This window comes from Populus alba, chromosome 8 (assembly GCF_005239225.2).
Source record: "Populus alba chromosome 8, ASM523922v2, whole genome shotgun sequence".
NCBI classification, from domain to species: domain Eukaryota; kingdom Viridiplantae; phylum Streptophyta; class Magnoliopsida; order Malpighiales; family Salicaceae; genus Populus; species Populus alba.
This window is the reverse complement of record NC_133291.1, coordinates 8,894,615-9,038,459: the sequence shown is the minus strand read 5'-3', so window position 1 is coordinate 9,038,459 and position 143,845 is coordinate 8,894,615. Positions and strand designations below refer to the sequence as shown.

General features: G+C 33.4%; 12 protein-coding genes and 1 pseudogene across 15 annotated transcripts in view; 4 read left to right on the top strand and 9 right to left on the bottom strand.

Annotated features, from left to right (window-relative positions):
• LOC118061175 (phosphoglucomutase, cytoplasmic) overlaps positions 1-5,246 on the bottom strand; it is a 9,542-nt gene extending 4,296 nt beyond the window's left edge. Inside the window, exons 1-7 of the mRNA XM_035074568.2 lie at positions 5,037-5,246; positions 4,681-4,762; positions 2,869-2,924; positions 1,306-1,419; positions 1,140-1,202; positions 510-626; positions 293-393 (exon numbers count right to left, since the gene is read on the bottom strand). Coding sequence (XP_034930459.1) covers positions 293-393; positions 510-626; positions 1,140-1,202; positions 1,306-1,419; positions 2,869-2,924; positions 4,681-4,762; positions 5,037-5,117 — 614 coding nt within the window. The 5' untranslated portion in view covers positions 5,118-5,246. The remainder of the gene's footprint in view (positions 1-292; positions 394-509; positions 627-1,139; positions 1,203-1,305; positions 1,420-2,868; positions 2,925-4,680; positions 4,763-5,036) is intronic.
• A 5,270-nt stretch (positions 5,247-10,516) lies between these two features.
• LOC118061176 (uncharacterized) lies at positions 10,517-11,652 on the bottom strand. The gene is made up of 2 exons (XM_035074569.2): positions 11,390-11,652; positions 10,517-11,297 (listed from the first exon to the last, which is right to left on the bottom strand). Exons 1-2 carry the CDS (start codon positions 11,516-11,518, stop codon positions 10,797-10,799), a joined length of 630 nt encoding a protein of 209 aa, XP_034930460.1. The 5' UTR covers positions 11,519-11,652; the 3' UTR covers positions 10,517-10,796.
• A 4,591-nt stretch (positions 11,653-16,243) lies between these two features.
• LOC118061177 (cysteine-rich receptor-like protein kinase 43) lies at positions 16,244-21,060 on the bottom strand. The gene is made up of 6 exons (XM_035074570.2): positions 20,602-21,060; positions 20,352-20,491; positions 19,418-19,628; positions 18,098-18,332; positions 17,825-17,978; positions 16,244-17,008 (listed from the first exon to the last, which is right to left on the bottom strand). Exons 1-6 carry the CDS (start codon positions 20,663-20,665, stop codon positions 16,646-16,648), a joined length of 1,167 nt encoding a protein of 388 aa, XP_034930461.1. The 5' UTR covers positions 20,666-21,060; the 3' UTR covers positions 16,244-16,645.
• Positions 21,061-28,274: 7,214 nt separating this feature from the next.
• On the bottom strand, positions 28,275-32,427 carry LOC118061178 (myosin-binding protein 2). Of its 2 annotated transcripts, XR_004689550.2 has the most exons (5): positions 30,832-32,427; positions 30,562-30,747; positions 29,060-30,463; positions 28,771-28,962; positions 28,275-28,668 (listed from the first exon to the last, which is right to left on the bottom strand). XR_004689550.2 is itself a non-coding variant. In XM_035074571.2 (4 exons), exons 1-3 carry the CDS (start codon positions 32,180-32,182, stop codon positions 29,100-29,102), a joined length of 2,901 nt encoding a protein of 966 aa, XP_034930462.1. In that variant the 5' UTR covers positions 32,183-32,427; the 3' UTR covers positions 28,275-28,962; positions 29,060-29,099. The 2 variants fall into 2 exon arrangements, 1 of the variants encoding a protein (XP_034930462.1); XM_035074571.2 differs by having other exon boundaries at positions 28,275-28,962.
• A 6,158-nt stretch (positions 32,428-38,585) lies between these two features.
• LOC118061180 (putative clathrin assembly protein At2g01600) lies at positions 38,586-45,477 on the bottom strand. Of its 2 annotated transcripts, none has more exons than XM_035074572.2 (15): positions 45,185-45,477; positions 44,998-45,067; positions 44,812-44,909; positions 43,833-43,971; positions 43,585-43,712; positions 42,072-42,167; positions 41,929-41,979; positions 41,434-41,499; positions 41,287-41,352; positions 41,026-41,106; positions 40,849-40,929; positions 40,336-40,503; positions 40,137-40,218; positions 39,902-40,023; positions 38,586-39,267 (listed from the first exon to the last, which is right to left on the bottom strand). In XM_035074572.2, the coding sequence occupies exons 1-15, from the start codon at positions 45,272-45,274 to the stop codon at positions 38,914-38,916; spliced, it is 1,692 nt and encodes a 563-aa protein (XP_034930463.1). In that variant the 5' UTR covers positions 45,275-45,477; the 3' UTR covers positions 38,586-38,913. The 2 variants fall into 2 exon arrangements, with proteins under 2 accessions (XP_034930463.1, XP_034930464.1); XM_035074573.2 differs by having other exon boundaries at positions 42,072-42,164.
• Positions 45,478-52,716: 7,239 nt separating this feature from the next.
• Positions 52,717-59,500, bottom strand: LOC118061181 (uncharacterized). 2 transcript variants are annotated; one of them, XM_035074574.2, is made up of 9 exons: positions 58,955-59,500; positions 57,974-58,324; positions 57,667-57,882; positions 56,527-57,179; positions 55,651-55,747; positions 55,506-55,559; positions 55,307-55,425; positions 54,251-54,441; positions 52,717-53,504 (listed from the first exon to the last, which is right to left on the bottom strand). In XM_035074574.2, the coding sequence occupies exons 1-9, from the start codon at positions 59,192-59,194 to the stop codon at positions 52,861-52,863; spliced, it is 2,565 nt and encodes an 854-aa protein (XP_034930465.1). In that variant the 5' UTR covers positions 59,195-59,500; the 3' UTR covers positions 52,717-52,860. The 2 variants fall into 2 exon arrangements, with proteins under 2 accessions (XP_034930465.1, XP_073267129.1); XM_073411028.1 differs by lacking the exon at positions 58,955-59,500 and adding an exon at positions 58,558-58,902.
• A 3,402-nt stretch (positions 59,501-62,902) lies between these two features.
• LOC118061182 (uncharacterized) lies at positions 62,903-69,178 on the bottom strand. Its single transcript, XM_035074576.2, has 10 exons — positions 68,429-69,178; positions 68,212-68,349; positions 67,621-67,809; positions 65,145-65,282; positions 64,932-65,050; positions 64,670-64,802; positions 64,446-64,575; positions 64,264-64,343; positions 64,015-64,149; positions 62,903-63,827 (listed from the first exon to the last, which is right to left on the bottom strand). Exons 1-10 carry the CDS (start codon positions 68,900-68,902, stop codon positions 63,594-63,596), a joined length of 1,770 nt encoding a protein of 589 aa, XP_034930467.1. The 5' UTR covers positions 68,903-69,178; the 3' UTR covers positions 62,903-63,593.
• Positions 69,179-86,664: 17,486 nt separating this feature from the next.
• Positions 86,665-88,955, top strand: LOC118061183 (DELLA protein GAIP-B). Its single transcript, XM_035074577.2, has one exon. The coding sequence runs from the start codon at positions 86,810-86,812 to the stop codon at positions 88,616-88,618; it is 1,809 nt and encodes a 602-aa protein (XP_034930468.1). The 5' UTR covers positions 86,665-86,809; the 3' UTR covers positions 88,619-88,955.
• Positions 88,956-93,074: 4,119 nt separating this feature from the next.
• On the bottom strand, positions 93,075-94,588 carry LOC118061170 (uncharacterized protein At4g22758). The gene is made up of 2 exons (XM_035074562.2): positions 93,727-94,588; positions 93,075-93,525 (listed from the first exon to the last, which is right to left on the bottom strand). The coding sequence occupies exons 1-2, from the start codon at positions 93,956-93,958 to the stop codon at positions 93,296-93,298; spliced, it is 462 nt and encodes a 153-aa protein (XP_034930453.1). The 5' UTR covers positions 93,959-94,588; the 3' UTR covers positions 93,075-93,295.
• A 6,182-nt stretch (positions 94,589-100,770) lies between these two features.
• Positions 100,771-102,694, top strand: LOC118061171 (protein C2-DOMAIN ABA-RELATED 7). The gene is made up of 3 exons (XM_035074563.2): positions 100,771-101,024; positions 101,790-101,885; positions 102,089-102,694. Exons 1-3 carry the CDS (start codon positions 100,914-100,916, stop codon positions 102,395-102,397), a joined length of 516 nt encoding a protein of 171 aa, XP_034930454.1. The 5' UTR covers positions 100,771-100,913; the 3' UTR covers positions 102,398-102,694.
• Positions 102,695-105,451: 2,757 nt separating this feature from the next.
• LOC118061172 (uncharacterized) lies at positions 105,452-110,573 on the top strand. The gene is made up of 7 exons (XM_035074565.2): positions 105,452-106,122; positions 106,212-106,475; positions 108,576-109,092; positions 109,214-109,413; positions 109,522-109,634; positions 109,989-110,129; positions 110,236-110,573. The coding sequence occupies exons 1-7, from the start codon at positions 105,586-105,588 to the stop codon at positions 110,315-110,317; spliced, it is 1,854 nt and encodes a 617-aa protein (XP_034930456.1). The 5' UTR covers positions 105,452-105,585; the 3' UTR covers positions 110,318-110,573.
• A 3,521-nt stretch (positions 110,574-114,094) lies between these two features.
• On the bottom strand, positions 114,095-115,249 carry LOC118061187 (MLP-like protein 43). Its single transcript, XM_035074580.2, has 2 exons — positions 115,009-115,249; positions 114,095-114,670 (listed from the first exon to the last, which is right to left on the bottom strand). Exons 1-2 carry the CDS (start codon positions 115,190-115,192, stop codon positions 114,396-114,398), a joined length of 459 nt encoding a protein of 152 aa, XP_034930471.1. The 5' UTR covers positions 115,193-115,249; the 3' UTR covers positions 114,095-114,395.
• Positions 115,250-134,501: 19,252 nt separating this feature from the next.
• Positions 134,502-135,547, top strand: LOC118061186 (MLP-like protein 328; annotated as a pseudogene).
• Positions 135,548-143,845: the final 8,298 nt, after the last annotated feature.

Here is a 143,845-nt window from a genome sequence, read left to right as displayed (position 1 = left end):
TTCTACACCATAAGCATGTCAATGCCAATAATCATCATGTCCAGATAATCCAGTAAGCTACACAACATAGCATAATACAGAAGTAAAGAGAGGGGTAAAAAACAACTGTCTGCTAGTATGCAATCCAGTAAAGTTCATAAAGTCTGCTTAGAAGTATACAAATAGAAATGATATATATGTCTGCATGTGATTGTCTATAGCTAAATAAATAGCATCATTAATAATATTCAGTGAAGTGTCCCATAGAAACAAAACTAAAGAAAACTTGCAGTTTAGACAGGAAACAGCTCACTTCATCAATTTGATATAATCACTAGCCGAGTCAAACACCTCGACATCAAACTGTCCCTCAGACCCACTAAAGCTGGTTACACCAATTGTTGTAATATCCACCTGGATGCAGTTGAAAAACCATCTCATACAAACATAGTTAATGAAACACTGGCAGCAGTTTGACAGAAACCGTAAGAGGCAAATGAAACATAAGAGGGCAAGGATGAAGGATATACATCAGGCAGATCAGCAGTTAAGTACTCCTTTATTGTTTTAGTGTTCTCATAAATCTTATCTGTGATTCCCTCAGGAGCAGGTCCACCATTTTCCATGTTATATTTGATCCCAAAATCCTGCAATAGACAAAAAAAGAAGCATGATTTCGATAACATACCACAGGATTCCTTATTACCACACAACAAAATAAACTCCCAGACATTTGTCATGAGATAACAGTAGATTCTCTTGCATCCTAGTGCTGCCAAGCTTCAAATGCTTTTAGCATGTATCAGCTGATATTCAGCAAGATTGGGCTGACCTGCCCACCTTTTTGTGACTGTACCTCCACTTGTTTTAGTATTGATACATTCTCTTTCATCAAAAAGGAAAGAGAGATAAAAAAAAATGAAGTTGGCAATCAAAAAAAAAAATTCCGCTAATTTTATTAGTTATGGCAGGATGCTAAATAATTGTTGATTACTGATCAACATCCTCTTTCTGTTTTCCACCTTAAGGTGTCATCATATCCCATTTCCTTTCATCCGAAACATAAGAAAGATTGAGGAGCTGTAATTGTCACCAAGAACCACAATCCCAGACCAAAAATATAAAAACAATTAAAAAAAAACACAACAGTTTCTATTTACCTCATTAGGACCACCTGGGTTGTGACTTGCTGTCAATATAAATGCTCCCGTTGCCTTGGATCCCTGACATCCAAGTTCAAAAGTATTAAACTCATTTTGCAGAAGACTATTGTTACTATTGTTGAAGGAGATGAGCCCAGCTTACAAAGACAAGTCGATTACTTACATCTATCCCAACTCTTTCACGTATTACAGCAGATACTGCAGGAGTTGAGAGCAGTCCATTCTGACCAACCCAAACACGTCTTAATCCATTTCCAGCTGCCATCTTAGTAATAATCTGCCAATTGAATAAAAGAAATTTGGATCGAATATATGACTTTTCCATTGAGGTTTGATTGCTTGAAACATGCATACTATTAACAGTCACAAACAACAAGGATACCACCCCACCCAAAAAAACAAAAAGCAAAAGCAAAACAGCACTGTGAAGAGAGAGAAAGCAAGGAAGAGACCGTAGTTATTTTTCAGACAACAAAGGCCATACTATTAAAGGAGAGCGGGAGCGAATTCTTGCAGCATGAAGTTGACGTATCCTCCCAGAGAATGGAAAGTGTAACAGAAATGAAGATGATAAGAGTTCCCAAACCCCTGAAAACCCACAAAATACACCAATAGCACATTCTCCCCTCTATTGTAGCTATCCAAGAATCACCACTAATAGTGAACAAACCTATACCACATAACATATCCTAGACTACTTAAGAGAATAAGGAAAGATAATTTGAGCAGGCTGGGAGCAGCACAACATTGAACAGTCTGCCTTGGCCTGGAATGGATAGCCATGCTCAAAACCAGTAGCCAATAAAGAACTCATAATCAAGCACACAATATGTGTCTGTCAGAGATATTGCCCGTGCATTCCATTTAAGAATCACACAGGTTAAGAAGATCCTAGTTGGTTCAGCTCACTTAGAACTCATAAAATACTCAAGAAAAAACACACTTTGAGAGCTTATACCACACAAAGTAGGTTTACATTTTAAAACAAATGATTCAGAAAGTTCATGGCGATATTCAATAATGAAGGTATTTTCATGGTTCACATGACACAAGAAGTCTGATGTCAACAAGTTCAATCTACAGGCCTTTTTTGTTGCAAATGCTTTGTTAGGGAGGAACAGAAATGGAAGAACATGAACTGAAAACATCAGCTGAGATTTTAAACACCTCATTGTACTCTGGTGACCACCAATCCAGGATTACTTGAAAGCTGACGGCAAGCCTGATATGATGGCAGGAGATTGATTTTATAGCTCAAATGCTTAATGGGGTGATCAAGATGATCAGAAAAGCTTACTTTCTCATGCTTTCAGCATTTAATATAAAGTATCAGTTGGCTAATAGATTCTGTTCAGCATACTATTGTAGATTCTTCTACTCATCAAAGAACTCAAGAAAGGGTGTTTATTTGGTGCAATCAATCCATCAAAAATTGACAAACCTTGATGGTGAATCTTAGATCTCTCTACCCGTCTACAGCCGAATTACAGATATATTCCAAACTTCAAACAGAATTATACATGTCCACAGTGTAATGTGATGGCATGGCTGCACAAACACACACAGGGACATGCATCCTCACAAATGCTCAATAGAGCTGGAAGAATTTAAAAGGCATGTGCCCTTCAAAACTGAAAATAAATCCAACGGCATGAAAGTAATAGTTCAGCCAAAACATTTCATAATCTGGTAACATTATAACCGCAGCACATATTATATATGGTACCTGAATGGCATCCTTTGAGAAATAGCGACCATCGCCAGAAACAACAAGTGTAGCACCTGCTTATAATGGCAAAGAAAAAGGAAGAAAAACAAAATATCAGAATTATACTAAGTTGTTCAACAGGAAACAATCAGCAGTTATGCATAATGGCATTAGATATAGACACTGGCGATCAATGTCGCTGATTGTGTTAATGGCATGCGGAAGGACAAGAATGGATAATTAAGTAACCTTGGGAAACTCTTAATTAAAAACAGAACTTTAGATTTCACATCACATTCACGCACATGTAATTGGTAAAAGAATAAAGTCCAATTGAAATGACTAAGAATCCGTTTGGCATTACTTATGAAAAGTGACCTTTAACTTTGAGTCATAATTCAAAAGTTGTTTTTCATAAATAACTAATGATAAAAATAAGTTAAAAAGACTCTAAGTTCGAAGTATGTTGAGTAAAAATGACTTGAATCAACTTTTTTGATGCAGTATAAGTTAGAATCCATAAGTCAAAAGTTATTTCTTATAAAAAATATTTGTGATTTTTATGTAGTGTTGTCAAAGGCGAAAGGCGCTGAAAGATGCCAAGCCTATAAAAAAGCTTGAGGTGCTAGGCGTATGCTTAGGCACTTGGTTGAATGAACCAAGGCAATATGCTATAAATTAAAAAAAAAAATGTAAAATTATATTATATTTTTTTATATAAATCTAAAATATATATCTTAAGATTATTAAGATTAAATCATTAGATAATCAAAAGAGAATATAAAATATCATAGCATAGTCATATAAAGTGATGTTTTTCACCCTTAAAACAAACTAAGATAATTTATAAGAAGTATACAAATAGATTAAAAAGAAAAAATAAATATCAGTTAAATAAAATAAACAAATAGGTCAAAACATAAATCAATTAAAAAAAAAATCCAGCTGAAAAAGAAAAACTTCAAGCAGGCGCTAGCCTTAACACCTTGCACTCACTCACAAGGTGCTCGCCTAGGCAGCACTTCATTGAAATTCAACACCTAAGGCTAATAAAGGCATCGGGGCCTCACCTCGCCTGGAGCCCCGAGGTGAGCACCTCAGCACCTCTTGACAACATTGCTTTTCTATGTGTTAAAAGTTAAACACAACTTCAATCAATTAGAAAAAGTTGAACCAAATGAAAGCTAATGAAAAATAACTTTTAACTATGAGTCATAATTCAAAAATTATCTTCCATAAATAAATTGAGACAGATGAGATTAGTTAGAAGTATGTTTGATAATAAATGCCACAAAATCAATTTTCTAAAGAAGGAAGGTGATATAAGTTGAAGTTAACAAATTAAGTTGAAAATTTTAACGTTAATCCCGGCAAAATTTTGAATCAATTTTATAAAAACTCATTAATATAAGTCAAGATTTATTTTTAACCAAACATGATTATGACTTTTCTTTGAATCAAGAATTAAAAAATAACTTAAATCAAATTGCAAAAAATGATACAAAACAGAACATTGGTCAATTTGTGAAAATTTTCAACTATATCTGTCTATTAGAACACATATCTCTGGTCCGATTCAGTACAGAGGATGGAGAACACTGTCTTAACCTCAGAGTAAGGGCCCAAAGCCGAGATTGTCATCAAGGGTAGAAATGTTTTCAAGCCGTGATGGAACAAGGAAATAAAAACAAAAGTCGAGCAAGACAGCAGGGTTCTGTTCTAGCAGTTAAAATATTTTATAATTCCCAATTTTAAGGTGCACGAGTTTGACGCTAGATCCAAGTTCAGATGCAAACAATTCTTTGGTGAAGATGACAGATCAAACTTCACCTCTAACATTTTGTGGAGTGAGGGCATTGAAGGTTGATTGGACAAAATTCTGCAGATAATTAGGTTGCTTGAACACCTTCACCTGAAAAGAACCAACAAAAAAAAGGAATTGTAACAACCGCAAGAAACGCACAGGATAGATTTAACAAAAAGATAATTCAATCGAATAAGAAGGAACAGAAAGAAATTAACAAATCATCAGACTGGGATCGGAAGCACAAGAATTAAATTCAGATTCAAGATATCTGAACGCGAAAAATCAAGCAGATCAACTGCTAAGAAATGGAATGTGACAGATCTGAATGCAATTGAGAATCAATCAATAGTAATGAGAAGAAAAAAAAAAGAAACCAAACCTTCTTGCGAAGGCCAGAAGTTCCAGGTTTCTGGTCTCCGAAAGGAGTGGTCTCCACTCGTGAAACATTGAATAGCACCATTTTTTTCTAGCAGGGGAGAGCAAAAGGGCTGTACTGTGACTTAAAAATTATGGTACTTGCTCAAGGAGAGGTGAGGGAATGGGTATCTGAAGAGGATTATTCGGTGTGGATTTACGTAATACTCGCTGTTTTCGTTTATTATTTGGCTCGACGGTTGACACTTGGCGGTAGGGTGGTGAGAGTGACAGTGAACGATTCCCGTGGATCTTCAATGAAAAAACCCCGTTTTAATCCCTAACTTATATATCTACTGTCAATTAAGATTTAGGACAATGTATTTATTCAATTAGGTCCCGAAGATTTCGAACATTTTCAACAGGGTCATTTTGTCATCGTCTTTTCATATTTTCCGGTCAAATGTGACTGATTTATGAAATACAGTGTCGTTTTAATAAATTTGATGAAAAAACAGTGGGAATGGATGAAATGACTCGATTGAGAAACGTACAAAAGATTTGTAACCTAATAATAAAATATATTTGTAAACATGAATTTAAAATCAGTTTTATACTCGATTATATTTTGATCTAATTTTAAGATATAAACATATTAAATTTACATGAAATGAAAGAGTAGTTTAAGGCGTAGCATTGGAATTGTTTTATATGCTTTTCTTTACCAAGGATTCAAATGACAAAACTCATAAAATAATTTTGTAAAAAAAAATACTGAAAAGCTTATTTCTGATTAACTTAACATTAATTATAAAATTAATAAAAAACAATATTTAATTAAAAAATATTTAAAAAACTCGAGTTAACTAGCTAAATTCACAATATAGATTATATATGTTATTGAATTCAATATATTTTTAAATTTTGTTAATGCAAATGGTTTTTTCTTTTCTTTCTGTTTTTTCAGATGGATATTTCCTTAAATTAACGTTGATGAATGTTCTTACATCTAGATTTTGAAATCAACAAAAATATAATATATTTCTTCCGCGTACAAAATGAAATAAGCCTACTTGCTACTAGAAGCAGGGGCGGAACATGGGGAAGCAAGAAAGTGCCGGCCCTGTAAAATATTTTAATTTTTTTTATTTAGTATTTAAATATAAAATAGTATGATATTTTTATTTTAAATAAATAAATTATTTAATAATATATCTTGTTATATTAATTTTGATCTCTCCTATTAAATGTTATTAGCTCCGTCCCTAACTAAAAAGACATTCAAAAAAATAAAATAAAAACTTTAAGGGGTGTAGCTCAACTGGTCAGACTCTAAATTTACTCTCTAAAAATCATCAATTCGAGTCTTACAAACTTCATGATTATTGGAGGCTTATATGATCATTAATTTTTAAACCTATAGAATTAGTCAAATACACATAAACTGACCTGAATATTCATATTAATAATTAAAAAAAAACATAGAATGAAACTCCCCGGAGAAATTGAAGATCTAGAATCAAGATCTAAAGAAATTGAGAGTTATTCTTCTTCTAGACAGACAGCTAGCTAGTACAGTTTTTATCAATAACCCATCAATAGCATTAGCAAAAAGAAGACTCAGACTAAGGAGATTTATCTAATGGATTGTAAATCTTGAATTACTGTAATAAAAAAGAAAAAGGTAGAAGTATTGTCACTGGTGGCAGAAACTAAAAAACAAATTAAAGGAAGTGAGAGAGATTAGCCTAATTGGCCACTTTCTCCGAGTAAGAATAAAATAAAACTTCTATAGCATATAGGATGAAGAAACTCATATGTGCATGTGTAGAGATCTAGCATGTGGGCAATATAGCATCTAAATCAATAAAACATCCTCTTTTAAACTCTGCCCCTCCATCAATCCTTGCCTTTAGAGAGAAGAACCTAGCTGCATTTCCTTCATCTTTTGCGAAGTAAAACCATTACCATTAAAACAATAACAGTTGAAACAACATACATGAGATATTGGCATTAAAACTATAACAGTTAAACCAACAAACAATAACAACATAAAAATTCATTCCAAATCATGTTTGTTCTTCTGAATAATAATATATCACGAGGGAATAGTCAGGTATAATGGTATATTAAAAATTAAAAAAAATAAAGTAATACCTAAAGAATCAACAACAACAGGAGAAGCTGATAGGGAACTGTTTATTGCATTCAGAAGATCAACATGCCAAAAATCTCATAGAATTATATTTTGTAAGTAATTTTAACATTGGATAACAAAAAAGTCATAACCCTTTATGTTAGATTGCTGAGACCATACGAATTCATTTGACAGAGATTATTAAGTGGAAGATGTTGGGTTTGAATCAGGAAGAGGGTGTTAATGATTTCCAAGTAGAAGTCAAAGATTCACACAACCCATTTAAAAACAAGAGTTATAATTATTAGGATTGTTGCTATTAATGTGCTAGCAACAATCCTACAATATCTGCAGCCCTACTCATTGTTATTGTCAAAAGGTTATAATGGTAGGTGGGTATTATTAAACAAGTTGCACCAACTATTAACAAAATAGAGCAACCCATATGCTGCCACCATTATTAAAGATGAGTTGGAGCTAGTGGCACCATTGATACCTATAAATAAAGGCATAAGTTAGAGAGTAAAGTTGAGAGAGAAATTGACCCAAAGATGTGAAGAATATAGAAGAGAGTGAGCTGTCAAGGACAACAAGCAATGGCTGCCATTGCAGCATTGCTAAGAAAGAAGATGAGTGATGGAAGTAGAGTGGAGTAAATGATTTCTCCTTCTCCATTGTTGTAAAATCTTGTTCTCTCCCTATATAAAAATGACTTTTCCCTTGGATGTAGGCGGTTTGTCGAATTATGTTAAATATTATATCAATATGCTTAGCTTTCAATAGACAACTATCAGAACATCACCGATCGGATTTCTCAACAATAATTCCCTTAAACAGACTATAAAAAAAACTGTTTACACCAAGGTTGAGTTTTTCCATTTTCTTTTTTTACGATAAGATGAAAACGAGGAGAAAGAGGAGATTCTGTGCGTTGGAAAGCTCTCTCTACTTGGTGTATGGTTTTTGAGCGATGAAACAAGAGTGTCCTCTTACTAACAACAAAGAAGACTCTTAAATTAATGTGATTCTATTTGATTTGGCCAGTGAAGATGGCATTTCCTTCCCGCTTACTGCCAATCACAGAGGTGCCTCACTCTATCTGCTGCTGGGTTTTCTGATGAGAAAGGAATTGGTGAAGTTAGTTTTTTTTTTTTTTTTTTCAAACTAGCATAGCGGAAAAAATATTTCCCACACAAGACTCGCGAGTTGATACACGCTTGTGGAAGCTGCGCAAGTTGACAAAGAAAGGACTGTTCAAAGCAGCACAGTGGTAAGCCAAGATCATAAAATCATTTTTCACTTATCCAGCAAAATAGAACGTCAAAAGATCCCTATTTCTATCCTTGCTGCAGCTCGCAGGCTAGCCCCATATCCAGCAAAATTCAATGATAACAGTGGCGTCCTTGATGTTTCCTAGTAGAATGGAAGAAATGGGTGGTTAACCAGTGAGAGAAACTGATCTTGTATGTTCAGATTGTGGTCTCCAAGGATTCTGATCCGCAAATTAGATGACCTGCGCGACAGTACAACCATGAAGAAGGCTATATTTGTCTTCGAAGTAACTAAAACTATTCACACATTTGCTCTGTAAATTTGGATAACAGTCAGGCAATGGCCAAAATCAAGCAGCAACCTTTGGCACTGATTTCTTTGTGGTTTATATTTTGGATGGATTGATTAATTGAAAAAAGGAATGTTACTGAATTTCTATCACTGGCACAGATCCCTCTACTTGTATCAACTTGCACAAGACGGGTCAATGACTCGCAGAGATTCGACCTGCGCAAGTGCCTGTGATGTGCTAGTTAACAAAATATTCTTTGTCCACTGTGCTAGAAAAAACTCCGAAGGATCGTGCAGCATAGGAAGCGATGTAACATTCCCATACATGCTGTTTACTTTTTCGCTAGAAACTAAGAAGTTCAATCTGATAAAAAAAAAAAAAAAAAGTTTGCAGAAAAGACAACTGTAGCATGGACTGGCTAGCAAAATCTTGGTTTTGAAATTGCTTTGGGATTCTAGTATTTGATGGCATTCTTTCTGTTAGGAGATTGTCATTAATAGTTAACAACATGTACACCTATTATAAAAAATATGGATGTCATTGTCAAAAGACTACAATGAAAATTACACCAACCATTAACAACAATAATGCAACCCATGTCCTACCACCATTTATGCTATAATTAACAGCTTCTTATCTTACCATTGATGCTTATAAATAGAAGCATTATTTAAGAGCAAAATAAGAGAAAATGAGAGTGTGAGGAATAGAGAGAAGAGAAAAGGGGAGTTGTCAAGGGCAGCAGCCTTGCTGCAATGTGCAGCAGCGTGTAAGAGCAATGGGAGTAAAGTTGAGTGAAGTGATCCTCCTTCTTTATATGTATTGTAACTCTTTTTTTATATCTCAAATAATATTAATTATTTTCTGATAGATATAGACGATTTGTCAAACCATATTAAATATTATATCAATATACTTAGCTTTCAATAAATAATTATCAATACATTAGCGGTCGATTCCCCCACACTTTCTTCACTGCATCGTATGTAACTGGAATTACCTTCCACCGCTACCCGCATGTTCTCGTGTCTTCAAAAAAAAAAAAAAAAAAAAAGGGTCAAGCCCCTTCTAGGTGGGGAGGAAAAAACTCCAAAAGCAAGAGCCCTAAATGGGTTATCTTTAGATAAATCACCAACAGTAAAACTGAACATGTGCGAAAAGCCATGCTAGCATAAGATCCAGCCCAATTTAGAACACGCACTCGAATGAATCGACTAGGAGCGTGGTCACAAGTCGGAACCATGAGAAGATACCTCGCTATCCAAAAATTGGAAAAAAGGATCTGCAGGCTCTTATTATAGCCCCCGCCACGAGTCACGATGAGGACCATCACACCTATCTAGACATCAAATTTCAAAATTCGTCAAAGCCCACCTTAGCCCGCCTAGTTTTCTTTCTCGTCCAATTATTCAAAGAAGGAAAAAAAGGTGATAGGAATTATATAAAACAAAAGGCATTCAAGCATGCCATCCAAAAGTAACATGCTGGGCATATGCTGCATCAAATAAAATATAGCTGTAAAGGTTTGCCCGCAGTTTTTTTTTTTTTTTCTTGAAAAGCAAAAGCCTAATCTAATGGCGACATTAAACATTTTTTCACCGACTACTTCCATATGCGTTGCTTCTTGAAGACACTCATAAATATAAAAAATAATTTAGAAGCCTTGAAATATAAAGAAATACCATGTGAAAAAAGCGGTCAGAATAAAGTTTCATTCTTTTGTTTTTCTTTTTCCCTTAATTTTGTTTTTTGTTCAGAAAGAGAGAGAGAGAGAGATAACGATGGCAAGAGCATACACGGCCACTGATCAAATTTACAAGGCAAATTAAATTAAAATTACAAAGGTCACATAATCCAACCTTCCCCTCCAAGCTCAACATTACAATACCGCTCACCACATTTTAATTGAAACTAAATTCAAAACTTACAAATTAAAAAAAAAAAAAAAGAACGCTAAAGCTTCAGCTACAACATCAATTAGTAGTTCCCTTGTCTACCTAAAAGAAAAGAAGTTAAAAAGGAAAAAAAAAAAAGATTAAAGAAACTGATTCCTATCTCTCCTCTCTCCCTTGCTCTAATTCCACTCAGCCAGCGACGGGTGCCACGGCTGGCTTCGCCTTAGGCGGCCTCCCCCTTCCTCTCCGCGCACCGCTGGGTGGAGCACCAGCTGAACTCGCAGCGGGAACCGCCGAACTAGCGTTCTTAGGTGGACGACCACGCGGCCTCCCAGTTCCAGTACTTGTCGTCTTCTTCTTAGGGGAAGCCACAGGCGCGAAAGGATCCCTTGGTTTGGGAGGGCGGCCACGTGGCCTGGGAGGTCCAGAAACAGTTCCTGGTGGGGTTGGAAGCTTAGGCTTGGGAGGGCGGCCTCTGCCTCTCTTCGGGGGAGCGTTGGGGTCAGGCTTCATGTAGTTATTCTTGACCAAAACAAGCTGACCACTTTGCTTCATCTTATTCAAATGGTGGGAGAGGAGTGTGCTATGTGCAGGTGGCAGATCGGGGTGTGTTGACTCAATTTGTTTTGAAATTGATGTCTTGTTTGACCCTTCTTTCTCGTTCAATGCCTCAATAGCCGCCATAATCATCTGGAAACAGAAGGAAAAAACACATTATAAAGCAGACAGAACTGGAAATAAACAAGGAAATAATATCGATCGCCGTCTCATGAAATTGTCACCTCAGGATACTGAGGGGGAGTGGAGGATTGTTGTTGTGACTGTTGTTGGGGTGGAGCTGGTGCTGGTGCTGGCGCTGGTGCTGGAGGAGGAGGTTGGGGGTTAGCAGAATCTTCAGTGATGGTAGCCATGGAATCAGACAAATGTTTTCTAAAAGAGAAGGAGATCGAAGGAACTGTGTGTGTTTGGTGTGGAGAAAGGAAAGGGGGTAAAGGGTTGGATTTAAAAAGGAGGGGTTTTCTTGAGGATTGGATGGAGAGGAAAGGAAAGTGAAGAAAGACGAGGGGTTGCTGAAGGATCTAGCGGTTGGGGATTGTGTTTTTTGGTTTTGATCGGACGGTTTCGGTTTGCTTAGAAGGGAAGGACTCGGATTGATGACCTGGTAGCGGCTAGATTGGGGATTTTAGATTTATGCTATTTGCATTTACGATGTTGTCCCTGTTTTTTTAAATGGTGTTTCTACAACAAGGAGGTGTTTATTGCCTATGAAATAGTGTTACGAACGTGTTGTATTCTTATTGGAGATAGGAATAATCGCTGGGAAAGCTGTTTTCTAAAGCCAGTTAAAATCTGACACGAATCTTGTAAGAAATCGATTAGTTGTTGAGCTCGCTGTCGAAATTCCACAAATGACCGGACTTCTTGCACCATCAGGGATCAGTGTTTAGGAATGACAATGATATTCATATATAATTGTTTTAAGCATGGATATTATGTAAGAAAATTAATGAAATGAGGCTAGATTCTTATAAATTTTAAAATTATTAAATTATTAAAGGTTTATATAATTATTAATTTTAAGGTTTGTAAAATTAATCAATACATATGTAAACTGGTCTCAACATCTATATTAATTAAAATAATATAATCAAATTTATGTATTGTATAGAAAAATAAGAATATGATACAAAATTTTCAAATTATGATTTTCTTTAAGAAAACTAAATTCTTATTCTTTTATTTGAGAAAAAACCCATATTTTAAAGGGTGTTAATTGTAAGTTGAATCTTCAGATATATTCTCTGTAACTATCCAATTAAATGGGAAATTAAAAAAAGAAGAAGAAGAAGAAGGTGGCAGAACTTCTATTAAAAATGGGGATGGACGGGGGTGAATGATAAAAATAAGAAAGAACGAGAACCAGAAGAAAGAGGTGAAGTGAAAAAAATTGTGAATATATCGCGATAATAAAATTTTGATACATTACGCGAATTGTTTTTTTTATGTGGATGTCCAGGCTAGCTTGCATATACCATGACTAATCTCACGGTCCACTAAACATTATGCAAATCCAGTGAGCATGTAAGGTACCGCGAGGATGACAAGCATACACAATAAAATTTGAACCCTGATGGGATGAAAAGGAACAAGCTCTTTTTATCACTAGATCAAGACCTCGAGTGCTACGCGAATTGTTTTTTTTTTTTTTTTTTTTTGTGTTTTTTCTTAAAAGAATAAGAGAAAGAAGACGCACTCGTCCAAGTACACGTGAAAAAGGAACGCAAGGTCGAGTAAATTTGGACCCAATTTTTGTTTGTCAATCATAATTCAGAACCAAGGGCGGTGATATATTTCTTGTGCCCACTTTCTGTTCTTCCCTCTGAGATGCACGGAACCTCTCCTGCTTCTTTAGTTGGTTACATAAGCGTCCTTGTGTACTTCCTCTAGGACGAGACCAGATAGCCATGCCATGAGTCAGTTATATTCTTTTATATAGTAAAAAGATACAAAAATACGACTTTTTTTTAAATACTGGGACATGACGTTTTAATGCTGAGATAATGATACATCAAATTAACTTGAATTAACTTGATTTATTTGCAGAATCTATTCCTCAAATCATTAACGTGTAGTCTCATAAAAAAAACATAATAAAATCAATCTAAAAGCTTAATTTTTAATTAAAAAATATTTAAAAATTAAAATTTTAAAAAATAATTTGAGTCAATTCGGGTAAATTAGCTAAACATGTGAACTAAATTGTGAGAATGAGATTAGCTCGTGGAAATGGGAAGTAAAAAAATAATTCACAGCCAACCAAATTCACGACCCGAACCTTCAGAGCGAGATTGCATTATATAAACCAAATTGAAAAAAAAAAAAATTATAAAGCATGTATCTCAACCAGGCCCATTGTTTAAGGCAAAAGAAAAAAATTTAATAAAAAGTGAAGAAAAAAAATTGAGTCGTACTGGGTTGACCTAGAAAATCTGCAACATGGATCATAAAATTGAGATAACTTAATAGAAATCAGATTAAAAAAAATCATGAAGCCTGATTTCAAACCAGATAACCTTACGACCCGAGTAATGAAAATGAGATTACCCCATAAAAAATAAATTGAAACAAATCATAAAGCCTACCTTTAAACAATTCAATTGTTAGGTGAAGAAATCAGAAAATGACTTAAAAAAAAAACAAAAAAAATAATAATATGGGTTAACCTCACAAACTCACGCCCCGAGTGATAAAAATAAGATTGTCCTATAAAAAGCAAATCAAAAAAATTATGAAGCACAACTTTATAACAACTTATTGTCGAATGATAAAAAAAAATAAACAATTAAAAAAAGCAAATAATAATAATTTGAGTCATCCTACGTTAACTCGACAAACTCGCGACTCAAATTATGAGATCGAAACAACTTAATAGGAAAAAAATAAAAATTCATGAAGCCAATTCCAACCAATTAAATATTGAAGATCAAAATTAAAAACAAAACAATTTTTTAAAGAAAAAGGCCTAATAAAAAGAGAGAAGAAGAAGAAGAAAAAAAGGAAGTATTACGAGACCATGACAGCTTTATATAAAAAAAAAAAATGAAGGTTAATTATTAATCAACTTAATGTTGAATGATAAAATTGAAAAAAATATATAAAATTAAAAAAGACAAAAATAACTCGAGTCAACCCGTGTTAACCTGCCAAAATCACGACCTCGGTTATGAGGAAAATGACTCGAGTCAACCCTAGTTAACCTACCAAACCCGCAACTCGGGTCATAAAATCACGATAACCCAATAGAAAGCAAATTAAAAACTATTACAAAGCTCCTTTCAACGGATCTAATGTTGAAGGCTAAAATTAAAAGAAAAAAAAAAAGCTAAATGCACGAGATCGGCATATAACCTATCAGGAAAAAAAAATCACCTGAAAATAAATTTATATCTTGTCAATTTTATTATTGAGTTGAAAATTCTGGTAAATGTATGGAAATTTAAATTTGTATAGATAATTGATAATAAATTAAGAGTATTGTTAAAATATATTGAATAGGTTTGAGTTAAACCAATAATTTTTGTGTGTTTGATGAAAGTAATGGACGATCATTTATGAATGTATTGAGATTTACCTGAAGGGTTACATATGATGGATTATTGTAATGGAGTTGAAGGTTTTATTAATTATACACTATCTAATTCAATAAATATTAATGAAGGCGATATTAGATGTTCATGTAAAAAGTATAAAAATAAAGACTTTTATTATCCAGATGGTGTAATGATGCGTCTTTTATAGAAGAAAAAAAATTATGAAGAAATGCACGTGTTGGTTTGCACACGGAGAACTATATGTTCCTTGCAAGACCATGATATAAAAGATGATTGGGTTAACTTTTAGTATTAGCAACGTGTATAAAGTTGTAAATGACAATAATAATCCTTGTATGAATATGCTTATGAATGCGATGCGAATGAATCAAGACAATGCAAGTGAATGTCCAATCATAGATGGAGGATCTAATATAAACACGACCATATTGTTTTCATATTTAAAGAGATTTTGATAAACCATTATGGGATGAGTATACAAATCACAGTAAATTATCAGTAGTTGCATAGGTATTTACCATCAAATTAGATCATTGATCGAGTGAGGTCACTTATAACAAAATTATAGAAAATGAGCTAAAAGCATTTTATCTGAAATGAATAGATTGAAAGAAAACTTTTATGCTACTAAATCTACAATAAAACCACTCGGCCTATGATATTAGAAAATTAGCATATGTTCAAACTTTTACATGATGTACTATCTTGAAAATGCAAAATTAACCAAGTGCAGAACATATGACCATGCTCATTATTAACTCAGAACTAGTAAGGAAAGAACTCTTGTTGCATATAGAAAACATAGATACTTCTCAATCATACCTAGACTACAAAGATTATTCACGTGTCCAAATACCAATGAGCACATAACATGACATCATTCACATGACACCCTATATAAAGTGATGGTGCATCTTTCTAGTAGTGAAGCTTAGAAACATTTTGAATAGAGTGCATTCTCAGTTTTTAGTGGAATCATAAGACATGCGTCTTGAATTATATATAGACAAATTCAACTCATTTAGATCATTTGTCACTCATTATTCTTGTTAACTGACGATACTCACAATTTACAACTTGCCACTAGAAATGTGTATGAGATCAAAGTTCACGTTTTTATCTACAATCAAACCCGTAACTCGGGTCATGAGATCAGGATAATTCCATTAAAGACAAATTTTTTTACAAAACTCTAATTTCAACATATCTAATATCGAAAGTTGAAATTAAAAAAACAAAAACTAAATTTATAAGATCGTTATACAACCCAGCAGGAAAAAAAAAATCACAAATCATAATTTTCAAAACAATCTAATATTGAAGAATAAAATTGAAAAAAAATAATATTGTTGAAGGGTAAATTTTTTTTTAAAAAAAAACTGAATGAAATGGGTAAAAAAATAAAATAAAACACTATCCAATAAATAATATTTATTTTGAGAATGTCAATACTCTTTAGTTTATTATTATTATTATTATTAATTGATAATGTTAATATGGGAAGTGTTGATGGTATAGCCTTGATAGTGTTAATATGGTAAGTGTTAATAATAACGTTGGGTTTCAACAAAAGAACATCTTATCGCCCCAGCGATAATGTAAAATTCCCGAAACACATTAGTAAGAATTCGAGCATTGCAACTCTTCGCTGGCAATTAAATTCCAGTGCTTCAGTGGATAGACACATCGGCCTCCATGATAGCAGCGATTCAAAACCTCATTTTCTCCTCCTCCTCTACCTCTCTCGTAACAGAAAAGGACAAACCCTAGACTATTTAGTGAATGCCGTTTTCCATCTAATAACTAGGAGTAATCACTATTGCTTCTATATAACCACTAACTTTCCGTTAACATTTACACACTAAAGAACAGCCTACATTACAAAAAGAATAAGAAAATAATTCCTATTAAAATATGCTTTAGCCTTCAAGGGGGCGTTTTGCTCAAAGCTGAGGTAGACGCGGTGGCAGTATTAGTATTTGAGCTTGAATTAAATGTACGGGAATCAGATTCACCGAATGTTCCAGCAGTTGAGGACTTTCCTCCTGGCCTACGAGATCTCCTATATCTAGAACCAGGAACTCCAGGTCTGCCTGGTTCTTCTAGATTGCTAGGTTTCCTTGACAACAGGACAACAATACGTCGCATATGCGGCCGCGACTGTGGATCACCTTGTGTGCATAGCAGCCCTATATGGATAAATGTTTTTACCTCTTCGGTGACTGCTGAGGATGCTAATTCCGGGTCCATAATCTCCAAACTCCTATCCTTCTTGTGATGCTTATATGCCTGCACCAACAGCAAAACAAAGCTTTAAACCATGCGAAATGCTGGAAAACACAATAATAGAAATATATAATTCCACAAGTGCTTCTCCATGTAGTAGCAGACAAGTCATTTCAGAACAGACATGCAAGGTTGCCCATGCATATTAATTGAAAATAATTTGGGCACCTCAGCTTGAAACAATTTCCCAAAGCCAGCTTTGATTCACTACCATTCCATAGAATCCTCTAGCTAGGCCGTAGGCTCTTCCCAAATCAGCATATTTATACTATCTGATGTCAATTTGGATGTTATAGCTTTTCCCAAGATCAAACAATATTTACCTTTCTTTTTTCTTGGTTTATGCCCAGAAAATAAGAAAAGGTTTCTTATGTGAGAACACTTCAAAACTTCGTGATTGTGTTGCAATTTTGACTTTCTTGATGTATTATTATCTTCAACATTAAGTTATCTTTGGCCTAGAGGATAAAAAAAAAATCTTAACAGGAGCAGCGGGCATAATTTAAGAACGAGTTCATTCAATGAATTTACTGAGTACTTCTTTCACAGTTCTAAACAACATTAATTTGACATAGCCTTGCCTGTATGTCAACAAGTTATCAGCCAAATTTTTGTTTCCAATTCTCCTAAACCAAATTCAAAGAACGCAAAAAAGATGGCTGGAGTCTCAAACCAGCAATGATATTGAAATTGATAAACAAATATGGACAAATGAAACCTACAACCACAAAGCGCCATGATATGAATTAGTTAAATGAAACCCCCAACACCACAAAACGCCACAATATGAATTAGTTAAATGACAAATCATGTCCTTACCCAATCAAGTAGATTCTCTGCTTCAACATGCTGTTGACTGAATGTTGAATTTCTTTGGCCGCTGATCAGTTCCAGAACCAAAACCCCAAAGCTAAATACATCTGCCTTCACCGATAAATGTCCATGCATGACATACTCTGGAGCCATATACCCGCTGTTGCCAATCATAAGCCAATTATTATATCATTCCCAAACTTTATACCAAGCAATCAGACTCTGTTCAAATCATAAAAATATGGCCCATATTATGGTGGTCGAAATTTGAAAACATACTTGGTACCAGCAACACGGGTGTTGACATGTGTTTGATCTTCTGGGAACAGACGGGCCATGCCAAAATCAGCAATCTTAGGAACCCATTTGTCATCCAGTAAAATATTGCTTGCCTTGATGTCACGGTGGATAATGCAACTGTGAGAATCCTGATGAAGGTAAAGCAAACCCCGAGCAATGCCAATTATTATATTATATCTCTTCTTCCAATCAAGCTGTCCTCTTTTGTCAGATTCTGCATGAAAATCATCACTATGACTTTTTTGATTGGGGCACACCAATGTCAACGAAAAATCAAGTGTACAACCATCATGTTGTGCTTTTTTATTATGTACTAATTTAGGAACTCATTGGTTAGAGGCAGGTTGAAGACCTCCTTCTTCCTTCTCTCTTTCTTTTTATGAAGTCAGTGAGGGATGAGATTACGTTCCAAGCCTCCACAATTGGGCTAGAACTGGTCAAAAGAGGCACGCTACAAAAATTCCCAGTTGACTTGGGGCCTCATGTTCAAAATCAAACTTTTAGAAATAGATAAGTAAACCTCACGATCTTTCTGTCTCGCAAGGTGGAACAAGCTGACAAAGACAACTTATTTATGCAACTATGATTTTAACAAGGTATTTCAGGAACGGGTCCACAATGCTGGAACAGGTGAAGAGCAAGAAAATCATCTGTCTTACGAATATTTAATTCTCAAACCAGAGATCATGACTAGAAATAAATGAACAAATCAAAACAAGCGTTAGAATTTTAATCACAAAACAAATTAAGAAAATATGATCAGTTGAAAGTAAAACCTTTTTTTTAAAACAGTCGTGTAATAAAGAACATGATATTGTCTTGACCATCTGTTGTTAGTTTCTTGGCACCAAAATTTAGAACATGAATGTGCCACTAATTCAGCATCACAGGTACTTTGGAAACAAAATGCTGGTTGTCAAGGAAATGTTTGGTTAATTTAATCCAGTCAGGCTACTCATTAGATCAAATTGCTTTAGAAATTGAACCCGTATAACAACATGATTCCTCTCTATCCACCAAAGAAAACACTTGATAATATAGATCTGCTACAACTTTCAAAGGTCTAAAAATCATTAATAACCCCAAATTGAGAAAGAAAATCCAAGTTTCTTTAAATACGTTTTGCAAAAACATAAGTAATCATCGAGCAATTGTAGGAGAAGAGACTGAAACTTAAACATGCTAGTGTTATTCAATTGAACTTAGTTCATCTCATAGAAGAGCAAGTGGGAAAGTAATGTCACAAAACATAAAAAGGAAAAGGAATCCTAGAATAACAAACTTTTAACTGGCACTTACTGAACAGAAGCTTGTCAAGGCTCTCATTAGCAACATACTCGTAAACCAGTAGCTTTTCCACACCATGTGCACAATATCCTAACAAATTTACAATATTTCGATGCTGGACTCGTGCTAATAGCTTTGCCTCATTCATGAATTCTTTCTTCCCCTGATTTGAACTGTGAGACAGCTTCTTCACTGCAATCTCTCTCCCATCATCCAACTTCCCCTATTTAAAACATTCCAGGGTAAGAAGAACACTCAATTGCCTTCTTTCCCTTCCTAGAGAACTAGGAACTCTTACCTTGTCGAGATTGGGATTAAAGTTCAGGATCTACAGAAGATAGGTGGAATAACTTACTAGCTTCCTGTGTGTGCGTGTGTGAGTGTGTGCCAACAGAGATATAGGCCTTTTCCCTTGAACAAGTTATATAACAAAAAATATCCTCTTACTAATTCCGTACTGAGAGCATCTATTCTCATTAGTATACAAGTATAACCCTTTAAATTACAAGATCTTAAACTTGTTTCGCGCAGTTGCATAATCAGGTTGATTGTGTTTCTTCATGGCTAGTGGCCACAATTAGTCTCATTTCAAAAAGTATTATTCAATAACACAAACCGTTCTAGACAGAATTTGACGTAGCAAATGCCATTTTGTTAACGTTTTAGAGGCTATATGTCTATGTGATACCAATTATATGCATGATTGTGTTAAGGATCCAAAACGCAGTGGCAAACAATATTATGACAACAATATTTATTAAAAATAATAATAATAATGACAAACTGATACAAATAACCATCAATTCTTCCTCTCAAGCACAGGGAGGGAAAAAAAACATCAACTCTTGAAAGGAAAAACCAAAAAGAGCATGATAACTCTTCCAATTCTTTTGACCAGACAGAAATTGGGATTCACTAACACACCCAATAAGAGAGAAATATTTACCTTGTATACAGGTCCAAATCCACCTTCACCGAGCTTGTGAGTTGGGTGGAAATCTTTGGTAGCAGAGAGCAAAGTCTCAAAAGAAAACTGCTTCTGTTCCTGTTCAGCAATCTTCTCCAAGTCCTCCTCTTCAGGTCCCTCTGGTCAATCAAATCACATACCAAGAAACGAAGCAGTTAGATCATCAATGGGTCATACACATAGCATCTTAGAACTTAATCCAAGAGAATGAACTGGTTTTCTTAATTACCTCTGCTTGAGTTGAGCTTGAAAGGCTTCATCAGATTCTGGAAGAAATTATTGGGCTTCGTCATAGTTTTCAAGAATTGCTAAGAGAAAAGACCATGGGAAAGTACTGTTAAAGGAGATAAACACTGATATTTTCAAGTGAAATATGTGGTTTTGACTGATTTCTGGGTGTTCAGGCTTTTGAAATTCTTGGTTAGAAAGAGAAAGGTGGATCGACTCTTCTTGAGATTTTTAATTATTTTTTTAATGATTTTGAGGTGTTTTTGTCTGTGCTGGCAATGAGAATACAAGATGATCCCTGTTAGAATAGTCGAAACGAAGATAGGGTAAGCTAACCAGGGTGCAGACCTAAGATGCCATACAAGATTTTAATGGCAAATCTCTTTTTCTGTCCTTTATATTTTATTTATCCCGATCATCGTACTTTTTTTCTTGACTTCATCAAAGTTTTTTTTTCATATAAAAGAAAAAATGTTTCTACAAGTAGCGTAGCGCGTTCCCAGTGCAGACCTAAGATGCTATACACCGTGTTTTCAAGGTTGGTGATGTGTTTCTTGTGGTATGAGACATTGTTTCGTGTTGAGGAGCGGTTGGTTTCGAGACGTTGTAAATTTTTTTGAAAAATTATATAAAAAATATGTTTTTTTAGCCTTTAAATATATGATTAATATTTTAAAAAAAATTATATATTTAAAAAAAACCACCTTACCTCTAAACTAACCAAATGCTCAACTGAATACTTCTTGTTTTTGTCTTCCTTCGAGCACGAAGTCATGACATAGACGAGATAGGATTATGCATGCTTTTTATCCAGATGAAAGTTTACAAGTATAAATAAATAAATATATATATATAACACGTTTTTTAAATAATTTTAATATAATGATATCAAAATTAAAAACTATTATTATAATACATTTTTAAAAAAATATATTTTTTTAAAAATAATTGCTATTACATTTTAAAACACTTCTAAATTAACTGAGAGTTGAACCGCATGGGGCATGATTGTCCTCTTGTTTTGAAAGCATGGATGCCGGAGTTGAATTGCAGTTGCACCAGGTGATCGGCATTGAGAAACCATATCAATTGGATTGGTTGAAAGGGTATCGCAAATGAAGAGTTCACTACTCCCTCCTTCGGGTCATGCATCTTATCATAGATAATATAAAACTATTGATAGAACTTTGTTTTAAAATTTAAAATTTTATGGCGTGATGACTATTTCATGTGGTATTAAAAAAATTAAAATTAATAATCTAAAAGTAAAAAAAAATTAATCCCACGACCCTTTTACTTAAATTAAGTCAGTGGACATGATTATAAGGAAACAAGTTATGTATAGAAAGAGAGCAATATTTAGTGGTTGTTTGGGAACGTGGCTGCGGATGAGGTTCACCTTCACCACGTTAATTTATGTTTGGTAACTAAAAAAAGTTGTTTTTGGTGGATAGGACCCGCATAAAACCAGCGTTTCATGAGAAGCAACATTTGCTGCTTCTCATCTAACAGTGGAGCGTGGCTCCACTGTAGCTGTTCACTATAAAGTGAACATGTTTTTTTTTTTTTTTTTAATTTTGAAAAACTAATGTGCTACATTGTTAAAAGTTTCCAATTAATTGATTTCACTCGTGCTATTCATATGAACGTAAATAATATTTTTTTTTTGTTAAAAAATTAGTTTAAGATGAATTAAATTTACTCGTACTATAATTCCAATTTTATTCCTGATAATATTTTACCTAATTTTATTGTATGCTCAAAAAATTAAGAAAATTATAGTTCTTGTTGAATGAATTTTGTACGTAATGAAATTGATTTTTTTTAAAAAAAAAAAATTGAGCATTACTCAACAAACTAGTATTTAATATTATTTAATAACACTATATAAATTAGAAGGATATCGCATAATGACGTAGCATTTGTGGAATTTGATTGCAATTCTAATTATGTTCTTATCGGGTCCGACTCAGCTAAAAAAAAATTCAGTTTTTATTTTTATTTTAATTGTGTTTTATTCAAAAAATTAGAAGAATATCGCTTTGATGACGTAACAAAAAATTCAGTTTTTGTTGTTGCGTGCTTAAGAAACCATGAAAAATATAGTCATTGTTGAGTAGATTTCGTATATAATGACATTGCATATAGTTTAATTGAATAATAAAAAATATTTGATATCAATATTATTTATTTCATGATGTAATAATAGTAGTTAAATCTACAATATCTAAATTAAAAATATTTTTAAATTATTTTATAACCTCAATTTAAAAAGTATTTTTTTAACCAAACATATTAAACAACTTTTTATTCAATCTCAATTTCAATCACAGTTTTAACCAAACATATATTTTTCAAAACTAACCTCAATTAAAAATATATTTATAAAACAATTTTTTTAAAATCACGTCACAACAGCAACTGCAATCCTAATCACACCCAATTGATGAGACAGGGACAGGGAGAAAGGAGGGAGGAGGGCCGGTAGGACAGCAAAATACTTAATGAATCCAGGCTTGTGAGAAATTGAAAGGTGTTTGGAAAATGGAATTATTCAAAACGTGGAAGTACGGAAGTATGGAGAGATGGAACTCGGAGGACTTGGAAGAGGGAATAGAGAGAGCATGTTGTACCATTCAACTTGTCTTTGAATTATAAATGAGCTTCTGTTACTTTACCTATATTCTAAACCGCGTGGGGAAAAAATATTGTACAAGTGTTTTCCTCATTTTTTCTTTATATTATTATTATTATTATTATTATTATTATAAATATATTACTTATTATTACCTATGATCTAAACTTTGCAGGGGAAACATTGTATAAGTTCGCGGTTTTTTTTTTTAACTTTTCCCTTATTTTATTTGTAGAGCCTATTTGAAATTATTATTATTTTTTATTTTTTAAAAAAGTTTTCTGATTAATTTATATTTTTATTATTATTTTATATAGATGAAATTTATTTTCAAATAATATTTTTAATATGTGCAATCTTGCATATTATTTTCTCCTTTTATTTTATTAAATTCATTTAATATGTGTTTTTATTTTTATTATCGTTTGATTGAATAAAAAATTATTTTAATTAATAAATTTAGCAAACACAATCGAGTAAATATCTTATTTTATGAAACTAATTTTTTTAATCTACTTCTATTTCTTGATTTTTTCAGTTTTTATTTTTAGTCATTATCTATGGTTTTTTTTTCACTTATTAACACATATAGTTTTATTTGATTTCAAGTATGTATAATTTATTTTTATTTTTATTTTTAATTATAATTTTTTTAAATACAAAAATGTGTTGAAAAAGTTCATATATAAATTTTTTTATTGAAAAATAAAATATCTAACTCACGGTGAAATGTGGATCAAATATCTAGTACTACACTATGTTGCATGCTCTATTAAAAAAAAAAATGAACATGAAAAGAATGTTCAAGCCATGTTCTAGTTGACTGGACACATTTAAAATTAATTTGAATAGCCAGTAAAAAATATGATTGAATTTATAAAAAAAAAAATCAAGGTGTATTTTTTAGATATTGAAATATCAAATATTTGATCAAGTCAGACTACATGGCAAACCAAAATAGCTTTTCAAAACAATTTCAAAATTAGTAAAATATTAAAATATAAAATTAAAAAAAAATAATAAAAAAAAAATAAGGGGGGTGAAAAGGAGAGAAAATAGAGATAACAATGGACACAAAAGTATTTTTTTGATATTCATACTCTACATGTTATCATATAATAGAAAATATAGATATCCATAAATCAAAAAAATCTTTTTGAAAACTAAACATATAACTAGAAAATAACCATAATTTAAAACAGGTTATCTAAAAAAAAAAAAAAAGAAGAGGTATTAATCTGAATATAAATATTAATTTTGAAAAAGAAAACACATAAAAAAAGCATTCATTGAAAAAAATTAGGAAAAGGAAAGAAAGTAAAGGTTATTAGTTGTTAGACCTGGTAAAGCTGGGCCAACCAGCTTGACTCATTTTGTCAGGGCTCACATGACTGGGCCCATATTTGTTTTTGTTGCACTGTCATTTGCCTTAAAATTTGTAAACAAAATTAGATATTGTATATTTTTTCTTAATTTTTTTTACCCAAAAACTTGTTTTTCAACTTATATTGACCCAAAATACTTGTAAAACACATCAAGAATCATGATAAACCTATCTATGACCTTAAAAAAATTATTTTTTTTACTTTCTTAATTGTAGATTAAAAAATAATAAAAAATAAACTTTTTACCAAAACTGAGTTTGAAAAATATTGAGATACTTAAATTGCATAATTTATGTTATTTTTTAAGTTTGAGGATGAAAGTGCATCTTTTTTAAAAATTTATAGCATGCCACTCATATTTGATGTTTTTGTTTAGGTCTTTCTTCTTATAATCTCACTATTTCATGAGAAATCAAAATTAATTGGCCTTTAATTAAGACTAAATTGCCAAAAAAAAAAAAGAATCAAGTTGAAAAAACAAAAAAAAATTATATAGTTTATTTTACAATAATATGTGAGAGGATGAATAGTGGTTATGAGAAAAACCCACTCCTTTTAATTTTATAGTTAATTGTCATTGTTGGCACATGGCTGAGTTTGGTCGTTTTCAAACAAGGTTATTACTTATTTGCATGCGGTGTATATAACTCAGTTTCCCTAAAAGACAATGATAAATACTCACGTGTTTACAATGCGTCGGTTTCAAATAAAAAAGGAGTCTCACTCGAGTTACAACTAATACGAGATGGAATATTTTGGCTTTTAATTGTCATGGTGCGCTATGACGTGTTAGAAATTATATGAAAATATTTATTTAACAATTTAAATTTTTAATTTTAAATATTTTTGGAGACAAATTACAGAAAAAAATATATAATTGTTTGGCTTAGATATAAGTTTATAACACAGTCAAATGAATGAATGTCAATTTTATCATAGTTATTTTCTGATGATATTTCAAAAATTTAAATTGTACAGCACCAAAGTTTTTGAATTGAGTAATTATTTAATCAATTGATTCTAGTAAAGTGTTAATAATTTATATTTAATATTTGACAGGTTAAGGTGGCTTGTGAATAATATCTATAAAAAATCTCTTTTAGTGGATATAAGAATTTATAAATGCTTAAATAAGTATTTTTTTAGAAAAATAAAATAATAATATTATAGAGAGATGTACTTTTAAATATGTATATAATAAATAATAAAAATTATGAATATTTTTTTGAATGACTCCTAGTGTATTTACAACCCACAAATATTATATTTTTATGAAGAAAATGTGCTAAAGTGTAATTTGATCTTTCTAATATATTGAGTTGTATTATAAGTCATATTTCACTTATTTTATCCAACAAAAAAATAAAGACATGATAGGTTATGAGAGATTTTAATATATTTAATGATATTAATAAAAACTAAACTTGTTTAATTAAATTTATTTATTAAAAAAAAAATCCTCTATAATTTTATATAAAAATTCACAAGATTAATAACATTAAATTTAGATATTACATTTGAATTTACGGGTATAGTGAATCTGCTTGGGATACAGTGAAAAAAAATCTCAGACTCGAACACTTTCTAAAAACACGTATCACGTCCACCTATTAGCCTAACAGCACATCAGCCCAAGCGGCCTGGTGTGCTGACAGGCCCAATTCCAGCGCTGGGTCAGATACCTCTCAGGAAAGATAGCATAAATATAATAATTCACACGGAAAATCTTAACACTATTTTCTTCTAGAAAAGTTATTTTTATTCTATTTTCTTAGAAAGCTTAATTTTATGGAATAAAACCCTGAAAGAAACATTAACAGGTACAGGATTTTAGCCCGATTCTTCAGTGGATAGATAGAAGAATCACGAGACAGGGGAAAATAAAACTTTGCAAGGTGATTTATTTTTTGTACCATTTTGAGCGGTCTCAGGTTAGGCATTCTACTTCAAAAGTAGGTGATTTATAGTTTAATGCGTATTTTCTTCCCAATCTAACTAGCATTAACTAAAAGACTAAGCCGTAAACCATGTGAGTATTTTATTGTAACTCAATTCATAGTAAAATGTATCTTGGTTACAATAAAATTACTATTTTATTTTTTATTCTTTTATTTATAATGTTTTTCTTGATGGGTAAAATGGTTTTTGCATGTTGTTAATTTGTCATTTTGCTTGGGACAACAATGTTTTTTCAATTTTTATAACAATACAATTATTATATTGCACTTAAAAAGCTAACAGTAAGAAGCTTTGATTCAAAGACTTTATAGTAATTTTAATTTTGTAATGAATAATTGAATTATTCCATCACCTGTATCATTAAAATTTGTTAGCCTTTGCTTCAAGGGCTTGATTGTAATTTCATAGTGGTTTTTTAATTATAATAATTGAATATTGAATGATAAAATTAAATAAAAAAACTGGGTTATTAGATGATGAAACTGAAAAAAAAAAACTCAATTAAAAAATAATTAAAAAATAAACTAAATTAATTCAAATCAACTATATAAAGAGAATTAACTATTTAAAATTATATATAAAAGCATTTATAACATTCAAAACATCATTTTAAAATAAAAAAAATCACGACTAAACTATTGATTTTTAAAAAGCTACAAATTAAAGCTTTTAAAAATAACACATAGAATAAACTATCATATCAACTTTTGAAATATTATAAAAATTTAAAAGCTCCCATCACAACTATATAAACTTTTGATTCCTAATTAATGGACAGTAATGTATTAAAATATAGCTGTTAAAACCATGTATTTGTTTTGGTGCGCTCATAGCATGTGACTCGAAAAGGGAATAGGGTTTTCGATATCTATTTTAACAGCGGCAGCTAGATGATTCGACATGTTGGAGGATTGTCATGGTGGCTCTTGCTGGCTGAGCATTTGAATAAATGATGTCCCTGGCGAGTGATCCGAGTAATCATTTGAGCTTTCCCCGAAATCCGACAATAATGATAGCTTCCATGTACCAGTATCTGGGGCTTTCCACTGTCACCGAATTCTTTTTTTTTTTTTTTATATATAGTCATTGAACTGCCGTGCGGCAGTTGAGATTATATATATATATATAAAATCAATTTTTTTATTTTTAAAATTTATTTTTGTTATTATAAATAATAATATAAAAAACTATTTAAAATAAAAATTTATTTTTTTAAAAAGCACGATGCGATGTAAACAAACAAATCATTAATATGTTAGGTATTGTTATAGTTTTTAAAGTTATAGTTTTAAAAAAAATAAAATTTTAAAAATAAATTTAATTAAAATTGATATGAGATAAATTTTTTCCTGATAAATATATCTTCATTAATAAAAAACTAATTATTTTAAATTATACAAAATCAAATTTTGAAATGTAAATATATCTATGTAAAAAACTATCATATTAGTAATTATAAAGATCACATGAAAAAAAAACCTTTTAAATTCTAAATTTTTATCAGTAATCCACTTAATTAATAACAATCTTGTTTGCTTGAGTTTTGTTGGTTTGTACCTACCAGGAGTTGTCAAATACTTGAAGCATCATCGAACGCGAAGCAATCTATGCTTCTTTTTCTATCCATCTATTGTGTTTCCACCTCATCACATCTCTGTCAGTCCTCATGACAAGGAATATTCAGAAACTCCAGAGAAACACACACTCACTCACTTTATATACTTTACAAATGGATACATTTAGTATACAAATAACTCAACTTTTCCCTTACAAATAATAAACAAACCCCATATATATGATGAAATGATGCAAACACGAGAAAGACAGGAGGCTGGGGTTACTTACCCTTTCTCTTTCCTTCTCGGAGACATTTAAAAAATGACAAAAAGAGTGTTCTAGTCCTATCTGTCTTCATAAACTAACGCCTACGCACCTGGCGCCCTGGAATCTCTGCTTGATCACTCCAGTTTCGCTGCCCAGGCCCTTTCTCACAACATACAAACGACAGCTTGGCTTCGCTTCACTAGCCTACACGCACATGCACATGCACTCACCATCCTCCCCCTCCCCCTCAAGAGGGGATGATAAGCTGAACCCACCAAAAAATTGGGCTTACTTGGACACCAAAAACTGTTAATAAGATTAAAAGAAAGAAAGAACGAGGAAAAAAGAAGGAAAGAAGAGGGCAGACTTTCAATTATGCAGTCCATCAAGGCCCGCCTAAAGGACCATAGCAGGAGCCTCCCCCCTCCATCGAGGGACTTCCCGTATGAATATTTTCTTGAAAAAGTGGCAATGCATTTGGTCTCGTGTTCCTTGGACAACAATGTCAGTGATCATCCATCTTCAAATTGCAGCTGCTAATTAGCATCCAAAATGCAATCTGCATTTCCGCGAAAAAGATAGTAAATCGATAAATCTTTTTAAGTTAACATTATAGTATTGAAGAGGACGCAACAGAAGAATTTAGCTTAAGTTACCTATTATCTTCTTTGATGTGCACGGTTGAGGACAGCGTGACTACAGAGCACCATCTTCCAAGTTCCTTGCACGTTGCTCCACGTTTCTTAGGTCTCGAAGATGTTGTAGAATATCTTGCAGCAGTATTATCCCCTTATCTCCTTTCCTCAAGGAGGTGATGCAATGCTTGAGAAATTCTCTATCAGCCTCAAGTGCTAGTAGCCTCTCATAGACATAGTCCACCTCCTCCTCAACAGCAAGCTTCTTCCTATCCATGTCAGATTTGTTGACTGACATTTGGAAAGCAACAGAGTCAAACCCTTTCGAGTGCCCATTTAGTATCCCATCTTCAATTTCTGTATCAATGGCATCAAAAAGCGGGAGAAGTCTCTTTGCCTTTGCATCAATGTTTCTTCTTCCTTGTTGATGCTTTCCATTCATTTCCTTGTAGTGACCATTTGCAACTCCATTTGATTCACTGCTATGATCATAAATCTCAATGTAGTCATTGCCATTCTCTTGATATAGATGCTCAATCGGTTTTATGTCCTCAAAATGTTGCTCTTCTTCATCGCTCAGCATAAAAAGCTTCTCTTCCAAGACCTTGAGTTGCTCTAGAATTGATAGCCTCTCCTCCTCAAAATTAGCCAACGACTCCTCCAAATATATAACTGCGTCTACCGGGGTGTTCTGATTACTACTTTCTTGATGGTTATCGAAGCTTTCAGCCACTTCTCTCCCTTCATGATTCAAGTCAGCAGATAGTCCATCGCTATCCTCGGCATTGCTACAAGAAGGCGAGGCAGTTCCACTTCTTGTGCTACCATCTCTCCTTCTTTTCAACACCATCAATTTCTCTTTCATCTCATAATCCTGTACCTTCTTTCGATATACTTCCAGCTCCTTTTCTAGCTCCGCTTTCTCTTTTTCTCTCTTTACCATAAGCTCGTTCAGAAGCTGCAAAGCTTCTTGGTCATACTCTGATTGCTCTTCCATCATTCTCTGATACTGCAGAGCTTCCATCTGCATCGCAGCCTTCTCTTCTTGAAGTCTATTTATCATTGCCATTGTCTGGTTAGCTGCCACAGCAGAGGCACTTCTTTCTTCTTCTAGTTCTGCATATAAAGCACCTAAAGCCTTCCTTTCAGCTCTCAAAGCTGATTTCAACTTCTCCGTAGTCAAAACTCCTTCACCTGCTTCTACGTCACTAATGATACTTCCGTCCAAAGACTCTTCTGTGGCCGAATCTTTTCTTTCAAGTAGTAGCAGTTTCTTGTGTAGGTGATGAAGACTATCTATAGAAGTTGGTGTATCAGGAATTTTATCTTCCTCAAGCTCATTGCCCTCTGTATGCAATGACGGGTCGCCAGTCTCCACAGTTATGGTCCTAAATTCTATCGCATCTTCCTCAGCTTGCTTAGAACCTAATGCAACCAACAATTCAGTTTTTTTTCAAATCAAATCATATACACATACAGTAACAATAAATTCTTATACAGCAGTATAACAAAGGCAAGGTTACCATGATCTTCACATGCATGTTTATTGACATCACTAGTTGAAGGGTCTTCTTGTTTGGATGAATATGAAGGAGAAACTTCTTCACCATAATGAATATCATCAATTTGTTCTTGATCAGGAATTTCAGTTCCTATCGAGACATCCGCTTCTATTTCGTCACTAAGCATTTGCAGTGCTTCTTCAGACACTGCAAATTTTATCAAATTTATCAAATGGGAATTCAAGATGGAACATTGAGTACAAATTAGATCAAACAAGGTTGAATGCCTACCTTGATTGTAATCTGAATCCATGAGCTCTCCTACGGCCAGTGAACTTTCTTGAGCATCATTGCCATCACTAGAAGGGGTTTGAGGTGGTTGAGCAGTGGCAACTAGCTCAAATTCCTCCTCCACCAAATCCAAATCCGCATGCACTCCCGAGGAACTCTCTTTCTCGAGTATTTCCATGAACCCAAACACTGCAATCTTAGGTTCCTCCGCATTATCATCGACTGAAATCAATGGCATTTCCTCTTCTAAATTGCTCCTATCCTCCACAACCAATTCATATTGTGCTCCAACTTGCTTATCAAACTCCAAAACAAAATCTTCACTGCCAATATTCTCCTCCACTCCCTTTTCGTGCCTCTTTCGAATTTGCTTCTCTGTCGCATCGGAATCGATCAGTTCAACTGGAATCAAGTGGCAATCATCTTGATCAATGTAAAACTCTAGATGCCAAGGCTGAATTTCAGAAGCCTTGTCTTTACTGCTACTGGCTTGAACCATCACAGGTTGAACACAAGCTGGATTATCCATTTGCCCATTCTTGACTGGTTCTTCCTGTTCTTCAATAAACACATCTTCCTTTTCACAATCATCAGCAGCCACTTCCTTGCGATCAGAATTAGAAACAGGGCCTGAACAATTCTGCCCCACTTCCTCTTCTCTGCTTCCAGTCTCAAGTCCCCTGTTTTCAACAATCCCCTGTTCAACTCCACAGAAATCACTCACAAAATCCGAGCTTTCTCTATCAGGATGATCCTCCACACCAACTTTATCATCAACTTGATGATCCAAAACCAAATTTCCTTTCTGGGTAAAAACCGAGTCACCCCAGGACGGGTTAATTACACAGTAATCATCACAAAATAGTTTTGTGTCCAAGCAAACACCACAACAAGAACACTTCAAATCCTCCTCACCATTTTCACTTAGCTTACCACCCCCTAAATCTTGAAGGTCACGAAGTTGCTTCATCCAAGGAAAGAAAGCAAACTTGTTCAAGGATTCGCTATGTGATGAGGATGAGCAGTCCTCACACATATCTTGCGATTCAGCTAGTTTTCTATGATTCGAACAATACCCCATTTTGGAAATCTCTTTAGCATGATCATCACACACAAGAGATCTATAAGAATTCTGAAAATTTGTAGGCTCAAAGAAGTGATCAAGCCTAGAACACCAGAGACAGGGTCTCTTAAGGCCAAAGTAATCAGCAAATTTGATGATTAAATAAGAAAACAGAGAATTTAATAGGAGTAGAATGATCAGAATCCATTCAAGGATTGCATAGACTAGGATAAGAGTGATCTTGTTGGTGTTTCTGTTCAGCATGGTTGCAAACTTGTTACCTGCCATGGATGGTTGCTCTGTTTTTCTTGCTATGTACAACGAAAGAGATGGAGTTGGGTAAGATATCAAAAGATAATTTATCAGAGGTGAAGTTAAATGGCTTCAAGACAGAGAAAAGGGGGACATTGGGGAATATCGAAAGAGAGAATGTTAAGACAAGAAGACGTGAAAATGTTTTCAGCGGGAGAGAGGACAGAAGAATTGAAGAAGTAGATGGAGAGGTATTTTATTTTTACAAGTTGAAAGGCCGGTTTGAATAGGAATGAGCTAAAGAACGTGGATGTTTGTATGGTTCATCGTTTTTTTAAAGTATTTTTTATAAATATATATTCAAAAATATTTTTAATATCAAAACATAAAAATTTAAATATATAAAAAAATTAATTAAAAAAAATTAAATCATCATAAAACACAGGTTACACGCAATCCTAACAAGCTTCTAAAACTCGAATGTTAGAATAGAAAATTAAAGTTTTTTTTCTATATAAAATAATGTGATTTGAGTCAAAGTAAATTAAAGAATTTTTAGAGCATGATTAAAGCACTTGATTCTTCCGACGGAATTAAGTTACCTATTATTAATATTCCACAAGTAACAAATATTTCAGATATTTTGATATAGAAATCTTAACTCTTGGGTTTTACTAAAATCCCAGTTTATAGTATTTTCATTATATATTTTTTTTAAAAAACCACACACACACATATTACAACAATCTCTGACCCATATTATTTAAAATATAAGGGTTATGATGAGCTTATATAAGTATGTATAATTAGTTTTATTGATGATGATGCCCTAAATTGATGTTCATGTGAATATGCATTCACATCTTTATCCTTATAAATCCAGTTTTTCATGTTGCCATTGTAACAAATCATCTTTATTCTTTCTCTATCGGAATCCAAAAGGGTAGACATAGTTTTTCCTTTTATCTCCAGAGGCCATCTCTATTTCCCACACCTGTTTTCTCTTTGGGCATTAAAATGGGATGGCCCACCAACCATACCAATGAGTTGGTGGGCCACTCTCAAGGTGGAGCAGGGGGCCCAATCAGATGCTATGCAACTCTGTTTCTCTTATCTCATGAGGTTTCTCTGTTTTTATATGAAATTTTGTTTCCTTCTGTTCTTTAATTTTGTTTCTCTTGTGGAAAGCCACCCAGATTCTTGCAATAAACTTCGGTTTGGAGCGCAGATTCTCTAAGTTTACCGAGAGCTTGCCTGTTTCATCAAACTATTAAATGCCATGCAAGGTAGATAGAAACAGCATTGGGCCTTGCCAGAATTTCTTATAGAAAACCGAGCCAGAGACCATCACTGTGCTGAATTTTATGGTCATACCAGATATCGTGCCTATGCTCTAAAACTATGGCCTCCCCGAGTGCAATATCATACACAGTATCCAAATTAATGTCGTCCAATTTTAATCATCGAATTAAAAAATAATAACGAGATCTGAATCTTTTTTTAAAAAGAAATACGCAAGGATACAGGTTTTTATATAATTAATATAGATATATGAAGATTTGAAAGGTTTCAATATAGCAAGAGCCATTGTATCAAATATACAGTATTGTTTTAACTGTTGTTATAGCAATAAAAATACAAATAAATGCAATATAATATGTACATCATGAAAAGTATTAAAAAGGACAACTAACATCATTAAAGACAGATAATAGAATATTCTTGATATAAATAACAGCTGTATATTGTATTTTTTTTTGTTTAAATATCAACTGTATAATCCACATGTATTTTTAAAGTTATTTTTTTTGTTGTTTTTAATTATTTAGCATTTCTGATAAATTCTTGTAACTCATGTCTTTATTTTAAAGCAAGGAATCTAATTATTTTATTTTTTTCGCATCAGCCCTCCAATGCACTTTTGCTTTAGTCATGTTAACACCAATAATACTCCTCCATGCTTCATAATAATTCGCCCTACTGGATCTTTTAACTCTTCAGATCCCAATTCAAGTTAAATCAATTAACCCCTAAAGATAATTGTGTTCCCTCCTCTCTGCCTTTAGTTGCTTTTGTTCAAACACGTAGATTTATAGATGCCCGAAGATCACAACTATTTTAAGGGAATTTGTGCACAAAAGGTGTCCCCTTTTGTTGCAATTTTGTAACCAATCTTTGAAGATAGAATGTAGAACATATGAATTGTTTTTTTTTTTTAAAAAAAGATGAATAAACTTTCTTGATGGACTCGCCCCTCTTCAAAGGTTGATCAAGTCTGTCTTTCCCTTTTGATTTTTGACCAAAAAAGACAATAATGTAATTGCCATAAGATTCACATTATAATATTTTTCAGAAGATGAGCTGAGAAAATCCTGCTTTCTATACCGTTTTGCAAATTAAAGAGCCACCCTTCAAGATCCAAACCATCATATTCAGAGACAATATCTTTGATTTTTTTTTTCTCTAGAAAAGGTTTCGTGCTAGTTATAAAAAAGCGCGTACTCTATTGAAATTGAAATGATATTGGCCTCCACTGTTTCCATGGTCTAAGATTGAGTGCCTGATTCTTCACTAGAGAAAACTTCAAATTTGGTGGCTGATGGCTGGGTAGGAACACAAGATTGAACACACAAAAAAGGAGAAATGTTGCTGGTATGGCCTGAATTGAATGGAGGGACCCTGTTAGGGGCCATAATCCCACGTTATCGCGTGGTTTAGAAGATACCATCCAACAACTGGAAAAATACAAAATATTTGACTTAATCTTGTACGATAATTATACACTAAGCGACCCCATTTTCATTTCCAATCATAACCCTTTAACCTTAATTTGAAGCATTCAAGAACAAGGGCCATTGCACATCAGGGTCATCGCAAAATCTGTTACTTGGCTGTATGTCTTTTTGGCCATGATATGAACTCAGTAATTTGTGCTCTGCAGGATATGAATGCGTGCTAGTTAACGTGGATTAAGGTTTGAAACGGCTGTTTAGTATATGTATGACAAGAAGAAAGATATCATATATTTTTGTCAACTAGGGCTAACGTGGATTAAGGTTTGAAACGGCTGTTTAGTATATGTATGACAAGAAGAAAGATATCATATATTTTTGTCAACTAGGGCTAGTGCCAAAGCTTCAAAGAAATTCTATTCCAGTTGAGGTGAGCATTGATGACAGTTGAACTGTCAAATCTACATATGACACCGTCCCCAATTGCATCTTCAAGAGGACTGTTTCAAACTGCAAGCTCTCGAGGGTCAAGGAGGGCTACTTTTGCAGATGGCTCTCTTTTTTATATATTATATATATAAAAGAAGAAGATATTCAAGTATTGTTCTGGGGCAGTTTTATGGTGGCTGGGATGATCTCCAATTGATTTTCAAGGCAGAACTGCAAGGCAAAATAGCTTGTAGGCTTCCGAAACTTCGTTAATTCACCGAATGATCCATCAGCATGTTCCTTGATTCAAAATCAAGCACCAAACAACAGTATGCTCTTGAAGTTTCATGTGCATATAAACTTTAGTACAAATCTAGGAGATTAATTCAAGCGTGCCTAAAAGAACATAAATTTCAAGGTGGCCACTTTAGCACCTGATCTTTTGTAGCAGTCATAGCCACCAGAGGTGGTAGCTTGGAGAGCTCGTGAAATTTATGACCACCATGGGTTCATCAGCTCTTTCCCCTGGATAGCTAATCCCTCACCCTAGAGGCGATACCATACGCACGGGTTAGACCCTTTTAGATTCCATTTGAGACAAGTGCTTCTCAATATTTTAGATCCTTAACTCAAAACAATGAAAACACTATTTTAAAGTTTGACAGAATAAATTTCAATAATAAAAAAAAGGTCCAAGGAGATGAACTACAAGCATCAAATTTGTAATTAACTCACATGGTGTCTAGCAAGAGGCTTCACTTTTAATCGCTAGCTGTTCACTTCACCAACATGTCGATCATCAATGTACAATTTTCAAACATATTCTAACAGCAGCACTTAATTAAAAAAGTTTCCACTACAGATCCCTTCTCTCTAAAAAAGAACATTCAATAAGTTTAAAAAAAAAGGCAAGTAAAGGCATCGATCTAGTAATTTTTTTGTTACAATTAAACTGTCCTGGTTATCCTGTTGTTTATACTTATGTTTAAGTTTCTCTTTTGGAATTGTAGGAGTATTTATTTTTTGAAATATTTTTTTATTTGAAAATACATTAAAATAATATATATATATATATATATGTGTGTGTGTGTGTGTGTGTGTGTGTGTGTATTACTTTTGTTATATATATATATAATATATATATACATACATACATATATGCATATTTCAACGAAAAAAAAGATGAATACTACTAAACTATCGTTATTTGTTGTGATGCTGCAATAGCTCTTTTTGCAAAGAACCATGCAAACATAGAATTATGCAAGATTCGAATATTTTTACCTTCCTCCCGACAACAAAAAAGAAGAAGAAAGTAGGTAGCATAAGAATATTAGTACGATTATTTATAAGAACCCAAGAATATATTGGTTTTATTCGTATTTATTTGGTTTTCTAAGATAAATGAAGTATCCTAATCCTTATGATGTAAGAGGATCCAATGATTAACAACATAGGAAAGCAAAATAATGTCATGAAAAACAGCTGTGAATTTGTGATAAATAACGGGATACCAGTAAGAAAAGCAACGAGAAAGGAGGAAAGAAGAGAGGAATGAGCAAATTAATATTAGAAATAGATGGGGGCTGGAATGCTGTGGTCATGATGTGATTTGATAGCGTCTGGCGACGTGGGACATGGATTCCCTTGCTTTATTATTGCTCCATGCAACATGTTTCTTCTTACCTTCCTCTCCTTTTGCTTTTGGCTTTGAAAAAACTACCCTTCTCTCTCTCTCTCTCTCTCTCTCTCTCTCTCATGTACACATGTAGGCACGCAGCCACATACATGCTTTGCTCCAATAATGAAAGGTGATGCCTCTTCGTTGCAGACTTTTTCTATTTCAGATAACGCTGAAAGACATTGTGATCTGAGATATTGTTTTAAAGATGTATTCAAGGACAGATCCAGGTTTTGGTGTTTGTGAGGACTAGAGTGCAAAACTTTTCATCTGGGATGGCCATTTCTTCTGAGAACAAGGAGGATTTTGATTTTTTTTGAGACTCTGAAAATAAATAAAAAAGCTGATGGACATTAGGAGAAGTGGTATCTTAGTAGCAAGATCTACAAGATCGTTTATGCATTGCTTGAGCTTGACAAATAATTTCACAGGCATTTGCTAATAACGGCCTAATCCCTGTTTACATGATGCTGAAACAAGAGCACGGGGGATTTAATTGTGACTTAGACTCACGTGTCAGGGTATCATTTTATGAGAGGTAGCCCTTCCACAGAGATTCGAAATATGCATTGCATATTGCATGCTGTTTCCTATATATTAAAGGACGAAAGATGATCAACTCCCCTGCTTCAAAAGACGAAGCGAGCAGGCATCTGTGCTGTAAACTTAAAGGCAAACAACCTCGCTATTTATGTCTGGCAGGCTAATAATTTGAAGTTCTGAGCTGCTACTGTTTCATAACATGACAAAACTCTCTCAAATTAATCATCGTTTGCAACTCTCTCTCTTGTCGGCTGCTTTTAATCTTAGCAATAGCACTTTGAAAATTCTCACTTCCTCTTAATTGCCCGCGTGCTAAAATCAAAAGATATCAATCAGCAAGCCTTTTGGAAGGGGGAATCTCCAGAGATGTAGAGGTTCTAGTTACTCGACTTGCTCATAAAACATGGAAACTTGAACTTAGTGATATGATTCTGATGGTAAATTTCACTTCATGATCATCTATTATTTCGGACTTTAATTTAGAAGTTGCAAGCCGGGACATGCAGGCAAACCTAAACCAATATACAATTATTTGGTGTTTTGTGCTGTATCACTTTAATGTTTTTACGGTCAACATCTACCATTAAAAAAACAAAGACTTCGTGAATCAAAAGAGAAATCCAAAAGAACATTAGGCACCCAACCATGGCTAAAGCAAAAGAGATTGATATTAACAATCTTTTTTCGTTTGGCCCAAAAAGAACATCGAATACCTTGCCAGATTATCCACTTTAAGAGACACGATCGTAACCTTCGCTTTCACAGATCCCAAATTCTCCTCCTTTACTCTCTTCGCTAGCTGGGTGGTTTCAGAGAAGTTGCTGTAGCCCAGCGCGTCCCAACACACTTCTTTTCTCCGTGGCATCACCAAGAGCTAGAGATTCTTACTTGACACGAGGGGGCGATTTTTCTAGAACTCTACGTATGATTCTTAGTGTTATCCCAACTCAGTGGTCAGCTTTACAACGTTCAGGGGCATAAAATCCCCAAGGTATCATAGATCACAGCAAACATACGGAAGTGCGCGCAAACACACAATGGAGCAGCTATCAAGTATAAGAAGCCAGGCCAAAAGTCCTCTATCGGGATTTCAACATAAAGTAATTACAATCATGAGTTACAATAAATCTACAATCATACAACGGTGGGATTTCAAAAATTAACTATGAGATTATTTGGATCCGTATCAACTAGTTGTCGCATAATACAAATTCACCCAACTTTTACAACCCAGTCCAACTTGCGATCCAAGCTGCAAACCATCACTCTTGTGGGTGTCCGTAAACCCTATCCCAGTATCCCACAATACTTTTCTCGTTTCCAATTTATGTATAATGATGCACCATCTAGATCACACTCCTCAAATCCTCAAAAACAAATGATTACAGAAGGCCTGTGCTTCCGAAGGGATTATTAGTCTGAGGATGTGCCATAGGATGTGCATGAAATGCGCCAAACACTGTATCACCAAAAGGATTTGCATGGCTCATCATCATATTTTGTTGATGCTGTGGTTGTGGGTAGGTAGGTTGATATGGACCAAAAGGATTGTGAGGCTGTTGAGTCATTGCTGCCATTTGGACTGAAGGAGGGGCAGCAATGCTGTTTGACAAAGCAAATGGATCTTGTATCTCAAATGGATTGGGGGCTGGCGCTCCATAAACAGGCTGCCGGGCAGCTCGATATGCTCCTTCATCGTACAAACTGTTCAGAGTGAGCGAGTCCAAGCCGCCAGCCTGACATTCATAGACAAGAGGGTTGAAGAGAATACAGCTATATGCTTGCTATTCTGAACACAATTTCAATCATATGCACAGAGATTGTTAATAACTGAAACAAAGTTTTTTAACCATAGTCCAGCAGGTGCCAGGCTCAGAGCTTGAGCTCCCTGTGATCAGAGATCATTTTATACAGAGGCCTGACTTGAAACAAGCCATCGGCTAAAAAACATTACATTATACAAAACAACTCACAAGAACAAAAACGACTATTTGTCTACACAAAAATGGGAATGCATGCAGCATGTCTAAGTGGCTCCTTAATCATTTAAAATAAAACTGCCTCCAAATTCATAGCAATGGCTTTTCTCAATAACTAGATGAAAACTTAAAACTAAAAGAAGAATGCATGCAGAAGAAACAATTCATTTTCTATCCTATCTGTTCCTATAAATTTTTCTTCATCAGTGCTAAATTGTAATGGTTTGTTGCAACATTAACATTGTCAACAAGAATAGCATCATGTCAATCAATGTAGCTGTATCACCAATATTCATTCTCATGATGGCTAATCAACAAAGAGAACAGACCATGAAATAACATAGAAAATATATGTTTGCAGAAATGAAAATAAGAAAGGAAGGCAGCCTACCAATTGCCTCTCATTAGTGGCAGAAATATTGCTGCTTGGAGTAGTGACCAGGGCAAGTTCCCATCCAGTAGGATCAAAATCTTTTGCTTGACCAGCAGCAGAGTTAAATGTTGGTGCAACATCTGTTGAATTAGGAGTTGCATATCCCATAAAAACATATACAAGCAACCAACCAGAAAGCATAGAAGTACCTCAAATAAGGGATAGAAAAGAGAAAAGGAACAAGGCTGGTTACCTGATTCAGAAGGAACTATAGCCAGAGCCAAAGCATTGCTTTCCTCAATGGTAGATGCATTAGGAGTTCCATAATCCAATCCCTTAAAACCACAAAAAAGAAGAAAGAGGGTGTTGAAAGAAGAAAGTTGGAAGAAAGAGGTGGGTCATTTCTCAGAAATCATCAACCAACATTAGTTGGCTGACAACTAAGAGATTACCAGCAAATCTCCAGTGTCTATGCTGTTCTGAGGAGCGGTTGTAGGAACAGGAGGGGTGATCTCAACATTGGAGACAGCAACATCATCTGAAGGAGGTGGCTCAGGTTCATCGCCAGATGATTTGGCATCTTCAGAAGGACCTTCTTCTGGTCTGTATGTCAATTGAAGCTGTTTGAAATGACCAGATATTAGTCCTACAGTATTTAACCTCTAACAATGATATCCCTTGTAAAGGAAGAATAAGTTGACATGCATGCATCACACAAAAAGAGACAAGCAAGCATAAACTGAATATGCAGCACCATACATCCTTTTCTGCCACCTAGCCAAGTCAAGAACTATTTTCTTAATTAGTTTAGTCAAGATCCATGATTCCTATTTCCAAAAACTCCTTGGCTTCTAATGCCTGTTTTAAAATATAAAACTACTAACAATAAAACCAAAGGACCTACATATCAACAAATCATAAATTGGAAAATTTATATGACTGCCTAGCATAGTAATGACACTTACCAATGCCTCACTAGGAACAGAAACAACACGTGGTGCCTCTCTGATATACTCTTCCATAGTTGTAAGAAAGGATTGTGGAGGCTGAGAAAAATTAGGACAATAAAGTCATAAATCACTGCAATTGAAAGAATGAAATAACCAGTGAAAACTCTAAATCCGTCTCATAGCATCAAATACCTCCCTCAAAACAGGAAACTGGAAATTCCTAGCAAGTTCTAATCCTTTGCAAATGTCATAGAAATCAGAAAGGTTACCAGCCTGCAGGAATAAACAATTTTTTTCAACAAAACACAGGTAGCAAAAACTTTTTTAGTTGTGGAGACTTCAGTTCTATAATGAATGCTACAACATAAAAGATATACCAATGAACACTTTAGATGTTGATAAAGAATATTTAACCACAAACTGACATTCTGCAAAATCAATGGACAACATGACCTGCTGACCAGCTCGTTTGTAGATATCAAGGGCTTTGATTGCTTCATGTCTTGGCATCTCAAAAAACTGCAAAGAAGAAAGATTTAATAGTAAAATCAGACAAAAACAATGCTTGCAAAATGATGAAAACTAAGAGCAATGGATTACCTTATCCACAAGATTGATGATCCCATCATTAATAGCACAATATATTTTAAAGCTCTCCTTCAATACCTGAAAATTGCATGAAAAGGTCAGCAACAACTTCATTAGAATACAGGAAGAGGAAGCATAAATGAAACCATGTCTTCTAAAATTTCAATCTATGCTTTTGTCATTCAGGTGGCAAGTTAAAGGACATGACTATATAAAGTGCAAAAAAATTATGTTGCATTGCTGCATTATAATATGAGTATGTAATAGGAGGGTGTAAAGCAGCAGTCCTGTACAGAGGCAACCCATACAAGGAGGAAAAAGATCGAACTACACTGAATTTTCTGTGAGATTTTCTTTTCCTTATTACCATATGATATTTTAGAATAAATTGAGAACCTCAAACACCTAAAACAAGGAAATTAGATATTAACAAAAATTCCACATGGCAGATACAGAAACAAAATTCTTGCACATGACAAGAAATACAGCAGAGAGAGGAAGGCTCACCAGAGCCAGAGCATATTGTATAACATAATTGCCAACCGCAGCGCCTTCTGGCTGAAATAGAAATTTCCATCAATTTTTTTGTCCACCTCCATTGCAGAGTGTTCAAGTAACAATTTACCCATGGATAGAAAGAAATTCCATACCCGGCAGCCAACGAGACGATACAACGACTGCTGTAAAGCAGGCAACTGTTCCAGCAGATCTTCACTGTCTAAGTCCCTAGTTCGGCTGTAGCCCTGCTTTAAATGGGCAAAAACCAATATACATATCAATGAAAGTCGGTCTCACCTAAATATTTCAACAAGTCAATAACTAATTCCACATCAGCTTTAACAATTTTCTCCAAAGCATTTTCTTGTGGATAAAATTTGAGATTGCTAAAATGAGTTAAAAATACACCAAAGATTACAAAAAGAAAAAGAAAAAGAAAAAGAAAAAGAAAAAGAAAAACAATCTTCCATTAATGAGCTCCCTAGCTTCTGTAAAATAACCACAATCAATTTTGAAATTGGAAAGCCATTCAATAAGAAACCAGGCCATGACACAACAAGTACAATCGACCGTTTGTGAAGGCCTGATGATCTTGCTCATAATGCAATACCACTTTTTAACTGAATCACATCCTCATGTTTCATCAAATGACTCCAAAACAAAAGATGTGCAGGAGTTTCTTTGCAACCAAACAAGCCACAAATCTGGTGCTTCCAAGTTTATGAAATTCAGAAGGTCCAACAGGTTGATAACCATGTCCTAAACCTCCACTGACCTCGTATGTTCAAATCTTCTAAACTTTCTTTTTAGAACCTTGTACACTGGAATTGCTGGCATAATGACTCCTTTTAATTTCTCATAATTATGTATTTAATAAGTATTGCCAATTTGCAGGATAAGGGCCTGTTTGGTGTTGTATTATGCTATGCTATGTTGAGAGCTGCATTATGAGGTGAAAGTAGCACCAGTTAATCTCTAGACAGAACTTGGTCCAAATTTCAACTAAAATTATGACATGTTATGTGACAATAAAAGCCAAAAGGAAAGTTCATGGAGAAAGAAAACATTTGCACTCTCAACAAAAAAAGTAGTGCAAGTGTCCAACCATACAATCAATCCATATAGTGGTGATTGGCATTTCATAAGGAGTTTCCTTTCATAGTACTTTTGAAGATCTTGATACATATTATTAATTTTCATCAAAAGAACCAAAAAGAGCGTTTTGATACTAGCAGGGCATTTTCTCATAAACTTGTCTCATTGAAAAAAGAACAGAATTTCTTTGCAGCTCTAAGAGAACAAAGGTGAGTAGTAAGAGCTCATGTTGGAAACAACAATTGCAGAAAATACTGGGGAAAATCACAATATGCTCTATCCTTGCAGCATAAGTGCACAAAAAAAGAGCTTATTAGTGATTCTTTGATCCAAAATTAAAGAGCGAGGGAAGAAGAAAGAGTGTGGCCTTCGCAATAATGCACACATTCTACGGAGATTAAAGCTCTTTTTTAAAATAACATTAACAACAAAAAAAGCTGCTGAATAGGGAAAGAGAAATGAATTGATAGATGATGCTATTTTCACTCACTAGCAAATCTTGCTGTCTTCTATGTCCTGATAATTCGTTTTTTTATTAGTAAGAGCAGAATTGCTATTCTGGTAACATACCTTATCCTGCCCTTGGGCAGGTCTTGGAAGACGCTCTGCTTCAATATCATACTTTAGAATTCTAAAGCATTCAAGTCGTTCCTCCAAAAAAAGTGCATATGTACGCACCCAAGCAGAACAATCCCAAGCTGAAGAAGGAGAAATATGATGAGAAAATAGAGCTACAAAAGGTACTTGGTTCACAAAATGCAGTTAGAGGGCACTACTTGTGACTTGAGAAAGACAGGGAAAAGGCAGTATCAAATTACCAATAGGACTTGAATCATCCTTGAAATTAGAAAGTTGGAGGATGCGCCCTCTCTGAGAGAAATTCAGAAGTTCTTCTCTGAAAGTAGGATCACCCTCTCTTAATAATCTATGGATCACAATCAGTATTTTCAAAGCTACCTGGTAAAAATGCAGGAGTGAAAGCATAACATGAGCATCTTAACAAAAAAATGGTAATGAAAAAAATAAAACAACAGATTTCAATCACTTCACAGAAAATACTAAAATTTTTCACATAATGTACAGGTTGCACAAATTGCAGATGTATATTTGATGCAACGGCAATTCCAGTATCTTCTTTTTTTCCAACATTTATGAGCCTTTTTCTTCCAAACACCATCTGTCAATATGAATAACTATAATTCTCATCAATTGTCACAATGACTGTCTCACTGGTTCTGCTCGTTATCTTTTTTTCCACAATCACCATGTGGGTTAGCATCTTAGATTCGGGCATTAAGCTGTGAAACCAAGTTCCCCAACAAGTGGTTACAGCAAAAGCAAATTGGTACAGTGCAGCAAAGTCAAACAATAACACACTGCATGCATGCGCAATGGATAAACTTAAGACATAGCCTGGTTTAGTTTGAAGCTTCAAGACTAAATTTATTCCATGACAGTGACAATGCACACTCCTCTCAACAGTCGACACAACTGAAAACCTTCAAATATTGAGGGGTCGCATAAAGGATCAAATGAGCAGACCTGAGTTACTTTCCAACAGCTTCTTGTGCAAGCCCAATTGATAACAAAGAAAAAACAAAATGTAGAGGAGACTTTCTATCTTATTTTTGTTCATCCAAAGAATTCAACTGATAACTTTCAAAGATTAAGAAAAAATAACCAAAAACATCGTTTGCATTGGATGGACAATTACACATATTGATCAAACCCCAATTCATTTCGAGTCCAAAACATCATAAAACAATTAGAATTTCAAAAACTAAACAAAATCTATACCGTCCAATTATGGGTTTTGGCCAATCGGCGGGAAAGAGCATGAATGCAATAAGCAACATCAGCTCGAGGCCGAATCGCTGACGTAGCAGCCAAGATTTCTGTAGCAAAAATCAAGTCTCATGAGCCCACTGAAATTAAAATTGAAGAGATAAATAAATAAAGAACGAAAGGAAGAGTAGTACTGACTTTTAAGATGGCGCTCTTTTGGAGAACACTCAACGTGGTTAGTTGCTTTGACTATGGCCACGTCCAATTCCTAAATTTAAGAAAATACAGAAAAAAAATCTAAAAATAGAGAACAAGAGAGACAGATATTTGATCTGGTTTTATTTCAAAATAAAATAAAAAAGGATTGAGAGGGAGACGGACGGACCGCATAATCGCTGTTGACATGAGCAAGACCGACTTTGGTGGAATCTTTGAGAGCGCCATAGGCTTTTCGCCATGTCTGGAGTGTGCCCATTTTTTTTAACTTAAATTTAAATAGAGATGGATCAGATCGCCTTCTCTCTATAATAATCTGGCAATTGATATAGGGACGTGCTGTTTATGCCTTATTTCTCTCTGTTTTTTTTTTTTTTTTCCTCTAGAAGGGAAGGGAAGAGACTCAGTTTTTATTTGTTGGAATACTGGAATTGATCAACCATATATTGGAGAGAGAGAGAGAAAAGAACGACTGCAGAATGAAGCGATGCGTTGTTTTTTTTAGTTTTAAGAAAACAATTAATATTAATTAATAATAAAATGTTTCGGGTGTAACTAAACTAAGAATAAATAATAAATATTCTTTTCTTACTTCGCTAGAAGTTTTCCAAGCTGTGGCTGGTTGGCTTTTGGCGGCCCCTGTCATTTCGGTGGCACACTGCACAGTCATCATTGTTTAGTATTTTTGCTTTGAATCTTCAAAAACATTTTCCCCACCTGCCTACTTATTACTTTTTGATATTATAAAAAATATTTTTTATTTTTAATCTTAACACAAATATATATATATATATATTAATTTAATATTTTCTCAAATAAAAAACATTTTTAAAACTCATTAAGAAATATAAAGCTCGTTAAAATCTAAAAATTCTCAATTAAGTTCCTCCAATTAATAAAATATTTTGAATATCCCATCAATTATTATTTTATAATTAAAATTTAACAAACTATGAGTTTCCACGTCAATAATTAAAGGAAGCTTTCATATAAACTAGTGGTATTTGCCTCCATGTGTTAAAAGATTCTCATTCATTTAATAAAAATAGTTCTAGAGCTTCAGTTATATTTCACGTATAAATTGTTTGTCTTTTTTAATATAATAAATTAGTTTTTACTCTTATCATTTTGTCAGTATTTTCTATCCAAAATCAATAGCAACAACATATGATATACACATAATCAATTTCTTTCCTAAAATAGCTTGTAGTAAACATCGAGAATGTGCAAAACCTATTTGTTTAGGGATGATACTTGAATGGGTAATTGTGTCTTTTCAGACCTGTATAGTGGTATAAAGAGTGTTAAATTATACTAACATTGCTTACACTCCAAATATTATTTTTACACTACTTGGTTTTTTATATAAAAAATAGCATATTTAACAAAAAAAAAAACTATAACATATTAGAAAATAGCAGAGTTTAGTAAGAATGTTGTCCAAATACAATATTTTGATTTAAAAAAGAGGGGAGAGAAAAAAATAAGTCTTAAAGACTAGTTAAAGCTTCAATAATGATATTTCTAGTATAATTAAAAATATATTAATAAAAAAATTTCAATAACATAAAAAAAATCATCATCATCAAAATTAAAGTGGCAATATGTGTCATTATTTATCAAGCCAATCACGCGTTATTTTTATAGTAATGCATGTGGCCACTCATGTTATCATCAATAATATTTATTTATATTATTGTATTTGTCTTTTTGAAATTTTTTCAATGATATCAGAAATATAATTATTGAGATTCAACATGCTTCCAGGTCTTTCTATTTCTTTTAATTTTCTTTTTCCTTTGTCATCTCTTCTAAAATTAAATTACCACACTAAATGCACGGATCAGATCGTTTTCCAGAAGGTTAACTTGATCTCAGGGGAAAAAAAACAGCTTAGTTATTAATCCAACTCCTAATTAATTTAATGTAACGTGATGGAAAAAGAAACGAGAGGAGAAATTTGCTACAACAGTGAAGCTCTTGTCTTCGTCTTGGACAGTAATTAATCGATATCAATTTATAATCTTGCATCGAGTGCGAGAGAATTAAGAAAGCTAAGTACCGAAAAGAAAAAAAGAAGAAGAAGAAAACCTTTTTCTTTAAGAATAAATTATCATTGTATCTAAAAGCAAATTAATGATGAAGGAAGATGAGTACATTAAGTCTCAATCTCTGTAGTTGGAATTCTATCGCTGTATGAATGTGTGGCAAGAATAATCAAGGCTCAAAACATGGGCAGTTCTAAGAACCACGTGATGCGAAGCTGGACTTAAATTCTACTAGTAAAATACCATCACCCCCAGCTCCAAAGAACACGAGAACGTTTATAGATTACACTGTGCTTGAAGTTAATATTATTTTATAAAAAAATATTTTAAGTTTTTTAAAATTTTTAAATTTAAAAGTCATGTCAAATTCAAAACACATGAGTCTGACAGTTAAGCTAAACCCAATAACTTTGGACCTGGCGTGGTACCCAGACCCAAGTAGCTTGGGCCTCGCGTGCTTGTCAGATCCAAATTTTAAAATGCTTTGGTCTCACAACTCTTGCCAGATCCAAACAGACAACAAATAAACAAAGAACAATTGTGTATTTTAGTTGTTTGGAAGAGAAAAGAAAGAAAAACGCAAACAATTGATCACCACACAGCAATCCATCAATGATATGTCTACATGCGTTGCATCATATGTAAGAGGACATGTCTGCGCATCTATCTAAATAGCTTTTTGCTAGATTTGGCCACCGGGAGACGTTTCACGCACCTCCTTCATGGTGTAGGCTCTATCTACTTGTTGGAGCATGCGAAACACGCGCAAGCAACTTTTCAAATAAAAAAATAAAAAAAATAATATTAAAATATGTATTGTGATTCTCTTAATTATATATCATATTCAAGTAAATTTTACTATCACAATTCACAATGATATATGTTTAAAACTACAGTGGAAACCTCACACCAAGCTAGTGGAGACTAACAGAGATCATGTGGAGTTTCTTTTTCATATTCCACTATAAATGCTTTCCATACACTCAATTATTTAGTGTGATTGTTATTGTGATTAAAATTATTTTTTAAATGTGTTAAAATTATTAATTTTTAGATTTTTTTTTATTTTTAACACTAGTATATTAAAATCATCAAAAAAAAATATATAAAAAAATATTGATTTAATACATTTTAATGTAAAATATCAGTTTAATATCCGAACTCAAATTACAGAAAGGAGTTAAAAGTATAGTCCCCACATTATATATACATGAGCACATCAAATCAAGATGTTTTTTGTTTTTTCTTACAATCACCATGTGATAAAGAAAGAGTTTAGTAACTCCTGACGCCAGGAAATAACAATGCAGGTCTGCGAAATTACAGTTTAATTAATTTCCCTAGATCAATCTCCAATTTTAATTAAAAAAAAAACTCCAGTTTTAGAAGTATGAGGTGTCTAACTCCAATTCTGAAAAAAAAAAAAATATATGAGCACCATTTACCTAAATTTTCAATTTTTTTGGTTATTATTGTTCTTTATTTTCCTGTTTCCTAAGCGCATTGTGTGAAATTTTCGACCCCACACCAAATCAATCCAGGTTTACTTAGGAGAAAAAAGAAGGCACGTTAAAAAATAATCTTGATTAAAAAATTCTAGTTATCAGGTAAAATTTATAAAATAATTTAATATTATTTTCTAATATATTATTAAGTGGAAGGTCTTTAAAGTTTGAAATTTTCAAGGCTTATTATTATGCCTAATCTTATTAAATAAAATAAAATAAATAATAAGATTCGAGTTCACTATTTTATTTCAATTAAAAAATCTAAGTTATTGAATAAAATTTAAAAACTAATTTTATATCACAACAATATTAAATTTTTAATATATGAAAGTGGTATTGAATCTACCGATCCCTGTCCTCCACCAAAAACATCGACAAAAAGAAGCGTAAAATGTAAGTTAATGGGTCAATGGTCAAGGCTTCAACAGGTGGTATTTTGTTGACATCCTCCATTGAAAGCAATCGTTGTTTCGCAGAACATTCTGTTTCCACCATTAAAGCAATTCTGTTCCTTTTAAAAAAAAAAAGAAGGAACAGTTCTTCTAGGCTTGTTTTTCAGGAGCTATGTGTATACGTTCTGTCAGCGATGAAAGTAAAATCACTGATGTTACCCTTCAAATCTAAACAAAATCTCATTTTTCCTCGAGGATCCGCGCAAGATTTGTTTTTTTTTTTTTTTTTCCAGTACGGATTGGCCAGTAACTGTATTTTTGCCTCTGCTTTACTCTTTTATGGATACTTTAATGGTTTTACATCTCTCATGTCGTAAAAACACTTTGCAAAAGCAATTCTGCTAGTTTTCTTTTTTGAGAGAACAGGATCATGTTTTTACGAGGAAGAACTTGTTTCTTTTGGACAAATAATTCATTTCCATTCCACAGAAACTTGTAAACGCGTTTTCTTGAAATAAATAAAGCCCTGTTCCTATCTTCATCTCCCAAAATACTAAATGTATTTCTGGAGCAGCCAAAACATCAATGGCGAATAATTCCTTTTATTTTTATTTTTATTGGCTTGAACAAGTAAGATGCAACCAAACGTTTTTCTAATCACTAAATAATCAATTTCACCTTAACGAGGTTTCTTTTCTTAATAATGTTTTCTTCAGAAACAAAATCAATAATGACACTCAAGCGCTAATCATGACATCTTTTTTCGTGTCCAGGGACAGTGATCTCGGAAGCAACAAGAATCACGTTCATGATCAAGTTTAGCCACGTGTATGATATAAAGGAGTTCTCGGAATCCTATGTAAGGCTCCCAGTTACCCATCACACCATTTTAGACCGTGTTTAGCAATGTAATAATAGTTGTTTTTTTAAATAATTTTTTATGCTAAAATACATAATAATGATATTTTTTTAATTTTTAAAAAATTATTTTTAATATTAATACATCAAAACGATCCAAAAAATACAAACCGTATTAAATTTTAATAATAAAAAAAAATTTAAATTTATTAGGAATGCGCACCGCGTTCCCAAACTGCTCTTAATGTGCCAGATCCAAGCCGGGCTTAGCAATTCTTCCCCAGATAAGCATCTTGTTCCTAAGGAGAGCCAAGACTGTTTCTTCTGGTAAACAGATGTTGCTGTGTCAGTAGATGTTACTACATAGATATTGCTACTTATATCTTACATATTTTTATGATAAGAATTACAAGATAAATTAAGACCAAGCAGGAGATGTATCTTGGCTTCTTCTGTAAATTATGCAACTTTACATTGTGGAATTTTAATTGCTTAATCCACCTGCTTACCTGCAGTGAAGCTTTTTTGGCCCTTCAAACTGATATCTATACTGGGAGGAAGGGTGCCACCCCACGAGTTGGAAGGTTTGTGTACAGCTCGGTAACACTCTCGAACTAATGTAGCAAAACATTATTATCTCAACTGATAATTTTACATGAGCAGATCATCAAGAAATTGGTATGGCCCACTGAAAAGAGAACATTAAAGTTCTTTTACCTGCAAAAGAATAACGCAAACCAGCATCTGGTCACTCACGTTATTGATTCAATAGCAAATAGAAGGCGGATTCTTGGCTTCTAGTGAACCTGAGTGAAAGAAAAGACACCATCATACAGATTTGTTTCCCAGGAAAAATGTCATATGCTGCAAGATCACATAACATAGAAAGAACAGTTTTATCTTGGTATGTTGTGCTTTTCATATAACTATTTTTTTCCCGTTGACTCCATGGTCTACAGGATCAGATGCAAGGGAAACACATGGTGTAATTATCAAGGAAAGCACTTTAGTTAAATCCCTAAAAGAGTGAAAATGGAAATGAAAAGGTGAAAGAGAAACAGAAGTTGATGAATCTAGCCATTTTTGAACTGGCAAGCTCAAGCACTCGGCTGTTGATAATCACTTCAGCTAACATAAGTTTCCAGGGGTGATTTTGTTGGTTCAGGCCAACATGTACAATGAGTATCAAGTTCCCAATCTACTTTCCTATTTATTGTATCATTCTACAAAACCATCCATCTAAACGCCAAACTAATTACTAGATATGATGCTCTATCATTTCTCTAACAACAGAAAATGGTAAAAAGAAACAATTTTGCAGACTCAAAAAGCTTTCAACTGTAAGCCTGAGAAGGTTCCATCTTTGCAAGCCAATCCATTATGAGTAACAAAGGTACCCAGGGTTCTTAGAGCATTCAAGTAAACCATTCCATGGGCATTTGCATTTCTTCCAGTCCCACCAGTCACCAATATTAATCTTTCAGGGTCCGGTGCCCAAGAAAAAAGGCTGTGTTGTGATTCAAGCTCATGCCAAGTAGCCTCAAAGTGTATTTTATGCAACGAAACTCAAAATTCTGAAGGAAGAGTTCCTTCAGAATTGACTTGAATCCTGTGAAAAATAGGACAGCCAATTGGTTCGAATTCCAGATAAAACAAATTAAAACGGAAAACAACTATCCAACCCTCTCTCAATCTGCAAGCACACGAATTTCTTCTAAATGTCATCTGAACAATGGCAAATTATATCCCGATTCTTGCTTTAAAATGTCGAAACCCCAAATTATCTTGATCAAGAATCACATATATAGAACTCATAAAAGGATAAGGTTCTCTCATTTCATATACCTTAAAAATATTAAAAAGATGCTTAAATTTAATAAGAAAAAAAAAAGGTACCATTGGAGCGAAATCCTCCATCAGTTTCGGCGGTAACCCACTCTCCAATCTCTCTGAGCTTCTTCCCGCTGTTCCTTCCTCCATGAACCCAGACTTCTTCCTTTTCTTCTCTTGGTCACTTATAACCATTAAAAAAAAAGGGTAACACGAAAGGAGAATGCCCATCAATATTTATATATGTATATCTATATAGAAAGGAGAAAGTAAAGAAACAGTACTGTTGAGAAGGGGACATACATGGGCTTCTCATAGTCACGATAAATGCCAGCACCAACGACGCTTTCAATGTGCTTAAGGTTGAGCTGTTGTTATCGTCTGTTTTGGATTCGTTTTCTTTCTCGGTAACGGTGGAGTAGGGGTGCTTTTGGTTCTGGTACTTGCTGTTGTTGTGGGAACTGGAACTGGAAGAGGCTTCGGATCAGTGTTGGATGGTGGAGATGGAGAGTTGGTATTGGTGGGAAGAAAAGCAGACACTCAAGGTGTTTTGGTCATGGAGTGGCAGGATAAGCAAGCCATGCCCATGCGTTTTTGTGTCCCTGGCTGTTTTTCTCGTTTTTCTGTTAGAGATAAACAAAAAATTCAAAATAATTTTTTTAGTTATTTTTAATGTCATGATCACGTGACTTTAACATCTTCAGCTGTGCGTGCATTTAAATCATTTTCTACCTAAAACTTTATTTATTTGTTTCTCTTACTCTTAATTTTTCTTTTATTTATTTGAACTTCAATAATATGTGATGATTAGTTCTTGCAGGGCTGTGGGCATGTCCATTTCATTTTTCACTACAGTGTATATATCTTTCCATAAGCGAATATATATTCTCCGTATAGAAACAAAAAGCTGAAGCACCGGATTTTTATGTAAAGGTAAGCTGCAAAATTATGGCAGACCAGGCTGACAACGTGTGGAGAGACATTTAAAAATGGGAGTATAAGGTAATAAAGATACAGCTGTACTACGAATAAAGGCATAAAATCACCAAGGCCCAACAAGAACCATTGAAGAAATCTCATCTTTGTAGATTCATAAATTTCATTAGGTGATTCTCTAAAGGGGTAAAATTTTATCAGCATTCATGTATACATTCATACAACTCTTGGCAACTGTCTCCAGGTAACTACTGACTTCAAGATTTTGTCTAATCATGTAGGTAAATTCCTCAGCAAACGCAAAGCTCGTTTCCATTGTGATCTTTCTGACAGGATAATTCTCCTCAGAGCTGGCACCGCCCCAGCAGCTAGAATTGCAGCATGATTTTCATTATCCATGCTTAGATTATATAGGATACATATGGCTGCTTCGACTGCCTTCTCACTTCCTCCCTCTATTAGCTTCACCAATGGAAATATTCCTCCATCAGAAGCAACAGCTCGAGTGGCATCTACCATTCCCTCAGAAATTATCCTGTTGAGTTCTAAAACTGCAGTTTCTTGTGCTTCTAAAGAGAAAGAGGATCTCATTTGGTCTATTAGTCTTGGTATCTTCTCGTAAAGGGTAACTTCCATGTTGATTGGATTCTCAAATCCAAGGATGGGAGTAGGACTGTAGAGAGAGCCGAGTTTAACAAGGCAAGCAGCAGTCCAATCTTTGTACTGAAGAGGAATGTTTGATTTCAGGATTTTACGAAGCAACTTAGTGAAAAGGGAGGGGTTTATAGTGTGTCGAAACAGTTCCAAATCAAGAAGCTTCGTGAGTAACCGGGAAGCTGAAGATATAGCAAGACCAACCTCTTCAACTTGAACGGCATGTATTTCTGCCTGCTGACTGTCATCATCAGATTCCAGTTCTGCCAAAAATATAAAAAAATTCAAAAATAATCACATCTGAAACAGTACAATCAATAACAAATTATACTGCATACGGCAAAATAAAATACGAAATGTGATCCATAACAAAGACAATTCATCAATATAGATAAAAATTTCAATTAAACACATTTTTTGTCATTAAAGAAATCAAGTTCGTTTTCTAAACTCCCCACAGCAGCCAAATTGTTAAGGTTCGGACAAAATTCGGAATGTTTCTGACATTATTTTAAAAAAGAAAGAAAGAAAGAAAAACAATTGAAGGTACGTACAAGTTGTTCAAATACTTTTACAGTGATAAAAAACATTATTTTCAATGTCTCATTTGTGCCTAAAGCTAGAATTTGTGAAAAGTAGGCCATTTACATGCATGTAGTCACTAGTACTTCAGCAAATAGCAGTTAATTGTCAAAATGTTTTTAAAAACCTGCTAATATTTATGAAACTTTAAAATCAACAGAACACGATAAGAATAAAATTAATCAATAGTCAGTAATATAAAAATTGCATAGGTTGTATGGAGTTGCCTGGTGGATAAAAGCAGTAAAACAAAAGCAACAGCCAACAACCAAAAGATGTTAAATTCAGTTTTAATATATTGGAAAGTTTCAATCAAAGCAAGATACTAATTTACAAAGTTCCAACCATTGTTTAAGCACAAAAACATATCTCGAGATAACTTCATTTTTATAAAAGAAATTTCTGTAGAGGCAATCATCTCACATACCGTTCAATTCTATTTGTTGGAAAATAGCAAGCAGACCAGATTCGATGTTCACTGAGATGACTGTGTCCATGCTTGAGTCACTAATTGCTACAAACTCAAGGACAGAAGCTGCTTTTCTTTGTAGCTCTGGGGATGGGTGCTTTAGCATATCAACTAGGCGAGCAACAACATCCAGGTCCAACACGTCTCGTCTATGAGATTTGAAGGTCAACACAAGTGTCAGTAAAATGATTTGTCATGCATGTAGTTAATCACATGATAGATCACTACACTTGGTTCAACAAATGCATAAATGGTAAATCATTCACAGAAATCAAAATCCTATTTCAAGATAACTAAAAAAAAACTTATTTCCAGTTGGCATACTGTCTAAATATCTCTAAGGCTGGCCCATTATATAATCTGCCCATTTCTGTTAAATTGCCCTGGACAGATAAGGTGGCCCTGGGTATAAATAATTGAAAGGGATGCTCTTTTTTTTGGTAGGAGCTCCACCAAAGCATAGCTGTCAAGGACCATTATGCTATCAAACAACAATGCACTAAGTCAAGCATTTCAGGAGGCTGGAAATCATAATAATATGGGGCATTTTGTAAGGCATGGGGCTAGGGTTTTATAACTTCCCACAGAGAATGTCTGTGGATGGAAAAAAAATTACAAGATCAATCTTATGACCACTTCAGGTTATAAAGAATGTTTTAATAACAATCTAGAACTTTTTTCCTTCTCAAGAATATTTTGTCAAGCAAGAAAAACATTAGAGTAAATTTCAACCAGATAAGTTTTCATGTAGAACTAATATTGTCCAAAATCACTTGACAATGACTAAAGAGGAAAAGCTTGGATTTTGCATGCCACTTCCACCGAGAAATTTTAATACCAAGACACAAACTTAAATGACAACCATTACAACTTTGGGTACTCTGCATCAACAATCAGTGTTCGACTCCTGAGTAAAACATTTTGTGTAAAGAGAAGAAAGAAGTGAATGGTGAAGAAAAGACAAATCTGATTTTGGGAAGAGCAAAAAAAAATTTTAAAAAAAAAGAGGATTACCTGGTATTTGTTTTTGACTGCAGCATTTCATCAACTTTTCTACTTAATCCAGTAGAAGCATCATCACCTCTTGCTGCATCCAATTCCTTTTTAAATCCATTAACTGGTTCATCATAAAACTGCAATGCATTACAAAACCTGGTAAGCATATGGAGAATTCTAAGCTTTCACAACATGTTGCAAGAAGCAGGAAACTGACCTTCAATTTCATTTCCCTATTAGGGTCTAAGATTCGAGACAGTAAATTCAAGGCCTGCATTACATCATTTTTTACAACCTCATAAGCAATTCATCATGATAAACAACAAATTTGATGGCAATATATAAGATTAATATATAACTACCTTTTCCATCATGCTTTCAGACATCTCTGAGTTCTTTAAGATGTTGATCAAGGGAGCCATAACACCTTCAGCTTCAATTGTCTCACAAACTGCATTGCTGAATCAAAAAGATGCATATTAAAAAAATACTAATGAGAAGTGCCATACATCAAGAATACGGCAACAGCATGAAAGGTATGGTATGAAAAAGAGAATAAAATTCAAACATGAAGTTGACGATTCACAACTCTCTCTTCACTCTCTCTCCAGCAGCTTGAGAGTTACTTCCAGCCAAAAGAGAGTTTGCTATGACCTCCTAATGCTTTTAGAAGGTAGTTATCCCATAAAAAGCAAGAGTATTAAACACCAGACTAGACGGGATGACCATGTTGTTCAGCCTAAACTGATCCTAATTATAGATTTGTTTACCAACCTTTGGCATCAAGTTGTCTTACCAATTTTCAGTTTGGTCACATAAGTGAAATCGCTGTTTTCATTGTGATTCAAAAGAGCAGAAAACCCTAGCATGTGGCAACCTAACCAAGTGATTAGGGCATATCATGGTGTTGACATGTATAAAGGCTTATAAAGATGGTTCAAAGAATATCTCAACTCTTTGGTTTCTTATGAAACAGCCACTGCCATATTCTCCCTGCCATAGTTTCAGATTCTTTCAAATGTGTAAGTTGCCCACAATCCTTCTATTTAATATACCTAGCACCAGAAATTTAGATGACAATGTCAAATCCAACAAGATATTGACCTTGCCGCATGCAGAGACCTTTGACCTCATGATTCATATGGAGTGACCGCATTGCTAGAGAACAAAAGTGTTAGTTTCCAACGTTATCTGGGATGCAAAGACAGATTCAAAACAAGAAAGCTAAGAAACAGCACCTGATAGATAACTTCTCCAAAGCGCCAACAGCAGCAAGTCTGATAGCATCATTGTTATGGTCCAAGAGCTGAATTAAGTTCTTGACTGCTCCAGCTTCCTTAAATGAATTTCGCAAATGTTCATTGATAGATGCATCAGCAATTGACTCTGCAGCTCTGCAAATGGCTGACTCATCTTCAAGTTCAAGAATTAAAACCAATCTGGCCACCCCATCTATCCATGGCAAAACTGTAAATTGCCTAGTTTTAGATGATCCACTTTGAGACAATTTTGTGTCTTCCACTTCTATAGCCCCTGTGCGAGCAAGGAATTGTTGCTTAGATCGTCCAATTATTGCTTTCATCTTAGCTTCCTCAAGGTTTGCATTCTTGTCATCAATATTTAATCCGAGGAGCAATTCAGAAGCACCAAACCTTGAAGGACCTTTAAAAGTATGTTCAATTTTTGAACCATCAGGTAGGCTTGGCCATGAATGCAAAGCTGGAATAAAGGACCTATATGCAGCTGCGCTGATTAATGGCACAAGAACTAGACCTTCCTCCATGACAAGGATTCTATAGTATTGATTCTTACAAAGTTCCACCAGAGCGTTTCTAGCTTCCTTCCTAATGACCTTGGATTCTTCGTCAACCGCAGATTTTAAGAAATTCGCCTGCAGTCAATATCATAGGAGATTAGAATTCTTAGGATACTTACAGCAAGCATCAAATGAAGCTCTTTTAAGGGTGGAAGTGCTCCGTAAAAGGCTTTATATTACAGGATTTCTTCATAAATTCACCCGTTACAGAAATAAGACAATAAATGCCAGATTGGGCAGCCCACTAATGCGCATCAAACTTTGGAAAATTCAAATGTCTTCATTGCTGAAGGGAAAACAACTGCAACAGCAACATCAAACTTTTGACCAAAAGAAAATACATCAACTATTTCTTATTGTTGCCCACTCCAACATCCATGTCGAGCCAAGAAAAAGAAAGGCATCAAAACCAATTGAGAAAGCCAGACACATCCATTTTCAGACTTTTTTCAGTCATAGAAGCTTTCCATTTAAAAAGTAAATCACCGCAAATCAATGACATTATCCTACACCAAATTCAACTTTCAAATTGCCTGGTTTTAAATGTAGAAAGAACCCTCACCAACTTAGGAATAACCCCTGCTTCAACCATGATGTTGTGGTTGGAGTGGGTCAATGTCAAGTTTGCCAATACTCCTCCCGCTGCTTCCTTCACTCTAATATCCTCATCTTTCAGGGACTTAATCAGTAAAGGTAGGACATCAGGGTTAGCAATTTTCACTCTGAGCTTCTCATCCACAGACAAGTTCCAAAGAATGCATATACTTTGCTCCATCACCTGAAATATGTTTACACTTTACTTCAACAAACCAATTTTCAACACCAAAAGGTAAGAAGTGAATTTCATTTGATGAAATAATTTTCTGTACCTGAGGAGTCAAAGAAGGTTGAATGAGCAAACGAGTTATCTCTTCAATCGCTCCACTTTCTGCTACTACATCTCTGTATACATTGACTGAAGATATTGATCGTAGGAGGCCAGCAGATGCTTCGCATGCAGAGCTTAACTCTGACTGAAGAAGGTTTACAATGAGATTGATGCATCCCTGAAACTGCATGATGTTATCAATGCACTTCTTTCCTCCAAGTGAATATTGCCACAGTGCCACTATTGCTTGTTCTCTATCAAGAGGATCGTTATCTAGCCCAAGCATCCGAACAAACAAGGCCACATAGTTATCACTGAAACTAGATGAGCTACATTTCGAGTCCTCAATATTCTGAAATTAGAAAAATGATGCATCAGTATTGAGCATAGAAAGAGGAACTTTTTCCATCTACAACAACATATATTGCATTAATAAGGAACCCTGAATTAGTATAGTTAAGTAGTAATTTATCACGTTCTCAATCTAGACCACAGGTTTCCTTAAGAAAATACAATAAAAACATAATATAAGAATTACTAATTCTAAAAAAATTACAAGAACCAAATTTAGCTTCTTCAAAAAACTTTAGCTGGTGAAAGGAATAGGTAAATGGCCAGCACTTTATCGGAAAACAATACTGGTATGGGCTCCCTATTTTTTTCCCTTGGCTCCATGATTACACAAAACTAAGAGAATCAAAATGAAAAAAAAAATAGAAATAGAAATTATAATTAAAAACAAAAAAACAAATAGAAACTTAAAAATTCTGGGCCAGAACTCAAAAGATAGTGCCATCGTTCATCGTAAGCAAGAAAACTCATAAAGAGACACCATCAACATATCACCACAGCATGAATCAAAATCAAGAAACCATTGCTTGGAAAATCATTTTCAATCATATATACATGTTACATTGGCAACAATCAGACAGCTAGAACCAAACTTGGAAAACAGCAAGCAGTTTAGGAATTACAGACTAGCCTTTTGTTGTGGACTGGCATCAACGGCACCACTTCCACCGCCATCAGCACTGGCCCTGGTAAGCACTGCGCTTTTGGAGCATAATTTGGGGTTGGAGTTTTTATTGTAAATATGAAAATGGGAAGAGGCTGATGGTTTTCTTCTTGTGGGTCTAATAACTTGAAAGAAGGTATTGCAGGGAGTGTATTGGAGAGAAGGGAGGTTGAGACTGGAGTGAGTTGGGATTGTTAAAGCCATCATTTCCTTTTAGCTAAAACTGTAAAAGAGAAAAGAAAAACAGAGAGAGATGATAGTTTTGGGAGAGGTTTAAGGGTTTATGGTGTCTGTATTATTTACTGGGTTTAGGGTTTCTCGAGTCGATCTTGAGAGAAGGAGGAGAATCTTGGGGGGTTTATCCTTTTTCTGCACAATTTTTTTGGGAATGTTTATTTATTTAATTGTGGATGACGGATATTTTGGATTGAGAAGATGTTTTTCTAAATAAAAGGAAAAAAAAAAAATGTCCCAGGGCAGTATAGAGTGGCAAACAGATAAAAGAAAAACTGAAAGTATTGTTCGTAGCTAAATCTTTGTCGTTGTGTTTTATGACTGTGTATGAACTATGAACAATAAATAAATTCCTATCAATGAGCTCATTTTCATGCGCTATTTTGAACTGTATTAAAAAAAATTAACACAATAAATATTTAAGTCTTATTAATTTTGTTTTAGTATAAAAAAATTTAAATTGTATGGGAATTAATTCAATGTAATCTGATAAATTTAAGGGATCTAAAAAACAACATTAATAACTAATAAAATATATAATTTGATTCAAAATAAATATTTAATATGAATATTTTTTATAAATATTAGGATGAAAACATGCAAGATTGATTTAGATCAGCTCGGATTTAACCTTCTAATCTGCATGTTACGTCATAAGACTATAATAACCTTATATAAAGTAAATAAAACTAAACTATGATACTTAATTTCCAATAGCTTAGTGTTAAATGGTAAAATTAAAAAAAAAAAAAAAAAGACAAGGAAGATAACATGGGACAAACTCACATCTTGAGTCATGAGATCGAGATAACCTTGTAGAAAAAAGTTTGAAATAAGTTATAGAGTTTTATCCATGATTAATTCAATATTGATAGATGAAATTAAATATATATATATATATATATATATATAATATAAAAAAAAATAAATTGAGTTAACCAAAGTTAATCAACTAAACTCATGACAAGACTGATGAAATGGTAATGACATTATAGAAAATAAACCAAAATAAATTATGAATCATTATTCTTGATTAACTCAATGTTAAATGATATATTTTTTTTAAATATATAAAAAAAGATCCAAGCCAAATCAAATTAACCTAACAAACTTGCGACTCATGTTATGATATTAGGATAATCTAATAGAAATTAAACTAAAATAAATTATAAAACTCAATTCACAATCAACACGGTGTTGAAATATGAAATTGAAAAACAAATCGATTAAAAATAACATGAAAAAATAACTCGAGTTAACTAGAGTTAATTCATCAAACTCGTAACCCGAGTCATGGAACAAGAATAACCAAGCAAAAAATAAATTAGAACAAATCATAAAATTTAATTTTCAATCAACCCTATAATGAATGATAAAATTAAAAGAAAAACATCAACTAAGAAAAAAAAAACTTAAATTAACAAAGTTAGTTTATTAAACTTATTGCATGAATCATTAGGATAATTTTATAAAAAATAAATTATAAAAATTATAAAATTTAATTCAAAAAAAAAAATAAAATTAAAAAAAATATACAAATCATATAAAAAAATATTATTAGATGAAAGTGTTACGTGATGAGGGGTTTAGTAGAACCCCTCTTTTTGTTTTTTAAGTTAAATGATGAAATATAATTATTTTTGAAAAATATAAATTGTAAAAAAACTTAAAAAAAAAACACTATTATAACTAATTGTGTTTTATAAGGAGAGGCAAAGTAAAACCTCTTTATTTTTTGTTTTTATTTTTTAAAAAAAATATGACAAGTTTAGAATGTAAAATTCCAGCCAAATCTTGCATGTGATGATTTTTAATACTCTATAGCATCACATTTAATTATTTACGAGATTGAAAAAAAATTGAGATGCTAAGCACTGTTATCTATAGATAAATCAATAAATTTTAAATTCGTACAGGTTTTTCATGTTCCAAGATGAAATATTGCTTGTTAACTAAAAACGAAGAAAATTCGAGGCACCAACAAATTTTTTAAAAAAATGTTTTTAATTTTTATATCAAGTTGCTTTTTACTATGTACTTTTTTTTTCAACAGTAATAACACAATAAATAAATTATATCAAAATAAATTATCAACAAACAATCGATTGACTAAAATAAATATTTCGGTTTAATTTGTTTTTGTGCTATCTATCGTATGTCAGTGTGTAATTGCAGCAGATGATAGCCCAGCTAGGAGTCCATTACGGGCCCGAACTCTAAAGACAGGATGGGCACCAGCCCACTGGACCATACACCGATGATCTTATCCCGTTACTCTTAATTTTATATTATTTCAGTTTCGCTGATATTTTTCATTAATACCATCTTTTATTAAATTGTTGTAAAAAAAATCGTTAACTGATAACGAAATTCACTATCTCTTTATCCTAATAACCTCCTGTTATGCACTAATATGAGGGTCAAATGGCTACATAAATTAAAAGGCAGGGATGTTCTTTCTTATTAGCCTGTTTGGATTAAAAGAATATACAGTGGAAGGACTAAACTGAAACAAAATTTAGAAAAAGAATCAAATGCATCGTTAACCCAACAAATGGCCTCTAATGATTTAGATGTTCAGGTCATTTGTACAATTTTGAATTATGCATTATAATTTTGTATGAATTTCAAATTTTAGTTATAAAAAAACTATAATTTATATTTTTTTCATCTATTTTTTCAAACTGCAATTACAAAAATTACTATAATCACAAACACATTATCAATCCCATCGCCAAGGCCAAATAACAGGCAAAAGGCCAACTAGTATCTCAGTAGACGATCATAATCCAACTGAACTTCTTGTTACTGGAGTGAATAATCCTGAAGATTTGGCTTGGGTTTTTATACAATTGGCTATTGTAACCTTTCAGTACTTTGTTTGATGCCAGTGAGTGAATCCCTCCATTTCCATGCTTTCCCTTGATCGATCTTATATTCTTTTCTTTTCTTTTTGTCCTGGGAATTGAATTATTAATTCTCATATTCTAATTTTCCTACTTGGTTCTGAATAATATTGATGTGATTGTTTTTTATGGTAGATATATGGCAACCTATCATCTTGAATTTGGGTTAGGATAAAGATGTACAGGAGAAAGCTCTTGGAGATGTATCTGCAATTCATGCGCATCTTCATTTTCTTTCCAGGATTAGTTATAATTTTCTGTATTAGGCTAGTATAGTGTGGCAATTATCTAAATTTCATTTCATCCAGAATAATGTTAATTCGACACATGGGGCTCTTTTCTCCTAATGTGCAGGATAATACTTTGGGCAACATTTCTGAACTTCAGGAAATCCTCGGGATGCATCCTTGAAGTATCCATGGTGAAAACCTGAAGATCCTTCAAAAATAAAGAACGATTATATTAGGCATCCTTGGGCTACACATGAAGATCATGATTGAAAATCTCAGAAACTTGTCGACTTTAGGCCCTTGGCAAGCTTGCTTGTACCATATACGCGACAGAGATCTGTCATTTGCACAACTTAATACAAAAAACATTTAAACTCCAGTTGTTGTTGAACTAAACTTTCTCCTCCGTCCTGCCAGTTTTCTTCTCTCCTTTGTGGGAATTGCAAGAAAATGGAAGAACCGAAATAATCATTGAGCAAGTACCCACCATGAAGTGGCAACTGCATCAACTTTGTTGAAGCAGATGAAAGTGAATATGGAAGACATGTTAGAAGCACGAGTCATAAGTTAAAAGAAATTTAAAAATCACAAGACAGTCAAAAAGTGGAGAAGAGAATGAAAACATCTAGTTATGTTGTTATACAAACTAACAAATTGTACAAACATCGAAAAAATTTGACGCCATAAGAAGCAATAGAATGATCTCTCACCACAAATCAGCTTTGCAATCTATATGTTTCTTCTCTGCAAAGCATTTTCCAACCAGAGGATCGTCCAATGCAAAGCTATCCCGCTAGCTCCAAGTTCTAGCAGCGAGCGTAATTGGATCTCTTCCAGATACATTAGGCGACTGACAAAATGCTTCCTATTGGTTATTTACTTGTTTGTACTTTGTACCATTCTTTTCGAGAATTTCAAATATTCTCAACATGTAATATGATTTCGTTCACAAAACCTCAAAGTCAAAATATCAAATAAAACTGGTTTTGATCAACTTATTTGAAGGGAACGAGGCCCTTCAAAAGGTCTCCCACCCTAGAGCCATTGTGCTTTTCTCGATACTGTAACAGCCCGAGTTCTCATGCTGTATGTGAACCACCAAAAAAGGATCCTAAATGTCATCGAAATTTTTTCCCTTTCTCTATTATCAAGAGTGCAAAATTGAGGAAAACTGGTATCCTAAAAACAAATCGATGCTTTGCACCAATGTTGGTTGACAATCACACAGCATCCTCCTTAGAAAGAGAATTGAGAGCTAATAAATAAAGGCAGTTCCTTCCAGTCCCAGGATTCCAAGTCTGAGGACATGACGGCAGCACCAGCAGCCAATGCAACAATAGCAACGGCCATACCTTTAAGGCAACCATGGCCATGTGATAATTTTCCTGATAGGGCCTTGCTGTACTTGTCTGCATCCCTGAAGAGTGCTTGGCGAGCAGCATCAGCTTCAGTTTCCATTCCTTTCTCGTTCTATATGCAAAAATCATAAACCAAGAATTAGGAAAATTACTTTGCATACCATGAATAGCACTTTCATAGGTAAGAATTCAGTTACAACATGATGGGGAACAGCTTTTGCATTGAAATTGTATTACAATCGCCAAATAATTTGAAAATGCTAATAGAGAACAAATAATAGAAAAGAGCAAGATACTACCTTCTGTCTGAAGTTCTTGATGGTTTCCCTCAAAGGATCCAGAGGAGCCATTTTCACTGAAAGCTCCTTCCATTCCTCCGTAAGTCTTTTAAGAATAGCAACACTAGATTCTAGATTATCCTGGTAAACCTTATCCTGTTTCTCCAGTTCATGACAAAATTAGACATGGGTGGTGACAAAACAAGGATAGCCAGCATCCATGAACATAAAACTCATTATGGAAAAAACAAATCAAAGAAAGTAACTTACCCATTGCTTGTAACAATCAGCATTTTCAGTCAAACACCAGATGGAAATTCCAGCTGCTTCCTTAGATAACTCTGGAATGCCTGTTAAAGACAGTATATATATCATGCTGAACTCAAGATCATTTTCCCTAGATGGCAAAAAGATTACGTAACTGAAAATGCAATCAAATCAAGCTCTCATACTTTCTCCAGCTGCCTTTAGTGCAAAGCTCAGTATCTGCTGTGATACTTGTTTCATTGCTTTGCTTCCAGACGCGCCAGCAAGAGCCACCTCCTTTAGGGAGGGATAGATTGCTGCAAATCTTTCAGTAGCCTGCATGAACACCACATACAAAAGAAATTAAGAGCACTGAACCTATAATATCTCCGAGCACCGATACAACAGATGCCCAGATCAAAATACCCACCTTTATTCTAGCTGAAGATGGAGGGAAGGTAGCTCGTAACAGTATTTCGAGTGCAGAAGGTGGCATCAAGCGCTCCCCCTTTCTAACAGCACCACTTACCACTATTGATCTAGCCTTTGGAGCAGACAAAATTCTGCAACCAAATAGAACAAAATTTTAAAAAAATTAGAGTTCAAAGCAAAGGGAGGAGAGCTGTGTGTGCTGTGCGGGCAGGCAAGCGGGCGGTGGGGGAGAAGAATGGCAGATTACAAAGCATACATACTTCTCCACTAGCTGCAAAATTATATCCCTGGACTGTGGATTAGAGCTTTTGCCACTCATTATAGGCAAGAGGTTATGTGCCCAAGAGTACAACCCTACTGCCAAATCACCATGAGAGGCCTACACAATAAAATTTGCAAAGTTAAGGTAAATAAAACAATGGGTACAGGTGCCCATCTTGCAGACTACTGAAGTCATACAATTGTTCCGTTACCTGTGCTATCATCCATACAATAACCACAAGTTTGTCCTGTCCTTGATACTTTGAACTTTCCCTGAGTGTTGGCAGTACATTAACCAAAGCATCAGGTTTTCGTCGCAACACCAATGCCAGAACTACAAACATTGCGACCTGTCATTTCATTTATACATCAGCACTTAGACAAAGTAAAAGGTTTTCACAAGCAAGTCTATCCATAGTAAGGCATTTAGAGAAAAACAAAAACACAACTCAGTTTGCAAGAACAGCTATTACCACCAAGGTATAGAGATTAAAGATAAGCTGTAATTCAGAGAGTAAAAGGAAGCATCTGAAGTGGACTAATCCGGTTGTTAATAGATAGAAGGGAGAGAAGGAAAGAGTTGTTACAAAGAAGAAACTAGAAAATGGATCCTGAGACCAACCATGGGTTCGTCATTAGCCAAGACATTCTGAGTGCTCACAATTAGTAAATGTGCCCTTTCATTAACAGATAGCCATGCCCAAAATTAAAAGTACCAGATTAAACAGGCCACAAATGTGTCTGGGGTCTGTAAGTGTTCCTCATTATTAGTAAGCAAAAAAAAAAAAGTTAACATATCAGGCCTTCTGGATTGCTGAAACCAGAATTCAGTAACAAAAGCACCAGTTGTTAGCTGTAGCTCATAGCTAAATTTTAATAATCAATATTAAAAAAAATGGAGCAACCTACAACATGTTGGCTTATAGATGCTTGAACAAAGAAAAAGCATGATCTGTTTACATTAAATAAATCATACAGCAAGTGCTCAAATCTCTCAAGAGCAACGCGCATCAAAGCCTCATCGAGGAGAAAGAACAAAAGCCAGACTATTATGGAAGAAAATCTGGATTTATTTACTCCAAAACCTATTTTTTGGCATCCAAGAAGTACACCTGAAGTTATATGTGATGTATCAAAATGCATTTTTTCAGAAAGTCACTCTCCTAAATTCTTACAGAAACCACCTCCCAAACATTTTTGTGTAAGATGATTCTAAATATGGACTTCCTTAAACAACCTATTATAAAAAGATACCTAAACTGTAGACATCAAATGATTGATGAATGCACTCTACATCCCAACTGACAGGATAACAACGTACCATGTATAAAAAAGGGAATCACATAGCTTACTCACTCCAAACAGAGCGTTTCCTGATGCTTCATGAAAATTTCATCTAAGGAACCTGATTAGACCAAAATGGCTTTGATATGCATATTCCAGACAGCAGCATTGATGGAACACCTAAAGTTTCTAACATCGCAACTCAGGGGGGAAAGTCATGCCTGGCCTTTACAGCTAAAATAAACGATCCCACATAAAATTTAGCAATCTAAGTTCTTGATTTTCAAACCTAAATTTGACCTCCAATATTATTTCAGGAGAAATGGTGGTTATGGAACAACAGAATTGGTCACCCACAAGATGATGGCCCGCATTCACCAGTGTTTGGTTTAAAAAAGAGTTTATAGTATTTGGATTTCAATATACTAGTTCAAGTGTATTGATTATCAAAACAGTAATGGAATGCTGAAAGGACGTATACCACTTCAAAGAAAGAAACTAATTGCAACTCAAATTGAAAAATAGGCTGCTGTTTACAAGTTGAACTTGTAAGCATCATGAACCAGGCATGAAGTTAGCACAAGGTCAATGACTCTAGATGTAAGGCTTGCGCATCATGGTTAACACTCAGAGGTGAGGCCAAGCTATCTGTGAGAATATAATAAACCCAATATTTTTACATTAGGAAGTTAAGATCAGTAGGGCTAAGGAGTTTTTAGTCCTGAAGCCTATGCATGTCATTGAGTAATATGCAAGAGTTTGGGACTGGTAGTAAATACGATGGGGTCAGGGCAGGTTGGGATCCATCTATTGGCACACACTTACTCTTCAAAGACTATGTTCTCATAGATGCCACGTGAATTAATTCAATGTGTCAAGGTTTCAACTTTTGCATGTCTACTTGCTGTTACTTGCTGCTTTCTAATGAATATATACTTTTGTGTTAAGCACACACAAATGACTACCTGCATTTACAGGAAAAGATGAATTAATTGATAAAATCAAAATGCAAAAGTTCTTATGTATTTCCATCAACTCAATCCTCGATCATAACATGACAAATGTACAAGTGTCTGTACCATATGGTGTTTTATGTCAAAATATATGCTTCAAGAACATTTTGACCACCCTGCATGTTTAAAAGCTCAACACATCAAAGACATGACACTATTCTAATAAAGATAGTACCAAATATTAATATATTTGAACCGAAAACTTTCTAATATACACAAATTAAACTCTATATCCATGCACCTGAGGAAATTAGCCTCAGTGTTGGGAACCACTAAACATTCATGCAAATCAGGAAAAACCACAACTCAACAGTGCCATGCATCAGAGTAATGTGCAGGCAAGTGCAAGACATGGTGTAGAAAAAACACAGCAATGTTTCCATCAACTTACCTGAGACTTTGACGATGCTTGCTGAACGCCCTTTTTAGAACCTTTAGAACCACCTTGCTGGCTTGCCAAGTCTGCAAGAATGCTGTCTAAAGACCATAGTACAAATGAACCAAGCGCTACAGTGGAGCGTTGGTTAATCCAGTCAGCAGATGTTTTATAAACAGCTTCAGAAATATGTGACAGTGGAATCTGTTGAAGCATACAACGGCCAAAAATTATTTCATGAAAAATGGAAAAAAAAAAATTCCTTAAGCTGTCAGACTAAAATATCAGCAATGTAGAGGACATGATAATCAAAAGAATACATGTGAGGCAAGCGGTGAATATAATAAAAAATCATAACTGCACATCAAGTCATACATGATGATGAAATCAAATTCATAAAAATGCTATAAGTTTACAAATCAATGGAATTGTTCTCTACAAATTAACATAAGGACAGTGCAGTGCAAGTAGACGAAAAAACAATGCATACATGACAACTTAAATTCAATCAAATTAAAGATTTGAAATTTGCCATGCTGAACCTAAGACAGAATTTAACATAAAATATCTAAATAAACCAAAACAAACAATTAAATTAGAACTCACATCGGCAAGTCTGGCCACAGGATTCTCCCTGAACATCTTAACCCAAGGAAACTGCGACGAATTCACTGCCGAAAACGCCCTCCCAAAATAATCCGCAAATCGCATCAGCTGAATCTCTTGCTGCCCCTCATATGACCCCTACAAAAACCAAAAAACTACATGTCAAAAATCAACCACATCATTCAAAATTACAGAAATAAATATATAATACACCTACCGATATGTCAGAGAGAAAGGTAGCGAGGTCGGCGGCATCAATTTTAGCGGCGGCTTCAGTTACAGTCACCTTAGGTTTCTTAGGTTTCTTCTGCTTCACTTTCTTCTCATCGGCCTTGGCATTCTCCTCGGGAAATCCAGTATCATCGCTGTCATAATCATCACCTTCTTCGCCATCAGATCGGTGGTGCTTCGATCTCGATCGAGTATCAGCAACAGCGACGGCATTTGCGGCGACTCTCTGAGATTCATTAATTTTAAGGCGGCGGTCTTCAGACTGAAGCTCGAGAGATCGGAAGACATTGTTTGGTTCGTTGTTGTCATTGGAATTATTGGCGGCGGAATGAGCAGCGGGTTTCTGCTTTCGCTGGCGCTTGGCGTAAGTGACTTTTTGCCAGCCGTGATCGTTGGCGTTTGAGTGAGTGTTGGTGCTGCCGGCGATTTGGTGATTTTCGCTTGATTCAAAGGAATCCATGCTGTTGTTGTTCTTCCTCTTCAAATATAGGGGGTTTCTTTTTATAAACAAAAAAATGTCTGGCTTTTTCACGGGGAGGGAGAGGTACAGAGAAACGAGGGGAAAGAAAGAGAAATTTTTGCCTGGGGAGACGATTTGAACGAGTTGACTTTTTAAATTTCACCTATTACCGTGTTGCCTTTCCTATTAATTTTATGTGTTTGTGTTTTTTCCTTCTAAATAGTTCATTATCCTTAATGATCTTCCATTAATGGCACTTAATAGAAGCTTTCGGGAATGGTTGTTTTTTTACCTTTGAATATGTTAATATCTAAAAATAAAATAAAAATAAAAATAGTCATTTTGTTGGTGAAAAATGTAACTTGGCCTTTGGAGGGCAACGGTCGGATGTTAAGCCAAATCATCTTAAACAAGAATGCAAGGCAAAATCAAAAGGCAATCCTGGATTGAAGGATAGCTATTTGCTGGAGTATTTTTTTTACAAGGCCAGAGAGGTCAAGAATTGACCTGCAGATGGGTGTAAGCTGTAACCACCCACTGGCGTCGTTATCCAAAAGCAATGAATTGTCATTATCTTAACGCAGATCTTCGAGTGCTGCGTAAATTTACCTAGAGAGGCACACCTCCAAGCCTTCAATCGCCACGCAAAATACACCTCAGCTCCTCTTGTGTGCGATCTCCAACCACGACTCGCAGCAGGCACCACTCAGGCATGTCTAATTTTACACAAATCTTAAACTATGTAGATTTCAAGATTTTCGATTATATCATTTATGTTTAAAACCATCCTATCCGTTTCTTAGAGGAGAATTTGATGAAAACTTCAATGAATCTCCGGGATGCTGAGTTTGTATTTTTGTAGTTGGAGTTGCATGCAAAACAAAAATCTTCATACTAAAGTCAGTTTGAGTATTTTGTTATGAAATAATAATAAATAAATTTTATTGGTTTAGATGAAGTATCTGATTGGCTGTGTAGGTTGAAAATAATCTTTGAGATTAAGATTATGTATAGAAATATGTAAAAAGTTTTTGTACTAAAAACATGCATAAAATAAAATAAAATATGAATAAAAATGATCCTAGTTTTGCCCGCAGCTGGGCTATACCCGAGACAATATCCAAATACCTGGGCTGACCCGGGAAATCTGGATCAGGCTTTTTGAGAATTTTATCTTTTTCTTTTTCTTTTTTCTTCGGCACGTCACTTAGAGAGTGTGAATTGTGAAACACCCTCCAGAGCAACAATTTTTTATTACTCAGATTTAAGATTGCAATAATTATTGTTAATAATAAATTAAAAGAGGTAGTTGAGTGGTTTGTTGGTATAATAATTATTGTCAATGCAAGAATATAGTTGTGATTTTTATACCTGGAATCCAATTCCAGAACCCCTTGTACCTTTTACTCTCGCACCCAAAGAAAATCTATAAACTCTGGTGTTTTTTACACTGTAAAATCACTCATCTTCTCACCCATTTATAATAGTAAAAACATTGATGAACATAGAGGGAAAAAAGTTGTGATTAAGTTTATATATAAAACTTAGAGAGACCACCCCTCTATTCCTTAACCCCACTCCATTTACATGGCCACCGCTCCAAAGAAAATGAGCCACCCCGGCAAATTTCTAGTCCCTTAATTTGAAGATTTAGTACTGACTCCACCTGCTTATAAATACTAAAACATCGAAAATAAAAATAAGCAGTAGCCTTCAATTTGTCAAGTAAACTTCACCGGGTTCAGAAACATGGTTATTGCCCATATACAACTCTGCCCGGAGTTATAACTTCACATATTAACTCCGGAGAGGGTCATCGATCCATCCTCTCTTGGCAATATTTTTTCTCTCACAGACATCTGAAATATGAGAGTGTATAATTCTCATATCCTTAACAATCACCAAAAAGACATAATTCAAGTGGCTACCATCCCGTGCACTCAATTTCCAGCCACTTCTCGAGGTCACTACTGTCTTCTTTGATAAAATGGTATCCATCAATTTTTTTCTTATTTCATCAAGATTGTATCGCAAAATCTTTATTCATGACATTATTGTAATGTTGTCAGCAATAATGCTCGCACATTTGAACACCCACACAAAGTTTGGCCAGGTATACCTATAATCAATTAAATTGAATATTTGACATTCAAGGACCAAACCGTGAATGTTTGTTCGATTAAGAGATTAAAAGTATTTTCCATTAACATATCAGGGCAGAATAAGGACCTATTCGTTAAAAAAATAAAAACTGGGACTGAGATAAGTTTTACAAAAAAAATCAATGACAAAGTGACCCTTAAAAGCCTCACATGGTGGCATTTTAGTCCCTTTCATCCACTGACCCCAGATGCTAACCCGTGACTATTGTCGACGGACTGCATAGTCAAGGAATCAGGGCAGGTAGATATGAGAGGTCTTTTTTACGAGACTAGCCTTTGGGAAAGACAACAATCTTGTGATTTTGAGGTCCCTAGGGAAGGAAACCAGGATTGCTCTCTTCATCACCAAGGAGAGGCGAGCATGGAGAAATATATCTGGAAATTTTCAAGGATTTGATTTTTCAAGCAAGACAAGAATCCAGGGCCTATTTTCTTAGGCAACAGTCGACAATCAGACATGAGTCTGCCTAAGAAAAGAACTCTTGGGCGCTTGGGCTTTGGTTTGATATGGATAAGACCCAAGATTCGGCCTTTCCACTTTACATTTTCAGCCCAATACACTTAGTGCAAAATATGCTGGGCCCCAAATCCCTTTGTTGCCCAGATTATAGTAGCAAAATGGTGCTGCGCTGTTTGGGACTTCAGGCAGGACTTTAACCGTGAATAATATAAAGTTTTCTGACTTAAAACAATTTCTGCAAGGGTGTCTCACGCGTTTCTTAACTTCGAAGATGATTGAGATTGTGATGTAAAATGATTTTTAAAGTAATTGTTAAATTTAAAATATTATTTTTTTAATTTTTGATATTAATATTTTAAAACCATCATAGGATATCAAAAAATTATTAATTTAATATTTTTTCAAATTAAAAATATTTTTTAAAAAACAAAATCAGAAATTATATCAAACATTTAATGAATGAAACTCTTTCGATTTTCAATTTGTTAAAGACCAGTAAGAACACGTGTGAAAAATAAGAATATTTTTTTATTTATTTTTAAAGAATGTGAGAGGATAAGAGACTGAGATTGGTTTGAAGATCGTACAAGACCGGATTAATTTTTCTATCTTTCCTTCCTTACAAGCTTACGGGGCTCCAATTTTCTAGAGAAAAAATCAGTTCACCCACAAAGATTTATTTATATATTAAAAAAAAAAAAAACTTATTTTACTATATTCAAAAATAAATATTAAAAAAAACAAATGTTATCAAAAACATCCAACCCGCCTGACATTTTGGGTGGCTAACAGCGCACGATTACTCACGCTAAATGCAGCCGTTAAAAATATAATTCACATTGTGGACAGGTCACATCCGCTGCTGCAGGAAAAAGGATTCAGTTCAGTTTACACCTAGGGCTTGAAATAATAGTAAAGGAAAAAACAGGTTTCAAACAATAAATCACTGAGAAAATAATAGCTGAAAAATGTGAGGCAAAATACTAGAATCGGGCATGAGAATTGTGCGCAAATAAAAAGTAAAGGATGGATAAAAAATAATAATAAAAAACGAGTGGCCATTGACCAGGTCTTCCGGTCCAAAAACGTGGAAGCGTCTCAGATCAGAGAATTTCCTTTAAAAGGGGGAAATATAGACCGACCCACCGTGCCAAGTAGATGACGCACCTAGAAATTTCCCGGGGAGAGATCAGAGATGGAATATGTGAGCGATCCTCCTTGTGAGATTTGTCGTCTCTTTTTGCCATTCTTGGCCACCTGATTTGACACCATCTTCACGCCCAGTCAGCCAGCGGACCCAGAGATAACACTACTGGCAGCTAGCACTCAATGGCGAGGGAGAAAGGTGGGCTTGAATTTGAAAGAGCATGTCTGTCAAGATCTGCTGTCGATTTTGCCCCTTCATTTTTAGCATGCATGTCTCCCTGTGCCGGTGGGGGCACAAGATAACCCGCATTGCACTGAAAAGTGTTTCGGCCGACACTCAATTAGAGGATTTTCATATTTATTTTTTATTTAAAGAATATAGATATATATAAAAACATTCTGGAAGTTAAAGTTTAATAAGTGGGGCATGCAATCAATCTCACAGCCTGTAATTTCTAAGATGGATTGCGCTCCAGGTGTACACGAGCATCTCCCGGGAAGATTAAATCGTTTTTGAATGATGTGAATTTTATTTTCTTTTATTTATGTATGCTCTAATGTTAAAAAATCATTCATAATAGTTCGATACATATCTTAATATATTTTACAATCAACTAATTTTAATGTAATTATATAACTAATTTAATTATTTTTTATATAATATAATCATGTTACTGATTATACAATCCATTTGTCTTTTAATATATTTAATATACAACTATTTTAACAATATAACATAGTTAATTTATTAGATGTAAGAGCAACTTAAATTATTTTTTATTAATTTAATATTAAATAATAAAATTAAAAAAAATCTAAGATTAAGTTTTAGACCCCTCACATGAGCACTTGATATCATTTTAATTTTCAAGATAGTTTAGATCATAAGAAAAGAGAACAAATGTCCGTAAATAGAACTGCGTGGTTAACTAGAAAAATTGATACATAGAACTGTTTCTCTGCTTTGCATGATTGTACCACTTTTGGGAACATTTTAATATTTTTTTATTGATTTCCATGTTAATCAAAACTATATTTAAAAAAAAAAGGATTTTATAGATGTTTTTTTATTTTTTATATCGAACTTTATACAAATAAAAGAAATATTTTTAAAAAATATCAATTTCAAGATTTAAATTCAAAAAATAAAAAATCATAAATCCATGATCACCACGACAATTCTTTAAAGTTTATTACATTTAACTCTAATTTTGTCTAATTTAATCGAGTAAGAAGATATTTTCCCCCTCCAGTTTCAAGGAAAAGAGAAGACATTACAAATGTATGAATAGGGCGATAATTGAGCGGTTCGCTGTTGTATGAGTGAATTTCGTTGCTTTATAGTTATTTTTTTCTCTTTTGAAATGACTATCGCGTGGGGGATGCCAGGTATCCGTCTCCTTAAGTCAACCCCGCCGCATTGAGATAAAAATGCACATGGATTGTTAAAAATAAAAAGGAAAGAAAGATGCACATTAATCGACAAGATATACAATGCGCGGGGAATTACTGGAATACTACACAAGCACGTAGACTACCGTGTTTTGTGATAATGAGTTAACAATTTTTTTCCTTCACCAAATTAAACTACAAGATTTAGCGCTCACGGGTAAAATGAAATTTTATATATGATTTATTTGTTCTTTTTTTTTTACTGGGGTATAAAGGTTTTTTCATATTTTTTTGGAATATTAAAATATTTTTATTGCCTTAAAAGTAAAAATAAGATTATTGGTTGCTAGGGTTTTTTTTTAAATTCCAGATTTCACAGCACAGTTTAATTACTAATTTACCCATGAAATCAAAAATAATTTAAGCTGGTTTCGAAGGAATTTTAGATTTTCATGTTGGCTTTTGAGCTATGAAAAAATTAGAGGAGGGGTAAGTTGGTATTTTGAATTAATAACAAATTGCTAAATAAGGTATGAGCTGATACCAATACCTGGAAATTATAAACTTACATTCACTTGCATAAGTATGTATTTTTATAGCTCATTGTTATGCCTAATGAATATAACAGTGTTTACCGAGGCCAGAAAGTATTTTTAAAAAAATTTAATTTTTTTTATTTTTTTAATTAATTATATATTTTTTATGTTTTTTTATCATTTTAATATGTTGATATTAAAAATTATTTTTTAAAAAGTAAAAAAATATATTATTTTAATTTATTTTAAAATAAAAAATACTTTAAAAATAACCTCCACTTGTTTTTAAACATATTATGAACTGGATTGGGCACTTATACCCGCTCTGTGTCCATAAATTGACATCGATACTCATGGATAATCTCAAAATCAAATCATAGGAGGACAAGTGAACAGCAACGAGAAGTTCTTATATGTATTTATTAGTTTCCAGAGGGCTGAAAAGGCCAAGACAGAGCAATTACTTCCGTCGCATGCACGTAACTTAAGATATTTTAATTAACGAGTGTTTTGATAATCCATCTAGCATGGCTGATCAGTTTCTATCGAGTCTCGGGTGCTAATTCCGTAATATGCATCCTGTAAAATGTCAATTTCCTTCTTATGCAGCCGGCGCAAACCTGGTGGGGCTCTAATCTAAATGTCTATTCCTCCACTCATTTTTATAATAACGCCATGCACCCCGGCGGCGATCTTCTTCTTTATATATATATATAACGTGATGGAAACTTTATTCAATAGACATATTATATCAGTTTACCTTTCAAACTGTCCTCGGCAATGCCTTGTCAATTAAGATGGTGAGAGCTTGGAAGCCTCCGTGACACGTGTGGAGATAATCAATGCCCTATTTTCTCAGTGGTTAATTGCCAAGGTTCCTGTTTTTTTTTTTTAAATAAATAAATAAATACAGTAGCAGTGTTATTTTATGCTTGCAGCCGTTTGATAACGCGTTCTACTCCAGTTGTTTTATATTTTTTTTCCTCGGAGAACGAATGCTTGTGTATTCGCATGTGCATGTTCACGTAAATAAGCTGGTCAGAGTCAAGTCTGAGTTTTCAAGCATCCATGCTCGACTTGTTTAGTTTTAACAAGGTTTGAACTCTTTTTTTATTTTCTTTTTTATTGTGAATCTAGAATCTAAAGGCGAGCTTGCTTCATTTAGATTCTATCATGTTCGGGTTTGACTCGGATTCATCTCAAATTAATTCATTTAAATTATTAATCATAAATATGAAGTTTTAGTTTTCCAATCTGAAATTTCTAGATCTTGATCATAACAGTCAAATTTGATGGTGATTGGATTTAAAATTAATGCAAAGTATTTCATGTGGTGGTGTTATCATCGCTAATGTTAGCCAAAACATACTAAAGAACCCAATCACAGCTAACGCACTAGCGTGAAAATAAATAAATAAAAGAATACACGAGGTATCAGACAAAAAAAGAAGAAGAAGAAGATAAGGGGGTCATTAATAGCTTAATATAGCATAGTGAATGTCAACCTGAAAAAAAGGACAGGGTGGTTCCATTCAATCCACCAATAATTTAGATATGTTCATACCAATCCATGTCCAATAAAAAATAAATAATTAATTATCTAGCTATACTTTATATTTAGTCACTACCTCGAAATAAAAAAGATAATGAAGATGAAGATAAGGGGATAATCTTCATATACTTTATATCTTGAAATTGTAAAAATTTCTTAAAAATAATAATTTTATTTTGTGTCTATATTTTTAATCTTCAATTAAATAAGTTTATGTTTTCATTGTCTCAATTAAATAAGTTTATGTTTTCATTGTCTCTTCAATTAAATAATCTTAATACCCCCGAGATCTTATATTAGGATAATAAGAAAGTCATTGATCATGTCACGTAAAATTGATTTATATTATAATAACTTTTTTTCAATGCTTAGAAAGGATTTCAAATAAATTTCTCATGACTACGAGTGATAAACCTATTAAATTTGCTTCGTTGATTTATAAATAAAGTTTTTAAATTAAGCTCGAAATTGTTTTTTAAAATTTAATAAATGAAGGTTAACTAGTTTTTAAATCATGTTTAGTGCTTCAATTGAATTGGTTTTTCGTTAAGCTTTAAACTATTATTTTATTTATTTTAATATTTTTAAATGATTTTGATGTGTTTGTATTGAATAATAAATTTAAATTTTTTAAAAAATATTATTTTAATATATTTTAAAATAAAAAAAATTATATTCATCTAAAAAAACACCTGTAAATCAGTCTCCACAGCACATAAGTGATTCCACTTCCTTTTAGTCTTGATTGAGACGAGAGATAGAACAGAGTCAAACTTTCATGCTATTATAATAATTTGAGGGTTGACGCAATTATTAAAAGTATGCAGAACCTTTTTTTAGCCGTGAATACTATAAAACCGAGAACCGAGTTAGACTATATTATAATAATTTTTTAGATCTTGATAAATGAACTTGTGTTCGATTCTTTTAAGAGGATGAATTTAATTTTTGGGGGTAAGAAATGTTTTGAAGGATCACCGGCTGTTAAAAAAAAAAAAGAAAAAAAAAAAAGCGGAGTACTGCAGCGCGTCCGTGGTTAGATTCCCTGGAAACATAACCGTGAAAACGCCACCAAGGTAGGGGGCGGATTGTGGGCCTCTCGTGAAATTGGAATCCCAACACATGTAATAATCACATGGGAAGTGGGGCCCAGCACAAAGCTGCGTCCACGGTGATATCGAATGCCACTGCCACCTTGAAGCTGCTATGGATCTATTGTCAGTTCGCATTGTTTTTAGCACGGACTTTTATCATGTGGTCCCATTTAAAGATAGCAACGTTATTCTATTATAAAAAAAAACTCCACAGGATATCATCAGTCTTTCATCGTAGAATGCGAGGTAATTCTTTGTGAATTTGTATACTATAATTACTATTTTATTCTTATAAATACAGATTTTTTACCTTCCTTGAAGGGTAGAACTGTACTTTTCAGAGTACCCAGAGATGATTTGCAAATTAATTCGAGACAGTTTAGCTGTTTATATTTTTTTAACAGTTCATTTACAGTGATGTTTTAGAAGACAAAAATATATAAAAGGCTAAAAGAATTTTCGCGTGATTAGGGGTAGTAAATTAGTATTTTCATAAGTAAAACAATAGTGAAAAAGAAAAAATTGATGGGGTGTGCGCTGTGCGCTGTGTGCTGTGTGTTATATAACGACCAAATTTTCTCAACCGCTGTGTTGTCCAGAGCATGCATTGAAGGTTTCTCTCCTTAAAATTCGTGTCAGTTAAGCCAAAAATCAAGGTTATCTCCTAATTTATTTTGTCTTTCAATTATATATTTTTTATTATTATTCTTTATTTGTTATGGATTTTTTTAAATATATTTTTTAATTTTATTATTTTTCATTTGATTTTGTTTAGTTTATATATCTCATTCTTTTGATTATTGTAGTTTTATCCTTTTCCTAGTTTGTATTTATTTATTTTTTAATTTTATTTATTAACATTTTATTTCATTTCTCTATTTTTTTCATGTTTTATCCTTGTTCTATATCTGTTTATTTTTATCATTTTTCTTTTTTTTTTCAATATATCCCTCGGTATTTTATTTTATGTAATCTTGTTTCTTGTTCTTTTAATTATTATTTTTTTCCTATCATTTTCTTAATTTATTTTTTTCTTTCAACCTGTCCCTCAACATTTTATTTCATCTATTTTTTTATTCAATTTTAGTCCTCATTCTTCTAATTACTCATTTTTTAATATTTTTTATGTATTTTTTTTCAATTCTATCCCTCGGTATTTTATTTTATTTTGTTTTGTTTTTTTTATTTAATTTTGGTCATCATTCTCTTAATTGCTCTTTTTTTTATTGCTTTCTTAATCTGTTTTTTGTTTAAATATTGTCCCCTAGACTTGATAAAAAAACAAAAAATAAAATATTTTATTTTTCTTTTGCAAGATCATCCCAGTCTTATGACTAAGGTTACATTTTTTTTTTTTAGAGTTATCACACGTTGTAGGTTTATTAGGTTAGCCCTGAATGACTTAATAATTTTTTTCAATGTTTGATTTATTTATTTAATTTTGATAATTTTTTTCAAGTCATTTTAAAAAAATCTTATCTCAATCTCATGTTGTGGGTGGTGGATAAGTAGAGTAAACCTAGGGTTTTTTTTCCCGTGTTTTTTTTTTAATTTCATCATTTGAAATTAGTTTTGTTGGGCATTGAATTTTCTATTTTTTCTCTTTTCTTCTCTCGAGGTTACCCCAAGTCACGAGTTAATTAAATTAACTTAGGTTAATTTAGGTTATTATTTTCTTGATATCTTTTTTATATTATAAAAAAAATGAAAAAAAAAACTATTATAACACTGTAATTAAATTGTCCTACTTATAATCGTTTTGCTAGGATTTAGATTCTTTTTTTTCCCAGTCATTGTTATTCGATGCCCACAGAAGAGTTGTTATCATAATTTTACATACTAATTTTCTCTTTTACAGACATGTTGTACACGTAGGCTTTTAATACAATTTCACAGGAAATGTTTCACTGGTGATATTTGCTAAAAGGTTAAAAAGTTTCCTCTTTTTTTTTCAAAAAATAAAAAACAAAAAACACCACTGAGGGTATGTATGTATAAGTTGAATCTGATCATAATTTATTATTTATAAAACATATACATGGTTAGATTTGTTTTCATTTGAAATTCCAACCGACACACTGATTCAAATATTTCATGGATAATATATGCTCTGACAAAAATAAAAATCAGCCGCTTAGAGTTAAAAAAAAAATAATGTTTGGACAGGATATGGTAAGAATTTTCTATCTATTTTTTTTTTTTAAATAGTTTAGGAGTAGTTAGTGTGTTTATAATAACACTGGCGATTGATAATTTTTAATTAAAAATATATTAAAATATTATTTTTTATTTTATATTGGTATATTAAAATGATAAAAATACACACACACACGAAAATTAATACTCTTTTACATTAAAAAGAGAGAGAGTTAAAAATGCCGGCTAGACGATAAAAACAAACACTCCCTGGATCCCTTGATGTTGCCCTGTGAGGTTTTCAAAGGAAAACACAATAAGAAGGCTGTTGAGGGCTTCAATGCAGTCTAGCGCTTCTTTCTTTTTCATAGAATTTGAAATGTGACGATAAACGGGTCGGACGTTAACGGCGGGGCCGTTTGAGTCAAATGGTCTCCATTAGGTAGGGCAGCCCTCTGACATTTGAGTTTTGATCATCGAATGGGGACGTCTCTTCACGTGCCAAGCACGTTGTGGGATTTTTCAAAACGGGTCTACACTCTGCAAGCCCACGGGCAATGCATTCTTATCCGCATGGTGTTTTCTTGTAGGGTTGTCAATTCTGCTGCCATAGATTATTATTTTTTTTTATTGAAATCATAAATTACGATTCTAAAACATTTTGATGCTTTGTTTTGAAACATTACACTGTACACGTAAATAGCATAGTTTACAGTCTACAGCGACCAGACAGTCGTGAGACCGCAAATGACAAAGAAGAAGTGTTGCCTCTGCAGGGCATGGAGGTGGACTAGGGATAAAAATCTCACTACTAGACATATACTGCATCTGAATAGATTTCATTGTTAAATCCCATCTAGCTATGAAAATGGTCATCAATTTCTATAAAGTTTGCCTGTATTCATAGAGGTGTAGCAAACAAAGGGAAATTAGTGTTTGACTAAATTTGTAGCCTGGCCTGCGCCCGCAGGCTGGGCAGGTTTTTTTTTCCAATGTAAAAAAAAAAAAATTAAAACCTGAGCTATTAGTTCAATTAATAATTTAAATAACATGATAAAAAATTAAAACAATAATAAATAAATAAATCAGGAAAATATATATAAAAAATCACAGCCCTTTAAATATTTAAACTGAATTAAAAAAAACTGAATTTTTAATTAATTTAATGTTAAATAATAAAATAGTAATATATATATATATATATATATATATTTCAAATAAACAAATATAGCGATAACAAGAGTGGGAATAAAAATTCAAACAAAAAAATAGCAATAACAAGTAAATTCTCCTTCACCTTTAGTGTTTTTTAACTAGACGAGAGCTCATGCTATGCTACAAGACTACACTATTTTTCTTGATAAAATATTTATGTGCCGTAAGCATGTTTTAAATAAATAAAAGAAATTTAGTGACTCTAGTTATAGACCAAGCCAACCATATAAGCTAGTTATATTTGAATTAGATGGAAAAAAAATAGAGGTAGTGATAGAAAAAAGAGGAATAAAAAAAATCACTATAATTTATGAAAAAAAACCTTTATTTAAGAGCTAAAAAATGAAGTTATTTATTTTAATCAGTTAAAATAAAAGGATGAAACACGTTAAAAAAAAAGAGAGAAAAAAAAAAGTATAAAATCAATACGAGATAACATGATAAACATGTAATTTAGCATTAAAAAGTAAGTAAAATTTGATTAACTTGCCAAAATTATGTCCTAGGTCATGAGGTTGAGATAACCTGATAGAATTGATTGTAAAGGAACACAATAAATTTTTTTAAAAAAATGACAAATGACAATATTGAAAAAGAAATCAAGTAAAACAAATGTCAACCTCTATTAACTTTTCAAACTCATAACCTGGATCACCATATCAGAAACACTATACATGAAAAAAATATGAAGCTCAATTCCCATAAAATGAAATGCTGAATGATTAAATTAGAAAACAAATTACAAAAAAATGATTCATAAAAAAAATAGCAATTAAAAGAATAATGATTAAAGTAAAAAAAATGCAATGATAATTTTTTAATTTGAGTGTTAATTCAAAAAAAAAAGAAAGATAAAACTAAAAAAATGAAGATCAAATTAAAAAAAAAATATATACTTTATAAACTTGAATTAAAGTGTAAACATAAAAATAATCAAAGAAAAAAACATTTACTCTATAAACTAAGCCCAAAAAGTATGACCAATTTCAACAGCCGCCAGTAGATCTGAACAATTCAGTATTATTTAATTTATATTAAATGACCACAACAAAACATAAAATAACAAAAAATCCCTTAACCAAAGTCTATTAAGTTTCACTTAAATGGGCTTCAAGTTACATTACTATACATTCAAAAGTTAAAATATGCCCTCAACAAAATAACAAACAGCAAAAACACAACTTGAAAAGACAAAAAAAATCCTTAGTCAAAGCTATTTTTTTTTTACAATAAAGACATTTAAGTAATTTCACTTTACATTCAATATCAAAAATCCAAAAATACCCATGGAGACCAGTCATATATTCATCACTTTAAGTAGCTTTCCAGTGTTTTCATTGTTAATAAAATGAAAAGGGGCCTTTTCACTCCTACAAGTCAAGTCAACTGTTACTTGATTAATATACAAGACTGTAATTATATTATTAAAATTTACAGTGCTGTTGAATCTGAAACTACAGTAAAAAACCCGGTGAACATCACTCTTTCATTGTAGTTTATTTTGTCATCAGCAACCAATCGCAAAACTCCCATCGCTCCCCATGGACTCGAGGTTTTTCAATCACAACTTGCTTTCTTTGCTCTCTACAGTCCTTGACTATTTAAATATCAAGCTTGATGTACTTTCCACCAAGAATCGTCAAGAGGATTCGATTTTGAGAGCTGTACTTTTCCAGGTCAGGCCAACTATGAAACAGTCCCTGGTCTGTACATTTATTTGCACATCGGCCCCGGTCTATATATTCAATGCTAGAAAGGGGCATCCACGTTCAATTTACTTCTTCTCCATGCTTAACCACCACGGCCGAGCCTCGTAATTAATTTCTTTAAATAATAGAAAAAATTAACTAATTAAACATGACACGAGACTCGATGAACACATTCCAAGGGATTAAAACGAAGAGCGAAACATGCCAATTTTTTAGGTTATTGTGACTATATTCTGTGCAAAATATCTTTCACAATATAGTAGTTTAGATATGTAATTTATCTGGCACAGATTTAGTTTACAAGTTTTCTTAGTCATTTACTTGACACACAATATTATCGGTAGAGGTTTTTTCTCGTCAACTTAATTGTTTTAATTTTAATTTTGTAAAAATTTGTTGTGGTTCTACGGTAATTTAAATCGACATATATATATGAATGAATATTTCGAACCAAGTAAAAATTGAGAAAAAGTATGCAAGACTCGAGGGTTAGCTACGGCGGCTTTGTTATCCACTACATGGGGCTGCAGGCAGTGGCGGAGCCACAATGGAGATTAAGAGGGCAATTGCCCCCTTAATGGCTTCTATGCTTTATGCTTTATGTTTTATGGCTTAACAAAGAATTGTAATAATTTTGGTCCTTAGAAGATTTAGAAATAGATAAATGAAAGTTCTTTAATTAAAATTAAGAATAAAGTCATTATGAACTCAAAAGAGACATGAGTTAGTACATGTATTTCAAATTAATTTCTCTATATTAACACATGTTTATATAAAATATAATATCAAGTATTTATTAATAATAATTTGTCCCCTCGTTTAAAATTTTCTGGCTCCGCTACTGGCTGCAGGGCAATCAATTATCCCTTCTAGGTATGCAAGAACTCGAGCCAGGCATTGAGAATCTTTGATCCTTGATTTTTTCTCGAGAATATTGAGGCAACAGCTTTGAGGTCTGAAGTTAATACGTCTTGGTCTCTCGGACACAGCAATCATACAGCCCGAAATTGCCATGGTAATTGGCTCTGTGATGTGATATAATTGAAAAATAACATTTTTCTTTTTAGGATTTAACGTTTAATGTAATTCTGTCGTCAACAGGAAACGTTCCTTGGAAATGAAATGAACGGGGGAGATTGCCTTACACGCCACCGCAAATTGCGCAAGTTTATCGCATGTTTCCACATGAACTGTAAATCTAGTTTAATTTTACTGAGACCCTCTGTTGCACGCGTCTAATAACAAATTTCAAATTGCTCAGATGTTGTAAATTTAACCATGTAACTATTCTTTGCTAGTTTTTCTGTTGACCGATTAATCAATTTAAAATACTTATTGGAAATTTATTTTGATTAACATGATTGAAAGTGAAAGGAAAATTAATATTAGAAAACCCTTGATTTTCACAACTAAATAACAATTGATTTTTCTAAATTTAACTATTAATTTATGGTGATTAATCAAATATTAATAGGGGTGAGAATTAATTCTTCAATCTTTGAATATCCGAGGTTCACTGTAAAAAAAAAGAGTAAATAGAGTGTTCCTGACATGTATGTGTTTTTTCGCCATGTTTTGACGCACTTATCCTCAATTTATTTTCTAGTGTTTTTCTACTTCTTTTGATACTTTGACTTTTTTTCATAAGAATCTAAAGTTTAGATTTAACCTTGTTGAAAGATATTTAAATGTTATCTTATATAGTTCAAACATCTTATTTAAAAATAAATATAAATCAAATTGATATTATTAGAATCTCGTGAGACATGTTATAAACATACTCGATGCAAAAAATAAGGAACAATAAAGTTTAAAAAACAAGGGATTTATCATTATCAAAATAAAAAATCACATTAAAAGTGTTTCAACAAATAAATACCTTATCTATTTTAATTTGAAAATATATATCTTGATTACTGGTATATATGCCATGAATTAATAATAATTGCATAAATTAATAATAATTGTAAGTTTCTGTTCATACTCCATGTACATATTAGTGTTCAATTATTATACTTATATTAAAAGAATATTTACTATAAATTATTATTTTACATGTTTATAGATTTAAATTTAAATAAACTCTAATTTTGTTTTAAAAAAGCATTTTTATATTTAGGATGTAATCAATCAAACATCCCCACCTACTAGTATAATACATCTACAATCTTGAAATCCACTGTTGTACGATTAAAGAATCGCGAGTCGTGGATTGAATGACGCGGGATATTTTTTACTAACCTTTCCATCAACTGATCAACCGGTTCAAGTCACATGCTGTCTGTTTTTGATAATGGTAAACTGTTCATTCTTGAAAATGACATTTTATTCCTAATTATTGATCAATTGCCATGCCACGGTGAAAAACATTTCTCCAATTATCTCGATGACCTGAAATCCCGCGGCATCAATTTTTACGTGATATTCGGTGATCGATTTTATAAACTCGAAGGTCAGAGGTCTATCAGAGGCTTGCGAGGTTGAAATAGCTCAACTTTAACCTAATCTCATCTTGAAACACTCGTGTGTTAGCCAAATCATGCAATGACACAATGTCAGGGCCGAAAGTTCCAGTCGTGTTATGTTCATCGCAATCATGTCATTGATTAGTAAATCGGTGGTTTTTTTTTTATGGCAAAGAACATCCTCGATCCAGCTTTCGTACATTAGATTCAACTCTTCTTTAATCATTTCTTAAAAAAGCCCATCCACATCAAGTAATTAAAATATAATATAATATTTTTACTTTAATAATAAATAATTTATCTCAAATCCAATAACTTAAATTTTAAATAAAATGTTAAAATATAATGTATATTAATTTTTGATATGCCCCGTTAAATAAAAGTCATTTAAACTGGAAAATAATAATAGGTTCTTGCTATTTTATACTTATTTTTTATCAAATAAATAAAAATAATAATATTCAAATTCATGATTGCTTGATCATTAAATATCTGATATAATGTTAAAAAATCAATTCAAACTAAAAAACTTAAATTATTAGAATGAAATCCTGTAATATAATTTTTATAACATCCCTCTAACAATAATAAATAGAAATTCACAGCCTACTCTCTAATTCAGTGACTGTTGATTGTTGATCTATCAAAGGAATATATCAATCCTTTTTGTTTTTTCTAAATCCCCAAATATGAATTATTTGAAAAAAAAAGAGAACACCTAAAAGATCCCTCGTTCCTTCAACAAAACAACCTGATTTTGAAATACGATGGTCTAAGTTATTAAAAGCTTTCAAAAATCAAGGATTGAGCAAAGCAATTTACTCTTTTCAGCGAGAGACAGTACACGTGATTTTAGAGATTAGTGGGAACGAATTCAACACAATTCCCATGCAATTCAAAAGATCGCAGGATGAGATTGACAGTTAGTTGCTAAAGAAAAGGCAGCTCCAAAATTCTCTAGTCTTCGCATAGAATGGACTATAGCCATCACACACCATTCTGAAGCTGAATCCTATAGCTCAAGGCTCTCTCATCTTATAGAAGGGTTTATTTTTTATTTATTTTTGTGTTTTAGAAATATTTTTTTAAAAAATTATTATTATTTTATTTTTATTAACTTCAAATTAATATATTTTTAGTGTTTTTAAATAATTTTGATGTATTAATGTTAAAAATAATTTTTAAAAAAATAAAAAAAAAATTTAACAATTATTTTAACATAAGACATTATTTAAAAAATAACTACAACCATAATAACAAACAAACTAAAAGTAGGAGGCTAAGTTACTGTTTCACACCGTGGTATAATTGCGTTCTTGAAAAACAATGAATCTATATCGTGCTTTTTTGAATGGTTCTAATAGGGTTGTATTAAAAATGAATTTTAAAAATAAAAAATATTATTTTAATGTATTTTTAAATAAAAAAACATTTTCCCTCCCTAATTTACACCCACCACAGCCCCTACTTGCTGGCACAAAACTAAGTTCCTTGTAATAAACACAATGAATCACCGCTTGCATTAATGAAAGCCCACATATTTCGCCTTCCTACAACACGGCATTGATTTTCAGTGAACCTAGTAACTAAATTAAATACAGCATTGACTTAGATCCAGCTCTTAAACTTAAAAAATAAATGGTACCCTGAATAAAACTTCGTCACCCTTTCAGGAAAGAAGAAGAAGAAGAGCTTAAATTAAATTGTTGCTAATTTCCTTTTGTTTTTATTTTTGGAAAATAAGTTTCCCTTCTTCATATCTGTTTTGAGTAGTAGTTGTCGTCTTGATAGTTTCATGGGAGCTTGCGCCGCATCACGAGCGTTATTTTTACCTCCCTAATAATTTGTGTATTATTTAATAGTAAAAGAAATGTCCTTTTTTACCATGATCCTGAAGTGGTAGGTACCAAGCAAAAAAAAACCCCAATCCCCAATGCTCAGATTCCTCTACCCAGTCACACCCGTCTTTGGTTTTAGAGCACACCCCACCCCCACACCCAAAAATCTCACTCTCATCATACAAATTCCCTAGAAAGAAGAATGAAAAGAGAACACCCAAATCTCCACCCCCAACAAATCTCAGACCCAGCTTCTCTTGCTGCAGCTGGGTATTCTGCTTCCACTGCTACCAGTGCCATGGCACCTAATAACGGGAAAGCTAAGATATGGGCGGAAGGAGAGGGGCATCAAGCAGATGGGGGGGTGGATGAGCTTCTAGCTGTTCTGGGTTACAAAGTAAGATCGTCAGACATGGCTGAGGTTGCCCAAAAACTTGAACAACTTGAAGAAGTCATGGGTCACGCGCAAGAAGATGGTCTTTCCCACCTCGCATCTGATTCTGTCCATTACAATCCTTCCGATCTGTCTACCTGGCTTCAAAGCATGATTTCGGAGTTGAACCCAAATCTCAATTTCGACCCCTCTGCTGATTCTTTACTTGCTCCTGCTGAATCTTCCACCATCACTTCTATCGATTTCTCCGACCATAAACATCATCAGCAACAGAAGCTGTTCGAGGAATCATCATCATCGGATTATGATCTGAAAGTCATTCCAGGTAAGGCTGTCTTCTCTCAGACCCATATAGACTCTAGAGAATCTAAACGCTTAAAAACAGACCTATATCAGACATCCTCTTCGTCATCATTGTCTTCCGCTACTACCCTTGGCTCTTTTGGGATTTCGACCGAGTCGGCTCGTCCGGTAGTCCTAGTTGACTCGCAAGAAAACGGTATCCGTCTCGTCCATCTCTTAATGGCCTGTGCCGAAGCCGTTCAAGACAGTAACTTTACCCTGGCAGAAGCGCTCGTCAAACAAATCGGCTTTTTAGCTGTTTCTCAGGCCGGAGTCATGCGCAAGGTAGCCACCTACTTCGCCGAGGCATTAGCTCGGAGAATTTACAAATTATGCCCTCAAAACTCAACTGACCACTCTCTCTCGGAAATTCTTCAGATACACTTCTATGAGACCTGCCCTTATCTGAAATTCGCTCACTTCACGGCCAATCAAGCAATTCTTGAGGCCTTTGAAGGGAAAAAACGTGTTCATGTTATTGATTTTTCTATGAATCAAGGGATGCAGTGGCCTGCTTTGATGCAAGCTCTTGCTCTAAGGCCTGGTGGGCCGCCTGCTTTTCGGTTAACCGGTATTGGACCACCGGCTCATGATAACACGGACCACCTTCAAGAGGTGGGGTGGAAGTTGGCCCAGTTGGCGGAGACTATTCATGTGGAATTTGAGTATAGAGGTTTTGTTGCTAACAGTTTGGCTGATCTTGATGCTTCTATGCTTGAACTCAGACCCACCGAGTCAGTGGCTGTTAACTCGGTTTTTGAGTTGCATAAATTGTTGTCTAGGCCGGGTGCTATTGAGAAGGTGTTATCAGTCGTGAAACAAATGAAACCGGAAATTGTTACTGTCGTTGAGCAAGAAGCGAACCATAATGGCCCGATTTTCTTGGACCGGTTCACTGAGTCATTACATTATTACTCGACTCTGTTTGATTCGCTGGAGGGATCTGTGAGTACCCAAGATAAGATAATGTCAGAGGTGTACTTGGGGAAGCAGATTTGCAATGTTGTGGCATGCGAAGGGCCTGACCGAGTTGAGAGGCACGAGACCCTGACACAGTGGCGAACTCGGCTGGGTTCGGCTGGGTTTGCTCCGGTTCATCTCGGTTCCAACGCGTTTAAGCAAGCCAGCATGTTGTTGGCCCTGTTTGCTGGTGGAGATGGGTACAGAGTGGAGGAGAATAATGGGTGTTTGATGTTGGGTTGGCACACACGCCCGCTCATAGCCACCTCTGCTTGGCGGCTCAACCCCAACCAACCGGTAGTTGGTGCTGCTTAGAGAGTCAAAACACACTGAGTCTGCTCGTCCGAGTTAGGTCAACTCCTTTTCAAACCCCACGCAATCCAAACCCTAGTGCGGTTCTGTGTGATATGCTGAGCTGCTCCGGAGTTAAAAGTGAGACCCCATCACTTACCCCGCTTGTCTCTGGATCACCTTTTGTTAATTAGTAGCAGTATTCTTTTCTTTTCCTTTGTCATTTTTTTTTCTTAAAAAAAAATTTCGCCAGCTGTTCCCTTAGGTATTTTCATTTCAAGTCTTTTTTTCCTCTTGTTTTTTTGGGTGGAATCTTCTGCGTTTTTCAGGATGAATCAAAAGGTGTATTTATTGATATATATATATTGCCTTTAATAAAAGATTGGTAGAACTCTTCTGGAAGCAGGACCTGAACTGATCGTCATCATGTGGATCCACCTAAACGATAAAAACTATCCAGCTTTTCTTCATTTTTCACCCTTGTCATAGATTCCCCACATAGAGAGGCCAGTTAATTAAGGTATGAGAAAAGTGATGAAGACTGGCATTAATTTTCAAGTTGAACTACAGCTACTGCTTCCCTTTTTTTTTTTTTTTTTTTTGCAGAGGACTCCTGAGAATCTTCTTTTATGTCAGGAAAGCAGACTCGTATACACAAAAGCGTAAAAAGTCTCTCTTTTACTCCCACTTCTTTGTTGTGAATCTGCTCTTCAGCTTGTTGGAAAGGCTAACTTTTGGTCTGTTCTTTATTACCATCACATCCTTCCTCCAAACCTGCTCATACATCATGTTCTACCAAAATTACAACCTTTTCAGGAATGCTCTCGTGGTCGTGTGTGTGTGTTATCTTTAGTTAAAATTGTTAACTTCTGCAAATTGTTGATCCCAGCTCGTTTGAGATTGGGTTTTGTTGTTTAGTGTTGATGATAATCTTACAAATTGGATAGCCACTTCTTTAGACTCGAGTTTCATATGGGTCAAATCAAGAATGTCCACCCTCTTTTCCTCTCAACAAGAGGATCGACATGCCCACAGCTTTAGTGGATCCCAAATCATAAAAGACAGCTCGAACTTGCAGTTCATGTGATTACAAACCATTAAAATCTGAGAAATCTTCCTTTATAGGAAGCAAGTAAGAGTTAATGGAAAGCTGAACGCAGAAATCAAATATGCGGGGGTGACCCCTGATCCGTTCTTTTCTCTGGCAAAATAATGTGCCCTTTTATCTTATTTTTAACTACAGTGCCGCCCATGATTAAATTGGTCGGCGTACTGTGTCATAAAGTACCAGAAAAGGAACCATGCCCCTCCTCCTGCATGCTTTATCATGGAAAATTTAAAAACAAGCAAATCACCACCGGAGAGATTGCTCGGGATTTGTCAACACTGTAGGGGGGGCAATAATTTAGTGTACTCAGGCCAGTAGGTGTCTGTATGAATGGAAGGAAGGAAGCACCATGCCCATGTTACCCTCTACGGATTGGACCAACTTTACATTTAGGTACACTACAAGCGATGATATAGTGCTTGTTTATGGTATTTTCTGCGGTCTAAAACAACATTTATTAACCATGCAATTCCTTTAAAAAGCAACTTGCCAATTTGCCACCACGCGTTTGAGAATTCTCACTAGCTGATCCCAAATTCACTAATCTTCGGACATCACATCAAATCTCGTTTTCAAAAGCTCACAGTCCCTTTTTATTGCATTTTCTTTTAATTTCCGTTTTTACTTTTCTAAAATGTTTTTATTATTCTTTTTTAAAGAGAGAGAACAAGCATGACTTTAATTTCCCCCCATTTAATCATTACTTATCCATTCTATTTATAGAGGTCAGGAAAGTGGTCCGTCTTCTTTAGTCTTCGCATTGTTTACTCCACGAAACAATCAGGAAGCCAAGTCAAACTGAAATTGTGAGATATTTTTTTTATTATTATTGAAAAGCTAGACGGAACTCAAAAAAAAAAAAAAAAAAAAAACTAGTTGGCGTGCTTTAATTTTCTTCTTCCCAATTTTAGACACACTACAAAAAAACATTCTTGTGGATTTTAGAAATGGGTCAGTGTTTAAAAGAGTCAGAATCCCTCACTCGTGAGTTTGATACAGTTTAAGATGTCGGGTAGGCTTGTGACTGTGACATGAAGTCTTAAATAGTGTAAGCTTTGTGTGTGTGTGTGTGTGTGTGTGTGTGTGTGTGTGTGAACAGATATATATATATATATATATAAAATCCAGAACCTACTATGCAATATTTTTCACGTTTTGTTGATCACATCGGGTTAGAAAATCTGAAGGGACATATAAACACAGGAGCTTGCCAATTTACTCACCGTTACCCTTCTTAGCAGTCCTACTCTCTCAATCAGATGCTGTATCTATCAATTAAAGTTGTCTTTATTACAAATAATATTTTATAAAAAAATAATTTTTTTCTTGTTTAAATTTAAAATTATTATTATTGAATTTTTTAAAAAAATATATGTTCTTAAGATTGATACCAAGATAAGAAGAGTTTTACATAGCAAAACAAGAAACTCTAATTACAACACTCAATGAACTGGTTTAATTTTGTATAAAAGAAAGAACTAAATAACTTATATCTATATCATTGAGCGACAAATAACTAATATTTTACCATTATTTGTCTAGAAAGTATAGATTTTTACACACCATTTATTGATTGCTGCATTATTAACTATATCATCTCATAAATATACATGATTTTTCTATCAATTAAGAAATAATTCAAGTTAATCTTGCATGTTTGCATTGTAAAGCCTTTGAAAAGTCACTGACTGGCAGTAAAACAAATGGCAAAAAGTTGAAATTGTAACATAAGTTTCTATTTGTTTTTTAAAAAACTTATCTGTTTAATTATAAATGATCGAGTAGAATTTTACCTTCGGAATACAACTCTTGGAATCTTTATTTCCATCTACCCTCTCGAGCAACAAAATCTATTACTTACTGGGCCGTAAGAACCCATGCTATCAAAGTAATTGAGCATTTGTCGATTTCGAGCGAAAGAGCACTCGGCTACGCAAGTACAGAACAAGCCCAAATGTTACCACACACCGAATTAAAGATGGGCCAAGCAAAGACTAATGGCTGATTTTCAAACATCTCTCGTTCTCGTGTCAGGCTGTCAGCGTCTAAGTACTGATAAGGCTAAGAGACCCCTTGGTTCTGGGAAGTAAAAAATTGGTAAATTTTGGATGGCCGGAGCCATCGAAACAGCACTCGGTCATAACTCTCTTAAATTTTGATGGGCTCTTAAACTTTCGGTATCTGACACAGTGATCCATGGGTATTGAAAAGAAAAGAAATTAAATTTAACAAAAAGAATTTTTTGCGGGGGGGCTAGTTACACAATCACACAAAACAGTTTGCATGCATTCAATAAATTTGTAAGGAAATATAAATATATTTTAGCTCTCACAAAACAGGTGGCCGTGACAATTTCTAGATTGTTTTGGTTTTAGAATAAAAGAGCAAATTGAACTAAATGTCCCACTCTGTTTAAATGATTGTGACCAAGCAGACACTTGCTCTGAGTCTTGATACATCAAGTTAAGGAGATTGACTGTCACCACGTAATACAGGTCAGTTGTGTTCGGAAGTCGGAACCATCGGGGCTTGAAGAGTTGAGTTTGCTATGCCCCACCAGTTTATAACAGGAAGCAGCCTAGCCCTTACAACTATATGCAGACCTAACACCATTTTAAATTGCTGGTTGGGCTTGTTAAGGAATTAGTTAGGCCTCAGTTTGCTCCAAAACGGAAGAGACAGCACTTTTCTAGTGCCGTGAAGAACAAAAATGTGAATTGAATGACAGGAAACTATGCATCGGAAAACTACAGCAGTTTCCACAAACCTCATGTTATGATCGCTGGCAGAAGTCTTATCTACATACATCACCTTCCCTCTCCCTCAAAACCTTACTATCAGATACATACCTCTGAATGTGGACAAGGCCTTCTGTCAAAAAGACCCTTCCAGGCACTGACAGGATGAGGAAATATTCCTTCAGAACTTGCTATAATTGAATTTGAAGAGGTTGCTTCAGGACCTAAAATATGGTTGAAAGCAACAGATGCCTGCCTTGACAGGCTTGATTTCAAAGTTCCAGTTTCAGTGGCCAAGAGTCACAACGCTTCCCTGGCAACTGCTATTTAACAAAGAAACTTGGAGGGGGAAGTTCGTCTCTCTTGCGTGTTCAGAGAGGGTAGTGTTGTGTTTATCCTTTCCTCCCCCTGTATTACAAATCAGTTTTAGGGGATTGAATTTATTGGAATAAGCAGTCCAGGAGTTTTTGGGCCTGTGGCCCATGTGAGAGAAAAAAAATGAAAGTGCACACTTTGGGATTCTCCAGCCTATTTTGGTATGGCAACCATTAACTAGAATAACAAAAGTAGTCAAATACCAAACGATTTACTTCCATTTCAAGATGCAAACCAAAATTGATAAGAACAAAGGAAATTACTAAAGACAACCAGAGATGACTGTCTATTTTATCCAAAGAAAAACATCCAAGGAGAACAATTTGATTGATTCCCTGAACAATCAGGAATTATTCGCGGTTCTCCCAACTCAAACCGGAACAGAAACCCCAAGGGGACATAACCAAGAAAACAAACAACCACACCAACTAATAAGATGACCAAATATGACAATTTGGCAAAGCTTAAAAGAAATTGGAATCAAATTCCATTACTTCGAAAAGTTACTTGATGAGAATATATGATATCCAACGAGGGGATCTTAAGATTGAGAGACTTGTTAATCCATGCCTTCCAGCTCCCACTCCCCCCCTTCGGGACAAATGCTGCAGTGGATCTTCCATCATCCGCCTCTTTCAAATGCTGTGGCTTCTTGCATAGCATAAAATTGCGAGCTCCCAGTGATCCAATTGTTTCCCAGGGGCTTATAGCTGCAATCAAATCCACACAGATTACAAATACTGAACCTAAATCATGGAAACATGCAAGAAACAGACATAAATTGCTCTCTTTCTCCTAAAATAAAATGGGCTCACAAGTTTCAAGCAGAATCGGAATAATTTCTTATAAAATTAAATACAAAACGAACAAAATGACACAAAAAAATTGGGGTTTTGGAATAAGCAGCTTACCATCCGAAGCAGCATGGCGGCAGTAAAGCAAGAAATCATTGAGGTCAGAGCCTAGAATTGGAAGGCGACCCTCACGCGCATAAGACTTCAAGGCAGTATCAATAACAGCAGCCACTAGCTCCTCCTCGTTAACAACAAACCGGATCGGTCCTGCACTCCCCAACACCGTCACGCTAATCAAGAACCTTTTGCCCTTGGCTACCTGGTTCTTCTTCTGCTTGTAAAGCAACATTGTATTTCCTTTTGTTTTTCTCTCGAACAACCGACAAAAAAAATAGAAAAATCTGAACAACAAAAAAGTTTTGAATTGGGTTTTTTTTTTTTGCTTTTTTTGAACGAAAAAAAATCAAGAACTGGGTAGTTGTTGTTATTAAAAATCAGCAAGAACAAGTTTCTTTTTTCCTGGTTTTTCTCTGTTTACGGGTCGACACCGATGCAGCGATAGTACCAGCCTTCCTTGCAAGATCCGAAAGCAAAAGTAGAGGCCACAGAGACAACGCCCGCCCTTGATTGACAAAGGGAGAGCATGTAATTACTACTGCTTAAAATTTCCACCATTCACAACGATAACAATTGGATCTTCTTCTTTGATGATCTATTTCTACAGAACACAAAAAAACACCGCCTGTATTAAATTCAATTGCTTTGCTTCTGTTTTTGTTGGTGACGGACGATAAAGGGGTATTGAGATCTGAGAGAAAATTGTGGGGTGCTTTTTTTCGGGGTTCCGGATATGTATATATACGAGGACGAGGGAAGGAAAGGGGCTCTGGAGGAGATGAAGGTTTGGGTTTTGATTGCTGTTTGTTTCAATAAGGAGGGCTAATTAAACAGAGGGATTTTGTTCTAATTTTGCTGGCGTCCGTTACGTAACGCCGACCTCACCTGACAGCAAGGAGAAACCTTTTGCAAAGGCAAACACGTGTTTTTTGTTTCTTTGAAAGTTTGTTTCTTCTCATACGCTTTTCCTTTCCTCCGTGAAACAGCATGATTGTGTTTTTCGGTTATTAAAATATTTTTAAAAATTTCAAAAAACTTTTATATTATATATTTTTATTTTATTTTAATGTTTTGATATCAAAAATAAATTTTAAAAAAATAAAAAATATATTATTTTAATTTATTTTTAAATAAAAAATACTTTAAAAATAACTGATACCACAATATCAAACAGATTCTAAAACTGTAATTTCTGACAATATCTTATTAAATATTTAAATTTTTGTTCCAAATCAGGTTAGTTAAAATTTACTTTTTAATTTTTAATTTTTTTTATTTATTGATGTTAAAAATAAATTTTTTAAAATAAAAAAATTATATTATTTTAATATATTTATTAATAAAAATTATTTTGAAAAGCAATGCTAATAAATTCTCAAACACACTTTATGCAATTATTATAATTATTATATTATAATAGTTATTAAACCCAATTTGAAATTAAACTAGTTAAAAATTTGAGTTCGGAATCACATAGATTTAACTTGAATTAATTTATAAAAGTTTTAAAAAATATATATTTGAGGTTAAGCAATTGACACTTTCATTTTTTTATTTTTTTTAGATCAATATGGATATCTGGGTCAGTTTGTATATATCTCGACTAATCTCATGAATCTTTAAAATTAATAATTATATAAGATTTTAATAACTATAAAATTAATAGAACTCGAATTTTAAAAAAATAAATTTAAAATATTTGAGCCTTTAGGTTCACTTTAACTCTTTATTTCAACATGTCATGGCAAGATCCCACCGGCTACCAACCAAAAAAACATCCTTATCTTACCAAAAATATCTATCGTGCGCCTACACCCGGGAAAGAAACACAAAGGTTTTTTAGGTTTTCTAATAAAAACTTGGGCCAAAAAACAGTTGAGATCTCTCTTCATTTTTTAGTCGGGTGTCATTGAGTTACACCAGGTTACTCGGTATTTGAGTTGATTTTGTGAGTCACACTAGATTAATTATAAGTCCTAAGTTTACTCATTTGAAACCCATCAAAGACTCCATGTTGCCTGTTGCCTGGTCTTCAAATTAACCCATAAGATCAGGTTTTATAACATGTACTAAAACTTCTATAGCAATTTTTTTTTTTTTAATTTCTTCTCTACCCAAATTGAGATATAATCCATCAAGTTCAAGGCTAGAAGATCAAATTGTAAAAAACGAGAAAATTTCATCGTAAATCTAAGTTTTGATTCATGAATTCATTTTTAACCTTTTACTTTCTCTTATCAATCTTGAAAGTCTTTATAATTTCTAAATAACCGATTTTGATTTGAAAGTTTTTTTTTTTAGTTTTTGGTTTCCATATTATAGTTATTAAAATCAGATAAACGCGTAAAAAAATAAAATATGGCTGGACAAATAATATAGATGGTTGTTTGGCATGGAACAGATGGCTATCTGAAAAAAACGAACCTTTCATCGTGACGAAGAGATTAATAATGCTCGACAAGTCAAATCCCGGATCATATTCATAAATCATAAGTTCATAACTACATATATAATTTGTAATATTCAGAGACCCGTGCGCTAACGACAGAATTTGGCTTCAAGATGATTTACAACCATGTGAATGTGAAAGGTGGCAGCAGATAAGTAGCCTTGCAGGTGGTCGATATGTACGGTGGTTTATTAGAATATCCAACATCGATGGTCACCCATAAGTCTCAAGAGCCATCCATGCTGATTTCAAAATGAGCACACCGCCAGCTAATTTCGATCTCTTTCACAATTTTTTTTTTTTTTTTTTTTACTTTAGCTATTTTATTGATTTTATGCAAGAGTGGTTGAACCACCGGTGTGCCTGAGGAGTGAGATCAGTATTAGTCTCTCCGATTAATGTCTTCTTGCTGACTTGAATTCAAAGAAGAGATTGTAGTTGTTTACTTTCGGAGGATTTCCTTGTCGTCCAGCAAACCTAACACCAAGGGAAAAGTTCGATGAATTGGATTTCCGACTCGGGCTTGATGCCCGGTAACCTCTAATTGATGAACACAAGGACAAAATTGTTTTCAGGGAAAATGCAGAGCTGATTTCAGCATTCTGAATTGGATGCATGCTTTTTTGTGCTAAAGGAAGAGCTACTGTTCGGCGCTATGAGAAAATGAGGAGAACCTGCACGGCGGTCGATCAGCTCTTCAATCCTCATCTCCGTCACATTCCCTGGATACGGCGCCGAGTAATGGCTTCTCTTGCTCGTTTCCTGAATCAGCTCACGCCTGCACATGGAGTGTTTAATTTCGCTTTGACTTCCTTTCAGATAGCAAAATTTTCAGTAATTTATGTGTATCTGTACAACTTTTTGGCTTCTTTAAAGAATTGTATTTTGAAGGCTTCAATAATTGTGTAAATGTATTTCTTTTTGGTGAAAAAGAAAAAATCATCGCAATTTCTAATACTATACCCTACTACGTATCATGCTTGCCTGGATTCTAGCCGGCACCCGAAAAAAACATGTGGAAAATGATGCATGAATGGGTGTTTGAGTGGGCTCAGACCCGAGTGAATAATACCTAGGTGCTCCAGGACAAGGCCCAAATGATCTTGGCTAAGAACCAAGGTTAGATATTTTTTTGTGTGTGTTTTTTACTTCTTTAATAATTTCTTTATTGAATTTCTGAATTTTTTGTTTGTTTTTTACATAAAGTATAATATATACTTTTTTTTATGTATCTTTATGATTCTTCTCGTGTTGTTTTATGTCTATATATCAAATTATTAAATTAATAGGAATTTAAATGTTATTTTGTTTCTATATTATCATGTTATTAGATAAACAATGAAGAAGTTATTTACTAAAAGTAAGGTATATATTTTATTGGTGTATTTTTTATAATTCATATATGTATAATGCAGTAAAAAGTAAGAAAAAGATAAATCTCTAAATTTATATCCACCTAACAACAAGTGCATATAATAGTAATTAATGATAAATTCTTTCTATGATTCTAGATTCAAGTTCTGTGGTTGCTAATATGATAGTCACTAAAATTTATATAGGTCGTTAATTTTAGGATCTGTGAAGATTAATTAAGATGCACGCGAACTGACTTGAACACCTATATTAATAATTAAAAAAACAATTAATTGATAATAACACAATTAATTCAACTATTAAACTATTAAATTATCCTAGCTTAACATGTTAATCTTATAAATTTAAATTTTTTAATAAAAATTGATTTAAAAATTAATGGTCAAATCTTTATGAATCGGGTAGATTGATTCACACTATCCCGACTGTGGTAAAACCATTAAAGTTTTTTTCTTAAAAAAAAAAAAAAAGACGAAGAAACCGAATCAACGGTCGGATAGAGGCAAGAAGCTTGATTTGACCCATCAGCCCGATAGCCAGAACCTTTTTCAGACAACCACGTGCAAAACGCAAAATCGGGTTGAAGAATCTTTTTCCTCCGAGTTCTTGTACCCTGGGATCATTCATTATCTGATAAATTCATGATTGTACAATATAAATGGTCCCCAGTTTTCTGGTCTTTTAGCTCATACTCTGTTTCAGGATGGGGTCGGGCTGGCGCGATGCCCCCCTGGTGCATTGATGGACCATGTGAGAGCAAAAACAGCGAATTGATGTTTTTGCTGCTGTGGTTTTTTGGTTTAATCATTAATGGTGCAGCTCACCTCTACTAAAAACAAACACACCAACAAAAATAAAAACATTAAGTTACTATTTGTTTTTCAGTATAAAAGTGTATTCGAAAAAAAATTTAAATTATTTTTTTAAATATTTTTAAATTATTTTAATATAAAACTGGTTTTTTAAAATAACTTATTGAGAAGTTAATGTCTTACTCCATGACTTTTAGGGAACAAGAGAACAATAGCGTGACAAAAGATTCGGTCCAATTTAGATACCACTTTTTGATTTTTAGATTTTAGGCAACCAATAGAACCCATTATTGATTTAAGATATTGATAAGGGAAATACTCACTCTATTCAATGCTAGGCATAATGAGTATCAAGACCTCAAAAAATTCTTTTTATTTTATGAATTTTAAGGTGTATGAAGTTTCATATTGAATTATTTAAGTAAGAAGGGGGCGATAAAGACTTTATTTAACTTAGGTTGATCTAAGCCAAAAGCGAACCTATGTCAGGTTTGCTAATATCAAATATGCTTTAATAAATAAAACCTAAGCTACGCTAAGAATAAAATTCTAGATTAATTAAAAGAAATCAGTGTTATGAATACTTTTTTTTTAAATCATTGTTTTTTTTTTATTTTTAAATGGGACATGAAAATGAAAATATAATAATACACTTAATAAAATAAATTAATATATATATATATAAACTGATAAATTAAAAAAAAAAAAAACTATGGTAAGAGACCAATGCGAGAATCCTGATCTTTCTTGAAAAAATTTGAAAAGATACATGCATGTCCAGATATCTCACTCTGGCTATCATTTTTATTTCTCTAAGTAGTATATATATATATATATAATTCTGGTCATTACTTACAAATGATTTTTATTCGCATAAATACATCATGTAAATATAACTTATTTACTTAAAATTTATGATACTTTTTTTAACATAACTTATAACAAAAAGTTTTAAATATTATGAAATATAAAAACAATTCAAAAAATGAACTATATTTTTTTTAAAATAAACTAAACAGTTTAAAAAACTAATGGGGTATTAGTTAAAAATTAAATTCAAAAAATAAATGGAAGGTTAAGCATGCACCCCTGACAAAAAAATTAAAAAGTTCAGGCACATCTTGTTTACATTTTTTTTAATTAAAAAAAAAGAGGATGACAATTATTTTTTCATTTAAATGGATGGCACTATGTTATTTTGGCAAATAACATGTTGTTTGTTGTAGCATTTTTCGATCATTTCTAGTAACGGGAAAACTAAGATTTTAGTTCTAGAATTTAAAAAACTAAATTTCCAATTTTTTTCACCTAAAATCACACTAAAATATCATAAAGACCTCAATAAATATATTTTCAAACTTTGAAATACCATCTAACTAGTTCAAAAAAATAAATAAAAGTAAATTAAATCTAAACAAAATTCACGAGTCTCAATCTATTTTTTTTTGGCGTGTTTTAAAAGCAAAACCATTTTTTATTGAAATATTTTATTTAGGATGAGTCAATTAAGAATAAATTCAATAATTTTTTGTAGCCATAACATGGTGGACTGAACACTTTCTTTCTCCTCTTATTTTTTTATAATTTTCTTTTCCTTTTTTCAATATTTAAAAATTAAAATGTGGTAAAAAAAATTTAGGATCAAAATATATAAAATTTAAACAACATAGACAGGATAATATATTATTTTTTAAAGTTTTAGAAAAAAAATATCCTATCCGCCACTCGAAAATTTAAAATGTAGAGTTGTAGACCCCAAAATTTAAATGGGATTTAAATACAGCATATTCTCTTAAAAGAAGTCTATATTTTTTATAAAGTCATAATCATGTAATAAATATACTTAAAAATAATGTTATTTCAAGAACACTCCTTACCTTTTATTTCCAGACATTTATTATTCAATGGGAGAAAGTGAAATTTGATCCAAGTTCTCTCTCTCTCTCAAAAAAAGAAGAAAAAAACCTCACCTTTTAAGCGATGGCGCGATTATATAGATGACTTATTGATCGTAGATAAATAGATTAGATTTTAATTCACACCATAAGAGACGATATCCCATGTAAAATAGGGTTGGATATGGTAAACGCATCATCTTGCAATCTGACTTATTTCTATTCCCTAATAAAATGATAATAATGCATTATCATATTTTGGGTGGACAGAAGCAAATTGGAACAAAAATGGCATCTTATATTTATTATCTCAATATCTGTAATTCACAAGGACAAGTGTTTTTTTCCCCTCCAGAAACAACATTAATGGTCAGAGCGAGCATAGCGGTGGGCCACAAAGGCTTGTCTAATATGAGGCTTTTACTGTTTATAGTTTTTGATCGGCCAATCTCTCACTGTTTAAAGCCCGTTGCAGCCATCAAATTTTGTGGATTTTGTAAGATTGCTTATGGATTTCTAGGTCGGGTTCCACCGATAAACACGTGCCTCTGTAATTTTTGTCCTTAGCGACATTTATGAAGTCTTTTTCTAGGCCATAAAAATCTAGTATTCTGTTTCTGTTTGACCTGAAGAATAATCAGGAGGAGTTTTTCGAGAATGGACAGCTTTCTTGGTCTTCTCAGAATCCGGGTGAAACACGGCGTAAATCTTGCCGTTCGCGACCTTGGCTCTAGTGATCCTTATGTCGTCATCACCATGGGAAACCAGGCTTGCTACTTTTTCTTGATCTCATCAAATTTTGTTACATGAACTGTTAATTTTCCCTTGGTCTTTTTTAGTTGAATTTTCGGTACCGTACATGGTTCTATCTTTTTGAGTTGTCTGTCTGAGACCTCTATAGAAATGAATATGGGAAGCGGGGATGAAGTTATGTACGAGAGCGAATTAAGGACCGCAAAGAAAAGGGTTTTCACAATTGTATTTTGTGCAAGGATATATACTATTGTTATACATATGGGAAATAAACAAGAGGGTGAAATTTGTTCACTTAATAGAAGCTGTAGTTGATATCGATGGGAGTGGAGTTCATGAATTCATCTTGATTTATCATAAATGCCTTCTCTGAGGAGAGGAAATAGCCTTTTCACTTCTGGTTAGCTTCGCATAATCACAAATATGGAGGACGGGGCCTTTTTTTTCTTTTGTAGAATTGTTTGGTAACTTGGTTATTGATTGATTTTTGCTTGAAATTATGGTCAATGTTGGACTGCTGATGTGTTGTCATTATTTTTTGAGAGAATCGCGTTAGGGCCTTAGGGGTCTCTGTATTTGCTTGTTATGAAGCTTTGTCTTTAATCATTTATGGTGATCTAGAACTAGACAGCATGCATCCTTTTAAACCACGTCATAATTATATAAAATTAGATCTGCACACATATTCACTTCACATTAGTTTTTTGGTTTTTTCTTTCCTTGTCTGTTCCTTTTCCAGTATGTTATCTCTGCGCTGAAATCACCCGAACGTTGGTGCAGAAATTGAAGACTCGAGTTGTGAAAAAAAACTGCAATCCAGTGTGGAATGAGGAGCTTACTCTTTCAATTACAGATCTCAATGTTCCAATCAATTTAGTAAGTAATAGCCCACCATATGCGAGTCTGTTTACGACTTGCTATACACTCAGCAATTGATTTGTTCGGTGCTATAATTACATACAGATAATTGAGGTTGTTTCGGCAAGACACCGTTTTCCTCACTTTAATATTTTGATGAAACATGATAATCCATATCATGCACTCTATCCAGATTCCAACTGTTTTGGCTTCCTTTGCAGACAGTTTTTGACAAAGACACGTTCACTGTGGATGACAAAATGGGTGAAGCACGCATAGACATCCAGCCATATATCGCAAGTCTAAAGATGGGCCTGCAAAATCTCCCGAAAGGTTGTGTGGTCTCAAGAGTTCAGCCAAGCCAGAACAACTGCCTTGCTGATGAGAGCTGCATTGTTTGGGATGATGGAAAACTCCTCCAAGACATGAATCTCAGATTAAGAAATGTAGAGTCTGGTGAAGTTACGATTCAAATCGAGTGGATTGATGTTCCAGGTTGTCGAGGATTGAAAACTGAAGGTACGGGCTAATGTGCTTGCAAGATGTATTGTTACATGTAATGTAAATTTCAAGCTGCCTGAACTGGGTTTAAATTATTGTACTATCTGTAACAAGCAACAAGAGTTAAACTATGCTGATATTGAGGTGGGCTTGGCTATGATCGTGCGGAATGATGTAAAAGGATTTATATAACCGACCCCAACTAGTTTGGGATTAAGGTTTTGTTACTGTGGCAGTAGTTGTTGTTGTTGAAGAAGCAACAAGTGATCTGTAGTGACATGATATATGTGCTTCAATGTGATAATTAGTGAGAACTGTCAAAGACATGATGGACTACAGTGCCTCTAGTTTCTCAAAACTGCTTGCCATATCAATTTTTCCGACCACAGACAAACAACTTTCTTGATTCGCTCAAGCATGTCTGCATGAACTAACTAGATTACCCATCAATTTTTATCATTTTTGAAATCCAGACAGGGAAGCACCACGGAACCGGGTGAAGAACCGCAACTGATCAAATGATTTTCGTAATTTTACTGCTCACTGTATCCTCTCTGGGTAAGATGCGACTGCTCATTAATTTACCGCGTCCTAACTGGGAAAACGATGACTGCATTTGACCTTCTTGAATTCTTTGGTTTTGGAGCAATTAATCCCAGTGAGAACTTCTCGGAGTGCCTTCTATTTCTGGCATAGAGATATCAATCAAGAATTACTTGAATATTTTTTTCTGTTAATTTATTGTCTTCTTTCTTTCTTCTTTTGGTTTTATTTTAAACAATTCCTTCGATCCTAGTTCCTGACGTTTTATGAGAGGCACACATGCCGATAACCTGAGTGAAAATCAATCTTACGACATCCCTCCGAGGGAGCTCAGAGGCCATAATATCGAGACTGCTAGATAACAGCCGGTATGAAGGCTAGCTTTCTGATGTTACGGTAGTGGTAACAGATAATGGGGGTAATAAACTAATCATTACCTTAAGAATTAGTCCCATGGAACTCTCGTCTACCCTTTGACCTCATCAGTAACACAACCAAGTAGTATAACTTTCTGACTTTGTTTCTATGGAGAAAACTATTTTTCTGATTTTCTTGCGTTTGCTAACCTTGAGAACTTGATCAATAGAAAATATATTCGGGTCAAGGCCAGGCCAAAAGAATTTTTTCAATTAGACCCGTATTTCACCACCAACTAACCCTTTTCATTTCTTCCCAACACTTATTTTTCCATACACACCAAATATCACATTTCAAACTACAAACTAGTTATATTGAGGCAATTATTTGACATTATGGTTCAGGTATTTTTTAAAAATACTTTTAAAATGTTTTTTTTTTAAAATATTTTTAGATGTTTTTTTAATGATTTTGATATATACATGATTTCTAACAACTTACATGTTTTATCTTTTGATTCTCAAAAATATCTTTAAACTGGAAATAGTCTACGATGTTTACTAACCACTGCATAAAATCCTTGAACGAGAATTCTTTATCAAAGCAAGGAATTTATTAAAAACTAGAGCACCCCTTCCAAATAGTTTGACTGTAAGCGGCATCTCAACACTTGAAAGCGTTTGCCTCGACCTTCATAAAATGCAGTATGACTTAGGTTGATGCGAGACGAGAGCCGTATTAATGGACAATTCGAACAATTAGACCATGCTGATAATATTGGAGCACACCAGACACTAAAATAATTGTTAGTAAAAAAGACAAGTTTTCTCTTAGATTTTTTTGTTTATATGTAATTTTTCCTCACTTTGGCAAGCAGAAAACAAAATAGTAAATTCTCGATACTCAGGAAATAAGATAAAATATCATGTTATAAATAATTACCTAATTTACTCAAAATAAAACTTATTTAGCTAAATTTTAAAATATAAAAGTATCTTGAAATTGAAATTATCATGTAATAAACCAACAATTGAAGTTGTGAATTGCGATCATAGTTGGCACGTGCTGGAAACTCTCTGCAAATAACGCGTCGTTGGGGGAATTTAGAAGAGATAAATAATCGGCCTCGGGCTCTCTCGATGACGGGCTTGGACTGTTCATAGTTCAAAATTTTAAAAAATGTTAAACCGATCAAGGTGTGATGGAATTAAAATTCTTGTTTGTAAGATGAAGAATTATTAAGATTAATTTCGAGGAAAAGAAAAAGAAAAATAAGAAAATTTAATTAGAAGAAAAATTCTCAAACCATACATGGAAGCCTAATTTATATATCAATAAGAGTTATTAGAAGCCTGCAAGCTTAATCCAACACTGAGATTAATTTGAAAGGAACAAACTTATTGTGTTTCAATAGGATATTTAAACATCTATTGAAGTCTTATTTAATAATTTAAAATTTTAATTAATATGATTTTTTTGATATATAAAATTCTCATTTTCCTAATAAAAATTAAAAAAAAAACCATCATATAAATTTAAGATTTTAAAAGCTTTAGATATACAATGAATTAATATAAAATATTCTTTAAACTTCGCAAACTTCACAGGAACACCTTTTTATTTTGAATGATTGCCACGCATTCTTTTATATTCTTATTTCAATTTAACATAGGAACATTCTTGGGTATAGTTAATACTAAGATATTAAATTATTATACTCGTATAGAAAAAATAGGGGCACCAAGTTGAAGAAAAAATAGAAAAAAAAAAAACTTGATTGATCCAGTAAGATCTGGTTGCAATCCGTTAATTTTAATTTTTTTTTTAAACTAAACGACGTCGTTTTGATTTTTTTAATTTAAAATTTGATCCGAACGACCTGGTCAAAATCCAAAACTTGAGCTGTGAACCAGACATGGTTTAAAAACTATGTATGATCATTACATAGAAAAGAATAAGATTTGGCTATTTATTTTTACGGAATGTGCTTTATATATTAATTTAGACAATCTGTAGTACCATGCAAGGATATCCAATTGTTCTCGTCCTGAAGAAATATCAATTGCGTTATCATGGAAAACAAAAATAGAGACATCTCATGCATAAAACAAGAAAAAAATCTACAGGGATTTTTGGAAGTTTGTATATAGATATTTTCATTTTCTGAGATAGCTATCGATTGAATTGTAGGGATATCATTTACTTGGTTAGCCTTACCTTCTAGGTCCTCATCTTCTCAACTTGCTTTCTTGATTCAAATATCTTCCCTCAAAAACTTTCAAAACATTCGACGAGCGCCAACTTGAGCAAGGAATCCATGGCTTCTACCTCGACATCCTCGATATCATTGCGAAACAATGCTCCAGGAACAAGGTTCCCCTCATCTACAACATCAAAACTACTGCACTCTAATCTCAAATTTCCACTTTTAATGCCTGCAACAAAAGCTACAGGCATAAAATCTTCAAGTGCCACAAGGTACAATGAAGCTGTAATTGATGAAGAAATGGACAAGATTAGGAGGCTCCAAAACGGGTCCGACGTTCGTGGGGTGGCATTGCAAGGGGAGAAGGGTAGAACAGTGGATCTTTCTCCTCCGGCCGTGGAAGCCATTGCAGAGAGTTTTGGCGAATGGGTTATCAATGGCTTGGAAAAGGAAAAAGGTCGTGTTGTTGAGAATGTTAGGGTGTCACTAGGCAGAGACCCACGACTATCAGGAGCTTCTCTGAGTGTGGCTGTGTTTTCAGGTCTTGATCGTGCTGGTTGTTTGGCGTTTGATATGGGACTTGCCACCACTCCAGCTTGTTTTATGAGTACTTTGTTACCTCCGTTTGCCTATGATGCATCCATAATGGTAAGTTTGCCCTTGCAATTAGCATACAAGACATGCGTGGACGATCGATTTAGGGCTAGCTACTTTAGTTGAATCTGATTGCTTTGCAGATGACAGCATCACACTTGCCATACACTCGTAATGGGCTCAAATTTTTCACTAGGAGAGGAGGGCTAACCTCGCCGGAGGTGGAGGAGATTTGCGGTAAAGCTGCGCGTAAGTATGCAAATAGGCTTGCAAAAGTTTCTACCATGCTTAAGACTCCACCGGAAAGAGTTGATTTCATGAGCACCTATGCAAAGCATCTCCGGAATATAATCAAGGAGAGAGTGAACCATCCCTTTCACTACGACACTCCCCTCAAAGGATTTCAGGTTTCCCTCTCTCATAAGTTCCCTCCTCTCCCTTTCTTTGTATATGTGCATGAGGCTGTACATGTTCTCTTGTTAATTAAGTTATAGCACAAGCAGCACACCCACCCACCCACTCATCTTTTGTTATCCTTAGGTAGCCTTTGGTATGAGTCCAAAAGATAAATATGAATTAATATATTGAGTAATTATTACAAGAGAGATTTAATTTTAAAAGTGTAAATTAAAATTAGTTTTTAATTAAAGAAGTTTTTAGTATGCTTATAAATTAAAGTGTTAAATGTTAGGACGTGATTAGCAGGAGGGTAAAAGGGGGTGAAAATTACTCTTGTAATTTTTCATTATTTTTACTTATGTTTGGTGCAAATTTGGAGGGAGGGGAAATTCTAATATAGGTTTAGAAAATTTACCCCAAAAAGGAATTAAATAATTACCTTGTAAGGGGAAGGGTAAAGAAATTTTGAAAGAGGAAAAATTTGGGGTTTTGTACTGTTCCTGTTTTCTTAAAACAAAAAAACACTATTACATTTTTTTTTATTTCCTTCCATTTTATACCACAAAATATAAGTTAATTTTTTTTTTTCATATAATTATATTTAATTCCACTACCTCCTACAAAACATCCTTCACACTCCATCCTTTAACTTCTTACATTTCTTAACATTTCATCCTTAAATTTTACCCCCTTAACATTTCTCTTTTAATTTTTTTAGCGCACACCAAACATAACCTTAATATAAATAGAGAAAATAATTAAATTATCAATGTTGATCGATAAGAAGGAAACAAAAATTATTTGATCAATAACATTTTGAAAAAAAAATAAATACTTGAAAGGTTAAATTTTATACTCCTAGCTGAGATAAAAATTTACCCTCCAAAAATAGAATTTGAGGTTGTGTTTGGTTTTGGATTTAAGAAAGTTAAGTGTTAGCTCCTTAACTCTTAACCTTCTTTTATCTTGGGAAACCTGAGGAGCATGAGGGAAAGTTTTTGTAATTTTATCTTTAAAATATTCCCCCTTTCTTTGACATGCTAGACATTTAATCTAAATATAAAAAATTTATTGGACCCTACCATTATATATAATTTATTATACGTGAATCAAACAACCTTTGCACTCCCTTTAATAAATTTCTTACACTATAAACACCTCATCCTTTTTAACACTTAACCTCTAATTTTAATCTCAAGCCGAACATGAGAATAATGGTTTTATTTATTATAATATAATATTTGAAAAGTTAAATACGTGGTTAATTGTAATAGATATATGCTCAAATGTATAATTTATTCTTTTGCATGCTGTAAAAAGTAAAAGTAAAAAAATTTGGTTCTCGGATACACCAAGAGAGAAAAAACCCCTCTTTTATAACAACAATCCTCATATATAGCAAAAATCCTTGCCAACGAAACTATCGAAAAACAAGAGAATTAGAAACGAAGGAGAAACCTGCCGAGCCAGAGAAATAAAGTAACAAAGAACTCTGATCAAACCAGGAACTTCTATTTAGCATCTACTCAACAATTATTAAATATCTATTTAAGAGTATAGTTGTGATTATTTTTTAAAGTGTTTTTTTTATTAAAAAATATATCAAAATAATATTTTTAAAATTTTTTAAAATTATTTTTAATATCAGAACATTAAAATTATCTAAAAATACTAAAAAATATTAATTTGAAGCAAAATAAATAAAAAAATTTAAATTTTTTAAAACAGAAAAATAAACATTATCTAATTATTCTTACCTTGACTTTCAAACCTATTTTTTTTCTTCTTTTAATAGTTAGCGAGACCATGTACTTTATTTTTATTTTTTGAATCACAAATAGAGAAGGAGTCTTTTATTCTCCATAAACCAAAAACTCTTTTTATAGGTGAAGCTTTAACCTAGATATGAATTGGAGAAGCATCGATTCTTCATCCAAGTACGGAAAAAATAAATGAAAAAAAGGGACATTAAGTAGGTTACGGAGTGGACTTCTTTGCTCGATCAGATAGGTTTTAGGCCCAGGCCTCACCTATAGACTATAGTCCAATAAATTGAATATAGCCCAACTTGTTTTTTTGGAGGTGATTGATTAAGGCTACCTGAACAGATAATTGTGAACGCCGGAAATGGATCAGGAGGCTTCTTCACATGGGATGTGCTTGACAAGCTTGGTGCAGAAACCTTTGGCTCGCTACACATAAACCCAGACGGAATGTTCCCAAACCACATCCCGAACCCCGAGGACAAGATTGCCATGGCACTAACTAGAGCTGCTGTGCTTGAAAATTCAGCTGATCTTGGAATTGTTTTCGACACTGATGTGGATCGAAGTGGGGTAGTTGACAAGGAAGGAAACCCGATTAATGGTGACAGGCTTATAGCACTCATGTCTGCTATCGTATTGCGGGAACATCCGGGAACTACTATAGTTACCGATGCGCGTACAAGCATGGCGCTGACAAGGTTTATTATTGATAGAGGAGGCCAACATTGCTTGTATCGAGTTGGTTACCGGAATGTTATTGATAAGGGTGTCCAACTTAATAAAAATGGAATTGAAACACATCTGATGATGGAAACATCTGGACATGGTGCTCTTAAAGAGAATTATTTCCTAGACGATGGTAAGCCCTAGCAATTTGAATAGCATCTTGAGTGTTCCACTAGCAGTGCTGATGGTGATGGAGATGTAGTTCAAGTTCTGTTCTTGTCACCTTGTAATGCAGTTTTTAATCTTATGTTTAGGGGCTTATATGGTGGTGAAAATCATCATCGAAATGGTACGTATGAAACTAGCTGGATCAGATGAAGGAATCGGTAGCCTCATAAAAGATCTTGAAGAACCATTAGAATCTGTAGAGCTAAGGATGAACATCATCTCCGAGCCTAGGCATGCAAAGGCAAGAGGTATGGATGCAATTGAGACATTCCGAAGCTTTGTTGAGGTATTTATCTCCAAATATTCATATTTTAAACACAATTCATTTCATCAGAAGATCGCAATCATTTATGGTAAATTGACATCGCTTCACCGGTATTGTATCCGCTTTCAGGAGGGACGAATTGAAGGCTGGGAATTGGATTCCTGTGGAGACTGCTGGGTAGCCGATGGATGCCTCGTCGACTCAAATGACGATCCAGCAGCTGTTGATGCTCATATGTACAGGTTCGGTGCTATAAACCACAATGATTACTCTCACATTAAACAGTTTTAGGTGAGGATTAACAACCTTCTCATGTGAAATTTCTTCAAATTTGAAACCTTATACTTCATTTTTTATTATTAATTTAATTTGTGGGATTCAGAATACTAACTTTTCAAATCAAAGAAGTATTTTAATAAAAATTTTAAATTTTTAGATAAGGCTTAATGATTTATTTTATTCTCTGATAAATGTTAAGATCACATAATCTGAATTTATCTGATGCAAGCGGTTCTATTTCATAAAAAAGATTATCAGTTATCTACACGATGATTTTTTCTATATATAAAAAGTCATACATTATTTTGTGAGTACAGAGCCAAAGTTTCTGATGAAAAACTTGGACAACATGGTTGGATACACCTGCGTCAAAGCATTCACAATCCAAATATTGCAGTGAATATGCAATCAATGGCGCCTGGGGGCTGTCTATCCATGGCAAAAACTCTGAGAGACAAGTATGTCGCCTGACCTTAGCGTTTAGACCAATTCAAAACAATTTCTGTTAATGATGCATGAACGCCTCGTAAGACAGAGATTTATTATTGATTATTCTGTTCCCAGGTTTCTCGTGGCAAGTGGAATGGACAAGATCCTCGATATTACTCAGATCGACAAGTACGCTAGAACTGGACTTGTAAAATAACGGGGGATCTTCAAGAAATTAGATACAAGCAACTTATATTACAATTAATGAAGACCAAGGCCGTAATGTACGGGGAGAATGGGTGGGAACTGAATTCTTTTCTGCTTATCCTCTTGTTACTGTTATTTTTACTTAGATCATTTTAATCAAAACAATCGATAACTAGTTATCAAAAAGAAAAAAAAATTGATAAACTGCCATCGTCGAGGCAATTTGTTTTTTGTTTTTTCAAATAAAACGTCAGTAATTGTTTTAATTTGTCAGAATCTACTTAATTAATACTGTTTCTGAATAAGGTTAAGCCATTACGTGGTTCAATAGAAAGTTACTTTTTAGGAACAAGAATTTTGTTTTTTATGTGTTAAAGTCCTCTCATTAAAATGTTCCTTTTTTGCCACTAAAGTTGCGTAACTGTTATTTTTTTTTTTTTTTTAGATTAACATGAGTATTTGAGTCTGTTTACGTGTATCTTGATTAATTTTACAGGTTCTGAAGTTAAAAACTATATAAACTTTCAATAGTTATTTATAAAATTTAAATTGATAATTTTTAAGAAGTATATTCAAAACTTGAACAATTAAACTATGCTCTAAATGGTTTTCTTCCTTTTTTTATTTTGAATCTTGTACACATGGTAAAGTGGAGATATACCATTAATTGAACTAAAAAGTGCGATCATTTCAGGAACGTTTTTGGTCGGAATGTTTATGTTTTTTAGAAAAGGAACAATCAAATGGAAGGCAAAGCTGATTTTTACAAATCTGATTGCGAACCCATAGATATATATAACTCACGAATTTTACAAAATTTGACTCTCCAATTTGGTCATAATTTCTTTTTTTTCTGATATACTTTTTTAAGTAGATTTATTCTTAGTTGATGTGTAAATTAATCTGAATATACCTTTTATTTTTGAATAAAAAAATGATTAGAGTATTTTTGGTTTAGTTTTTTTTTTTTTTTTTTCTTTCCTTACATTAGAACTAGATTTTTCTTAATCATTTCTTAAACATACCACCAAAATAAGAAATGCTAAAAGTTCAAAAAAGATAGTAATATTAAATTAGGTCGTGGTTATAAGATTAAATCTTGACAGGAATGGACGAAAGATGAATAGTTATTCTGAAAAGAAATAAGTGTGGTTTTTGTAAATGTTATGTACATAAGTTTGCGTGTGAATATAAATATTGATTGTAAGAGTATATTAATATTAAAAAACTATATTAATTTAAAAGTTTAAACTGATATAGGAAATCATAAAAATAATTTTATATTACTTTTTAATATAAAAATAAAATTTAAATTCATAACCACTTTATTAGAATCAGAAAATATATAATAGTATATCAAAAAATATCTGATTTAAATTATTAAATAATTTTTTTTAAAAAATAATTTATATTATTCTTTAGAAATCTCACTACAATTGATGTGAGCTAAGAGGTTGCCTAACCATATATATAAAATTCCCGTGCATTTCTTTCATAGTTTTATTTCGTGTTCGCTAAAATTTCTGACAACTTCCGCTGCACAACATAAACTTGAATTCTCTTCCACACTTCCAAATAGAAGTTCTAGTTTAAAACACCATATTATTCCGAAAGCCTGTTATTATCTTTTCCTAGAATATTTTATATCTGAAAATATCTAAAATTCAAATTCTATTTTTCCCGTTGCTACAACGACTAAAACAATATTCTGACCCATGATCTAAGGTTTGTCAGATCTATGGATTTACCATGAATCATCGTGGATTATTGGCCCAAATTAACAGATCTCTCTATAGATCGATTCTCTTCTATACATCAGCAATTTTAGATAAATGGTCTAGAATGGCTAGATTGAACTCAAATACAGAGCACCAATGGTACAGGATGTTGCAAGCATATTATATCCCAGAATGGTTAAATCGCTTCACCAAATGCACACCAATGTGAAAAGAAGAAATGATAAAAAAATGTGAGCAAGTGCAATATTATTATACATAAAACTAAATCTGCTCAGAGTTTAAATTGGATTGCAAGCAATGCAATCTATAATAAAATACTAATTTCACCTATTAAAAACAAAAAAAAATTAAAAAATACAACATTTAAAATGTGCGACGCTTCTTGATAACCATTTATGATCTTTTAGAATAGTCTTTTGAAATGGCTTCATATGCATCACTCCACCCTCTACATAGTAGGCTGGCACGTAGCGGCCTTCATGGCATGGAGAAGCTCAAGACATAATTTTTCTCCTCCCCCTTTTTTTTCTTCTTTTCACCTTAAAAGGTGTGCTGATCTTGTAAAATTGTAAAGTGGTCCTCAATCTCTTAATTGCATTGAATTTGATTTATTTATTTTTCAATTTCATCTATTGATATTTGATTTTTTTATGTTTTTTTTTTATCAAATTTGATCATTATTTTTTGATTGCTATTTATTTTTTTTATCTTTTTTTATTGAATTTTATTTTTTGATTTCATACCTACCTATTTGATTTTAATTTTAATTTTTTTGTTGAATTTGATCTTTATTATTATGATTGCAATTCCTTTTATTTTGAGTTCTCTAATTGATTAATTATTTTTTTGACAATTCCATCCCTCATTATTTCATTTAATTGAATTTTCATATCATATTTTATGTTTATTTATTTTTATCATGCTTTTAAAATCCTATCTGGGAGTAGATCTCTATCATGTCTCAAGGTCAATTGAAGTTTTTATTTTGCAGGAAGTAAAAATTTTATTATTTTAATAGAAAAAATAAAAATAAAATTTCAATGAATTTTAACATGATTTTTCTCCTAGACAATCGATTCAATACAAATCTCAATATTTTTTTGCTTTTATAAATTTATCAAGTTTTTTTTTAACTCAGTTAACTCAATGAACCAATCACTTTTTTTTAAAACAATTTCTTCACTCCATTTTTTTTTTTTTTTGGTGATCTCTCGTGATGTGGCATGAGCCGAAATATCTAATTAATATTTATTAATTGGAGATTGATCTGTGATGAGACGGCCTTACCATATATTCTTCTCAAAAGAACAGAACAAAAGGAAAGTTGTACGTACACGCACATAGCCGCAGACCCATAAATAAAATACGGTCCTTCAAAAATCTTGCCATATCTTATCATGACCTCATATAAACATATTTTTGTACTTTACAAGTATACTTGTAATAAAAAATCTTACAAAATCTAATTGAAACCTCCTTATGCGTGTATTTAATTTATAGGTCAAGTTATGACGTGCTTGCGTCACTTAATTAAATACAGCAAGGCTGGGTACCGTTTTATTTCGCAAGTGGATGGAAAATCCTGGCATATCTGATTGTATCTTTAAAAAAGAAATGTAACGGTCAATATTGTATTACGGCCAGGCAGTTAGAGACCATCATCATCCTTCATGGTATCTTTTTCTCTCTCTTTCGTCCTTTCCTTCTTAATTTTATCCTTCCTAGCACTTTGAAAAGCTACTGTAAATCTAAGGTTTCAGAACATGGTATCCAGGATTGTAATAAACCAAAAAAAAAAAAAATCAAACACAAAAATAGGAGTTATTTTAAAAAATAATATAAAATAGTTTATAAGATTGCATTTAATAATTTAGATTTTTGAGTTGAAATGTGTTTTTAATATCACATCAAATTTTAACGGCTAAATAATTACAAAGTTTTAATTGCTAATTAAGATTAAATCATTACAAACAACTTAATTTTACTCTCTAAACTTTTAGATTTTATTGATTCATTGAAAATCCATGCATCATGCTATGCGCAAGAAATTAATAACCATATCATTAAGATTCCAAACTTCACAGTACAATGGCTTAATTTACACCAAGTCATGAACGAAAAAGAAAAACACAAGAAAGCTCCATCAAGCCTCAGGAAATTTAAATTATTACAACCACAAACAAACAACAGTAGAAAATCCACACTTCTTATTTTTCACGAACCCCCCTGCACAGACCTAAACATGTAGGAACCACAATTCAGGGAGACTTCGTTGCACATAGAAGCCGTCGTATATACAAATATTTCATAAGGTATATACAGTATATATACAAGGATAGAACCATGGTGCTATGCCTCGACAAGATGATCATCAATATCTTTGGTCATCTTCTGCGTAAGTTCCAGGTAAGCATCTGGAGCTGGAATGTCCTCGTTTACCTTCTCAAATTCTATGCTCCATTTCACTAGGCTGCCCTCGCCGGCCTTGGGAGTTACTTGAACAATGGACTTGAAGCTCTTGAACTCCTTGAGAACTTCTCCTTCCAAGCAATTGAATTTGATCGTTTTGTTTTGATCATCTACCTCTTCAATGGTTTCCTTGACGCACAGAGGTGCGTTTCCATCTAGATTTTTGCTTGAAAACCGTGGTGTTAGATATTTTGAAAATGACTTTCTTGTTAATTAAGAGCACGAAAAAAGTATATGCTTTTGAACTAAGATTATATGGTCACGCATTTATATTACTTTTGCAAGTAAAAGAAAAGAAAAAAACAAATTTAGCTTTTTTTAGCTAAAAAACACTCTTGTAAAAGCAATTCAACTTCATTGCCAAACATTGATAACCTTAGTACTCTAGCATATCCATTTGCGAACTAAGTTATTAATATTCCTCAATATTGGTATATATATAATGAAATCTTAAAAAATAAAGAATAATAATTCAACGGTCCCGAGTACTTACCCAAGGTATAAGTCCATTGTTTAACAGAGCCTGGAGTTTCCCAATCACCTTCATGTAGATCAATGGCATGTATGCTATCTGAGATATTGGGAATATGGTGATTTTGTTTCCTGAGAATGTTATAGAACTTAGCAGCAGGTGCCTTGATTTCTATTTCAATCTCAAGTTTCCCTTGCAAAACCATCTCCTTTGAAAATCGATAACCGATTAGCAATGAAATAAAATATGTGGGAAATGTTTTGTTCAGTATCCTTATATACAAAAGTACACGCTGCAGGAGGATCTGAATGATATGTCGTACAAGTTTTAACTTGATTATTAAATTAAATTTAAATTTATTTTTTTTATAGATTTTACAAACTCAATTCTATAAAAGATCAACTTGTTATGATCAATCCAGATCAAGAGAGCTTTTAAATTAGGCCAGTTAGATATTATTTTTTTGTTAATTTTATTATTTTTATGTTTAGTTACAAAATTCAGTTTTTAATTTTTCTATTTGTCTAGGATTTCTTTTCGTTTCTAGTTTGGTCTGTTACAAACCTATTTAAAGTAATATTCTAATCTTTTTTCTTAATTCATATATTAGCAGAATAATATTTCATGAAATAAAGTGCGGCCAGGGTTCTTGTTTTTTACTTTTTCGTGAATTCTGTCTTCAGGTATTCTTTAATTTCTAGTCTAGATAATTTAAGCTGTGTTAATAAACTAGTTAAAAAAAAAAACTTGTTGACCAATGAGCTTTCGATCAAGTAGCTGTGGTCTTTTGGTATCTATTAAATGATCATGCTTTCTTTTTCTAATTATAACAAAAAACTAAATACTGAGGAAAAATTATAGTAGATTAAGAGATATTTTATTATGAATTATAATAATAATTTGTTTTTAATTCTTGATCTTTTCATGAAATGTTTCTTTGACTTTTCTTTTCTATCCCAACGATCGAGTGGATGGTGCCTGTATCATTAAAAAGATGCATGTCATGCTTTCTGGTGGTCAAATTTGATCATTCACCATCCCACTAGATATATAATCGTGTTCTCTTACTATATATACAATCATGTTCTCTTACTATATATATATATATATAGACACACACACACTTCAAGTTTGTTTAATTGATTTTCTCCCAAATTGTGGTTTTTTTTTTTTTTTTTACAGTTGATATTTTTCCAAGACATTTGTTCACATATCTAAGAATATATTTTAAACAATAAATGAAAAAAAAAACATGAATTTGTTTACTAAGCTTTATTATTTAAATAAATAAAAGATAAATCTACCCTAAAAAAACACATGGCTTAAATAATGAGTACAAACAAAAATGACTTAGTTAAATCACACCATAAAAAATATTACGAAAAGTCGAATGCCTCAAAATATAATGAATGGGTATCCGTTGATATGAAGGAAATATATATAAAAAAAGATAAAAGAAAACCACGAGTAAGCTCGATAGCTAGCCAACTTAGTGAACAAATCAAACATATGACTTAGAACATGAAATTTGAGATGATCCTATAAATAGAAAAGTGAAAAAATACAGGTAATTTAAAAAAAAAAAATTTTTAAAGATGAAAGTCAATCTGGGCTAATTTTTCGGATCTATGACCTGGATCATGAGATTAGGATGACCCCATTAAAGGTAAACCTAAAAAAAAAAACAAAAAAAAACAAGATTTTTAACCAAACAAATATTGAGAGGTGAAATTCAAGAAAAAAAAATCAATTAGAAAAACAAAACAAAACAAAACAAGTAGCATTTAAAAAAAATTAGGACTAAATTCAATATAAAAACCAACTGAAATTAAATGTTAAGGGAAAATTTAAATAAAATTAAATATTTAGGGATGAAATTAAAACATATTAATTAAAAAATAATGATTAAAAGAATTGGCATCAAACTTGTGATTTAATAAAAAAAAAATACTCGGATAGAATTTAAGAAAAGCAAATAAATCAAGAAAATGATTGAAAAAATAATAATAATTAAAAAAATAATAACCAAATTTAATAAAAAAAACTAATAAAATCAAATAAACAAAGATAAAATCAGAAATAAAATCCAGTCATTTTACACCTTACAATTGAATAAATGTTTAACACGTTATTTCATGTGGAACGACAGATGGGAGGGCATGTCATGGAACAATACAAGAGCTACAAGATTACACTCAAGGCTGTTTTCATGGCCAAGGGGGGCTTCGTTAAAATTCTTCTGGAATAAGAAAAGCTCAAACCAGACAACCCACCTCCTAACAAATAATCAACTTGGACTTTGTGATTAATGCTGTCAAATAATTAACTCATTATGGTGTTTGTTCTATAAAAGATATAAACAGCTAGGAAAGGATGCTTATGTCTTTGCATTTTTTTCAAGATTATTAAATGACCTTTTTGTCATTACAATAAAAAAAGAAAGGAAAAAATCTAGGGGCAATTTTGTCTTTTATATGGGTTTTGGGTTAAATGTTGGGATAACGAGGGATGTTTCGAATCTTTTGCTTTGATTAAATGATTTTTAATAAAAAACAGATGGTGCGTGAAGTTCAGATGTCGACATGTAGAATACATTCGTGTTATTTGGACGGCACCTGCATTGTATTCCCGTGGTCAAATATATTATCCTGTTGTGTCATCATAAGCGCCACCTCACCCCCTTCTTTATGGTTCCACATGTGGTGGTTTTTGGTAGATGGTTTGTCGCCGGTGGTCATTTCTTTGCTTTTCTTCATGCTTTTCTCTCTCTCCTGGTAAAAGTGTGGATCAATCCTCTTTTCTGTTTTGTTTCTTGATTTATTTCTTGGGATTTGTATTGCTTATTTTAGTCTTTGGCCATTTTAAGAAAGTTTTTGATGTTTTTAATTTTATCATTTAATTATAATTTGTCATTTGTTATTGTTTGAGATGTGGTATTTATTTTTTTGATTTATGATTTCTTTCCATGACTCTTTTATTAAAGCTTTGTTGTTTTTGTAGAAGATTGTTATAGTTATCAGAAGATTATTATATTTATCTCCTAAGTAGTTGTAATTAAGAACTCTACGTTAATCTGCTATACTCAAAGTCTATCACTTAGTTAGTCTGTTATATTCAAAGTCTATCACTTATGAGACTTATCTCCTATTCTATTAGGAGTCTTTGCAAAGGTCTATAAAAAGCCTTTATGTTCTTGTAAATATTATTATTCGAAACATACGTGAATAAAGTGAAACAGAGAACTCAGTTCTTTATGGTATCAGAGCAGGTTTTTTAAATCCCTGCAAACGTATTAAATCAAGCTATCCCTCAATACGATGGCTACCGAATCAACCCTCATATCATCCTCTCCTGTTATACATGTCCAATATGAGAATTCAGGTTTCAATGGTGGCATAATTCTCACCGAAACTAATTATGACACCTGGTCCTAAATAATTGAGATGCACATTGCTGGTCGTGAGAAACTCGATTATATCATTGGCGACTCATCTCAACCCGAACCAACAGACCCCTCTTATTCGAAGTGGTATGCTGAAAATAAAAAAATTAAAGGCTGGTTACTCACATCAATGACATCAGAGATCATGAAGAGGTACCTTCGCCTACGTACTGCTCGTGAAATCTGGAGTGCTCATGCTAAAGCATTTTATGATGGATCAGATGAAACACAAATATTTCATCTCAATCAACGTGCCTTTTCCATTCGTCAATCAAGTCGATCTCTTCCTACATATTATGGTGAGCTGGTATAGATATTTCAAGAACTTGATTATCGTGATAAGGTTAAAATAAGGGACCCTAAAGATATCATTATGTATAAAGCATCAGTTGAAAAATTGAGGATACATATCTTCTTAAATGGTCTTGATGCTGAATTTGAACAAGTGCGAGGAGAAATCCTTCGCATGGATCCAAGCCTTGATCTTGAAAACACATATGCATATGTTCGTCGTGAAGCAAATCGTCGAATTCTCCTTACAAATGATCTGACTGCTCCTGATTCTGTGGCATGTTAGCTCGCCGAAACACACCACCTATCCGACAAACTCACCCTGGTTCAATGGCGACATCTCAAAGTTTTGATATTGGAAATAAATAGTCTGGCTCATCTAGATACTGTACTCATTGTGGAGACACTGGACACACTAAAAGTCGATGTTATGAATTGATTGGATACCCTGAATGGTGGGATCATTCCAAGGCTCCAAAACGTAAAGGCAAAACTTCAACTACATCATCAATCTCCACCGCCATAGCTGAAGTATCTTCACCGAATACCAATGCTACTGCATTGCACACCTCCTCCAACTCACCAGGTAAGTCTTCTGATAAACCTGCGCCTATTGGATCTTGTGCATGGATTATTGATTCTAGATCAACTGATCATATGTCCTTTGACACTACCTCCCCTGTTTCTAAATTAAAACCATATGAAAAATATGTTGTGTCTACAGCAAATGGAACAGAAGCCACAGTTATTGGCAAAGGTTCATTTTCTTTAAGTAAACTCAATTTAGATACTGTTCTTATAGTTCTTTTCTTTAATTTTAATTTGATATTTGTCTCTCAAATTACAACTTCCTTGCATTGTGTTGTTATTTTTTGGCCTGATCATTGTGTTTTCAAGGACATCAAGACAAGGAGGACGATTGGTTGTGGTACTAAAAAAAAGAAGCTATATTACCTTGATCTCACGTCATCTAGCTCAAATGCATTGGCTCAGTCATTAGCAGTTACCAGTTCAACATCCATGTTACACCCTCGCGGCGGAGCGCGGCATCATAACGACCTTTCGATTGAATTTCAGGGTTTTTCTTTTGTATAAAGGAGTCGCCACCTAGTATTATGGTCACTAGGAACCCTAACTGGTCTTTCAGAGATTCTAAGGCAAGGGACTGGTTGCGTAAAGGGAAGGTATATCACCCCTAGTACGCCCTACCTAAGGTAAGCTGCTTGGTGTTTGGGTTGCTCTATAATTGCTATGGTGTTGGTGTTTTCTAATCCCATCAGTTTTCCTAGGTTTGATTCAAATAAAATTTATTTGGATAGAAATCAAAGGAGATTTCATGTGCTTTGAAAGCTCATTTTTCCTTTAGTATTTCAAGAGTTTGCGACTCGTAAATCGCAAGGAGGAAAAAAAAAATTTAGAAATCTAGGGCACTAAAATATATATATATATATATATATACACTCTCACGGCTCGTAAACCGTGGAGCAAAAAAAAAAATAAATTGAAATGTCCTCGATTATAATCAAGGCTTTTTCAAGAATGTGTGCAGATTTATTACTCCCAATAATATTTTGGATATTCATCCTTTAAGGATTTCTTTATCCAAATATTAGCAGTGAATAATACATGAATTCCCCTCAAAATAGGATTTTTATATTTTTTTTGGAATATTGGCCAATACCCTTTAGAGTTTTACAAACATGTTGTAAAATCCAGAAATGCAAGAAAATAATTTTTGGTTGTGTTTAAGAAATCCATGCGGAAACATATTTTTCGAAACTTCCAATATGTATATTTTTTATATATATATATAAAAACGTTCAAAACATGTTAGAGTATTGGCCGTATGCAACACACAAAAAAAACATTTTTTATATAAACATTTTTTTTGTTGACGAAAACCGGGTATTTTAATATTGAATTTGTATTTCTACGGTATAAAAATACAAACCAATATTAAGTCATTTCGACAAAAATATGCAGGAAAACCAACAATATTTTTTTCAAGATTTTTCAGAATATTTTCTCTTTTTGTTTCTTTTTTTTAAATATATATATATATATACACACACACAAACGCACACACAGAGATATAATATAATATATAATATAATATATTATGTGGGCTAGGCTGGCCCAAATAAACGGGCCAGACTCAGCCCCAAAAGGGTTGGGCCAGATTCGGCCCAACAAACTCCTCTCTTAGTCTGGGCCAGACCCGACCCAGACAACAAGACTAGGCCAGAACCATTCCGGCCCAAACAAAGAAGAAAATAAACCCACAACGCTGGGCCAGCATCAACCTGGCCCAGCGCATAATTGACCGGGGGGGAATTATTTTCCCCTCCCCTCCTCCTGCATGCGGAACGCTGCATGCAGGAGGAAAAAACAATTAAAATGCAAACAGTGAGGGGGAAGAAAGTGTACCCGGCGCGGAGGCGGTGACGCGTTGTTGGTGGTGCTGTAGTGTCGTGACTCGCGGAGGGCGGCTCCGGGCGGCGCTGTGGCTGTTCCCAAGCGGCGGAGAGAGAGAGATTTCGTCCTCTTCCCTTCTCCTCTGGTTTTTCCGTTCCTTCTTTCTCGATTCGTTTTACCCGTGATTACCCTCTTGTCTTCTCGGTTCTGTTTTTAAAAAAAAACTTCCCTCCCCGGTTTTAAACTTTCCCCTTCTCTTTTCTTTCTCTCTCTACTTTATTTCTCTCTTAGGCTCGTTCCCTTCCTCCCTCTCGGTTTCGGTCTCCTCTCCCTTTTCGGGGTCTCCTCCCCGTCCTTTATAGGGGGCAAAGGGCGCGGGACTGCATGGGGAGCGGGGTAGCGCCGGTCGGCTGGTTGGCGAGCGTGGCTGCCAAGGCGCGACTCTCCTGGCTTCGCGTTGTCCGAGGTGTATGGGCTTCGGGTCTTGTCAGCGCATGCGAGGAGAGAGGGGCACCAGACGATTAAACAAAGTTTCTTCCCATGCTGCACGTTCGAGGGGGAAGAAGAAAGGGGAACAGAGCCGTTCAAAACGGCACCGTTCGGTCCTTTTTTTTATGTATGAAACGGCGTTGTTTTGGAGAAAACGCGCCGTTTCATTTAAAAATAGCGTCATAATGCGCCAAATTTCAAATCAGCCCTCAATTATCTTTTGTTCATTTCAATTGCGTCCTTGCCAATTTCGGTCCCCGCCCCCATAGTTGGCCGTTTTTTTCACTTTGGTCAATGGCCTCTGATTTATGCAATTGAGCCCTCCATTGATCAATAAACTTCCAATTTCTTCAATTAGGCCCTTGAATCAATTCAATACAGCCCCCTCTATCTTCGCGCATTTTCCAAATTGGTCCTTGGTTTCGGATTTTCATAATTAAGCCCCTAATTGGCCATTAAACTTCAATATTTATGCAATTAAGCCCCTGATTTGACCTAATAAATTCCTAAAACATATATTTTGACCCCAGAACTTAAATTTCTTCTAATTAAAGCCTAAATTGACTTAAAAATCAATTTTCTTGCACTCAAATCCTCTATAAATTCAATTAAAAATCGAATTAAGTCCATAAACCTCCAAATTTGGACTTTTCTCCTCAAAAAATCAAATTTTCTTATCCACCAGGGCTCTCATCATTCAAGAATATATTGTCAAAAATCCATCTTTGTATTTTTAACCTCCTTGACTAATTTTTCTGACCATTTTCTGGGCGCTTCATGCCTCCTGTTATTTTTCTAAACTCTTTTGGCTATTTATTTTATTTATTTTGTGGGGACCCTAAAATGGGTTGCAACAATCCAGTTCTAATATTTGGTTGTGGCACAAGCGATTTGGACATATTTCATTTGGATATTTAAAACATTTGCTTCCTGAGCTATTTTCAAACGCATCTCTACCAGTACTTAAATGTGAATCCTATGAATTGGCAAAGAGCACCGTGTTCCATTTCTGCCAAGTTTGAATAAAAGTTCTGCGCCATTTACACTTATACATTCTGATGTGTGAGGTCCTGCAAAAGTTCCAAGTCTGAATGGAGCACGTTGGTTTGTTTCTTTTATTGACGATTATAGTCGCATGACTTGGGTGTGTTTGATGAAAACAAAGCAGGATGTATGCTCACTCTTTAAACAGTTTCATTCAATGGTTGCTACTCAATATAAAACTTCAATTCAAGTCCTTCGCACTGATAATGGTGGAGAGTTTGTCAATCATAAGATGAGGAAATTTTTACATGGTCAAGGCATAATTCACCAAACTACATGTCCTTATACCCCTCAACAAAATGGGGTTGCAGAAAGAAAAAACAAGCATCTCCTAGAAATGGTTCGAGCTACACTTATTGAAGCCAAAATGCCCTTTCATTTTTGGGGCGAATCACTTGCCACTGCTTCATATGTGATAAACCGTATTCCATTTCGTAGCTTAGACTTCCAAACACCTCTTGAAACATTAAATCAAAGCCTGCCCTCGTCACTCATACTGAACCTGCCCCCAAAAGTGTTTGGTTGCACTGCCTTTGTACACATACCAAAACATGCTCGCCATAAACTTCAACCATGTGCTCTCCGATGTGTTTTTATTGGTTATGGTCTCCATCAGAAAGGGTACAGGTGCTTCCATCCACCAACTCACAAAGTGTATGTTACCATGGATGTACAGTTTCATGAACACCAAATGTACTTTCCTACAACAACAAATCAAGAAGGGGAGAGTAGTGACTTGAAGTCTTTTACCTATCAAAGTGAGAACATAAGTCATACTTTGACTGAACTTGAACAACCTGAACTGGTAGGACCAGAACATACAGATACAACAACTGAGCCAACGACAAATGAGCCTGCATCGTGTGATCATCCTAATATAGTTGAATCGAATGTACCACAACTACAATTATCTTCGCTTGATGCTCCTAGTCCTCATGAGTCGTCACCACCTAATGAATCTTAGGTAAATCTTGAACTTCTACCTCGTATCCTTCCCAATCGTACCACAAGAGGAATTCCTAGAGTTAGTTATGAACTTGTCCGAACTTCTGCTCCTAAATATCCAATAAAAAATTATGTATCTTATCATAGGTTGTCAAAGGAACGTGAATCATTTGCAAATCAATTATCTATTATACAGGTTCCTAATAATGTGCAGGAAGCTATAAAAGATCCTAGTTGGAAAAATGCAATGAACGAAGAGATGAAATCTCTCCAAAGAAATGCAACATAGGAGGTGGTTGATTTACCTGCTGGAAAGAAACATGTGGGATGTAGATGGATTTTCTCAATCAAATACAAAGCTGATGGTGAGATTGAGAGGTTTAAAGCTCGGCTTGTGGCTAAAGGATACAACAAACATATGTAATTGATTATGCAGAAACTTTTGTACCAGTGGCCAAAATAAATACAATACGTATTCTCTTATCATTAGCTGTAAATTTTGATTGGCCACTACATCAATTTGATGTAAAGAATGCGTTCCTGCACGGGACTCTCCAAGAAAAAGTATACATGGAGTTGCCTCCAAGATGTAAATTACAGGATGAAGGGAGCAAACAAGTGTGTAAACTGCGCAAATCCTTATATGGTTTAAAGCAATCACCAAGAGCTTGGTTTGGTAGATTTACAAGCTCAATGAAGGCATTTGGTTATCAACAGAGTAATTCTGATCATACTCTCTTCATCAAGCATAATGAAGGAAAGCTCACAATGTTAATTATATATGTTGATGATATGATTGTAACATGAAATGATGCTATTGAAAAGGAAGCCCTGCAGACTTATCTCTCCCGTGAATTTGAAATGAAACACCTCGGACCTTTAAAGTACTTTCTAGGAATCGAGGTCTTGAGATCCAGCAGTGGTATACTCTTTTCACAACGAAAATACACAGTTGATTTGCTGAATGAAGTTGGCATGTTAGCTTGCAAACCAAGTGATACATTTGCTATAGAAAATGTCAAGTTGAGTATATATTCTAATCAGATTCCTGCAAATAAAGAACAATATCAGAGGCTAGTAGGAAGGTTGATGTATCTCTCCCACACTAGACCCGACTTGGCATACCCTCTTAGTGTTGTTAGCCAATTTATGCACTCTCCAAGTGAAGAACATATGAAGGCAGTAATACATATCCTATAGTATTTGAAATCCTCTCCAGGCAAAGGAATCGTGTTCACTAAAGGAGAGACCTTAAACATTGATGGCTACACTGATGCAGATTGGGCTGGTTCAATTGATGATAGGCGTTCAACTGCAGGATACTTGACATTTGTTGGTGGAAATTTGGTTACATGGCGAAGCAAGAAATAGGGAGTTGTCACTAGATCTAGTGCGAAAGCAGAGTATAGAGGCATGGCTAAAGGTGTATGTGAGCTGTTATGGATTAAAAATTTGATACAGGAACTCAGGATTCCAACAACATCCCCTATGAAATTATATTGTGATAACAAGGCTGCATGTGAAATCGCTCACAATCCTGTTCAACATGATCGAACAAAATATATGGAGATTGACAGACATTTTATTAAAGAATAATTGGAAGCCAAGATAATTGAAGTTCCTCATGTTCGATCTCAAGATCAATTGGCAAACATTCTTACTAAAACTGTGTCAAGTAAAGTCTTTCACCAAGTGTTAAACAAGTTGGGCATGCAAAAAATCTATGCACTAACTTGAGGGGGAGTGTAGAAGATTGTTATAGTTATCAGAAGATTATTATATTTATCTCCTAAGTAGTTGTAATTAAGAACTCTGCGTTAATATGTTATATTCAAAGTCTATCACTTAGTTAGTCTGTTATATTCAAAGTCTATCACTTATGAGACTTATCTCCTATTCTCTTAGGAGTCTTTGCAAAGGTCTATAAAAGGCCTTTGTGTTCCTGTAAATATTATTATTCGAAACTTACATGAATAAAGTAAAATAGAGAACTCAATTCTTTAGTTTTCAATTTCATCATTCAATCAAAGTTTATGTTATTTTATTTTATTTTTTCAATTTAATTCTCACTCTTTTGATTTTCTTTTCATTTTGTTAAAGTTTTTTTTTTTTTTCAATCTACCAATCTAATGTTAGTTTTTTTTATGGCCTCTAATTTATCTTTATTCTAATTCTTAGTCTCATTTTTTTAATTATAATTTTTATGATATAAATTTTTTTATGAGGTTAGTGTGATTCAACCATAATTTTTAGCAAGAAAATCTAACCAACATGAAAATATAAAGATTTTAGCTAGTTTTACCGTTATGGGGCGTCTAGGAATGAAAGAATAATAATAATATATATAGACACACACACATGGTGACAAAACGTGTTATTTATCCTTCTTGGAAGGATCCCATGTCACTACCAATAGCAGTATTCTTTGCAAATCTAACCGACATGAAAATATAAAGATTTTAGGAAGAAAATAAATGCAGGATGGATGCTCAGATAGCGCCCCCACACCCCGTGATTTCACCCTCCAAAGGAGTATTCAATGTAAACCTGACAAGTTGGCTCCCTCACTTTATCAAGATCATTGGTGTTTCCCTCGATAACATTTTCAACAAGCTGCAATAATTTATTCTGGCAATTTGACATGGCCATCAATTATGCAACTACCCTCACTAAATCCACATTTAATTTCTTTTATATATATGTATATATTTCTCGAAAACTTGAATCTAAAATCACAGAAAAAACAAATTTTTTATTCTCGAGTTCTTATGACTGAAACTTTATGTTATTATCTTATTCATTATGACAGCTTCCATAGCCAAAGCCTTTCCGTTCTTGTCGATGCAGAGATAAGGTAAACAAATGCCAGAGGGCCAGCGCTGCTGCAATCATTTAGAAACTGGACGTGGCAGTGTCATCCTCCATCAATTATCGAGTCATATCAATAATTGATATGATTTTGTTGTTTTCGAGTCATATCAATATAATTATCTATCCCATGTACTCCTTCGAGAGCAAATTACATGATGGATGGGGAACAAATCGAACGCTTTGGATTCTGTTTTAACAACGAATGCACGCATTAGAGATCTCATACGATGTTAAAAATATCATTAGAGATCGAAGAGAGATTGATTATCAAGAAATTCATCATTTCCCATGATTTAATATTTATTATAATACCTTGCTTTAAATATTAGATTTTGGTTTTATTTCAAGGTAGAATTTGACCTTGTTTCCCATTCATACCGCTATTTCTTATTCTTTTTATGGGCTGTATAATGAAATAATGATTAGTTAATAAAAATATAATAGTAGTTATTGTATGATGATGAACAGTAATGGTAATGGTGGCGCAGTGGTTGCGATGAAATGACAATCCTCATGTGATAGGGTGGCCAAGTGGTTGCCGACTTGCAGTGGATGGCAATAATCATTGACAGTGATTGGATAATGATGTGATGTGATGTGATGTGATCTTCTTGGAAAACGTTGAAGGTTGATGACACTTAAAAAAAATATCTTCAACTATGTAAAATTAAAAAATATATTTTTTTAAATAAAAAATTTTCAGGTTATGATTGAAAAATATTTATTGTTGATTTATTATTTTAGTATTTGTTTTGCAATAAAAAATAAAGGAAAACAACTTGGTTTTATATTTTAATGTAAAAAGAAACTATTCAAACATATGTAAAAATAAATCAGGTTGGAAAAAATTGCACTTGTCCTGATGAAGTTTACGCTGTATTTTTCAATTAATTTTTAAATTTAACTCTTTTTTTAATCTTATTTTCTGTTATTTTATGCATGGTTAAAATTATTTTTGACATCAATACATTAAAATGATCTAAAAATATCAAAATAATATTAATTTAAAGTAAAAAAATAAAATTTTTATAATTTTTTTCAAAAATACTTTCAAAATACAATACTAAACAATGATTTATTTTCATTGCAGAGAACCATAGTTCATAGTAATTTTTCAAACTATATTCATTTTTTTTTTTCAATTTTTTACATCAAATTTTTTAAAAACAAAGAACTAAATGAAATTGGTTTTACAATTTCAACTGTAATAAATTGTTACGACAAACATGAAAATAAAAAACATCATAAAATTTTAATTTTTAAATCAAATTTCTTTAACATAATTTTTAATATATGTTTTTATTTTTTTTAAATTATCATTTAGTAGATACTATAATTTTCACTTAAAATATATGTCACGGAATATATATTTTTTAAAATTCTTTTGTTATCTGTTATGTAAAAAAAAATCTAAAAACTAATGAACTTTTAAAATTCTAAAATAAGAAAGTTCTACTACGATTAGCTTCGTGGGTTTTTTAACATGAATCTAATAAAAAAAAACTTTTAAAAAATAGTGCTAAATGCATGTATTATCCATGTGTTTGAGAATTTAGATTTACTAACTTATATATACAATGATAGAATACACGAATGAAGATAACTAGACTTAAAAAGCTACAAGATGACTGGAGGTCCACTTTTTCAATAAAAATATTGATAAAGATTATCGCTGGAAGATCCAAAGAGTTAGGCTTCACTTATTGTTTCCTTTTCTCTTTCAAGTGAATTGTTTTCATTTAAGTTTTCATTAACACAATTTTCTTTCCCCCGTGTAATAAAATAATTTATAATTATTTTATGATGTTAAAACTTGGATATTTCCTTCAATTATTTGAATATCTTATAACTAATGTGTTTTTATTTTATTAGATTTAGTTATCTATGATATATAAATTTATAAGGTGTTTATAATAAGTGGCGGAGCCACAATGGTTATTAAAGGGGCAATTGCCCCCTTAATCTTTTTATTTCAAAATATTTTTTATATTAGGATTTTAATATAATAATATAACAAGTTTAATTTTTTTTATTAATTACTAATTAATTCAAGCTTTTTTTTTAATTATTGTTCCTGCCTCTTTTCTTTCTATAAAATTTTTCTTCAAGTTCTAAATTATTAATTAGTTAAGTAAGTAATCTTTTATGCTATATGTTTTAGGTGAGTTTCCTTCATTTTTTCTATTTATTTCATTTTTTAATTTTATTTTTATTCCTTAATAATTAGTTATTAAAAATGTTAGAATTTTATGATAATTTATGGATTTGTTAAATTAATATATATATATATATATATATATACACACTATTCTATGCTTATGAATATAAATTGAAATGAGTTTTAATGAATTAATATGTATTTTGTTATAAATTTCATATGAAAAATGATGGTGATCAACTTATTAGTGATTAAAAATGAAGTACTGAACAACTCAAAAAAATTAAAGACACAATAAAAAATATATTAATATTTATATTTAACCTATTTGTATAAAAACAACAAGTTAACAAATAATCGTTGTCAATAATTTCACTAGTCCCTAGAAGATTTAGAAATAGAAAAATAAAAACTTAATTGTATATATTGAGAAATAATATCTTTAATGAAATTAAAAATGAAGTTATTATGAAATAGTTTTAAAATATGAAAACTTGAAAAGAATAATTATAATGTAAGTTTTTTTATTTTAAAAATATTCTTAAATTAATTTTGCTTAACATGAGTTAGGACATGCATTTCAAATTGATTTCTTTATATATAACATATGTTTATATAGTATATAATATCAAGTATTTATTAGTAATTTGCCTTTTTATTTATAATTTTCTGGCTTTGCCACTGTTTATAATTTAGGCACGTATATAAATAATATCTTATTAAAATAGTTGAATTCTTTGTTTTATTCTATTTTAAAAAACAAAACTCTCAAGTATATATTTGGTTGACCCAAACCCATCTAATTAATTTGATGGGTTAAGATTGAAGTCAGGATAACACAAACTCAATTATAACCTAAACATGATGCAATAGAAACCCAAGACAACCCAATTCAAAACTAACCCGAATAGACCGCTAGATTTGGAATATCATTCTGATCTCATTTAATTTCTTTGTTTTTTAGCTGGGGCCTTGATTTTCAGCGCGATAGGCAAATTTCATAAGTTTTCCCTTTTCGGTTTCTTTTACTGTATCTAGTTTTTCAGTACCATACAACCAAAAAACAAAAATAATAATATTAAGCAACTTACGAGCATTCATTTAGTACTGAATAATAATAATAATATTTATTTATGACCATATATATACTATAAATTGTAATTTTTTTTGGCAATTTTAATTAACTTTTAAAGCACTATTAATTAGGAGCACATATATATGTTGCTAAAAGAAAGTTAGCTGAATTGAATCACAAAATATAATCAAGGTTCCAAAATTAGTTAAAACCACAGGCGGAGGCATGGCAAAGGCTGGGGTGAGCTTTAGTTTAAGTCAAGATTTTATCAATATTTTTAACTAGTTTTATGTAAAATAAAATTTTAATTTTTAATTAAATTATCAAAAAATTCTGAAAATTTGTGTGAAGCCTTCTAATATGATGCTTTATCTTGGGTTAAAATTTCAGAATTTTTGAAGAAATTTAGAAATTTGATGAAAAATCACAATTTGATCAGTTTTATGTTATTGGACGTAATTTTCAATCTGACCATCAGATCGAGTTGAAATTTTACGAGGGATCTTAAAATATATTGAATAAAATCTAGTTAAGAGTTTAGAATGAACGGAGCTTGGTAGTGCTAACCAAAAAAAGGACCGTCAAATAAAAGCAAAATAACTCATTAAGAGTAAAATGATTATTTACCATTAAAAAAATAAAACAAATCAGTTCTTCCTTCCTTTTATATGTTGCCGACTGAGCAGAAGCAGAATAGAAGAAAAAAAGAAAGGAAAAGGCAAGAGAGAAATAGAAAAAAATAAGGGAAAAACATAAAAAAATTCCAAGAAAAAAAATAAGAAGTGAGAGAATAACCTTGTAAACTTACAAAGTCCAACTTATAAAACACTAATCTAGGGAAGAATCAAGTGAAGAAAGAAGAAATTAAAATAGGAAAAAAAATTTAATTACTTTATTTTTCAATTGACATGAGATTGTTATTTTATCCCGGTTGAGGGGTTGTTACAATATCGATTCAGATTTGATTATATATGAATTATATTCCACCAAACATCGAAGGATATAACTGTAATAGTAAGTTTATTTTTATTTTCGTTTTAATTTTATGTACTTTTAAATTTATTTTTTAATATCTTGGATAGTGTGTTTAAATTAAAACTTTATTATTAATTTTAAAAAATTCATATATATAAGTTAATAATCGATCTTAAAAAATATTTATATACTTATTTAATAGCCTAGGATAAAAAAAAAATTCCTGGCTCCGCTCTTGGTTAAAACTACACCCCTTTTACCTTAGTTAATTTGGCTAAGGTTATATTTGCTTCTTTCTTGCATTTTTTGTTTTTTTTTAATGTCCAATGCAGTGCCCTGGCTCAAACTTCTACTCAGACGCCGCTGCGTATCTCTCACTGCTTGAACTAGATAAGGCGATAATCGTGGCTTGCTTACAAATATTAGCCTTCGATTAGTTACCAAGTCCTTTCTTTATTCTCGTTGGGGATATTTGAATTTAAAGGTATTTGTTTTAAGTGCTACTAAAATTAAATTAAAATCAAATGACTTTATATCCAATGTTGGTATAAATACACTGCAATTATCACTAAAATTAAGAAAATACTGTTAAAGATATATAGTAATTTCAATTATAAAATATCATTATAATTAATATATATCTATCATCATAACATTTATTTCAATAAATATCTTAGACAAATGCAATTAAAAGCTAATTTTGTTATAATGTCACGTGGTGTTTGTTATTTCAAGCCTCTACGCGTTTTCTTCTTCTCTTAATATTTGTATTTTAAACTTAAAATTTTATTTTCTCTGAATAATCGTTCAATCACATAGGTATTATACGACCAATGTATGTTTTCCTATACAATACGCATCCAATTTTGTGCAGGACATGAAAAATTAAGACATTTATTATTTTTCTTCTAATATTCCCATGCACATTCGTTTTCGTTTTTCTCTTTTCTTCTTTTCGCTAAATAAATCAGGAAACCATGTATTTATCAAAATCAACTAAACTTATACACTGCATTGAATTATATGTAACTCACATATATAATTTATTTTGAAGATAACGGATGATGAAGTGAGTCTGTGTGATCACGTAAGAAAAACTTGGAAAGAAAAAAAGGGAACTTTTTTTTTATATATATATATATACTTTTTGTTTGATTGTTTAGATGGGAGATTAATATTGCTACAAGTTATATAATTAATTTGATATTTACAATTGGAATTTAATTTAAGTTGAGGATCCCTATGGGATATCTTATAAATTATAGTGGGTAAAGTATATTTCATACCAGAATATAAAGAGAAGTACTATACTTTATGAATTCAATTGGGAGTACGGGGAACTGTAAGTAAAAGAATCATAATTCCGAGTAGAGGTTAAATACATGAATAAATTAGTACAGGCTCCTTGTACAGGAGCAGTTTTATTGACTAAATATTTTATGTACAAGGAACGACACACTTAAATTATTTATTATTTATGATGATCTTAAGAATCTTTGCTTACAAACAATTTGTAATCATTTTATATATATATATATATATATATATATATATATATATATATATATATATATATATATATATATATATTGTAAGAATCTACAAGGAAAACTTGACTAATGGATGCTGACAACTTATAGACTTAATAAAAAAACTAACAATAAATAAATTAAAGATCGAGCTTTAAAAAAAAAAAATATTTCCACTTGAAATTGAAGGGAACAGCTACCTAACATCACCTCTGGTACAAGAAAAGAGACATGCTATTTTAATTTTACCTAAATAAGTTTACGGAATTAGTTATAATAATAACAATTAATTAATGCTGGAAAATTAATTCGATCAGAATATATGATGATGCTGGAAAGATTTGCACTGGATAATCAACTAGTTTATATACATGAATGATCAGTCTTTAAACAAAAAGTTTGGAATAATAAGTTATAGGTTTATCTTATTAATGAGCACCGTAATTTTTAATATAAGATATTCACTATTTACATATGCATTCAACAAATTTGTCTTTCACATGTGACTTTCATCCACATTGAACACTTCAACACTGTAAACACTCCTTCAAAAAAAGCATTCTCAACATTCAAAGTACGACATTCGTCCCATGAGTATTACAATGTCATTAATGGCTCACAACTCTTACAGAATTAAAGATGCTTCATCTAAGAACATGTATACTTAATAAATAAATACATGAATATAATATAAAATATAATATAATGTAAAAAGTTGAGAATGAAATTTCCATTATAAAACTTAAATCTTTAAAATAGAACTAAAATTAAGTATTAAATTTGATATGGTTGAGAAGACTTTAGAAGACTCAATGAATTCTATATTTAAATTTCAAGCCATTTGAGAATCCCAGAATATTGGATGTAAGTGAGGAGAAATGTTGAAAAGTAATCACAGATGGAAAAATAAATACAATAACGCCTAGCAATATAAGAGAATGAGGGTAATCCACCACAAAACTCACAGCTCATTTAGATACAATCTAAATTTCAATATAAATTGGGTGGAGTTCGTTGATGAGTTAAAAAAAAAAAAAAAAAAAAAAAAATCCACTGCTAAGTAACCAGAATCTACATAGCATTAAAAGCATCACATGCTCTACTGATAGCTTCAAATAAAAATTGAATTTTCTAACTGACAAGCTCAGTGCCTTTTTTTATTATGAAAAAATAAGTCTGTAGTAGAATACGAGATAGATACTTTAATGATAAATAAATAAAAAATTATGAAAAAAAGTTTTCTTCCTCTTTTAGACAGGTTTTTAACATCCTCTGAACTGCCTCACCTATCTCAATATTTGATGATTGAATTTTACAAAAAAAAATTACTGCTCATATTTTTTTTAAATCACGGCATGAAAAGTAATTGTGCCTTTTCAAGAATAAGATTAGAGGTGGTAAGACATGCCTTTATATTGAAAAAAATTTTCGTGACGAGCTTTGGTTGGTTTAAAAAATGCTTCTTAATTCACCACATTTTTTTTCAATAAAATTATTGGTTCAATGACATGTAAGTTTTATGGGATTGTGTGAAAAAAAAAAAAAAAAAATTTATGAGATTGTGTATAGAAAAATATATAAAAAATATTTGTACATTAAAAAAACAAATATAAAAATAATCATAAAGATATGCATACAAAATATACAAAATAAAATAAAAAAACACATATTTTTTTCCTGTAATCAAGCTGCGCATGATGGTGTGCCCACCTGCTTGAGTGTTAGAGAATAATATAAATCATATCTTGGGATCTCATCTAATAGCTTAAGCTATTGGATTGAGATAATTCTTTGACATGATATCAGAGCCTTGGTGACCAAATAGTCTATGCAAGTTTCAAGCCTAAAGAGCTTTTACTTAAAGGAGTGTGTTAGAAAATAATATAAATTATATACTGGAATCTCACCTAACAACTTAAATTATTATATTAAGATGATTTTTTAACACTGGGTTACACCATTGGAACAATCCAGTTGGCCTGGTTCATGTCCTATGGTTTTTTCTCATTTTTTTTTTTGGTTTTTTGGCTAGGCACATCAAGCTCCATCCCATAAGTATGGCGGTATCATAAATGATCAGATTTGCCTAAGTTACTGTTTAATGAGGCTCACGATGGTACGCACACAGATAACCAATATGTTGATCATTAATCCAAACGAGAATCACGCGGCACGATTATAATACAAAAGGCAAAACAATGACACAGAAGGCACGTCACGTCAACTTTTCTCTCAGAAACTAGGGCTTACTCTCTGCACCTTCTATATAAAGCCTGTCCATCCTAGCTCTTCTACCCAGTCATTATTTTCTTTGAGGGTGCATAGATTTGTGTTGATATAGAAAACAATGGCACTACATGGAAAGATTGAGACAACATTAGAGCTCAAGTCCTCCGCAGAGAAGTTCTACAAAGTGTGGAGGAGCCAGTCCTTCCATGTTCCCAAACATGCTTCCAAGCATATCCAAGGAGTTGAGATACATGCAGGTGACTGGGAGACTGTGGGCTCTATCAGGATTTGGCAGTACACTATCGGTAAGGCAATGCTAAAACGTGCACGCTTTCTTTTAATTCTGTTTCTTCGATGAAAAACAATATGCATATGCAATTATATATATATAATTTTTCTCTAAGGTTATAAAATTTGACTGTTCATTGGACAGAAATTCTTAGCATTCTTAACACCATTGCATGCGATAAGGAAAGTCAATTACTATTATTGGTGCTGGTGCTTCTTCGAATGCACGCCCATGTCAATATATATATATATATAAACAGTACAGTTTTAACAAGCGATGTTATTGATTAATACTCGCCATGCCGTGATGCAACCATAGGAGGAAAAGCCGGGGTCTTTAAAGAGGAGGTTTCCTTCGATGATGAGAAACAAGATCATAACTCTTTAATGGCTTGGAAGGAGATGTCATGAAAATTTTACAAGGTCTACAGGCCCATCTGGCAGCTTACACCAAAAGGCTCGGGCTGCTTGGCAAAACTGACCATTGAATACGAGAAACTCCATCCTGAAGTCCCGGTTCCAGAGATTTATGTTGATTTTATGGTTCATATGACCAAAGACATCGACGAAGCCCTTAGCACGGAGGAATAGAAGGGTCATCGATCTCGGACAATAAGCATCACATGTCTGTGATCATGCCAGTACCTGTTTAATATATTTCTAAGCTTTCGGGCAACCAGTTTCAGTGCATCAATGTGTGTGATTTGTGGGGAGATCTTGTGTTGTATTTCCTTTCTGTAATCTATCAAAACTATTAAATAAAAGTAGAAGCTAAAGCTGCGGCTGCTTCTTCGTTTGTAATGTTATTTTCATCTCTCTTTTTGTCTCGCTCAAATAGTTTCGTGTATGGTCACCATATATATTCAACCAAGAACAGTTCCTGGGCCCTGGCCTGCTACGCCGGAGACCTGACTCGCGGCCTGCTTTTATTTCCTGTTTTCTTATCTTGTTTTTTCCAAAGAAGAAAAAATCGATAAATAATGCCATTACAGTGTATAATATATCGGTAAAATTATTAAGAACTAAATTTACCATTCATATCTTAACAATTAAAATTATATATTAAATAAAACATTTATTTAAGTTTCTAGATAAAAAATTTATTGCGAATAAAAAAATATATTTATTTAAGAGCTTGATAATTATAAAACATTTTTTTTCATTTAGAGTTTTAGTTTGTTTAATTTTTTTTTTTTAAGTAGCTAAAATTTGTCATTTTTGGGTTATAAATTTTACTTTCTGGATCATTAACTAGATATTTATGTTATAAGAAATTGAAATTATAAAGCGTACATACTTCTCCACTAGCTGCAAAAATTATAGATTTTTTTTAAAAAAATTAATTTTCATTTCTTAGCCATGTTTGAAGATTTGTTGATTGCAAGTTTGAGGGAAAAACTGTCTTTGTTTGTGAAGATGACATACCAGGAACGATGTGTTGTTAACTTGCTATATTATACAAGTCATCTCCTTCTTCTGGACCTTGCGTCAAGTTTTTCCACAAGAAACTGGTTTTTTTTGGGTGTATCATTTATAGATATTTCACTCAGCATTTTAACATTTTAAATTAAGATAATTCTTTGATATATTGATTAAGACTTAATTAACAAGTATTTAGGATTTTAAATCTCCATCACCTCTTTTATTTTTAAAACTAATTAAATATAAAAATAATGGCAAGTTTTAATCTTAAAATACTTTTATTTAAAAAAAGTATATTAAAAACAATAATAAAGAAAAATTCACGGACCCTCGTCCAGTATTCTTTAATATATTTTTGTATTTATTTGAGTTAAAATATAAATTATGTGAGTGATATTACACGGAATCTGGCATGAGGGCCGGCCCATGCCTGGCGTTCTATTATTTGAAATCAAATTTTCAAGAACCAAATCAAATCGGGCATGAGTTGAATCGCATTCAACAATCATAAAGAAATAGCATAGAACACTATAGGGGAGACAAGGAATTAATGTAGTTTGGTTGGCATAAAGATTTGCTGAAAAGGAGGATAATTTTTTACAATACATTTTCTTTATTAGACACTCCAATAATATTCTACAGATCATACTTAATAGTTTTGTCGATCTCACAGCAGTATTACAAATTAAACCAGCACACTGGGCTTGTAGCTCTCTCAGCTAGCGCACATTATTGATCACACCTTTTTTTTTTGGGTTACACGAATTTATAAAACAGGAGATAAGTCTTTCAAGGAGGGCTTCCGGCAACCGGAAAGATCGTCTCTTCTTCCCATAATCATGCTTCGTAAGGCTTGCATTCGATATCTTTGGTAACAGTTATCATGAAATCCATGTACTTGTCTGGCACTGGGATATTCTCGTTCAGTTTCTCATATTCAACGATCAGCCTGGCCAAGCTTCCATCACCTTTTGGTGTAAGATGATAGGTGGGATTTGCAATAGTTTGTATCGAGTCATGACATCTCCTTCCAGGCCAGTGAGAGCTAGCGTGTTCTTCTCTTCATCCACTACCACCTTCTCTTTAAAGACCTCCTGTTTTCCGTCTGCGTACATATTTACATTTGACATGAGTGAATTAGACCCAGTTCTAATGGCAACTATATATATAATTAAATACAAATATGTTCAAACATATATAGGATATTAAATCTCACAGAAAAATAGGTATTAAGTAAGTAAAAAACAAGAAAAATTCTACTCCTACGGATGACTATGACAGGACCACTTGGTGTGCAGGAAATCATGCACATGAAGGTTGTAGTAGCGACTGACAAAGCATGGCAAAGCCATAAGACTTTGTCTATTTAGTTTTGAATTTGTGAGACAAGTAGCTAGTATTGATTGTTTTATAATTTTTAATCAATAAAATCTTCTATTTTACAAGTACTAGTCTAAAAGAAATTTACCTTTTTATTATACATGAATCATTTAGATTTTCAAAGAACGTGGTTAATCATTCACACCGACCCAACAATTACCTAGAAAAAAAATAAGGAAAGAGAGTGGATACTCCTAATAAGGAAAAAAACAACCAGCAAGAGTTTGAAGCTCAAGAGCCAAAGTCAAGAAAAGAGAATGAAATCATCGGTTCCATAAAAAAATAAATGTATGATGGATGTAGTAATTATAAAGTAATCAAATATACAAATTCATCAGCCATTGGAAAACATTCAACGAGCAACAAAGGTATCGATATTGCTAGAAAATAAACTTGTTAGGGATCATTCTGGTCAAATATTTACTGGCCGATTATATATGATGCCAAGTTGGAATCAATTTTTATGGCAAAAGTTTAGCAGATAAAATCATTTTAGGAGATTGAGCGTACATATCAGCCCAATCACACACACAGCACACACACACACAACACACACACAACACCTTTGTGTTTTCCTTACAACACCTTAGTGTTTTCTTCTGGGTTGTTGAAACATAGACACTACACACATGGAAACATGTGATTGTTGTCGACACTTACCTAAACTGTACCTCCAGATCTTGATAGAGCCCTCAGTCTCCCATTCACCTTCATGCATATCAACTGCATGGATATTGTCAGGAGTGTGGTTGGGATATCATAGGGCTTGGGTCTTCCAGACACTGAAGAACTTCTCAGGAGATGATTTGAGTTCTATGACAGTCTCCAGCTCACCCCTTTAGAGACATTTTTTTAGTTTCTAAAGTTTGCAATGATAATATATGGTATTCGAGTGGGCAATCTATAACACGTAAAATGATGAGTGAAACACTTGGTTGGCTTGTTTTTATATAGAAAGGAGCGTAGCTGTAAAACCAGGAGGGGAACTAATCACTGCTTTGGATACCGCCGCAGGGAGTATGGCCCCCATCGCGGTCCTGAAGTTTCAAAATTTTTAATTTGATCTTTATTGTTTTTAGTTTATGAAAATAGCTAAGCATTTGGCACCGTTGAATCCAACGTATAAGATAAATTAAATTCAAGAGTTAGATTGCAATACTAAAAGAGTTTGTGATCAAAACGAAAAGCAAAAATTAAGGACTAAAAGTGTGAAGAATGGAAGTTGAAAATGGTATCTTTTTTAATTTTGTTTTGGGCACGAAGTTGAAGCGTTGTCCGGATATTTAAAATATCCATTTGATATTTGATAAGTCGAAAATGACTTTTTGATGGACATGGAGGCTTTCTAATGATAAAATCAATAATTTTATAGAAAAATAAAGTGTAATAATATTTTTTAGAGATAGATTCTAAAAACATACATAAAAAAAGATATATTATTTGTAATTAAAATGATATGATGATCCAAAGAATGATCAGGCAATTATGTGATGTATGAAAAAGATATGAAGTAATTACACTATAATATTGAGATTTGCCAAATCTTATACAGAGTTTGAATAGACAACATATTTAAACTGCTAAAGCAAACGATTCGTAAACAATAATCGTGACCTCATTCTTCTTCTTCTTCTTCTTCTTCTTTCATAATTTCGTTAGCACTATATATGTTGGTTTGTCAAAAAAGTTCTCACCAAACACCATGAAGATATGTCTAGGAGCTGTTAATGTTTTTCTTTAATCAGATTTACTTGTTTTCTTTATGATAATCATATCCTCCAGTCAGCTTTCATATACAAGATTTGAATAGGATTATAAATTAATAATTTGAATAGATAATATATTTAATTGTAAAAGTAATCGACGCATAGTCAATAATACCCGTGAGGCCGTGACCTTGTTTCTCCCTTATTTTTATTTTATTTTTATCAAGACCATGCAGCATTTTGTTGGTTTATTACTGTTGTAACCCATTTTTTGGGTCCCCGCAAAAAAAAAAAAAAAAAAAAATAATAAATAGCCAAAGAAGGTTAGAAAAATGACAAGAGGCAGAAGCGCTCGGAAAATGGTCAGAAAATTGGTCAAGGAGATATAAAGATACAAAAGATTGGATTTTTGACAAAATTATTCTTGAAGGATGAGAACCCTATTGAGAAGAAAATTTTGAATTTTTGAGGAGAGAAACCCAAATTTGGATGTTTATGGGTTTAATTTGATTTTTTATTGGATTTATAGGGGATTTGATTGCAAGAAAATTGATTTTTTAAGTCAATTTGGGCTTTTTAAAATTGAAGAAAATTAAAGTTCTGGGGCCAAATTATGATTTTTAGGAATTTATTAAGTCAAATCAGGGGCTTAATTGCATAAATATTGAAGTTTAATGGCCAATTAGGGGTTTAATTGTGAAAATCCGAAACCAGGGACCAATTTGGAAAAGGCGCCAAGATAGGGGGGCTGTTTGGAGTTGATTGAGGGGCCTAATTGAAGAAATTGGAAGTTTATTGATCAATTGAGGGCTAAATTGCATAATTTAGAGGCCAAGGACCAAAGTGGAAAAGGCGGCCAACTTGGCGGACAAGACCGAAATTGTCAGGGACGCAATTGAAAGGAACAAAAATAATTGGGGGACTGATGTGAACGTTGGCGCATTTCTGGCGCCAAATTTAATTGAAACGGCGCGTTTTCTCCAAAACGACGCCGTTTCATGCGTTTAAAAAAAAAAAAAAAAAAAAAAAAAGACCAAACGGTGCCGTTTTGAACGGCACTGTTTCTCTTCTTCTTCCCCCCCGCAGGCGTAGCAGAGGAGAGGAAAACCGGGGTTTTTGTCCCCGCCTCTCTCCTCACGTGCCATGGCCCGACGCCCCACACTTTGGGACCCCCGAAGCCGAAGCCGATGGCCGACCACCCGCCGCGCCACCGAACCCGAGAGAAGCACCTTGGCAGCGGCGCCTGCCGACCGACCGACCAGCACGCCTTGTTCCCCCATGCATGCCCCGATATTGCCTATAAATAGAGAAGAAGCAGAATGGAAAAAAAAAAAAAGGAGGAGGGGACCCGAAAGAAAGAACCCGAGACAGTTAGAGAGAGAGAGAGACCGAAAGAGAGAGAAACCACAAAACTTACGAAACCGTGACTGAAAACCCATGGTTTGAAAAGCTTGGGATAGTTGAAACCGAGAGGGGACATCCAGAAGTTGAAGCAGAAGCGAGCGAACCGAAGGTGTGGTCTCGGTCCACTTGGAAACCACCGTGAGCTAAGCCGCTGCCATCGCCGCCACCGCGGCCTCCGCCAGCAAGTCGCCATCTCCGCTGCGCCAGGTACGCCATTCTGACCCCTTGCATTTTTTTTTTCTTAGGCCGGTGTAGTTTGGCCTCCTGCATGCAGAATCGTTTCTGCATGCAGGAGGCATGGGGGGGAAAATAATTCCCCCCCGTTCATCTCCTTTTTATTGGGCCAGACAGTGTCTGGCCCAATGATATGGGTCTGGGCCGGCCCGGCCCAGACCAAAGCAAGTTACTGTTGGGCCGAGTCCGGCCCAACAATTTCTGGGGCTGGAGTCCGGCCCAGTTAGTTGGGCCGGCCCAGCCCATTTTAATTTATAAATATATATTTTATAAATATATTATATTATATTATTATATTATTATATTATGCATGTGTGTGTATATATTTTTTTTTTTCTAAAAAAAAATAAAAAAAAATATAAAAAAAAATAATAAAAATTTTGAAAAGTAAAAAAAATATATTGTTGTTCTTGGTATATATTGATTTGTTTTTTTATACTATGGGGATATAATTTCAGTATTTAAAAAACACCTGTTTTCGTAAAAAAAGAAAAAAAAAATGTTTTGTTTTCATGCATACGGCCAATACACTAGCATGTTTTGAATGTTCTTATATAAAAAATATTGGAAGTTTTGAAAATGTGTTTTCGCATAGATTTCTTAAACACAAAATCATTTTCTTGCATTTGTGGATTTTACAACCCGTTTGTAAAACTCCAAAGGGTATTGGCCAATATTCCAAAAACTATAAAAATCTTATTTTGGGAGGAGAAGTTGTGATTATTGTTCACCGCTAATGTTTGGATGAAGAAATCCTTAAAAGGACGAACATCCAAAATATTATCGGGAGTAATAAATCAACGCACCGGTTTGAAAGAAGCTTTGGCTGCGATCGAGAATATTTCAAATTTAAATTTTTTTTTCCACGGTTTACGAGCCGTGAAAAGTAATTTTTTTTTTAGAAATTATGAAATTTTCTTCGTTCTTTTTATTCTCTTTTCCTTGCGATTTACGAGTTGACGGGATTAGAAAACACCAACACCATAGACTATAGAGCAAACCAAGCACCAAGCAGCTTACCTTAGGTAGGGCGTATTAGGGGTGCTAGTACCTTCCCTTTACGCAACCAGTCCCTTGCCTTAGAATCTCTGAAAGACCAGTTAGGGTTCCTAGTGATCAAATACTAGGTGGCGACTCCAAAGAACCAAATCCTTAGAACACAACGAAAATCGCCAGCCGATGTCGTGCCTTTACAAATTTTTTGTGGGGGGTGTGACAGAATGGCGACTCCACTGGGGATGTTAGGACTAAGCTTGATTTGTTTGTTTTTGTTTGTTTGTTTATGTTATATGTTATTGGTTTTTGTTTTCTTATGATGTTTTGTTTAAAAGCTTTAGCATATATCTTTACATTCTATAATACATGCCATAGTCATGCATCACTTTATTATTATTATTATGTTTTGGAGGGCACACACATGTAACTCTAAGTTTAAGTGGGGGACTAGCAGCTTGCCTTATGACTTGAGTCAAGGCTTAAGTTTGTGTAAACCCCAACTCTTTGCTGAGTGTTTAGACTGATAGTGATTGGTACACGTGCCATCCCACTATCTGCTGGACCTCCATATCGCCTTTACGAGGGTGATCACTGGAACAGCAAGAGACCCTCTTTTAGAGACCTAGTAATAAACCTACCCTATGTCTCACGTAAAAGAACTAGAACCTATCCTTAGGGTGTATGTTCCGATATAAATCTTTTGCATCGAAACAAGACTAACCCCCCCCATGCATTTTGAATTGCAGGATTTGTGAACGAAATGACCATCACCAAACCTTCCATAGAGTATGGAAAGAATTCTGAACTGTCACAATTGATTGAAGGAGACTGCCTTAGAAGCGATGCTAAGAAGATGTCGCCAATCAAGAACCTGAATTGCATATTGAATGAGGTGAACAAGTTAACGACTCATTTTCAGAATGTGGATAAAGATGCATTTTTTAGGAAATACGGACGTTTGATGGAAATCGCAAAGGTAGAAGTTTTAAGCCCAGCTGTGCGAGCCTTAGTTCATTTTTGGGATCCAGAATACCGATGTTTCTCCTTTGGAAGCGTGGACTTGTGCCCCACGATTGAGGAATATGGATTGTTGACCGAGTTTCCGAATGACCTGTATCGGATTTATTCTCCTTTGAGATCCGACAAGATCATCCCTGAGCTGTCAAAACTGCTCAGAATCTCCAACTTGGAAAAGTTTCTGGAAAAGAATGGCACCGGTTTGAAATGGAGGATGCTAGAGTTGGAAAAGGAGTCAGAAGTAGAAAAAGAGAGATTGATTGCCTTAGGTATATTTTGGCCTTGTGTTGTTCCCAAGTCAGACTGGTTTAGTAAGCTTGGAGGCCGCCGCTGCTTATGTGGAGTATGAGAACACACAGATCAATCCAGTGGTTGCTATCTTAGCCGAAACATTTTTGACACTTAACCATTGTAGAAAAGCTGGAAAAGGAGCAATGAGATGCTGCACGCAACTGTTGTATATTTGGATGGTGAGCCATATCGAAACAAAGAAACCTGTTTTCAATAATTTTTGGTGGTTCACTCAAAAACCCCTAAAGATTGTGGAAGAAGAAGAATGGGGAGATCTAGACAACCAGGGTTGGGTTGATAAATTGGAAGGATTACCTAATAGCGATTTTAAATGGAGAGCACCATGGGGTAACAACAACGAAGGTCCTAATGAGTTGTGGACAAAGGCATTGGGTACCATTGGTGGGGATTACGGGTTATGTGAGTTATGCTCCGACTTTAGTGGTAAGACAATTCGGGGGCATACAGTTTGTTCCCAGAACTATGGGAATTGCTCAATTCTTTGGTCTGTTCAAAGATCCCATGGCAAAAGAAGTTTTGGAGATCATCAAACAAGATTGGAAGCATCTAGTGTTGGTGGAAATAGAAGGTTTGAGAGATCCAAGTGTGAGCGAAGGATATGTAAAATGGAGAGCCTCAGCTGCTTCAGCCATGCCT

Excerpts from the sequence above, each read along its gene's own strand:
- LOC118061176 (XM_035074569.2), bottom strand. The coding sequence starts at position 11,518 with ATGGCTACCATCACTGAAGATTCTGCTAACCCCCAACCTCCTCCTCCA. Across the intron at positions 11,298-11,389 it reads CTCCCCCTCAGTATCCTGAG|ATGATTATGGCGGCTATTGA; the intron begins GTGACAATTTCA and ends TTCTGTTTCCAG.
- LOC118061177 (XM_035074570.2), bottom strand. The coding sequence starts at position 20,665 with ATGACGAAGCCCAATAATTTCTTCCAGAATCTGATGAAGCCTTTCAAG. Across the intron at positions 17,979-18,097 it reads ACCCGTGTTGCTGGTACCAA|CGGGTATATGGCTCCAGAGT; the intron begins GTATGTTTTCAA and ends GATTGGCAACAG. Across the intron at positions 17,009-17,824 it reads CAGAGAATCTACTTGATTGG|GCATATAAGCATCACAAGAA; the intron begins GTAAGGACATGA and ends CTGTTGGTGCAG.
- LOC118061178 (XM_035074571.2), bottom strand. The coding sequence starts at position 32,182 with ATGGCAGGTAACAAGTTTGCAACCATGCTGAACAGAAACACCAACAAG. Across the intron at positions 30,748-30,831 it reads GGATTCAGATTACAATCAAG|TGTCTGAAGAAGCACTGCAA; the intron begins GTAGGCATTCAA and ends TAAAATTTGCAG. Across the intron at positions 30,464-30,561 it reads ACATGCATGTGAAGATCATG|GTTCTAAGCAAGCTGAGGAA; the intron begins GTAACCTTGCCT and ends TGGTTGCATTAG.
- LOC118061180 (XM_035074572.2), bottom strand. The coding sequence starts at position 45,274 with ATGGGCACACTCCAGACATGGCGAAAAGCCTATGGCGCTCTCAAAGAT. Across the intron at positions 44,910-44,997 it reads AAAAGAGCGCCATCTTAAAA|AAATCTTGGCTGCTACGTCA; the intron begins GTCAGTACTACT and ends TTTTTGCTACAG. Across the intron at positions 43,713-43,832 it reads GGATGATTCAAGTCCTATTG|CTTGGGATTGTTCTGCTTGG; the intron begins GTAATTTGATAC and ends CTCCTTCTTCAG.
- LOC118061181 (XM_035074574.2), bottom strand. The coding sequence starts at position 59,194 with ATGATGGCTTTAACAATCCCAACTCACTCCAGTCTCAACCTCCCTTCT. Across the intron at positions 58,325-58,954 it reads ATGCCAGTCCACAACAAAAG|AATATTGAGGACTCGAAATG; the intron begins GCTAGTCTGTAA and ends TTCTAATTTCAG. Across the intron at positions 53,505-54,250 it reads CCAACAAATAGAATTGAACG|AACTGGAATCTGATGATGAC; the intron begins GTATGTGAGATG and ends TATTTTTGGCAG.
- LOC118061182 (XM_035074576.2), bottom strand. The coding sequence starts at position 68,902 with ATGGATTCCTTTGAATCAAGCGAAAATCACCAAATCGCCGGCAGCACC. Across the intron at positions 64,803-64,931 it reads ATTTTGCAGCTAGTGGAGAA|AATTTTGTCTGCTCCAAAGG; the intron begins GTATGTATGCTT and ends ATTTGGTTGCAG. Across the intron at positions 64,576-64,669 it reads CATCTTCAGCTAGAATAAAG|GCTACTGAAAGATTTGCAGC; the intron begins GTGGGTATTTTG and ends GTGTTCATGCAG.
- LOC118061183 (XM_035074577.2), top strand. The coding sequence starts at position 86,810 with ATGAAAAGAGAACACCCAAATCTCCACCCCCAACAAATCTCAGACCCA.
- LOC118061170 (XM_035074562.2), bottom strand. The coding sequence starts at position 93,958 with ATGTTGCTTTACAAGCAGAAGAAGAACCAGGTAGCCAAGGGCAAAAGG. Across the intron at positions 93,526-93,726 it reads CCGCCATGCTGCTTCGGATG|CTATAAGCCCCTGGGAAACA; the intron begins GTAAGCTGCTTA and ends ATTTGATTGCAG.
- LOC118061171 (XM_035074563.2), top strand. The coding sequence starts at position 100,914 with ATGGACAGCTTTCTTGGTCTTCTCAGAATCCGGGTGAAACACGGCGTA. Across the intron at positions 101,025-101,789 it reads TCATCACCATGGGAAACCAG|AAATTGAAGACTCGAGTTGT; the intron begins GCTTGCTACTTT and ends ACGTTGGTGCAG. Across the intron at positions 101,886-102,088 it reads TCAATGTTCCAATCAATTTA|ACAGTTTTTGACAAAGACAC; the intron begins GTAAGTAATAGC and ends CTTCCTTTGCAG.
- LOC118061172 (XM_035074565.2), top strand. The coding sequence starts at position 105,586 with ATGGCTTCTACCTCGACATCCTCGATATCATTGCGAAACAATGCTCCA. Across the intron at positions 106,123-106,211 it reads CCTATGATGCATCCATAATG|ATGACAGCATCACACTTGCC; the intron begins GTAAGTTTGCCC and ends ATTGCTTTGCAG. Across the intron at positions 109,414-109,521 it reads CATTCCGAAGCTTTGTTGAG|GAGGGACGAATTGAAGGCTG; the intron begins GTATTTATCTCC and ends ATCCGCTTTCAG.
- LOC118061187 (XM_035074580.2), bottom strand. The coding sequence starts at position 115,192 with ATGGTTTTGCAAGGGAAACTTGAGATTGAAATAGAAATCAAGGCACCT. Across the intron at positions 114,671-115,008 it reads ACAATGGACTTATACCTTGG|ATGGAAACGCACCTCTGTGC; the intron begins GTAAGTACTCGG and ends GCAAAAATCTAG.